General features: G+C 52.7%; 21 protein-coding genes and 8 pseudogenes across 21 annotated transcripts; 19 read left to right on the forward strand and 10 right to left on the reverse strand.

Annotated features, from left to right (window-relative positions):
• Positions 1–1678: 1678 nt before the first annotated feature.
• Positions 1679–3095, reverse strand: SAPIO_CDS8106 (Uncharacterized protein; the record flags this gene model as incomplete). Its single annotated transcript, XM_016789814.1, has 2 exons — positions 1679–2412; positions 2486–3095. 2 exons carry the CDS (start codon positions 3093–3095, stop codon positions 1679–1681), a joined length of 1344 nt encoding a protein of 447 aa, XP_016640077.1.
• A 691-nt stretch (positions 3096–3786) lies between these two features.
• Positions 3787–4747, forward strand: SAPIO_CDS8107 (uncharacterized protein; the record flags this gene model as incomplete). The annotated part of the gene is made up of 2 exons (XM_016789815.1): positions 3787–4200; positions 4292–4747. 2 exons carry the CDS (start codon positions 3787–3789, stop codon positions 4745–4747), a joined length of 870 nt encoding a protein of 289 aa, XP_016640078.1.
• Positions 4748–5851: 1104 nt separating this feature from the next.
• On the forward strand, positions 5852–8160 carry SAPIO_CDS8108 (Uncharacterized protein; the record flags this gene model as incomplete). Its single annotated transcript, XM_016789816.1, has 3 exons — positions 5852–6950; positions 7037–7919; positions 7995–8160. The coding sequence occupies 3 exons, from the start codon at positions 5852–5854 to the stop codon at positions 8158–8160; spliced, it is 2148 nt and encodes a 715-aa protein (XP_016640079.1).
• Positions 8161–11343: 3183 nt separating this feature from the next.
• On the forward strand, positions 11344–13640 carry SAPIO_CDS8109 (uncharacterized protein; the record flags this gene model as incomplete). The annotated part of the gene is made up of 3 exons (XM_016789817.1): positions 11344–11577; positions 11651–12281; positions 12358–13640. 3 exons carry the CDS (start codon positions 11344–11346, stop codon positions 13638–13640), a joined length of 2148 nt encoding a protein of 715 aa, XP_016640080.1.
• A 1504-nt stretch (positions 13641–15144) lies between these two features.
• SAPIO_CDS8110 (Polyadenylate-binding protein, cytoplasmic and nuclear) lies at positions 15145–17529 on the reverse strand (the record flags this gene model as incomplete). Its single annotated transcript, XM_016789818.1, has 2 exons — positions 15145–15286; positions 15356–17529. 2 exons carry the CDS (start codon positions 17527–17529, stop codon positions 15145–15147), a joined length of 2316 nt encoding a protein of 771 aa, XP_016640081.1.
• Positions 17530–19333: 1804 nt separating this feature from the next.
• Positions 19334–22913, reverse strand: SAPIO_CDS8111 (HECT-domain-containing protein; the record flags this gene model as incomplete). The annotated part of the gene is made up of 3 exons (XM_016789819.1): positions 19334–21602; positions 21665–22136; positions 22208–22913. The coding sequence occupies 3 exons, from the start codon at positions 22911–22913 to the stop codon at positions 19334–19336; spliced, it is 3447 nt and encodes a 1148-aa protein (XP_016640082.1).
• A 1296-nt stretch (positions 22914–24209) lies between these two features.
• On the reverse strand, positions 24210–26030 carry SAPIO_CDS8112 (Meiotically up-regulated gene 157 protein; the record flags this gene model as incomplete). The annotated part of the gene is made up of 4 exons (XM_016789820.1): positions 24210–24297; positions 24389–24714; positions 24790–25596; positions 25692–26030. 4 exons carry the CDS (start codon positions 26028–26030, stop codon positions 24210–24212), a joined length of 1560 nt encoding a protein of 519 aa, XP_016640083.1.
• A 2377-nt stretch (positions 26031–28407) lies between these two features.
• On the forward strand, positions 28408–31366 carry SAPIO_CDS8113 (Glycosyl hydrolase family 92; the record flags this gene model as incomplete). The annotated part of the gene is made up of 7 exons (XM_016789821.1): positions 28408–28615; positions 28698–28730; positions 28807–28911; positions 28975–28985; positions 29059–30075; positions 30153–30258; positions 30324–31366. 7 exons carry the CDS (start codon positions 28408–28410, stop codon positions 31364–31366), a joined length of 2523 nt encoding a protein of 840 aa, XP_016640084.1.
• Positions 31367–32468: 1102 nt separating this feature from the next.
• SAPIO_CDS8114 (putative electron transfer flavoprotein-ubiquinone oxidoreductase, mitochondrial) lies at positions 32469–34434 on the forward strand (the record flags this gene model as incomplete). Its single annotated transcript, XM_016789822.1, has 2 exons — positions 32469–34258; positions 34335–34434. The coding sequence occupies 2 exons, from the start codon at positions 32469–32471 to the stop codon at positions 34432–34434; spliced, it is 1890 nt and encodes a 629-aa protein (XP_016640085.1).
• A 4328-nt stretch (positions 34435–38762) lies between these two features.
• SAPIO_CDS8115 (uncharacterized protein) lies at positions 38763–39912 on the forward strand (the record flags this gene model as incomplete). Its single annotated transcript, XM_016789823.1, has 6 exons — positions 38763–39007; positions 39097–39132; positions 39198–39249; positions 39328–39633; positions 39715–39823; positions 39896–39912. The coding sequence occupies 6 exons, from the start codon at positions 38763–38765 to the stop codon at positions 39910–39912; spliced, it is 765 nt and encodes a 254-aa protein (XP_016640086.1).
• Positions 39913–41173: 1261 nt separating this feature from the next.
• Positions 41174–42622, forward strand: SAPIO_CDS8116 (annotated as a pseudogene; the record flags this gene model as incomplete).
• A 534-nt stretch (positions 42623–43156) lies between these two features.
• Positions 43157–45628, forward strand: SAPIO_CDS8117 (annotated as a pseudogene; the record flags this gene model as incomplete).
• Positions 45629–51285: 5657 nt separating this feature from the next.
• SAPIO_CDS8118 lies at positions 51286–52485 on the forward strand (annotated as a pseudogene; the record flags this gene model as incomplete).
• A 466-nt stretch (positions 52486–52951) lies between these two features.
• SAPIO_CDS8119 lies at positions 52952–53734 on the forward strand (annotated as a pseudogene; the record flags this gene model as incomplete).
• A 1346-nt stretch (positions 53735–55080) lies between these two features.
• SAPIO_CDS8120 lies at positions 55081–55971 on the forward strand (annotated as a pseudogene; the record flags this gene model as incomplete).
• Positions 55972–62212: 6241 nt separating this feature from the next.
• Positions 62213–64854, forward strand: SAPIO_CDS8121 (uncharacterized protein; the record flags this gene model as incomplete). The annotated part of the gene is made up of 3 exons (XM_016789824.1): positions 62213–63369; positions 63456–64346; positions 64548–64854. 3 exons carry the CDS (start codon positions 62213–62215, stop codon positions 64852–64854), a joined length of 2355 nt encoding a protein of 784 aa, XP_016640087.1.
• A 629-nt stretch (positions 64855–65483) lies between these two features.
• SAPIO_CDS8122 lies at positions 65484–66485 on the reverse strand (annotated as a pseudogene; the record flags this gene model as incomplete).
• Positions 66486–67110: 625 nt separating this feature from the next.
• On the forward strand, positions 67111–67809 carry SAPIO_CDS8123 (annotated as a pseudogene; the record flags this gene model as incomplete).
• Positions 67810–68525: 716 nt separating this feature from the next.
• On the reverse strand, positions 68526–70580 carry SAPIO_CDS8124 (uncharacterized protein; the record flags this gene model as incomplete). Its single annotated transcript, XM_016789825.1, has 2 exons — positions 68526–69362; positions 69423–70580. 2 exons carry the CDS (start codon positions 70578–70580, stop codon positions 68526–68528), a joined length of 1995 nt encoding a protein of 664 aa, XP_016640088.1.
• Positions 70581–74447: 3867 nt separating this feature from the next.
• Positions 74448–75693, forward strand: SAPIO_CDS8125 (uncharacterized protein; the record flags this gene model as incomplete). The annotated part of the gene is made up of 5 exons (XM_016789826.1): positions 74448–74494; positions 74551–74579; positions 74655–75091; positions 75161–75434; positions 75518–75693. The coding sequence occupies 5 exons, from the start codon at positions 74448–74450 to the stop codon at positions 75691–75693; spliced, it is 963 nt and encodes a 320-aa protein (XP_016640089.1).
• Positions 75694–78013: 2320 nt separating this feature from the next.
• Positions 78014–81876, forward strand: SAPIO_CDS8126 (uncharacterized protein; the record flags this gene model as incomplete). Its single annotated transcript, XM_016789827.1, has 2 exons — positions 78014–79747; positions 80440–81876. The coding sequence occupies 2 exons, from the start codon at positions 78014–78016 to the stop codon at positions 81874–81876; spliced, it is 3171 nt and encodes a 1056-aa protein (XP_016640090.1).
• Positions 81877–83713: 1837 nt separating this feature from the next.
• On the forward strand, positions 83714–86337 carry SAPIO_CDS8127 (uncharacterized protein; the record flags this gene model as incomplete). The annotated part of the gene is made up of 4 exons (XM_016789828.1): positions 83714–83955; positions 84072–84304; positions 84370–85039; positions 85161–86337. 4 exons carry the CDS (start codon positions 83714–83716, stop codon positions 86335–86337), a joined length of 2322 nt encoding a protein of 773 aa, XP_016640091.1.
• A 1128-nt stretch (positions 86338–87465) lies between these two features.
• Positions 87466–88996, reverse strand: SAPIO_CDS8128 (uncharacterized protein; the record flags this gene model as incomplete). The annotated part of the gene is made up of 4 exons (XM_016789829.1): positions 87466–87529; positions 87605–88557; positions 88731–88834; positions 88960–88996. The coding sequence occupies 4 exons, from the start codon at positions 88994–88996 to the stop codon at positions 87466–87468; spliced, it is 1158 nt and encodes a 385-aa protein (XP_016640092.1).
• Positions 88997–92149: 3153 nt separating this feature from the next.
• Positions 92150–92537, forward strand: SAPIO_CDS8129 (uncharacterized protein; the record flags this gene model as incomplete). Its single annotated transcript, XM_016789830.1, has 2 exons — positions 92150–92284; positions 92379–92537. The coding sequence occupies 2 exons, from the start codon at positions 92150–92152 to the stop codon at positions 92535–92537; spliced, it is 294 nt and encodes a 97-aa protein (XP_016640093.1).
• Positions 92538–93291: 754 nt separating this feature from the next.
• On the reverse strand, positions 93292–95086 carry SAPIO_CDS8130 (uncharacterized protein; the record flags this gene model as incomplete). The annotated part of the gene is made up of 2 exons (XM_016789831.1): positions 93292–94901; positions 94969–95086. The coding sequence occupies 2 exons, from the start codon at positions 95084–95086 to the stop codon at positions 93292–93294; spliced, it is 1728 nt and encodes a 575-aa protein (XP_016640094.1).
• Positions 95087–96148: 1062 nt separating this feature from the next.
• On the forward strand, positions 96149–96791 carry SAPIO_CDS8131 (Peptide-methionine (R)-S-oxide reductase; the record flags this gene model as incomplete). The annotated part of the gene is made up of 2 exons (XM_016789832.1): positions 96149–96254; positions 96400–96791. The coding sequence occupies 2 exons, from the start codon at positions 96149–96151 to the stop codon at positions 96789–96791; spliced, it is 498 nt and encodes a 165-aa protein (XP_016640095.1).
• Positions 96792–97256: 465 nt separating this feature from the next.
• On the reverse strand, positions 97257–98231 carry SAPIO_CDS8132 (annotated as a pseudogene; the record flags this gene model as incomplete).
• A 4237-nt stretch (positions 98232–102468) lies between these two features.
• SAPIO_CDS8133 (Uncharacterized protein) lies at positions 102469–105446 on the forward strand (the record flags this gene model as incomplete). Its single annotated transcript, XM_016789833.1, has 3 exons — positions 102469–103387; positions 103469–105306; positions 105405–105446. 3 exons carry the CDS (start codon positions 102469–102471, stop codon positions 105444–105446), a joined length of 2799 nt encoding a protein of 932 aa, XP_016640096.1.
• A 696-nt stretch (positions 105447–106142) lies between these two features.
• On the reverse strand, positions 106143–110144 carry SAPIO_CDS8134 (RNA binding effector protein; the record flags this gene model as incomplete). Its single annotated transcript, XM_016789834.1, has 4 exons — positions 106143–107101; positions 107174–108126; positions 108186–109486; positions 109569–110144. 4 exons carry the CDS (start codon positions 110142–110144, stop codon positions 106143–106145), a joined length of 3789 nt encoding a protein of 1262 aa, XP_016640097.1.
• Positions 110145–116762: the final 6618 nt, after the last annotated feature.

Genomic DNA, 116762 nt, shown 5'->3' on the forward strand with positions numbered 1-116762 from the left:
AGATGGTGGCTGGCGGCTCTCTTACTTGATGCGTCTTCTTGCCTCGGCGGGCTTTCCGAGGAGCCATTGAGACTGCGAGAGAAGGAGAGAGAGAGGACGCCATGTTTTAGAATTTCATTCATGCCGCTCGTTGGTTTTTCCCTGCCGTTTTCCTTTCTTTTCCACTCCTTTCTTTCCCTTTTTCCTTTTTCTGGTCTCTTATCCTCCTGCTCCCTCTTCGTCCGTACTAAATTAGAGCCTCCGGGAGTCCCCCTAGCTGGTTGAGGCTATCTGCATGGACGCAGGTGAGGCATAGAAACAGAATGAGGTGATCCTAACCTAATAAACACCTTGGATATGTTTCGGCTTGTTCAACAATTCTCTCAAAAAGGAAGGGGAAAAAAAAAGAGGGTGGAGCCGGTTACGCCCTCCCCGTTTGCTGCAACATTTCGAGGCTGCATGCAGGATTGATACATCACTGGAAGTGTTTCTATCAGTTCAGGCTGGACTCTGTCTTTTCTCACGCCCACCAAGTTAGAAGCCGGGTCCAACATCGGCGAGGTTTGGTTTGTTTGTATACATTTTGATACGAGATGAGGAACAGAAGTGATTGATCCCTCTGCACCGCCTTTTTGCTTTCCACCTTTACTTTTTCTCCATCGCCCTTCTTCACGCCACTCTCGCGCCATTCGCTTTTATCCTTCATCCCAGTCACCGCTTGCAAGCTTTCAACGCTAACGACTGGCAGAACCGGTGCATTTCTGCATTTTTTTTTCCTTCGAAAACGCCGAATCGCCAATTGGTACTACGTCTACTTACATCATGCATTCCCGTACAGGCTTTCCGCGCGTTATATCTACATATACCGCTGTTTTACAACCCCACCTCGTGTCTGTCCAGATCCGGTTTTTTTCTCCCCGTGAGAAGTAATGAGGTTGAACCAGCCAATGCAAGGAGAAACGGGGGTGTGGAGATAGCAGAGATGGGGAGCGGATGTGAGATTTTCGATTCTGAAGAATTTACGAGGTTGTCCGTTCGATTATAATGTAGTGTTCCCGTTTTGATATAAAGAATGGGAATGAATAAATAAATAAACTTTTGACGGCGTCTCGGTGACAACCCCGATCCCTGAGCCATTTTGCACAACAAGACATATAAGGCTGCGGCCGAAAAGCAAGGGGAGGGACATATTATCATAATGACTGAAGAGTTTGCATCTTGAGGCGAACGAGGCACTAAGCCAGGTCGGGAAACCAAGGCCTCGAAGGCTTGGGGCGGAAGAGGCTTCCGAGCGGCGGGCTTGACGCAGGGAGAGAAAGAGGCTTTTTGGGGCTTTCTGAATCGGTTTGGGAGAGGCTTTCCCTCGGGTAAGCGTCGTATCGGGGGTTCTCGGGGTGCCACTCAATTAGCTCACTAACATTTCATTTATTGTCGCCGGTGAGTTGAATAGATGTATTTATTGCATGCAGAAATCCAGAGCGATGAAGCAGCGATGACCCGTATATGTGAATAGTCCATTTCCTTGGAATGTGCATGGTGGATTTCACTGAGATATTATCATCTCTGACGAGTTCATACTGCTTGCCGACAGCCTCTACGATATTAAATGCAACGGACAGTCTGAGGAATTACGCACAAAATGCTTATCAAACTTAATTAGTGGCTCCCAGAACCCGAGAATTGAAAACTAGACCAGTTTTCACACGCGGAACCACTCATGCTCCAACACTTCCTTAACACTAGCTCGCTCCTTCGGATCATACTTGAATATCTTCAGTAATAGATCCTTCAACACCAACTGCTCCTTTCCCGGAACGCTGAAAGTCTTCGCCACTCTCCTCTTCCCATCGCTCTGTCTATCCCCAAGGATCTCAATTCGATGTGCCAGGACCTTATCAAACGTCTGGGCCTCATCAGATTTACGAAGCCGCTGTCCATTCGCGTCAAAGTAGTCACTCCGTCCCTCCCACTGCATCCATAAATTCTGCGGAGGCCTTCCAAAGTAGCAGGCCATCTCGTAAAGCAGATCGTCTTCGTCGTAAGTCATGTAGAACAGAGGGATCTGCTCCCGGATCTCGAAGACGGTACAACCCAAGGCCCACGCATCGGTATAGGGGCCGATATCTGGCTCATCGCGTAAGAAGACCTCCGGGGGTAGGTAGTTTTCGGGAGTTCCGAGATTGGTTGGAGGGTCCGAGGTGCGGAAGGATTCGCCGAAGTCGATGAGACAGATATCTTCGGTTAGATATTCCGGGCCCAGGGTCGTGAGATCTATTGGAAGGACAAGATACTGGGGAGTAGATCTCGGGTGGTCTATACCAATTTCAGTCAAAACTTCCGACTTTAGTGGCTGGCCTAATATAGACAGTATCTCCTTCTCGCTAAGATCGTCTAGGTTGGCAAGTTTAACGAGGATATTGGCAGGCCGAAAGTCTATGCGTAGTCCGTTAGAAAAATCTCAAGCCGCGATATGATCCTGTGAGGTGTATAGCCCCACCTCCATGACATATCCCGTTCTGATGGAGGAAGTTGAGGGCTTGGGTAGCCTGGAGACACATTTTTCGGAGGATTGCACCTGGGTCCATGTCCATTGAATGCCAAAAGCCCGGCGACACTCGAGGGCCAAACACCGGGAGCGCGATGCACTGATGTGTGCCGTGAGGTCCAGTGAGGGAGAAACGGTCAAGCGGAAGGGCAATGTAATCGGCGCCGGGAATTGCCTGATCTAATTCCAAGAGGCAAAGATCTAGAATTTGGTCCGAAGACAGGTCGGCCGTCATCACTTTCACAGCCACGTATCTGGAGGCTTGGGAATCGCGACAAAGCCAGACCGTGCCGAAACCTCCGTGGCCTAGCTTGTGAATAACGCGATATCGACCAGGTGGGCCTAGTTCGTCGCCGAGGTGGATGGGGTGGTATCCCCCGAGTTGGTAGAATTCGAGGTCTTCTAGATCCTCGTTGAGACCGCCGAGATATGTCCCGTGGGAAGTTGCTGGTGCATGCGGGAGACCGTGATCGAGCGACCGGGTTTTATGTGGAAGTTCAAGATCATCTTCGAAATGCCGAGCCTTCCTGTCTAGCCTGATTCGGCCCTCTTGAAGTCGTTCAGATGACATAAAACTAAGTGGTCCTTGAGACCTAAGCTTGGCTTTATTGAGTGCTTTTTAACAAAACTACGGTCGTCAAACTCAATAAGTCTCGAACGTATTACCTCGGAATTTCATGAGACCCGGATGCAGCTGCCGGCAGGTTCCTCATTTTCGTCTCAAGCTAGGCGTGAACATGACGACCCTCACAAAGGGAAGCATAGTCGCGAGATACTCAGGATAACGAGATATCTACCCAACAGCAAAAGAAAGATACTGGTCAAATGGGATGCAAGCAGAGTAATATGAAGGAGTGCGAGGAGGCAGAATCGGCGATGGTCCAATGTCTTGACGTTGGAAGATGACTAAGACTGATGCCTTTAAACTCATTGTTGCTTGGCCCAAATGGCAAATCTCGGCGCCACAGTGCTTCCAAGAGCGTGGCGCAAACGTGGCTAAACAGATGACCCACTTTTCGACAATTTTGCGAAAGGAAGCTCAGAGCATTTTCGTGCAAAGAGTCGAGCCAGCCAAACACCACCAAGCGACTCTGATCAAGTCGAATGGGGCCTCTCAGTTGAAGCCCAAAGTGAGCTATAGTCGACGATCAGAGAAACGACAACATTCCAATCCTTCCGATACAAGCCCCCGATATCACTAAATGTCACCACCAGCGCGGTTATGGGGCGCGTGTCGCACCCTGGCGATACGGGCTCGGCCCATGATCCCGAACCACGGAGCAGCTCTTGCGGTGGCTGCTCCTCGAAGATACCTCTCGACCGAAAATAATTCAACGGCCGGCGATGTCGAGGCTATGCTGAAGTCCGCCAACATGAAGGGAGTGGTCGAGGCCCACGGGCTGCAGGCTCTTCAGGGAGGATTGACTCCCGAGCAGGAACAGACTCTGTACGAAGAGGGTGTGATTCGGCCGGCGTCGACGGGGAACCGAGCGATTGACGACATGACGGAGATTGCCACGGGCTTGAAGGTTGTGGGCTCTGGCGAGGGACATAAGTTTCCCTTGCCTGAGCTTCCGTTGCCGTGGCATATGCAGATGAAGAATCGGTATCATCCTGTTCTTATGCAGATTTCGAGGTTGCTTATGAGGGAAGGAAAGTTGAGCAAGGCTCAGAGCGTATGTTCCTTTTCTCTTGTCTCCCTGTCCTCGCCGAGGACTTTCAGAAGTGTCTTCATTTTCACACATTTTATTGACACGCCACTTCTAGCATCTGGCTCGAGTTCTCACTATTCTACGAACGTCCCCGCCTCCGATCCTAAGCCCCAAGTATCCTCTCCTCCCCGGCGCTCCCCCCTCTCAACATCTCCCGCTCAACCCCATCGTCTACCTCACTCTCGCGATTGACTCGGTCGCACCTCTCATGCGAATTAGGCATCTTCGAGGCCTTGCCGGAGGTGGCGCTGCGCTCGAGATGCCCATGCCTCTTGAAGTCCGCCAAAGGAGGCGAATTGCCTTCCTATGGATCCTCGAGGCCGTTAACAAGAAGCCGTCAATGGGATCCGGTAGGAACCAGTTCGCCCACCGACTTGCGTCTGAGATCATTGCGGTTGTGGAGGGACGGTCTGGAGTTTGGGAGAAGAGGCAGCAGGTACACAAGATTGCTACGGCGGCACGAGCAAACTTGAGTAACAAGAGGAAGGCGAAGAGCAAGAAGAATGCCTAGGTGGGCTATGGGCAGTAATCCATCCTCGGTTATACGGGAGGGGCTACTGGGTAGGAGAGAAAGGTTCGACTTCTTGTGGCAGTTTAGTCGGCCTGTGTAGGACCTACTTGTACACTATGTGCATCTGGTGTTGTGAGAGTGGATATGGCCTCATTTACATATAGATGTATTCCAATCAAATGAATAGCACCCTTTTTTTTTCACTTTTTTTCACCATTGATTGCCACCGAAGAGATGAGATCCCGAAACTACGCGAAAACTATTGCTCACATGGTGATAAAAATCCTTTTCCGTCATGGGTCCCGGCATCGTCCCGGCATCAATCTTTCACGAACCGAAATCCAGTTCGGGCCATGACTAAGCGAGCTGAAGTCCAATGTCACTCCACCGTAATTTTGAATAGAGAGAGGCAAAGCCAAGACTGCGTGCGCAACCTTTCCCCTCAGCTCTTCTCGGCGGACGACGACTTTAAAGATCCAAGACTTTTCTCCTCTTCCACCGTTCTTTCGAACCCCCCAGTTTATATCCGCATAGGACGAAGAGACTTTCGCTAAATTCCACCCCAATTCTTCTTTTTTTTTCCTCAAAATCCCGCGACGCCGCCATTCGCAATGGCTTGAGCGTTTCAATCCCCTCGACGGCCTTCCCCAGAACACTCAAGAAGTTTGTGTGAACAATGCCACTTCTAGGCTCACGATTCAAGCGACCGATCCTTCACCGATTCAGACGCTGTGACCTTCTCCCCCGCTGAAATCAACCCGTTCCTCGCCCCGCCAAGCGCTCTTCGAATTTCGGTTTCCAGGGGCCTACTGAACATAACGAACATCCCTAATTACCATACCGAACTCTTCGCACATATCGAGTTTTTGCGCAGGGCTGACAATTCCCTCTGATTCACCCCCCCGCCACCACCCCCCACGTCATATATCGAGTGCGCCAAGCGCACTGAACCCTACATCCCACTTTGAACCCCTCATACCCTGCGCCCTGAACAGCACGCTTCCCTCTGGCGCTCTAAAGAACGAGCGTCCACCCACTCACACGAAAGAAACACCTCAAAAACAGAAACAAAAAGAAGGAAAAAAAAAAAAGAAAACCCGCAAGATGGCTTCGCAGCACACGATGAGCCTGGAGGCGGCTATGGACGAGGAGAGACTCGCTATCCTCGAGATTCTCGAGCGCCAGGCTGCTGCCAAGGCTGCGCCCCAGACCGTACGGCGATCGGCGTCGCCAATGACGAGCCCGCGCTCACCCATCCGAAGCATGTTGGATGTCGGTCCCGAATCGTCGCCTACACGGAAGGGTACTCCGCCACCCGTCAAGTATCGGAGCTTGCTCGATATTGGCCCCGCTCCGCCCAAAACGCAGCCTCCTGTGAGGAGCATGCTTGGCCCCGATACTGCCGCTCCACCTTCACCCGGGTATCCTCCTAGCGTGAGGAGTTCCATCTCGGAGGCGACGAACGCGACGGGTTCTTCTGGAGGAACTGCCTCGGGGACGAGCCCGCGGCCGACCTCGGAGACGCCGCGATACCCTGATTCTTCCTCCAGGAGGCACGTCTCGCCGCACCGGACCAACCTTGCCGATTATCAGTTTAGTGATATCATCACTTCCCAGATCGGACAGTCGTTGCCGATGCCGAAGAGGAACCAGCAGGGCGGAAGAACCCTGACCAGCCCACTTGCACAGGTCACGAGCCACCCGCAGCCTGTCCTTCCGCAAGGCCACGAGCCTTTGAGGCACTCTATCTCCGGCTCCATCCCGCGCCGAGGCAATCAGTCGAGATCGCCGCACAGCCAGCGTTCGGTCCGTGGCCCGTCTCCTCCGGCTGCACTACTACCGGAGAAACCCAAGTCGAAGGTGGCGATGCTTGATAGCGGGTATGAGGTGGACCTCAGCAAGGCCTACAAGAACCTATCCGACGCGAGTCTTCTCGCTTCCCATGGCCCGCTGGCGCATCTGGCTTTGCAGAAGGCCTCACAGCAAGAAGACGGAGAAGGCCCGCTTATCAAGGCATATGTGGGGCCTGATGGGGAGAGGCTTGACGACAGTAGTAGCGACGAGACGCATACCGATGCTGACGACGAAGAGGATCACCGTGGAAGGAACACGGCTCCGAGGATCGTTTACGGTAGTGAAGAGTTGATGCCGTCTGACCCGACTAGAGAACCAAAGAGCCTTTTGGCTGCCGCAGAAGAAGAGCGTAAGTTGTGGTCCTCACGTTCTGTATTCCTCTTTACTTTGTATCCGGACCAGTCCAACATTTACTAACCCCCCTTTTTTTTTCAGGCAAGCAACTATCTGCAGTCTACAAAGTCAGATCCCTCTTCGACGACGACGAAGATACCAAAAAATCAGGTTCCAACGGAAGCGAGCGGACAACTCGTCAAGGTCGCCTGAGCGCCAGCAAGGAGAGGGTGATCCCTTCGTCGACGGTCAACTCGGCCAACAACTCGGAGAACGAGATCGAGAGGGACGAAATCCGAAAGGCGCAGGAAATGTCGGTCAAGCTGACGGACGTGTTTTCGACGCCCGAGACGAACAGGTCGGTGCGGGTGATTTACCGTGGAGAGTTTACCAAGGTGGTCACGGCGGCGGTGGAGGAGCACAAGAAGCTACGCAAGTACCTCGTGGCTACGGATCTCAGCGACCATTCGCAGCATGCGTTGGAGTGGGCCGTGGGCACGGTGCTCCGCGACGGTGACACGCTGGTGGCCGTCTGCTGCCTCTCGGAGGAGGCAGCGGAAGGAGAGAACAAGCTCGGCGGCGATGACAACAATGACAGCGGTAAAAAGGACAACAATTCACTCGCAGCGCCTGTGCCTCTAACGCAACACCGATCCTCGTCCATCAGCCTGCTCACGTCCGCCCTCGGCGGGCGGGACAGCCCGTACGGAGGGAACGGTAGCAGCGCGGCGGGCGACTCGACGAGCAACGTCAGCACATCGTCGGCGACGAAGGAGCAGGATAGGCTCGAGGCGGAGAGGCAAGAGGTGGTGGAGCAGATCACGGCTAAAGTGTCGAGGCTACTGCGGAGGACGAAGTTGCAGGTGCGGGTGATTGTGGAGGTGCTGCATTGCAAGAATCCGAAGCACTTGGTGCTGGAGATGATTGATTTGATTAAGCCCACGTTGGTCATTCTTGGGAGCAGAGGACGGAGCTCGATTAAAGGGTGAGCATTTTTCTATCACTTCCCCCCCCCCCCCCCCCCAATCTTCCAGGCATATTTACTAACACAGTTTTACAGCGTCATCCTCGGATCCTTCAGCAACTACCTCGTCACCAAGAGCTCCGTGCCCGTCATGGTAGCCCGCAAACGCCTACCGAAGAAGAAGACGAGGGGACCGATCAAGCAGATCAATAACCTCAGCAACCCGGCGGGCAGGAGCCTGGCGAGCGCCAAGATTGACTAGGAGGGCAATCGGGGCAGTTACGCGAGGCGGTCCAAGTCCAAGACCAGGTCCAGGTCTAAGAATAAGAATAAGTACCGCGTGGGAAGGTGGAGCGTGAGTAGGCCGTGGTGAAACAAGGCTGTCTTTTTTAGGTGTTGTGGAGTGTGAGGTGCTATTGGGGATGAAGCGCTTCTTGTTTCTGGTGATTCTGGGCTTTCTCTTCTTTTCTCTCTCCTTTTTTTTCCCCCATACTCTCTTTAATCGCTACTTTTAGTGTTTTTCTTTTCCTAGGGAACGAAAGTCGTTGATTTGGCAGGTTAGGGCATATTGGTGTTTTCTTGTTTTTCTGATGCCTACTAGGTTCAAGGCGAACGAGGTGGATTAGGACATGATGAGGTGTTTTACACATTGGGGAATACTGCAGTTTGATGCTCGTAGTTACGATATGAGAAAATAAAATCAATCAAATGGAAAAAAGTAACATGACCAACCGTCCCTTCGTGTTCTTCTTCTCCTGTTTACTCAATCGTGAGGGAGGGGGGTAGAAGGAGGGATGTTATTACGAGACCAAGTTTGATGTTCTGTTCAGGAGGAGAGACACCGTCTTCCAGGTCGACGGGATCATCGGTTAGCTACCAGGAAGAGCCAAGTGAAGGACCAATATGAATTGCCCATGGGATGATGGGATGATAACTTCCGGCGGATGGACTTCTGTTGATCCCCGCTCTCCCTTTCCATGTCTGGGCTTTCTCCAATACACAAATGCTTCACATCTTGGCGCACTAGCCGTTGAATGTTGATGCGGGGTCAAGAGGAAATCCAACCTGTGACGGCAATGATGATGGAATTACACTGTATCAGGAGGTCAAGAGAAACTCCGCGTGGGGTTAAAGTGCGTGCATGACGCCGAAGAACCGAAGGACTGACGATGTTGTTTTTTCCTGGATGATACCAAGGATGAGACCTGTGAATGGTCAAAATGTATGTTTGTTTACAATTTTTGGCGTTGTTTTTTTATATGCTTTGCCCATTGGATGTAAGTCGGTGTCATGCAGCCAATTTATCCCTTTCGGGAAGAATTGAGAAAAAGGGGAGCAAAACAAACAAACCAGACTGAGGCAGTGTAACTTCGTTCTTGTCAATGAGACTGGCTCTTGTGATGCGGGAATGAGGGAAGGAGCGTACTTCGGACTTTGCGGTGCAGGGCGGGGTGATAAGATAAGAACAGTGCATAGTGCCTTGATATCAAACTGTACGAGGTACTCTTCTCCGTGGGTGGGGTCAAGGCCAACTGGCCATCGTCCCCATTGGCTCATCGGTCCAAATCGCTCTCAATGAGGCAAGAAGTCGTAAGTGTGATGGGGACAGTGAGACGGGACGGATTTTGTACGGCTCGCGACGAGCGTCTTTTGGCGTTTGCCAGTTGGCGTCATTCGCGTGCGATGGAGGGAGAATGAACATTGGCGCAAGGAAGGGAAAAACGAGGGGTCTCCGCGTTTGTTTGCCTGTCCCTCATTCGTTTGGAGAGCACGTTGTTTTGGTTCACGTCAAGGATGACAGGGAGGAAGTTATCTTCTTTTCGTCATTCTCTTTTTATTTCTTTCCAAAGAGGGAGAAGCGTTCCTCTCCAGGGTTTTCCTCGCGTCCTCTGGCAGCATCCGAATCCAAAACTGAGACGCGCTTCACAGGCAGCTACGCACGGACCAAGCCGTTCCCAGCCCCTCCGTCCAGTGAATCTTCACACTGTGGCGAGGTACCTTTCTCCGATCCTCCTCCAAGAACGTTGCCCCTCGTCAGCTGCATTGGCTTCGAACGTTTCCTTGTGTCCATGCAACCGTTCCCGCTGGTCCCCTTCCTGCCTAAGGTCTCTCTCTGTTCGCCCCGACAACAACATGCTCGGGACAATGATTGGCTCAACCAGGGGTTGAGACAGCAAGTGAGGTACGAAGTACGTATCCAGAGGACAGTGTCGAAAGCTGCAGGGAAGGCACGACTTGCGGGAAGGAACGCCTTCCCAACCTCTTCCTTTTTGGCGGATTTGTTTGGTGATTTTGAGCTCGAGCTTTTTTTCTCTCTCTCTTTCTCTCTCGCTTGGAGTGGCGCCGACGAGGGAGGGGTGTGGTGGAGCTGTTTCTGGGTTTTGGGGGAGATTGAGAACCGGTGTCCTCTGTATCTGGTATGATGCAGGAGGCGTCATAAGTGAAGGAGATGGATGGCTTCTGAGTCTCATCATCACCAATACAATTTGGAGCTCTTCTTCTCTTGGTTGAGGATCGTCTTTTCTGTTTCCGCGAGTCTCTGCTTCTTGTGATTTCTCGTGACTCGCTCGCTCGAATCGCATGTTCTTCTCGGGAGAGCCTGCTTTGGGCTGCAGTGGTTCTTGCCAGCGAGATTGTTAGCCAATCCTGAGTGTCGAGCTGGCTGTCAAGAGCCAGTCAGTCTTCTTCTCTGTTACTCTGCGAGCTTTCGCTCTTCCCTGCCTGGCTCACTTCGTTCCTCACAACTTTACTTCTCCAAGAGCACAAGAACGATACCAGGCCAACTTCTTATAGATCTTTCTACACAATCATCATACTGTCATAGTATCATATTATAACTACTTACAAACCTTGTCTTCAGATCCAAACTCGCATCAAGACTCGACCTATTCTGCGGACTTCTGCACATCATCCCAACTTTTCTCAGATTGCCCTTGGCCTGGCCGCGACCCAAGCCATTCATTTCACTCCATCCGCATTTTTCTTCACTCACGCATCCTGCATTACCCACACCTACACACACTTTCCACTGCGGTCCTGGTCCCGGTCGACCCATTATCCGACCCTGTTCCTACAGCTCTGCTCCCTCTCCTCGGCCAACAGCCGGTCAGATCTCTTCCCCCACCCTCCATTTCCCACCTCGACTGATTCCATCTTCCATCTTCCCGCCCTTTCCCCCATACTAATACTCATACCAAAAGCAAGCTCTGAGTATCTCCCTCACCCATAACCCCTACCCACACCCACCCTTGCGGACTCAAGCCGGCATTGGCAAAACTTTGAATCCCACCCTCCCCCCTTCCCCGTTACCATCCTCTACCTCCCTCTCATCTATATCCTTGTCCCTCCTCTTCCGTGCTCCATAAGTCACTTTACTTACTTTGTACCGCCATTACCCTCTTCTTCCCTCTTCTTACAAACCTTCCCCAAACACACAAACCCTCCCATGTGGTACAACTCCATGAACTCCCTCTTCACCGTCAACAACCACGTCTCCATCTCCCTCCTAAGCGTCACCGTAACACCCAGCACCTTTCTCGCCGCCTTCACAATCAGTCTCCTCGTCATATCCATCTACCTCTCCTTCTACCTCGCCCCCATCTCCGCCATCACCGCTCCCATCCGTCGCATCTTTGCCCTTGTGAAACCTAAACGCAAGGCCTCCCCCTCCACGGCCCTAGTACCAAGGACAACAGCGACCTCACCAGCGACCATCCCCCTGGGCCTGGACAGCGCCGACCTCCTGCTCCCAGCTACCCCTAGTCGCCGCAACAGGCCCTTACCTGCGCTACCTGCGCCGCCTGAGGGCAGCTCAGAAACCGCGCTCGTGCTCCGCTCCTCGCGCCGGACCAACCACTCCCACCAGCGCAGCAAAAAGGTCGAAAAAGATGGTCGCTCCAGCCGTTCTAGATCCTCTCGATCACCTCGACGCCTCCCTGCAAGACTTCGAGCCGACGACCCCTCTCCGGTTCGGGTATCCCTCCCATCACTCTGGGTTCCGGTCCGAAGGGACAGAGGCGGAGGAGAGCGACGACCCGGATTCAGCTTCCGCAGGTGGCTACAGTCCTCCGGCGTGGCGCCGCCTCGAGAACGGGGATAGGTCGAATGGGTTCTGGCGCAAGTCGGATAACATCTTGGGGCATTTTCCGAACCACCGGCTGCAGAATCAGCGGGTTAATGGTATGATGACGCCTGGGTATGAGAGCGCTGGGGAGGAGGATGAGGTTGAGGATGTTTTGGAGAGGGCTATTAGGACGCGGTTACCGACGGGGAGCTTGTCGCCTGAGAAGGGGCTGTCGCCGGAACCGGATAGGACGTTGAAGATTGATGAGATGGTTATGAAGAGTGTTTCTCCGGGCATGCAAATAGACACCCCCGACAATTGTAAGTTCTTTCTCTGTCTGGTTCGCCCGTTTACACTTTCTGGTTTGCAGACCAACCCGCTAAACCCACTCCAAAGACATCCGCTTCGCCCTCCGCGCCGAAGTCCAACACCGCACTGAACCAATCGACGCAGCAATAACCTTCGCCCGCACAACCCTCACCACCATAACCCGCACCTGGACCTCCCTCGCCACCTCCGTCCTCGTCGCCTTCCTCTCCCTCGCGACCATGCGCTCCCTCTTCCTCCAACCCGCTTCGCAATCGCCCGTACCGGACCTCGTCAAGGTCGCCGGCCTCGCGCGCTCCTTCGAACCCTTGATTTACTACTCTGAGAACGGGGTCGCGCAGGTCGGGGACTTACAGGCTACGAGTGTTGCTGTGTGGGATTTGGGCGAGAGTGTGAGGAGTAGTAATATGACGAGTGCGGCTATTATTGTCAAGGAGCTGGATGAGTTGAGTGATAGTTTGAAGACGCTCGCGATTGAACTTACCAAGTTTTTCGCCAATGTCGATGGAGACATCGATGGGTATGGTCTCCCTTTTGCCCCGTCCTCCCTACCCTTCCGTCTTTACCCCTACCCATTCCTCCCCCGACTAACAGAAAGAACAAAAAGAATCCTCATCGTAATGGACTGGGCCCGCCGTGAACTCTCCCAACTCCGCACCCTCCCCACAGCCCCCTTCTCCTCCGCCCTCGACAACCTCTACTCGGCCCTCTCCCCAACCCACATCCTCGAAACCCCCACCGGCGACCCAACGACCCTCTCGCGCGTCCTCACCTCCCTCTTCGGCCGCACATCCACCCAGCGAACGCGCCAGACCCTCCAGCGCACATTCACCGAATTCCTCTCCGTGCTCGAAGAATCCATCAACTCCGAGCTGCAGGCCTCGTTGGCGCTCTTCGCCCTCTTCGAGGCCATAGATCAACAATTCCTCAACCTGGCGCGCACCGTCGTCCGCGAATCGACGCACCAGGACGAAGCCCACGCAGATTTACTCTCGTCGCTATGGACGCGTATCTTGGGACCCAACGCAGCCGAGGTGGCCAAGTACGAACGGAACCGCCAGCTCCTGCGCAACGTGCGCGAGAAGACCGTGCGGAACAAGGGGATCTTGCTGGATCATAATAATCGGTTACTGACGCTCAAGGCGAACTTGGAGTCGTTGAGGAGGAAGCTGGTTTCGCCGCTCGTGAGGAGCGTGAATTCGAGTACGTTGACGGTCGAGGAGCAGATTAGGGGGTTAGAGGATGTTGGCGGGTATTTGGAGGATGTGAGGAGGAGGCAGAAGGGGAAGTTGATGGAGATGGTGTATGGGGGGTCCGCGATGAGGAGCAACCTTATCGATGAGAGGTCATGAGCTCTCTTCCTTGACACACATAACCCCTCTCACCCCAGCTATTCCTCCATCTCCAAAAGTATCTATGCTTTCTTTCCTTTATTCTTCGTGGTACTCACTCTCATCCAGGGGCGCAATTTAGAGGAACTGCATCCGTCGGCAGGTCAGGGGCATGTAGCATCATTCATCTCGGTGTCAACAAAAAAACGAAGAAATGAGAGAAGAAAAAAAAAAGGGGGGAATGGGGGGAGGGAGGGAGGACGGCGTTCGTCGCGTTTCATTATGGACTCTTTTCTCATTCTGCATGTTTCCTTGTTCTTAGTTCCTTTTCCCTTGGTCTGTTTAGTCTCTGTTCATCATGTTCACGTCTTTCTATCTTCAAGTCGTGTAAAACACCAAGTCATGGACTCTAAGTTCTCATTTCATCCTACAATTCGACTCTATCTCTATTAATACATCAATCCCATACCTTTGCCAATTTCAAAATGCAACTACAACATTAAGTCACACGGACATCATCTTAGTTTTCAGGTATTCTATTAATATCAACTACCATTGAAACCTGGGGACGGAAAGCCCGACAGAGACAGAATGCCTCCCCTTCCATCCGTCCATCTCCCTCTCCCAAAGTCCAGGCCAGAACCCCAAACAAGGACTCGGATCCTCTTCAGCCGCAAACCGCCCCTTCGCCCAGCTTCAGACAAGAAAGAACCGGGGTACAAGAACAAGAGAGTGCCGCCAAGGTCGAGTGTGGGTATAGGTCTGGGTCAGGCAAAAAATAAAAGAACAAAATCCCTTAAACGCCGTCTTCCGGGTGTCTTGCGAGTGTCGTACTGTAGACGTGAAAACAACATTGAAGTCGAAAACAAAGGAGAGAGCGGAGAGAATGGGCGTCGATCGGGCAGAAGCAGAAGGCGGGAAACCGCAAAAAAGTATCAAGGCAAAGTGACTGCTGCTCGAAGGCATCTGCACGCCGACCTTGAAACAAATCTGCAGCTCCCCAACTCCTCTTCCATCACCGCCGTACCCTTTCTCAAACCCTCGACAATATGAATGCCCAGAAGGGAGGATGAGAAGAAGAAAAGGCATCATAAATACATCCACCATATCTGTCCAATTCCCTAGAGCCCCCAACCTTCGGGGGACACAACCCTATTGATGAGCGTAAAGGATTCATGCTAAGAAAGTGAGGGCGGGATGAAAATGGAAGACGAGAGGCCGAATCGTAGGTGGAAGCGAGGATTGACGAAGAGCGGGATAAAGAGGGAAAAGAACAACAAATGCTTTTGTCAAGAGGACATCGCGCATCAGACACCCGAAAAAAATATCGACCCAACCTCGCATGACCTGTAAAACTTTTCCGTGAAAACCGAGTGTTTGTCAATACCACCATAGGCAAATGGTTACAAACAAAGTAGAAAAATAAAAATAAAAAATAAAAGTGCCACCGGGCAACAGCAAAAGCCGAATCGGGATCCATTATCGATATCGTGCTTCGCTGTGAGAGAGAAACAGACGGAGGTGTTTAAGACTCAGTCTTCTTCTCCTCCTCCTTCTTCTCGCCCTCACCCTCAGCACCGCCCGCCGTCTGTTGCTGTTTAACGTACTCATCGTAGACAGTGAGAGCCTCGTCGACCTTGAGCTTCAAGGCATCGGTATCATCAATGCTGGAGGAAAATGGAATGTTAGTATCTGCTGTTCATAACATAGAGGCACGAGGGAGTAAAAAAACTTACAGGTTGATGAGCTCCGCGTTGTCCATCTCGAGAAGCATACCGGTAATCTTACCAGCAAGCTCGGGTTGCATAACCTGAATCTTGGGGAAGATCAGTTCACCAAGCATCTGCTTCTGCTGGGCCGGGCCACCGGCGGCCGCAAGCTGCTGCTGGAGGAGGGACGCGCTGCCCGCACCCTCGGCACCGGCGACAGGAGTCTGGCCACGACCACCCTGGGCGAAGTTGCCGCCCTGGCCGTTGCGAGGAGCACCACCGCGGCCCAAGTTGCCCTGAGGGCGGGCGTTAGGAGGGTAGCCAGGCATGCCAGGACCGGCAGGAATGCCAGCCATGTTGGGAGGCATACCCTGAATGGGGCCACGGCCGGGAGGAACGGCGCCACGACCGCCCTGAATGCCGGCGGCGGCCTGCTGCTGAGCTTGCTGAATGGCGGCGAGGAACTGAGGGTTATTGGCCTGGGGGTAGGGCGCCGCACCAGGAGGGAACTGGCCAGGGATGCCGAACATATTGGGGGGAATCTGGCCGGGGATTCCACGGCCGCCCTGAGGAGGGTAGCCGCCGGGGAATTGACCGGGCCTACCGGGCTGCATGGCAGGCATACCCATGCCGGGCTGGGGGAAAGGCATTCCGCGACCGCCCTGGTGCATGAAACCGGGCTGGCCGTAGAAAACAGCGGGCTGAAGATACTGACCGGGCATACCGGCCTGAGCCGCCTGCTGTTGAAGACGGATCTGGTTGCGAGCTTGGATGGTGGCCTCGAGCTGGCTCTTTCGCACGTCCTTACGTTGAGCCAAAGCCACGTAGAGGGGCTTGCCGTTGATCATCCTCTGGTTCATCTCGGCAACAGCCTTGGTGGCATCTTCGGGGTTGCTGAAGCAGACGAAACCGAAGCCCTTGCTCTTTCCGAGCTTCTTCTCGGACTTCTTCTTCTCACCCTCGGCGGGGGCAGCAGCCTCCTCGCCTTCCTTGGTGGCGGCCTCCTTGTTGTTCTCCTTATCCTTGCCCTCAGCGTCCGCCTCGGGAGCCTCAGGAGCCTGGTCACGCATGACCTTGGCGGAGGTGATGGGACCGAAATCGGCAAACATCTGCCTAAGCTTGTCATCGTCAACGTCGTCATCGAGGTTCTTGATATAGAGGTTGACACCCTGGTACTTGTTGGCCTTCTCCAGGCGAGCAGCCTCGTAGGACTTGCGGAGCTCCTCCTCACGCTCGTGCTTCTTCTGGGCCCGGCCAACGAAGAGCTCCTGGCCGTGGAAGTCCTTGCCGTTGAGCTCCTCGACGGCCTTGGCGGCGCTCTCGTGGGTGGTGAAGTTGACGAAACCGAAGCCGCGGCTCTTGCCCTCCTGGTCGCGGGCGAGAGTGGACGAGGTAATGTCACCGTACTTGGCGAAGAGTTCGCGGAACTCCTCGTCGGTGGCATCGGTGTTGATGTTCTTGACGTAGACGTTGGTGAAGTTGGCCTTCATCTCCTCAAACTTGCTCTGGCGATCCTTCTTGGGAATGTGGTAGCCGACGTAAACCTTCTTCTCGTTGAGAAGCATACCGTTAACGTGCTTGATGGCCTGCGCGGCAGCCTCATCGGTTTCGTAGTGGACGAAACCGTAACCCTTGGAGACGCCGTTCTCGTCCTGAGCGACCTTGCAGCTCAAGATGTTGCCGAAAGCAGCAAAGGTGTCGTGGAGAGCCTTGTTGTCGATGGCGACATCGAGGTTCTTGATGAAAACGTTGCCCTGGCCCGTCTTTCGGAGAGCGGGGTCACGCTGGGACCACATGATGCGGCAAGGGCGATCCTTGATGGTGGTGTAGTTGAGCTCCTCGAGAGCCTTCTCACCATCGCTGGTGGAGTTGTAGTTGACATAGGCGTATCCGAGAGATCGTCGCGTGACGGCATCACGGCAAACGCGGATCGAGGCGACGGATCCAATCTGGGAGAAAAGCTCGAAGAGCATAGCCTCGGTGACTGAGGGGTCAAGCTCGCCGACGTAGAGAGAGGCGGACGCCTGAGGGTGGGGAGCGGCCGAGCTGGGAGTGGGGCCAGCAGTGTCAAGCTCATCACCAGCCTCGCCAGAGACGTTGGTGTTGATGGCAGGAGCGGCAGGGGCATCGCTACCGTTGAGCGAGGCGTTGCCAAGCTCGTGAGCGAGCTGATCGACAGCAGCGGCAGAAGGGGCAGCCATGTTGTCAGGTGGGTACTCGATGGAGTTAACTTCGAGGGTGGGAAAGAGTTCGATTTTGTGAGAAGGTTAACCTAAATTTCGATCTTTTCTGGAGAAAGGCGCAGGGCAAAGGTTAGCAGGATGGATAGACAGACTAGAGAGGTGGCAAAGAGATTGGAGATGTTTGATGGCGACGATGATGAGGGAATGTCTCGGGTTCGGAGGAGATGGCAAGAATGGAGAGATGAGAGAGGGCAAAGGAGACAAAGGAATATTCGGCGACTTACCTCTCAGAAAAGATCAGTGGGCCCGTTTAGGATAAGAACAGGACCAGCTGGATGAAAGGGCAAAGTCGCTCAACAAAAGACGAAGAACGACGAAGACTCGGAGGATGATCGCTTGGCGATGTGGCGGGATCAAAGGCTTCCAAACACTCGGGCGTCGGAAGGGTTTAATTGATCCAAAGGAGGAAGGATTCGATCGCGTTGTGATGCGGTCGAAGGGAGGCGAAGAAGGGCTTTTTGGAGGAGGTTTCTTGTGGGAAGGGAGAGATGAAGAAACGTCGAGGGAGGAGATATTGGAGAGGGATGAGTTTGATATGAGGAAGAGATTTTTTTTGGTTTTTTTTTTATGTTTTGGTTAAGAGTTGGCCGAGAACAGAAAACAAGTACGAAGAAGCCGTACCTACAATCTGATCCTCGATTTTTTGGTTTTTTTTGTTAAATGGAAAAGGGAACTTGGTTGTGATAAGTCGGTTGTGCGCTTGGAGAGGAGGAAAAGGGAAGGAGAAGGAGTAAAAGGAACGTGACGAAGATTTTAGCTACACTTTTGGAAAAAATGGCAAAGAAAAAAAATAAATAAAAAAAAACCTTGTTCCAATTTTTTCTCTCCTCTCACTGCTCCTGCCTTGGGTCTCTATCACACAGTAAGTGTGTGCTTTGCAGTGTACAATTGTGGTACAAAGTACACCACAGAGTTCTTTCCCAATACGGAGAATTTTTGAGGTAGTGGCGGTGGAGAAAGCAAGGGTCTGTGGAAGGTGCCCCTGCCACTGTCTGGTCCAGGGTGTGTGCCCTTGAGAAGTCACTAGTACATTTAAATTAGTTTATAATAGAGGCTTATAAAAGGTATCTACTACTCTTCTTTGTCAGCCCATCCGATTTCAATCTTCTTCATCCGCCACATCAAGGCTCTTCTTGGGATTTTGATTGACAGCTCTTTTCATTGTGTAATCTGTGACCGGGCTCTCACATAATGCGCCTCTCTGTCAGGATGTCGGCCTCGCCTTCCAGCAGGAATCTTCTGGTGTCTTCTGTCAGCCTTATACAAACATTTTCATGATTGGCTACAATTGTAGCTATTTTCCCCCAAAATTTCCAAAGAATTACTCCAAAAATTACTCAGTCAACAGAGGCAGGCACAATTCAACCTGCCACCATCCACCCATTTGCCACTGCCTGGAACATCAAACAATCATTGTATCAATCAATGCAGCTTTCATTGTTCATAGAGTGCTAGAAATGCTGGAGACTTTAGAGGGACAAACTTGTCATTCCATGCCTGACCTGTAACATATTCATCCCATCTAAAAAGAGCCTGCCGAATCCGCAGTATGCTTCACTCGCCCCCACCACCTTTTTCATCAAAAGAAAAACACAAAGGTCTAGTCATACATAAACCATCTATCGTCATGGGGCATGAAAGAAGAAAAAGAAATATCCGAATGCCAATGGCTACCAGCAGAAAGGCATGAGAAGCGTAGACGGCATGGGGACTAATGCCTATCCGCCATCACCCGCTTTGAGAAGCAAGAAAAAATTCCCCCCTAACTCAAATCGAACCCGGCCCCCGACTCAACAGCCAACAACAACTTCTCCCTTAGAGTCTCCTCACTTGAATAAAGCGGCAACTTCAACAAATTAATACACGTACTCGCGCTCGGCAACCTATCCTCCGCCGAGCCCCCATCCCGTATCGAAAACAGTGGACTCAACTGCGCAAAACCTAGGAGGGGGGCACGGGGCGTCGACGTAACGAACTTCAGTACCTCGCGCCGCTGCTCGTCCGAAAACTTCGTCATGACCCTCCAGAAGAGCCGCACGGTTTCGTGCTCCATGCCGTCGTCGCCGATGACGTAGAGCCCGCCGTAGACGGTGTTGCGTCGGAGGTCCTCGACGTCGATGGCGCGCGAGTCGCCGCCTACGAGGCGCTGCAGCTCGACGCGGTTGAACATGGAGAGCCAGGAGGGGTCGATGATGGAGCGCAGGCCGCGGAGGAAGGCGTTGGTTTGGAGGGCGGGTTGGATCACGAGGCGGTGCTTGGCGACGGAGGAGATGAAGAGGAGTCGGTTCTCGTTGGTGACTTTGGTTACGTCGCCGTCTTTGATGAGGTTCCGCGTCACGGTGAACTTGTCCCTGGAGGCGCCGAAGGAGGCTTCGTCGTCGATCGTGAAGTACATGTCCCAGCCGGACACGTCGCCCGGCTCGTTCTTCAGCGCCATGAGGCCCTTGTAGAGCTCCTCGTCGAGATCCCGGAGGTCGTTGACCGTGCCACGGTAGCGGTTCAGCTCCGCAGCGGCGCGCCACTTCATCAAGAAGAAGCCGGCAAAGGCGATGTCGATGAGGATCCCCTCGTAGATGCACTTGCCCACCAGGCGACCCAGGAACTCGTACTGCTGGATGACCCGTCTGCTCTCGTTCTCGAGCGCTTCGCGCTCCGATGCTCGAGTGGCTCTCGCGCGCTTCTCGCGGAACCAATCCATGGCAGACGGGTTGGGATAATAAAGGCCCTCTGCATTGCGCGTGAACCACGAGCTGTCCTCGGCAAAGGCATCCTGGATGGCAGACATCAGAAACTCCTTCGTGACACCACCGCCGTCGATACCAGCCTCGACCTCCCCGAATCTGTCGTAAAAAGTAATGTAAATGGGCTCCTTCAGGCCCTCGGCAAGGGGGTAGAACTGCTTGAACGCATCATCCAGCACATGTTCACGGCGGATATCAGCGCTATGCTTGCCGAGGCGATCAAGCCCGCGCTCGCTAGTTCGGAGGCTAAGTCGCCACTGGTCAGCGTCGACGAAGCCTCCCCGGCGCCTCATCTTATCCAGGTGGATGAACTGTTTGAATACCATCGCCCTCGTCTCAAACGGGATCGCGAACGGCATGTGCTTCAGGATCTCGAGCTTCGGGCCGATGGTGGCCATGTACCGCTCTCGCTGCTTCTTTTCGAGTTCTCGGAGCTGGTGGATCCGCATGTGCTGCCGGGCGTGGCTTGGCGAAGAAAATCTCGCCATAGGTTCATGGCTATATTCGTCGTCTTCATTATCAGAATGCTCTTCCTCTTCCTGCTGCCGTTGCAGCTCTGCTACAACGTCGGAAATGAAGCCTCCCATGTTGAATCTCGATGTCATCAGCCAATGACCAGCGGGAAGGAGCCTAAGTCTAGAGTCTCGTTCGTAGAGCAGCTGCATCGCCGATGTGATGAGATTTTTGACACCATCAAGATCAAGCGGATTCGATATCGTAGTAGTCGTAGCGGTGGCCCCCGAACGATCCACGGCATCAGTATTAGTTCGAGGTAGAGTCGACGACGGGGCGATGGAGCTGATATCGTGGTAGAGCGCGAAGGAAAAGCTTTTCAGGAATACGGTAAGTCCCTTGATATCCTCAAGGGTGAGGCAACACGTCTGGATGCGAGAGGTCTGGTGCGCATGGGGCGTGATGCCAGTGACGAAATCGTCGTCATCAGCGAGCCTCAAAACGAAAATGTAGAGATCCAAGAAGAGCAAAAGGGCTCGCCATTCCGCATCGCCATCGAGGGACGCTGGGCCTTGCCGCGACTGCTGGGATACGTAGTTCTTCAGGATCCGCACCGGGGCGTGGGGGTCGGTTCGCCCTTGCCGGTAGATGCCCGTGCTTGCTGCAGCGTCCCACAACCACTTGACGGCAGGCACGGTACCCTTTGAAGAGCGGAGATCGCTCAGATAGAGACGCATGCGGATGTTGTCGCTTTGGTCGGAGAAATATTGCAGTAGAGTTAGGAGGTAACCACTCAAGACGTTTACGGTCCTCGTAGTCTCGACAGCTTCGCGTTGTCTGTTATCGTTTGTATTAGTACGGAATACATATTTCGGCAGGTAGGGAAACGAGAAACTTACTCGGACAACTGGTTCAGCAGATTCTTGATGGAGTCCGTGCTGACCAGAGACTGCAGTTGCGTCTTGATATAATCCGGAAGCGGCCGGGCTTGTGTGGTATTCACCTCGGTCGCTGCTGCGTTCTCTAACGCATCCTCGGGAGAGCCCGCGCCCATGCGCTGGCTAATGTCCTTCCCCTGACTGGAGAGCAGCAGGTAAATAGGTGCGAGGACCACCTCGGTACGGTATCCGGTGGCGGTGGACGAGAGTTGTATGAAATGGGCAAGCAGCCAGAGTAGGCCGTCGCCAGATGACAGTCCCATGGGTGGTGTTCGGGATTGGGCAGCTATGGCAGACGCTAGGTATTCTATATCGAGAGAGGCTAGGAACTCGCGGCAATCGTTTTCGAACAAGGTCAGGTTCGGGGCGGATAGGAAGAAGAAGATGAATGATCGGTAGGCGTTCGTGCTAAGGTCGGCCTTGGTGGGTGAATCTGTGGGAAAGAGGTGTTAGCCAAAGCCTTAGGTGCCTGGAGAGCTCGTAAGGAAGATATTGAGAACTTACCTTGTAGGGACTTCAGCACCTGCAGAGGAGCCAACGAGGCTCTTGTAACCGCAGCTGCATCGGAAGGCGAGAGCTTAGACTCGGATGACAACCCCGCCATCAGGGTATAGAACCTCGTGGGTTGGTCGGCACTGAGTGTCGCGGCGGGGAATATTGATATCAAGGAGGCAAGGATGTTGAGCCTCGATGATATATCCGAGTGTGAATCGTCTCGTACCGTCTTCTCGAGCGCACTCAGTAGGTGTCCAAAGAATCGAGCGACATGAGACGAAGACAGGTTCGAAAGCGACGCCACTCCAACCGTCTCCAGGTCACCGCACAGTCGATCCAACCTCTTCACATCATCCTTGTTCGAAACTTCGAAAGACGTCACAAGATCCGGAAAGGCCCTCCGTACGCGTAGAGCTGCATCACCCGTGCCGGGGAGGGACTCGTATATCCGGTCAAACCGGGAGCGATGAAGCTCGCGCGCCTGAGCCCTCGCCACACTACCCCGGTACACCCGCTGTATGGTCCTCGCAGCCTGTAGCCTCTCCCTCTCACGCTGTCGCTGCTGGCGGTCGGCCTGGGCCTTGAAGACGGTCCTGCTGGGGTCGCCAGGTCGGTTCCATGACGTCGAGGCGAAGGGGTTTGGGTTGCTGGGCTGGCCGCTGAGGTTAACGTTGCGAGGACGGCGAGAAGAGCCGGTGAAGGTCTGGAAGTTCATTGCGCATGCTTTGTTCGGCGGACGCTATCTTGGGGGGTTGGAGAGATTGGTGAGCAGGCGAGTTTCGATAGGTGAGACCTGCAAAGAAACAATTCGTACCAGGCCGGTCGGGCTAGGCGGAGGCGGGTGGGGGAGGGGCAGTTTGTTCGAGGGATGATCGAGGTTGGGCGTTGTCGGTGTCAAGCTGCAGTCAGTCTGAGCTATCAAATGGTTGGTGTGGTTATGGTCTTGGGAGCTGCTGAAGGTGAAGTAGGGCCCCGCACAATCCTAGAGGCAACGACGTCGAATGAAGTGCAGATGCTCGCCAAAATTACTCCCAATCAGAAAATACAGAATTAGGTTCCAAGAGCTTTGAGAGGAACAAGGGTCAAGGCCAAATCCCTGGATTTTTTTGGAAAGAAAACAATTATTAATTCTTGTCTGGGGGGAAAAAGATGACGGGAAGGAAACGGCGGGTTCGGAGCAAGAAATGGGTGGAAAATGGTGGAAGTCGGACGCTGGCAGACAAATAATAGACGGTGGCAATGTCGATATTGTTAGCTTACAACATTGAGCACGCCAAAAAGACGAGCTCGCTAGACCGAAATGCGCAATGCGCACTCGCACTTCAAATGCTCACAAAAGCATCAGCAACCCAACCAGGTTTGGCCTCTCGTGGCGCGATGTGCTCGTAGATTGATGGATGATGATGATTGATGGACGACAGCAATTACTCAACTGTTCAGTAAATGGAAGTGATCCCGGATCGTTGATCGCTCTTCCACCCAGTTGAAGCTATGTACATAAATATTCGATCAATGATGGTTTCATGTGATTTACGGAGCTGGAGGACCGAAGGGAATCTTGGCTTTGATATTAGGTTCGAGGTTGTCCGTCCTCCTGCCAGTCTTCAATATCATCCAACCTTGATCAAAAATATATCAGATCAGCCAACTTGACCCGAGCCCAGTACTGGAGTATACTTGACACGATTGTACACTTGGACGTTCTTGGGAATTCATGTCATCCAAATCCATGGCAAGCCTCCTTCATTGAATGAGGAGGACCAAGTACTCTTGCCACGCTCTGCTGAGATGAGATACTTGGAGACGGTGGAATAGAACGTTATTCAACAAAGTTTAAATTACAATCCGTCTTGACCGAATCAAGCTTCGATGTTCTTTACTCGAACCAGAAGTACCCATCAGATGTGCCAGGATGTTCTTGGACACCCTCCGAGATGGAGGCTACTATTGCCATAATCAAGCCGTTGTTATATACTCCGGGAGCTCCTGCTCCGATCTAAGTAGCAATGTTCTACTGGTAGGTGAGCCTCAAAAGATGCGGCTTCCTTTCCCTCAAATCCAGAATCATCTGTCCGAATAGCCCGTTCACCCAAGCAAACCTATAAAAAAACAATGAACTTGTTAGCCCCGAAACGTACCAATACCGCCAAGCCAAGCCAGGCCATGACCGTCTCAATTCGAATCACTCACCAGGACCTGGTCCACCGATGCTGGTCATGAGCATGGATGGACTCATGCATCAGTCCAAGATTATCCGTCGACGACAGCAGCTGCCGGATTCCCATCTCAATCTCGAAATCATTATCCGAAGTCAGCAACTGCACGATCAGGGCCATAGGCCACGCCATCCCCGGTCCGATGTGGGGACCGCCGGTCGCATTGAGGACCGGCCCATACATAAAGTACGGGTTCTCGGTGCTGAGGACGAAGCGTCTGGTGTTCAGATACACGGGGTCTTTCATGTCGACGTAGCCGAGCATCGGGGCGCTTAGAAGACTCGGTATGTTGGCGTCGTCCTAATTTCTCAGCTTAGACTCAGTTTCCCCCTGCATGTTGGAGAGTCGGATAGAAGCCTTCTTCTCCTCACTTACCATGAGATAACGACTCCCGAATCCATCCACCTCGTACGCATACATCTTGCCAAACTCCGGATGCTTAAACTTCCCATACCTCTCCACGCCCGCCCTCACAACCCCCGCAAACCCATCCATCTTCTCGGCAACTTCCACATCAATCTCCCTCATAATCTCCGCGCACGCAGCAAGATACCTCGAGAACATCATATTCGCGGGAATAAAAAGCTGAAATGTGCACGCATCATCCGACGGCCGAAAAAAGCTCCGTATCAACCCCGTATTGCTCTTCACGGGCGCCCCCGCGCCTTCATTCGACATCGTCTCCGAAGCCCTATTCGTCTTCCGCTCGAATATATACGGCGACTTGTTAATCGTCCCATCCGAGGCGTAGGTCCCCGTAAGCAGTTCCGACGTAGTCTCCACGATGATGGAAATGGTATCCTTCCACCTCGTCTTCTTGAAAAAGCCGACATCTTTCGTTTGGCTGTAATAATCGTGCGACAACTGCAAGAACGCCGCCAGCGAATCGAGCTCGTATTTGCACTCGAACACGAAATCTGTAGAGAAACGCGGGACCACGAAGTCGGAGGTTACCCACCCATTGTATTCGGGCCCGAGGCTCGCCTCCAAGGGCGGTTGGAAGGCGTTGCAGTGGGGCGATTCGCGGATGTAGCGGCCTTGTAGGTTGATGGCGCCGCGGAAGAGGGAGGCGAGGGAGTCGGGGGACGAGTTGGGTTTGAGGAGAGACTTGTAGCTTTGGAGCTGGTTGGCGCTATCGCGGAGCCACATGGCGTTGATGTCGCCGGTTCTTACAAAAGTCAACTAATGAGATAGATCTGTGTTAGCTTGGACGAGGATCTCTCTTTAAACACGCCCAGTTCGGCGAATGTGCGCATTTCCTACCAGACTCAACTTACGTCTTCTTCGGGGTCATCTTTGGCGAATCCTTTCCACGATATAGTCGTGTCCAGCGTGTTTGGAAAGGTATTCTCAAAGAGCCGAAACAGATCGGGATCTACTATCTCCTTTCTCATCTGCTCGATTACGTTTTCGACTTCCGTCGAGTTAAAGGTCCGACATCTCGGCTCGGGGCGTTGGTAGGGTAGCGCATGCTTCCCTTCGGACAGAGGAGGGTTCGCGAAGCTGGAGATGGTGTCGTACTTTTGGCAGTCTTGTGGGATTGTAGCTGTTCCGAGGGCGACCCAGAGGAGCGAGACGAGTGGGAGGGGCAGCAGTCGGCGTGGAGAGGAAGACATGATGGCAAGTTGACAGTTAGGTTCTCTTTATTTTTCTTCTATCGTCGACGGTGACTTAGGAAAGCACAGAGAATGAACAGCTGGCCTATATGCCATGTCTCGGGGGACGCCTGTCTCACTTTCCAGAGGCTCGCGGCCAAAATCATCAACGAACTCAATTCTAGCCCTAGGTGCGGCCGCAGGCGAAATCCTCATGAGGACAGCTATTTCAGTGTCTGGTATAGAGTAGCTAACTAGTAACCGGTTCCTAGAGAACAGAGACATACGGATTCGGCAGACACTTATATTAAGCGCCACCCGGAATGATTCGCATTTATCCAAGATGGAACTTGTAAAGGAAATGCAACCCCGGCTTATCTCGCTGATCACGGCGTCGGATTAATCCTACACATGGTGATATAGCCCTTGTGCTCCTGTAAATTCACCAGTATGCCATCAAGAGAAATGGCTCTTCTCATTAGAAGGGCTGGATGCTTGCGGTCCAAGTCTTCCCAGAAGAGTATAAGCCACAAACACCAAAGAAGCAGTCTAGAAACCTTGCCTGCAGGTTCCTAGCGCATAGGGCGAATCACGGATAGTTGATCAATGGTTATCACCCCAGATTCCGGCCTTTCGAAATAATACACCAAGAGTGGAAGTGGGTAGACTCAAAACTGGCTGTGAAGCCTGCTGATGGTGATGAAACCATACCAAAATCCTCCAGGAAATCCTTCTAGGTGGATAAAAGTAAAATACTTCAAAATTGTATATGTATATATATATATATATTTATTTATTTTTAAAAAAAAAGGAAAAAAAGAAGGAAAAGAAAAAAGGAAAGGACGGAAACTAGTTATGATGATATTTAGCAAATGTTAATTGACGTGCCTGGGAACCAACACGAGGACGCAATTCTTGTCACCCCAAAGCTTCGGTTTCGATAGACAGACCAGACCGTCCATGACACCAGACCGCCAGCCGCCAACGTTGATACGGAAGCTCAAGTCTCGTGAGGACGTCGAACCAGCTAATCAAGACCGACGATGGCCAGAATGGTGAGGCGAGGGTGGGGTTCATTGTTAGGGATTGGCGACGGTGGCGCTGGATTGGGGTTCGCGTCTCTATGTAGACTGAGGATCGGTATGAACTCTCAGGCGGGAACAGATGTTCGGGGATCGAGTAGCAGGTTCCGGTCAGGACCAAGAGATAGACATCAACCTGACAGTTGGAATGTACCGAGTCTTAGAGATGAGCTTGGGCGTCCCAGGTTGCCACTTGAACAGACCTTTCCGACTTGGGACTTTGGAGTTCTTCATGCCTGTCCAGAATCCGCCTGGAAAGCGCAACGGGTTTCTCTAGTATCTCGGTATCGATGTCCTTGTATTTCATCTTAAGCCCGCCGCTGCAAGCACCAAATGGGAGTACTTCGTACATTAGGTCCGAAAACTGACAAGGCTTGTCCATCAGTGGATTATTGAACTGGACTGGCCAAATAGATGTAATGCATCAAACGACACGCCATCGATTCTCAATCCTCAATCCTTGAGCTGGGGAGCAATGAAACGGCAATATAGCCGGGATTATCCTCCAATCCCTCCACGCTTACATCTCCCTACACCCATTAAAGTGCGAAGTGTATAGAGAATATTCAAATTCAAAGTAGCACCGGCAGTCGGAAGCTCTCGAACGGGTTAATAGCTAAATAAATTGTCCGGCCGTAAAGTCGCATTGGTCTTGGCCTGCGCTGCACGGGCTTTTGGTGACAGCCGCTTCGCTCAATTACCACAAAGCGACGATAAATGGAAACCTGTTATTTCCGTTTCAGAAGAGACTTAACGAGCTCCAGCCTGACTTGGTCTCGTTCTTCTTGTCTTCTTGTCGGTCTGGCGTCGAGCGCTCAGGTTGGCGGTCTTACTTGCCTGGTTCTACATATTTTACCTTCCACCCTTGATTTATACTCACGGTGTCTTTAACTTGCGACTTCCTAGACGCACCCGTTTTGCTCGCAAGGTTCATGGACTGGGCTTGGCTCGCGTTGTGTGAAGAAGGATAAAGTTGAGCTAGTCCTCCAATACGAGCTTTGGTGCGGGCTTTGGTGCGGGCTTCTTCGTTCATGTTAACATAACCCGCCGCCTCTCACAATACTGCACCCATCTGTGTTTTCCGCGGATATTCCAAGCTTACGTCTTCATGTCGGACCTAGACCCCTGAAGCTGCAAGGACCCGTTGGGAAACTCGGCTCCTGTCCGCTCCCGCAACATCGCTGTCTCGTCCCGAGTCATCGGATCCTCATTGGCAGCTCAACCCCGAGCTCAAGCTTTTGGTGTGACACGAGTCCCCACAGCTCGGCGGGTGTCTTTGGCGAAAGGAAGGGAAGCAAAGGGGAAAAGCAAAAACAATGGCGCTGCTTTCGATCGGCATGGATTTCAAACGACCGCTGCGCCTGTTGGCGTTGGTGGTCGTCTTTGGCTTCCTCCTCTTCCGGTATAACCCTCTACAAGAATCGCGATACTCTTGGATGTTGCCGATGGATTGGTCTTTGAACGGCGGCTACCGCCCTGATATATTGCAATATGTCAACCCACTGATTGGAACCATCAATGGAGGTGAGCTTGTCTGGAGACGGGGAAGCAGCCGAGAGCAGCTTTGCTGCTTGGCTGGACGGGAGACTAACTCGGTTTACTCAAGGCCACGTCTTTCCCGGACCGACGCATCCATATGGTATGTTACACATCTTTGAGAAACTCCTTGTGAACCTAGGCTTATTTTCTCGTGGCGATTTCTTGTGGTGTTATAGGGATGGCGAAGCCCTGTCCAGACTCCATGATCCGTGGTGAGAATGCTGCTGGCTTCGTATCCGACGACTCACCTATCGGCGGCTTCTCTCATCTTCACGATTCGGGTATGTAATAATCCTGCCCTCCTTGCCCATAGTAGCTCACCTATTCTCTGACACGTATATTAGGAACTGGGGGTGTAAGTGCTATCCACCACTCCCACTAACACCTGCCACGCACGCATGCAGGAACCCATACTAACAAAAGAGCAGAGTCCCTCCATGGGCAACTTCCCCATCTTCGCCCATCCCGGCTGTCCTTCCGACGATTACACCCAATGCAACTACACAATCACTGACCGTATGCTCCCTCGCGTCCCCGGCACCGCCGAAGCCCACGTCGGCTACTTCGCACTCAACCTAACCAATAACGTCCGCGCCGAAATGACCGCCTCCACCCGCACCGCCCTCTATCGTTTCACCTTCCCCTCCACCCAAGACGACACCTCCATCTCGCGCGACACCCGACCTAACCCTCCCATCAGCCCCCTCCTCCTAATCGACCTCCAGGATCTCGGCCAGACATCCCTCTCCGCTTCCGCCGGGTGTCAAGTCTACGCCGAATCCGGCCGCATTATCGGCGAGGGTACCTTCATGCCTTCTTTTGGCCGCGGAACCTACCAGGCCTACTTTTGCGCTGATTTCCGCGGCGCTGCTGTTCGTCGTCTCGGCACGTTCATCGGCAAGGAAGCCCGTGCGGATACTACCTACCTCAATGCCGTCGACCGCGGCTTCCAGAACCCTAGTGGTTCCGGCGGCGCGTGGGTGCAGTTTGAGAGACCTGAGGAGAGTGACCAGATTGTCGCCCGCGTGGGCATGTCCTTCGTGTCGGTTGACCAAGCCTGTTCCAACGCCGAGGCGGAGATTCCAGATTTTGATTTCGACAGAACTGTGAGGGATGTGGAGATGATCTGGAGCGAGAAGCTGAGCGTCGTGGAGCTGGATACCAGGGGCGTGCATCCGGACATGCAGACGATTTTTTGGTCCGGTCTGTATAGATCTATGTTGTCGCCGCAGAATTACACGGGTGAGAACCCGCTGTGGGAGTCAAAGGAGCCGTATTTCGACTCATTTTATTGCATTTGGGATTCGTTTCGGGCTCAGCATCCGCTTTTGACGATTTTGGATCCGAATGCGCAGGCGGAGATGGTTAGGGCTCTGATTGACATTTATCGGCATGAGGGGAAGTTGCCGGATTGTAGGATGAGTTTTAGCAAGGGGTTCACTCAGGTTTGTGTCTGATTTTTTGAATTCGAGAGAGAGAAAGAAAAAAAAAATGAGACCTTGGGCTGACAGAGCGTGTGTAGGGTGGTTCGAATGCCGACGTCGTTATTGCAGATGCCTTTATCAAGGGTGTCACGGAGGGAATAGACTGGGATACTGCCTATGAAGCCGTCATCTCTGACGCTGAAGGTAACGCACATACTCGCACCTCCTTGAAGCAGATCATTTAACTCATAACGAAACCTCTTCTGCAGTCACTCCTAAAGATTGGAGCCTCGAAGGCCGAGGCAATATCGAAGCTTGGGAACAATACGGCTACATCCCCGTCGATGACCGGGACCTCCAAGGTAATGGACCTCACAGCCGCACCGTCTCCCGCACCGTCGAATATGCCTACGATGACTTTGCTATCGCTACCCTTGCCAAGGAACTCGGCCACGAGACCGATTTCGCAAAGTACATGAACCGCAGCGGCTTCTGGCGCAACATATGGAATCCCGAGCAAGAAGATCTCTATCACGACGCGGACGGCGACGTGCAGCGTACAAACTTCAAGGGGTTCCCGCAGCCGCGCTTCAAGGACGGCACATTCAAGTACCAGACCACGAGGATGTGCAGCCCCGTGTACGAGCCGCACAAGTGCTATTTCGACACGGCGCAGTCGACGTACGAAGGTTCGCCCTGGCTGTATAGCTTTTACGCGCCGCAGGATATGAAGGGCCTGGTGGAGGTGTTCGGGGGCAAGCAGAAGTTTTTCGACAGGTTGGATTACTACCACAGCTCGGGCATCGCGGACATGGGGAATGAGCAGTCCTACTTGACGGTGTTTCAATTCCATTACGCTGGGAGGCCCGGACGGAGCTCGTACTGGGTGAACCAGTATATTCCGGCGCAGTTCAACGCGTCGGTGAACGGCATCCCGGGCAACGACGACTGCGCCATGGGAGCCTTCGTGGCCATGTCCCTGATGGGGTTCTTCCCCGTGGCTGGCCAGTCTGTCTACTTGCTTACGGCGCCCTTCTTCCCCGAGGTCAAGATTAAGAGTGGGGGCCCGAGGCCGGCCGTCATAAGGAGGGTGTGGGCCGCGGGGCAGGAAGAAGGAGGGATATACATACAGAGCGCGACGCTGGATGGGAAGCCGTACACCAGGAATTGGATATCGCATGATTTCTTCTCGGGAGGGGGCGAGCTTGAGCTCGTGGTGGGGACTGAGGAAGGGAATTGGGGGACGGCGGATGAGGATCTACCGCCTAGTTTTCCTCACGAAAGGAGCTGGATGGATGGTTTAGGGACTTGAGAACCGTCGATATCCCTCAATGCCTCTAAGGAGAGGGGAGTAACTGAGATTTTGTTCCATTGTTTCCGTTCTTGTTCGGGGATACCACCTTTCGACCCCTCCTGCTCATCTGATGGTTCTTGTGTCTTTCTCCGTTTCCTAGGCGTTGGAGAAGAGAGAGACCGGAAAAAGCGACCCCGCGTCGATTAAAGCGCCTCCTCTCCCTCCAACGTACGTTGACGGAGTAAAATGGTCCGCATGCCCTCCACTAGCCCTATCTGATTGTTATTTTTCTCTCAATAGTCGAAGGTGTCCCCGCATAGTCCGTACGTCCGACCCCGGATCGCGTGAGCTACCCCAAACTGGGGAAAGATGAAAGAAATTGGGGATATCGTTGGGGGCTTGCCAAGGCGCGAAGGAGTCAACCAATCAACGCCGGCGGATATTCTCTTATGAGGAGGCGTGTCCTCCCGATTCGTTCCTGCCAGAACAACCAAGGTACAGTACGGGAATAGACAATCATCCACACAGTGTAACCCCATTTTTGGAGCACCCTTTTGGGAAGGATCTTACCGAGAAAAGTGCGAGATCCCACAGTGCCAAATCTCGCCGGCTTCTCTCGGCAAAAGGTAATGGGAAGGGACGAATTGTCGAATTGACGGGGGAGAAATTTTGATGACTTCATCGCATTTTGGGGTGCTTTGGGGAAGGCGCCGAGGGACAAGCAGGACCGGACCCCAGTTAGACTCACAACTCTAGTACCGTGGGCCGGGGAAAGTCCATAACACCCCTCCGCGGTCCCCAATTCTTCAACTTCTTTTTTTGCTTCCCCCTTCTCGTCCTCCGTCCTTTTTTTTTTTTTTTATACACTTGCTAGTAAAGGGCTAGGAGTGTGGGCTCTGGTCGAACTCTCTTCCAACTTTCTTTCAATTGAATTGGCCTTTTTGTTTATTTTCAATTGTTGAAAGGAAACATCTTGTTTTTAAGAGATACGAAAAAACATAAAACATTTTTACCGAGCTCTTTCGTCACCCCACGCCCACACCCACACCCCTCTCTCCTTTGCCCTAAAGAGAAAAAAAAAAATAAAGCAAAGGGCCCCCAATCGCACACCTCGGGTATTATGGCTTCGCGAGCTCCCTTGAGGTGTCTCGCTAGGCCTGCACGGCAAATAACGCAACGGACTCGGCCACGATTCCCGCTTCGAACCGGAGCCGCCATTTTCACAGCTTCATCTCCTTCTTCAATCCGGCTCTACCCGGCCCTCACAGCCGCGGCTTCTCGTACCTTTTCCACCACCCGACCTCGGAGGGATGACGACGACGACGAGCCCTTCGACCCCGCGACGATCGAGCGTGAATCCGATGAGGTGGACGTGTGTATAGTGGGTGGCGGACCGGCCGGTCTGTCGGCGGCCATCCGGCTCAAGCAAATGGCCAACGAGGCCGGCAACGAGGACTTTAGGGTGTTACTCCTGGAGAAGGCCGGCGAGATCGGCGCGCACATCCTGTCGGGCGCCGTGATACAGCCCACGGCCATGGAGGAGCTGTTCCCGGATTGGCTGGACGAGGCGAACCCCGACAGGTTTGAGTTCGCGACGCCCGCCGAGGAGGAGCACATGCGGTTCCTCACCAAGACGATGGCGATACCGCTGCCCATGCCGCCGCAGATGAATAACCACGGCAATTACATCGTCAGCTTGAACCAGGTGACGAAGTGGCTGGGCGAGCGCGCCGAGGAACTCGGGGTTGAGATATACCCCGGTTTCGCCGCCGCCGAGGTGCTCTACCACCCCGACGGCACGGTCAAGGGTGTGGCTACGAACGATGTCGGCATTGGCAGGAATGGAAAGCCTAAGGATTCGTTTGAGAGGGGTATGGAGTTCCACGCTAGGGTGACCCTCTTCGGTGAGGGTTGCCACGGTAGCTTGACGAAGCAGGTCATCAAGAAGTTTGACCTCCGACGGGACTGCCAGCACCAGACGTACGCTCTCGGCATAAAAGAGGTGTGGGAGGTGGAGCCCGAGAGGTTCAAGAAGGGCAGTGTCACCCACTCCATGGGATACCCCTTATCCAAGGACGTTTACGGCGGAGCCTTTATGTACCACTTCGGCGACAACCTTGTGACCCTCGGTCTCGTGGTGGCTCTAGATTACGCGAACCCATGGATTTCCCCTTACCAGGAGTTCCAGAAGTTGAAGCTGCACCCCACCTACAAGTCCGTCCTCGAGGGTGGCAAGTGCATCTCCTACGGCGCCAGGGCCCTCGTCGAGGGCGGTCTGCAGTCGATCCCCAAGGTGATCTTCCCCGGCGGCGCGCTCATCGGTGACTCTGCGGGCTTCATGAACGTCCCCAAGGTCAAGGGTACGCACAACGCCATGAAGTCCGGAATCCTTGCCGCCGAGGCCACATACGCGGCTCTCTCCGAGGGCGACGAGAGCGGCGTGTACCTCTTCCAGTACGAGGACACGCTCAAGAAGTCGAGCATCTACAAGGAGCTCAAGGAGGTGCGCAACATGCGACCCTCGTTCCATAACCCGCTCGGCCTCTACGGCGGCGTCGCGTACTCCGGCCTCGAGGCCTTCGTCTTCAAGGGACGCACGCCCTGGACGCTCAAGCATAAGAAGCCCGATTACGCGTCGACGAGGCCGGCGGACCAGTTCCCTAAGATCGAGTACGAGAAGCCCGATGGCAAGATTACCTTTGATATCCTCACAAGCGTGTCCCGCACGGGTACCAACCATGAGGAAGATCAGCCTGTTCACTTGCAAGTGAAGGATTGGGATGCGCATGCTAAGGCGGCGTATCCGCCTTTCAAGGGCATGGAGGCACGGTTCTGTCCCGCGGGTGTGTACGAGTATATCGAGGACGAGTCGAAGGAGCTAGGTGTTCGGTTCCAGATTAACTCGCAAAAGTAAGTTCTCTCTCGTGATTCTCACCCTGCCATCCTTCATTCCCCTAAGCTACTTAAACTAACAATGTTGTTTTAGCTGTATCCACTGCAAGACATGTGATATCAAGGCTCCTCAACAAGATATCAACTGGACCGTGCCTCAAGGAGGTGAGGGCCCCAAGTACTACTTGACATAAACAGGACAACAAGAACCCGATAAAAGAAGGAAAACACACACACGAAGAAAGAAAACCATCCACGGAGAGGACCGGGTATCTTATTTATACATATTTTCGGGGCGGCGGCAGGGCTTTGGATTGAGGAGTTGTTTTCCTTCTTATGTTTTCAACCTCTGATGTCAACCTCTCATCTCTCCTGGCTTTCTGTTTTCTTTTATTCTTCCCCCTCTGTCCCCGGTGTATGTCTATTCTGAATTGAAGGGAAGGGGGAGAGAAGCAGAAGAAAGTTGTTTTGATATCGTCACAGATTGGATAGATTCTTGCATCCAATACACACAAGAGCCCTTGCGGGCAAAAAGAGAATAAACCAAGATAAAAAAAAAGTGTATATAACAATATTATTATGGCATCCCTCCCAATCCGGGGTCCAGTGACAAACTTGGCTTTTTCTAAAGCTCAGACACATTTCCTGCAGCGAATTTGTCCACTTCTCGGACAAGGCTGCCAATTGCGCCAAGACAACGTCATCGCCATGGAGCTAGCTTTCAATCCCAAAAATTCAGAACGAGAGGCGCAAACTTCGTTTTTTTGGGGCCGGGGTACGTAGTTTACACCATCCTTCCATTTATGTGAGAAGGTTAAAAATTTTCCGGCGTCAATATTTCTGGGGGAAGATCAGAGCGCAATTCTCCTCCCCCTATTTCTTGGCGTGGACTCCCCTAACAATGAGCGTCAGAAAATGGAGGAGAGAGGAAAAAAAAAAAAAAAGCCCTGGACTAAAATTTGCGTCACACCGCAGTTTTTTGCTTCATTGTTCATAACTTTAGAAGCGTTAGTGTTGACAGAAACTACCAATCTCCATGTACATCAGAGATTGTGCGAAGTGCTTCTTGGGAGTCGACGGCAGGGTTCAATACCAGGAAAGGCCAGAAGACAACATCAGTGGTGTTAAAAGCAACGCTATACAAGATCCTCGGCTGCATGATTCAGTGGGCCTTCTTTGGATGATGCATTCAGGAAAGATAGCAAACTCATACTTGGCAGGTTCCTCGCGATTGGGAAAATATGTTAGTGCGGTACTTGGATGAGGTCTTGAGAAAAGCAACCAGCCTCCCCTTGTACAAGTACGGGGCTCCTGCTCCCCCCTTGTCTCCTCCAAGGCAGGGATAAAAAATTTCGACCATTCTCCATGGTCCGTGGTTTGCGCTGTAATACAAGGGGGACCCGAAATGAGGATTGTCAGCCTGCAACTCCAGATTGCAACAATATCGAATCCAGCATATATGAAGGGAGGACGGCAAGGTCCAAGAATCTTCTTTCACGATCTGTGTCGCGGTCTATGATGGTACGCTGCCCGAAGGCTCTGGGCACCCCGAGAGAGAGAAGATGAGAAAAAGAGATTTTCCACTGGGAATGCAGGCAGCAGCATAACAAAACGGCTGGTCAAACAATCCGCCCGGAGCCTGGTGGTACAAGTCGGACTAGTCGCGCACACGACGGAGCGATTGGACAAAAAGCTTTATCAAGTTTTGCTCCGAGGTTCTGCCATCAGAGTTTTCTCGGCCTCTGATTGGCTGAGTTCGGGTGACGTGACCCAAAAAGCCATGACTCACAATTAGTCTGGAACGGATTCGAGAGGCAACCTTGTCCGGTGTCTGCGCAGCCCTGAGCACGGGAAATTAGCAGCAAAAGAGTACCGCATGAAAAGAAATCAACCGAATCTCAGAGAAATACGAAGTACGAGCGCCGTTGGCTCGTTGGATGTATCTTGCGGGTCATCGCATTTTTTTTGCTAAGCGTTCGATGGCTAGGGGAAGAGCGGACGGGAGTCGTAGAAAATTATTTCAAGGAGGTGATGCAGGAAGGCATGCAGACGAGAAGGTCGATGATCAAGAAGGGGAAGCATCAAGATAGGGGCCGGTAAAGTGTTTCAGAGGGTGGAAAGGGGGGGGGAACAGAAGGAAAAAAAGGGGGGATGAGAGGGAGGGAGGTGTCGGCTGGGGAGGGACTATCTTTTTGGGTGGGGCGAGCGAAAGTCGCGACTGGTGGCGGCCAAATGCGACTGTGGCTGGGTGTGTCTGATTGCGTGTCCAGCGCGACGCGACGTGGGAGGAGAGAGAATCATAGGGTGAAGGCAAGCCGAGTCCAACTGAGGGTCCCACCATCGTCTCTTCCAGAAATTGCTGAAATGGATATTTGGAATAGCCAGAGCGGCTCATTTGCGTCCTCCTCCATATCCTTATATCTCTTGATGATTGATAACAACTCCTATTATCGAAGAGGAGAGGCGATGATGTGGTGAGGACGAGAGAGAAAAAGTGAAGATGGGGGAGAAGGAGAAACGAAGGAGAGTTAATAACAGAGTTGAGAGGATTTGGAGCGAGGAAATGATGATGAGGAAGCACAAAGAAGAAAGCACGAGACAAAAAGCAGTCTGAGAGTACAAGTATAAAGTACCTCGGTACCTCTGACAGAAATCTGGAATACGACCTGATCAAACGGACCAAACGCTGTCTCCGGGCTGCACCCAGACAAATACAGTGGCAAGCGAGAGCAACTTGGTCTGTACAAAACCTGTGGTATGGGGATACTTGTGGGTATGCAGGGGGTCCAGTGAGAAATGGACGGAATAGACGGATCTGATTGGCTGACCCACCGATAGCCCGGCGACTAAGGGCAAGGTTGGACACCAAAGCAAAAATTGCCACTAGCTCTGTCGCCCCAGTAGTGACTGCCCAAGGCAGCGGGGCCCATCGAAAATATATAAGTAGCGGGCACCCCCCCAACTCTTCTGTTTCGAAAGTCTTGCGCGGAAGTACCGACCTGAGGCCTACGTAGTGTCCAATACGTTTGGCCCGAAATTATCCATTCTTAATAATCATTTTCTTTTACCCTCTTTTTTCCATCTCCACCACCTACCTCAATAACCTCACCAAGGTTTAATTCTGGGGTTCGTCTGCCTGTCTTTCCTGGCCCGAACTCTGATCTTCCAATCTCCTCCAACTCCCCACAATTGCAGAGCGGTGCAGAGTTGATTCCTTCACTGGAATTTCTCATCTAAAGCGCACTGCGCCGGAGCGAGTTTTTATCCTGTGGAATTCAAACACTCCCAGCGATATCCGAATTTCTCCTCCCTCATCTCCCTTCCTCTTCCACACACACCTGAAGGTTCTCATCTCGGGATAAGTAGAAGATCGCTTCTCTTTCTCTCCTGAAAGGGCGATTTAGCGTTTTCGACGACGAAGCGGTGATACCACCATTGCAAGGCAACGCCTTCGAAAGGGACAGAAAAAAAAGAAGCTGGAACACGTTTCCTTTTTTTTCCTCTCCCGCCGAACACCGTCGTCATTCCTTTTCCTGTCAAGGAAGCGCCAATTAAGGACCGGTTGCGCAGCGGATTTTCTTTGCGGACGAACTTTTTTGAGTCCAGCGAGAGCGAGACGGTCGAGCTACCCACAAGAGACAGTCGCCCATCGTCCTCCCTCTACTCCCGCCCCGGTCTTTGCGCATTTGTAAAGATCAGTAGGAAGATAGATTGTCCGTTGAGCCAAAAGAAAAAGAAGAATTGAAGAAGACTCGCAAAGAACAGCGTTTCGAGTCTATATCTCTCCTGCCTCATCTCTCTTCCTCTCTGCCGAGTTCTGCGCCGTCTCTTGGGAGCTTCGCTAGCCATAGCCGACCTCCATCTCCCCCCATCTTCTGGCAACGATTGACCTCGAGGTTCTCTCACGATCGTTCCTATTCCTGAGATTCCCCTCTATCTCTTCCGAACCATTGCGAGGATCTCCTATCAAAGTCCTTTCTCGCATCCCAATTTCTTGAACGACCACTATCGGGGAGACATTTACTTGTTCATCTCCACATCCGGTAGGTGTTTTGTTTCTGTTGTGTTATGTTGTTCTTTCATAGCGTCCCCTACCCTTGATGATACTGGGCATCAAACCCGGCATCCTCAAGACTATCGCGGAAAGAGCGAGGGAGCTCAGAGGGTTGTGTGATTCACCACGAATCGATCAGCCATTCATTCTATTGAGCCTCCGCGCCTTCCTCCATCAATCGTTCCCTAATCCCACAAGTCGCCACAGGAAGGAAAAAAACTATTTATTGGCACTTTTCTCGCTCCCTCTTCTCTTCCTCCCCCTGCATCCCCCCAAACCTCGTTCTAGAGCCATCATCCATCACCCAAGCATTCTTCCCAGCGTACCACTCGATTAGCGTCTTGGTTTGCGCATCCGCATCTCTCATGAGTGCAAGGACTGAATGGCTGACTAGGACCAAAATAGGTCAGTTCGCCGATTCGAGCGAAATATAGCGATTATTCCATCGAATACCTAGAAGTTGTCATCATGGAGACCATCCAAACCCATCCCTCGAATGCCGCCCAAGCCAAGGGTTTTATGGAACCCGGCTCGTTTGCCTTTCCCAATAGCCAGCATGCTCTGAATGGGACCACACCAGACGTCAAGCCTAATGGCCAGGTGCCCGCTGTCAATGGAAGTCAACCTGCGAACGGAACCGGGGTGACTCCCGCTACTCCTGCTGCCACGCCCGCGACCAACCCTGGCGCCAGCGGCCTGACTCCCACTCTTCAGTATGTATAACTCGTAAATGTTTTTGTCGGGCACTTGCGCCCAATTCCAAGTGTTATATAGCTTGGTGCTTACAAGAATCAACCAAAAGAAACATCGTGGCGACTGTCAACCTCGATTGCAGACTGTAAGTTTTGTTGCCCTTGGCGACTCGAGGAGACTGACCCTCGTCTGACACATTTCTGTCTCCAGGGATCTTAAGACCATTGCCCTGCATGCTCGAAATGCAGAGTACAACCCAAAGGTACAGCACACCTGATTCTGCGAATCATGCATGCTGTCCATGGCTTGTGCAGTTTTGCTAACCTGAATTACTTTACAGCGTTTCGCTGCTGTCATCATGCGAATTCGTGAGCCCAAGACAACCGCTCTGATCTTCGCCTCTGGCAAGATGGTAGTCACTGGTGCCAAGTCTGAGGATGACTCGAAGCTTGCTAGCCGCAAGTACGCGCGTATCATCCAGAAGCTCGGCTTCAACTCGAAGTTCACGGACTTCAAGATCCAGAACATTGTCGGCTCGTGCGACATCAAGTTCCCCATTAGGCTCGAGGGTCTTGCGTCGCGCCACCACAATTTCAGCTCCTATGAGCCTGAGTTGTTCCCTGGTCTCATCTACCGAATGATTAAGGTTAGTTGCCTCCGAGATTGTGACGGGTTGCTCCGACGTCTTCAACAATGACAGCAAATCACTAACCTACTCTCTTTCTAGCCTAAAATTGTGCTTCTCATTTTCGTCAGCGGCAAGATCGTTCTTACTGGTGCCAAGGTCCGTGAGGAGATCTATCAAGCTTTCGAGATGATTTACCCTGTGCTTCAAGGTATGTTCGCGCCTCTCGCGTTTTTGTCATGTCCACTTGCCACAATGAACAGGCCTGCTAACCGCCATCCAGACTTCCGCAAGGTCTAAACTCTCAACGAGAACAAGATCGACGGAACGTCCACCGAGCCAACTTTCACTCGACTCGAGCGATTACACACACCCTCTCTCTCGAGACGAGGACAGAGCCTCGTATTCGACGATTACTCCGACTCCAGCATTTGTTTTTTGTACAATTAGATTCATCATTACGATACCACGACTGCGTTGTGAGCCTCATTTACCGTTCCGGGGCGACCCGAGTTAGGCGAATGAGTTGCGACATTTGTAACAACTTCGCGTTCCCTCCATCCCAAAAAAAACTCTTTTCATGCATTGCAACGGCGTTGGCAAAGGAGGTGGTTACCCCAATCAAGGTCGGAAACTTGTTTGAGGGTCGGTATTATTGCCAAAAGATTTTCTTTTTTTTCCTCATCTTTTTTGCGCTCTCGTTTCCTCGCGTTTAATTTTTTTTTCTCTGGTTCCGGCGGAAAAAATAAGAGATTTGTCTTTCCCACGGCAATGCATAGATTGCTCGTGTCTTGGTCGATTGCATTTTTTTCTCTCTCACAACGTCGACCTAGTCGCAAACCCTAATGAGTGTCATGAAGGGAGCAGACTTGAGGATACAGAAATGGACGTATGAGGAGGAGGAGGCGCGTTACTGCATTTGAGCGGTAGAGAAGAAGCAGAAGTCAATGGCGCAGGGCCCTGGAGTGGCGGGCATGCAGCCTACGGCAGCGCAGCGCTTAAACGCGCATGGTCTGTGGAACAAGGAGCAGGAAAGTCATCGTTTGAGCGGCACAGGCTGGTTATCTTTATCAGTTCTAATTAACGAACTCGTATCAGCCTAGCGTGGACTGGAATTGGCAGACCCGAGGCTCGTCCTTGAAGTGTCAGTAGGTAGCTGAATGACGATTATTACTGCTCTCAATTTCGATTCTCTGGAGTGTTTAGATGGTGAATCTCTTGATCGAGAATGAACGACGCGAACGCCAATTCGCGCCCTTTGGGAAGTCTCCGATGCGGAGCGGGATCTCTTTTGACCCCACGCAAGGTCCCCTAATGGAGTCTAGTGCGCTAGATTGCGCCAGATCACTTCGCTTTGCTTCGGGCCGGTCTCGCCTCCAGGGGAGGTTGAAGAGGGGTTCTCGCGTCTTCTTATGTCCTGTTGACGGCGATCCTATCATATATTACTGTCTGATTGCTTTCGATGTACTGACAACCTCCAAAATCTTCCTCTCTCAACTCTCTCTCTATCTAACTCCTCCATCCATCATCATTCCAACGAAAAAAAGAGCCAAGACGAAGGATGGCTAACGAAGGCACATCGGCCCCAACGCCGGGCTACACCCCACCATCCTCCATCATCATCATCGGAAGCGGCGTCTTCGGGCTCAGCACAGCCCAGGCTCTAACCCAACGCCCCGCCTTCGCCTCGACGACGATAACGCTCGTCGACCGCATCACTTCCAAGAAGGAAGGGGACCTACCGAGCGGAGATGCGGCGAGCATGGATTCCTCGCGAATCGTGCGAGCGGACTACGCTGATGGGCTGTACGCGCGGCTAGCAGCCGAGGCGCAAGAGGTCTGGAGGCAGCAAGGAGCCGGAGAACTCGGTGGTGAAGGGCGGTATTCCGAGAGTGGGTTGCTAGTCGTTGGGGAGGAAGGAAATGAGGAGGGGATGGGCTACGTGAAGGGCAGCTTTGCGAACGTGTTGGATATTGCGCGGGAGAAGGGTTATGAGGATAAGATTGTGGAGGTGGGGTCGGCGGAGAAGTTGAAGGAGTTGTTGGGGACGGGGGAGGGGGAGAAGGTTGGGGATTGGGGGTATTTGAATCGGACGTCGGGGTGGGCGGATGCGGCGAGAGGGGTGGAGTGGTTGCTTGGGAAGGTGAAGGCGACTGGAAGGGTACAGTTTGTTAACGGGACGGTGGAGAGGTTGGTGAGGGATGATGAGAAGGGAGTGGTTAAGGGGGTTAGGCTTAGCGATGGGAGGACGCTTGAGGCTGAGTTGGTTGTTGTCGCTGCTGGGGCTTGGACGGGGACGCTGGTTGATCTGAAGGGTCTCGCTACAGCTACGGGGCAGGTTCTCGCGTATTTGGATTTGAGCGAGGAGGAGCAGGAGAAGCTTGGGAATATGCCTGTTGTGTTGAACCTTTGCTCCGGGCTGTTCATCATTCCGCCTAGGAATCGGGTGCTAAAGGCGGCGAGGCACGCCTATGGGTATCTTAACCCCGTCGATATACCTGCGGAGAACCTACTGCCCAAGAATGTCCCCAACGGCTCTGGAAGCACGGATGCGACCAGCACGACAATACGAGTATCTGCACCGAAAACGCTCGTCGATTCCCCTTCGCTCGGCCTTCCGCTCGAAGCTGAGCTCGACCTCCGCCGCGCGCTGAAGCAGTTCATCCCCATAAAGGCTATCCACGACAGGCCGTTTACAGCCTCCAGGATCTGCTGGTACTCCGACACGCCTGATGGAGACTTCCTAGTCGACTATCATCCATCGTGGAAGGGCGTCTTCGTGGCGACGGGCGACAGCGGACATGGGTACAAGTTCCTCCCGGTGCTGGGCGAGAAGATTGTTGACTGTATTGCGGGCGAGGGATCTGAGGCCGTGAGGGAGAAGTGGAGGTGGAAGGAGGGTGGTAAGATTTCCGTTGTGGATGGCATTGATGCTGTTGTTACGGAGGATGGAAGTCGAGGCGGGAGTCCGGGGATGCTGTTGGATCGCGAGTTGGAGAGGAGGGCATAGTTGTTAAGCTCGATCTATGCTCGGGAAGAAGAAGAATGCATGATGCTTATATATTGGATAGAATATTTATGAATTACATCGCTGAGATACTGTCTTAAAAGGGCTTAAAGCCAGAGAAGGAAAAGAGTCAGAAATTGGTTTGCTCTTTCCAAGCGCTCGAATGGTCATGATGCCATTGGAGCCTTGGTGAGTGCTACTTGGTCAGAAATCTGTAGCTGGTTGCCGCGAATAAAGTTCAACGCTTCACTGTTCCATCAACTGCTCCATCAATGAAATAAACTACCAAGAATGATTTGTGAGAACTCCTGATTCTCCATGTTTGGCGAGGAGGTTAAGCCTTATATCCTGTGTATGTAGATACTGAGCTGTATTCCTTTAACCGTGATGCGAGCTTGCCCCCAGTGAGCACGGACCACATTTGCACCACATGCTGGCTTTCGACTCGGCGACATCCATTCCATCAATCCTCCCTCCATCTCTAATTTCAGCGTTCAAACTCTCCTGTCACCGAAGACAACAAAGGAGAAAATAGAAATGTCCTTCCGAAAGCGTCCTGAAGACGGCTTCCCGACCGACTCGAAGCTCCAAAAACCCTCCCGAAAATCGGCCTTCGAGAAACAAAAAGCCGAAGCCGAAGCCAAGCGCGCCCGCGAAGCCGCCGAGACCGCAGCCGTATTCGAGGACTTTGTCAAGAGCTTCGACCACAATTCCGGCGACGATGATGACTCCGTGGGTGGGAGGTTCCAACGGCATTCGAGAGGCGGCGCGTTCGGCGGCGGTGGCCGGCCGGGTGCTGGGAAGCCGCCGACGGTAGGAGGCGGAGCCGCGGGGAGAAGACATTTTGTGCAGTCCGGGTCTGGGCTAAAGAGTGGGCCAGGTTCTCTGGGACCGGCGCCTACGGGGTTTGGGAAGAAGAGGGCTTTTGAGGCATTTCAGAAGGATGCGCCTAGAGCCTGGGAGAAGGGCGATAGAGGGGTATTAGGGTACGAGGAAGAAGGCACGGCCCCTACGAAGTCTATCGCGCGGGCGTTTAACGCTAGCGATGAGGAGGAGGAGACGGAGGGAAGCTCAAGGAGGGAGGAGGAGTTGGTGGCGAAGCCGACTTTACAGCTTTCGCAGCTGCCTCCGGGGATCTCGCCCGCGGCCATCAAGGCTTTGATACCCGGGAGTCTTGCTGTGGAAGGCGTGAAGATATTGCCTGGTACGGCAAAAAATGCTACGGAAAGGAAGGCTACCGTCGCCATCGTTACGCTGTCGCAGGAGACGCCCGCGGCGGAAATCGATGCCGTGGTTAGCCAGCTCCAAAATCGGTACCTGGGCTTTGGCTACTATCTTTCGATCCACCGTCATCTGTCCTCAGCAGTGGCTGCTTCGACGGCGACTTCTTTAATGAATACGACTACGTCCTCGTCCCAACCGTTTGGTGCGAAACTCATCTCCCAAGGGAACAACTCATCTCACCACGGTGGATTCCATCATCGCGGGTTTGCGCCACCCACGTCTTACGGCCCGCCAAGCTCGATTAACCGAAGCAATCTCATGCACGTTCCCGTCCAGCCACCTCAGGATATAAAAACGGTACAAATGATCAACATGGTGATAGAGGGACTCCTTGAACACGGCCCGGAGTTTGAGGCGCTGCTAATGTCGCGCCCGGATGTACAGCGGGAGGAGAAGTGGGCTTGGCTCTGGAACGCTCGGGGAGAGGCCGGCGTGTGGTATAGGTGGAAGCTGTGGCAAGTCGTGACGGGTTCGGCATCAGTTCCGAGACGACAGAAATACTACCCTATTTTCGAGGACAGCCATGCGTGGAAAGAGCCAGCCAAGGGGCTGCCGTTCGAGTATACTATCGAGATTGACGAGCTCGCGTCTGATCCCGACTACCATTCTACAGACGATGAAGGCTGGGAAAATGATGGGAACCGGGATGGGCCGGGGAATGAGGTCGAGAAGACATTTCTCAACCCGTTAGAAAAGGCGAGGCTCGCGCACTTGCTATCACGGTTACCGACAACGCTATCAAGAATACGAAAAGGAGATGTTGCGAGAATCACGGCATTCGCAATCACACATGCGAGTCGGGGAGCAGATGAGGTGGTGGACATGATAGTCTCTAACATAGACAAGCCGTTCGCCACCACGAGGGCGAACCCTCAACGGAAAAATGGCGGCAGAGAGAGGGACTCCAGTCCCGAGGCCGAGGACAGCAAGGGTGGGAATGAAGGGAACGACGACAGCGGAGCTAAGCTCGTCGGCCTCTACGCAATCAGCGACATCTTGTCATCCTCGTCCACAAGCGGCGTGCGTCACGCGTGGAGATTCCGGCAACTTTTCGAGACGGCTCTCAGGGAACGCAACACATTCGAGAAGCTGGGCATGATGGCGCACAAGAACGGATGGGGTCGGCTGAGGGCGGACAAGTGGAAGCGCAGCGTCAGCTTGATTCTCAACCTTTGGGAGGGCTGGTGCGTATTCACGGCCGATAGCCAAGAGTTGTTCGTGCGCAACTTTGAGGACCCGCCTGAGCTAAGGAACCTACAGGAGGTCGAAACTACTGAGTCTAAGCAAGGCAAATGGAAACCGGTTGAAGCGTCTAACAAGTCTACGGAGACGACGGCGCCGTTGCCGCTCGGCAAAGAAGCGGACGAGGACGTCGAGGGTGAGCCGATGGAAGAGGATGATGATGTACAGGGTGAACCTATGGGCGACGATGACGACGTGGAAGGAGAGCCTATGGGTGACGATGATGTGGAAGGCGAACCAATGGCCGAAGACGATGTTGAGGGCGAACCTATGAGCGAAGAGGACGTAGAGGGTGTACCGATGGAAGAAGACGATGTGGCCGGCGAACCTACAGAAACTCAGGGCTCCAAGCCGATGGATGCGCAGGAAGAGGAGCGTGCAGCTGTTGGGTCACTCCAGCTATCGTCGAAACCAACGGCTCGGACGGCGAGAAATCGAATAAAAGCCGTGGACATGTTTGCAGATTCGGGCGAGTCGGATTAGTTGGAACGGACTTGGCGGAGCCCAAAAAAAGAAAAAGAAAAAAAAAAAAAATACCAGCTGTGCAGGAGGGTCTGAACACAGTCGTGCCGCGTCCGCGTCTGGTACCTCGTACTTGGTGAGGGGTTGACATGACATATAGTATTGTGATGGAGGGCACCCGCGGGTGGAAACGTGGGGAGACCCCCAGTTCGAGGCTCCCAGTTTACTCGGGCTAAACTAAGACGAGGCATGGTAGAGGCAGGCATGTCCTGGATCGGGGGTGTTTAGGTAGTCATAATTTGGGACTGTTAAGATGGTTCTGGACTTGGGCCTCTATTCTTCAATGTAAAGAGTGGTTTCCTCGATGCTGCCAAGATTCTTTTTTAGCTTGGGGATACCATACCCAACGCCTAGATATTCTCTCGATCCAGCCATTGTCGATCGATCTCTACTAATTATCATGGGGGGAGCTTCACATGAGCTTTCGGATGACAATCAACCCACAGGGCATGCGTCTTTCTGTGAAGCGCTGATCGCACGCAGGACCCCGGGACCATTCTACCGGATTCATGTCCGTTTCTGGCATTAATATCGAAGTGTGTTGCACCGCATGTCATCCACAAAGTCGCATCTCCGCGCCTTGTTAAGACAGGCCCTTCTTCCCACAGGTTATACTGGAGTGAATTACTTTATATCCCTCCTCCCATAAACAACATCTATGGAGAGGGTGGAAGTAAAAAACATTGATCCGGCCTTGTTTCTGTACATTTCACCAATATTAACCAAATTATGCGTGACCATACAGCCGTGACGTACCAAGAAAGTTCCACCTGTACAAACAAAAGTCAGACGTCGTGGTGGACTTGTAGATCTGACTAACACGGCTCATTGGAGGATTGAGCCAAGGCCCAAGGCACAGGGAAGGAACGCCCCGTTGGAAGTCCGACCAATGAAAACTTGCTCATCATGGGTGGGCTGGTTTTGGGGGTGTGGGAAAAGCTTTTCCGATCCCGCACAGAGCACATGCCTAAACAGTGCCGCTACGACATGTTTCGTTGTACCCATCACCCGGATGTCTCCACTACGAATTGCTGCTCTACTACCGTGTTGGGAATAGGAAGGAGAGGAGAGGGGGACAGAATCGAGCCATTGTGATGTTGACGGATGGCGTCGCATCTTGGATTTTTGAGGGGAGCGTGATTGTGCCTTCTTCGGGGTTAATGTCATTGGGGGGCCAGCTTGACATGATGCCTCTTCGCTGCAGCTCTTGACAGCTTGGCTTGACAGAAGACGAGAACTACACTACAGAGATGCAACCAACTGGAAACAGCGAATGGGAGATGCGCTAATGTCGAATACCGAGATATGCAGTCAGAGGAAGGAAGATTGGAACTTGGCATGCAACGGGAAGACCAACAATTGGAAGCGAGTTTCTCGTTCGTCGTATTAGTGAAGGAACATGGGAGGTTATCTGTGCTAAGTTCTCGCTCGTACCGCTATCTCTATCGTTCGGGGCTTCAGGTGCTCCAAGTCATCGGCCGGGCAAGTACGACCGCCGACCGGCAGTGATCAATTGACAAGTCTGAGCTCCCTCCGGTCCTTCCTTCTCTCAATGATAGTAGCTTCAAGTTACACCCCCACCCAAAAATCGTAGACCAGGCAGGAGAGGGGGACCAAGCAATCTCAGGTCTCGCGAGAACGTGATAAACTTGGTGGCACCTTTCAGGCGCAGACGCGGGCTTCTTTCCGTTGCCATCTAGTGCGGGTCGCCCAGACCGATCCAGACCACCTAGTATCAGGTCCAGCGAAGTAGTGGACGAAGTAGTTTCCTTGTTCGTACTTCGCCTGGCAGTCTCCAAGTCCCCAAGCCGCCCCCAAGGTCCCCTCTCTTTCCCCCCCAAAACATTACTAACACCCACCCCACTATGGTGAACAAATTTGAGCAAGAGTCCTCCAACGTCGGACAATAGCGGGCCCTGTCCGTCACTTCTCCTGTTAATATTAGAGTACCCGCGACCGCATTCGCTTTCCGTCCGGTTCATTACTTTGTTGATTGTATTTCGAGACTTGCCAGTTCCAGACTTGGAATCTCGACCTGTCTTTGGTGTCAAATAAATCGGCGACGTCAAAGTCTGGACACCGCATCCTTTGTCTGACCCAGCAATCGAGTTGCTTCATTAAGTGGTTCTTCCTGTGGGACCACCACAACCGCGTCTTTCGCCTCTTCTACGCACTCTTCCGCAAAGTTACCGTTTTCGGTTCGCTTTCCTTCGCATGTAGTGGTCATCGTGCAGGCGAAAACGTGGGTGAGCACATTATCCTACTTCGACACACCCGGTTGGATTTGCATTTGCGCAAGTTTTCTCCATCCGCCTCCAATTCCTCCACCACTCCACTGCTTCCATAGTTCGACTAGCTTTGCCTCGCGCGTTACCCTCCTCCTGCGACTATCATATTCTCTTCTCTCGCAACAGAGCATCCAACGTTCCTTTGCCTTGCCAGGATTGGACAGGCGGGGCTCCAGCTCTGATCTAGCCCTCCCTCCTAGCACGTCTTGCCTTGTTCCCCTCTCTTGATTGCTTGGCCTTGCGCCTTTCACAGGGTTTGGGATTGCAGAACAGAGAGACATCGAACGAAGGTACCTCCAGTCTTCCTTTTTCCTTTGGTCTCGGTACCTTCTTGACCGCTTGATGTCTTGCCCTTGTGAGGCGCCAGGTGAAGTCGGAAACTAGACGTGCCGATCCGATTTCCGGGCTCCGGGAGCTGCCTCCCGTGTACACGTATTCCGCCGGATACGCCGTTGCGGTTGCCTACGTGTCGCCGAAACCTTCTGGGACGTCATCCGTTCGCTTCGTTGTCCGACATCCGACACATGTAGCTGAAAGCTGCGGAGGACCGTCTTATCTACAAAATGCCCATCATTAATGGTCAAAAGATGGCCTGGTGAGTCGCTATCCACAAGTGCTCCTTTAGCCCGTTGCCCCCATCCATGGACTTCCTTCAATCTCTTTACCGCACCGCAGCTACCTCCCCCCTCTCGTCGGCCTTCTAGGCATAGTCGTGCTTCTCTACTCCACCCCTCACCACCAATTCTTCGTCTCTCGAGGCGCCTCTCGATAGCTCGTCCCGGCACTTGCAAGAAAGTCACCCAGCTCTCAGTGGCGATGCCAAGTGGCGTTACGCTTGAAAGGGTTTTCTCGAATCCGCCCTCCATATGCTAACCTCTATGCCCCCGAAGCGAGCCATGCATCCGCGGCCATCGTTCTACGAAATGTAATCATGCAAACGAACGTCTCATGGTGCCTGTCCGGAAACCTGGCAGGCCCCTGAGCTTATGTCCTCACCCTCCCTCTCGTCAGTGCGGTTGCGCCGGTGGCGTGACCGCAGCTATCCCTCGCAAACAGCAATGTCGATGCGGCGCGTCCAAACCACCTGCCTCGAAAGGAGGTAGCGCCTCTCCTAAAATCAAATCGTCACCCCCGGGCGAGACCCCTCCGAAGTCGCCGGCAAAGACCACCTCAGGCTCGGGATCCTTCCGCGTTCAGAAGCCTCCGAAGCCGCAGAGTCGAAAGGCATCGATAGACCCCTCGACTCTCAACCGAATAGACCTCAGCCAGGTCAACATTATGCCTTCCCTAGACACCAGAAGCCCATCACAAACTCCAAACAGGACCCCGGTGATGCAAACGATACCGAACTTGTCGAATGGCCATTACGGGCAAATACACCATCCCGGCCAGGGCGCCATGAATCACATAATGTACCCGATCTTCCCCCACCAGATGCCGCCTCCAGGATCAAACCACAACATGGCGCCAATACATGCGGAGGTCCACTCGGGTACTATATCAAGCGAGTCGTTCCTCGCAGGCCAAACTCCCCATACACCGATTTCTGAGGGCAGGAATAACCATCTAGCAACGTTACACAGGAGGGCGGGCTCGGGTACGAACAACGATGTGATGCCGAAGAAGGGGTCCTGCTGTGGATCTGCTTCCTCAACTCCCCAGCCAGCGTCGATGCAACCTGTCGAGGCCACTCATGTGCCACAACCAAGTCCCGGAATGGTGATGCCGGGAGTCGGTCCCCAGGGCCAACCGTTCGCGCACTTTTACCCTCATCCAACAGTATTTACGTACCCACCCCACTACGGATCATATCTCCAGCCCTTGCTGCCTGAACTATGGAAGCAGGCAATGGATTCTATGATGGCGCAAGGACTAGGCAGTCCGAACCCAATGGGACCGCCAAATATCGGCTACATGACTAGCCCTGCTCCTAGCACGCCTACTATTGGAACCTCCCACGTTTGTACCTGCGGAGATGGTTGCCAGTGTATTGGATGTGCTGCCCATCCATACAATGACGCAACTCAAAACTACGTCCGATCGGCTTGGAATCTGATGATGGAAGATTCTTGGGCTAATGGCATGAGCTCACCCATAGCTACGCAGGCTCCCCAAGCCCCGCAACCTCTACCCCAGGTCGGAGAACTTCCCCATACAAATGGCAGACACCCTAGCCCTCTTGGTAACACTAAGACGGAGAGTAGCTGTTGCGGCAACGGTCATGCGAATGGTTCTTCATCTGCAAGTCCGGTTCTCGCTGCCCATCATGTTGAAGGGCTCAACGGGAATGGAAACACGTCGGTGGCCGGGCCGACGTCGTCAACTTCAACTGCGGCCACAGGACCAGGCACCGTCACCTCTCCCAAGGCCTCGCCAACGCCCCAAACCCCATCAGATACGGCATCTGGGACAAGCGACGAAATCCTCTCCGCGAACGACTTCTTCTTTGTTACATATCCTCTCACTGACACTTGTGTTGGAGATACTGCATCGTGTCCCTGTGGCGACGATTGCCAGTGTCTAGGGTGCGTAGTGCATGGTAATAATCCCATGCCAGACTCGTCGGCGCCATCGGGTACATGAACAGAGAATTTTCCTTCATATTTTCCTCTCTTTCTTTCTTCTTTGGATGGATAGGTGGGTGGGTGGAATGGAGTTTTCTCTGCCTTGGGATATTTGGCAACACCTTCTGTAAGAGTAAAACTGGTCGTAATAACGAATGTCCCCCAAACATTTCGTGTACGGAAAGCGGCCGTTGTATGCTTCATTTTTACTCACTATGACTTGGATGACGTTCTTGCTTCATGAAAAAAGAGATACCCACTATTAGGAGATTCCTTGGGAGCTTGTCAGGAAATCATTGGGAGAAATGGGAGGGATCAATAGCATAGTTTGCGTTTTATGGGTACTCGGCAAGGGCTATTGGGGCAGGCATGAGCATATAGAGGTTCTACGAGCCCAGAAACGATATTTCTTTAGGAAAATCTGTACTCAAATTACATACAAGTATATATTCTCCATACGGCCTTGCTCTAGGCGAGGCCGAAGCTGCTGATAATCATTCTAGGAGTGGTGTTGAATTCGAGGGATATATTGCTATACGCGATCTAACCTAGGTATTCATTTATCAAGGCATATCTCTATAATAGATGTATATCCCCAAGCACCATCTCATAACTTGTGTCACTCCCTCACCTTCCAATCTCTGGACAAATTCCAGACTGAAAAGAAAAAGAAAAAAAAAGAGAGAGAAAAATAAAACACACAAAATTGATTCCTATTCGCCCAAACAGTATATCTCCAGAAATACATTCATTTCTACCAATATTGATGGAATCGTCTCGCCGCCAAGGTCGGTCATCGACCGACAGCTTCAGTCCAAGGCATGGCAGCACGCGACCAGGGTCCAGATCCAGATCACCGAGACCCCACCGCCACCGAGAGCAAAGAACGCGGCGGTCGCCGGAGCGAAGCGCTCGGCAGAGTTCTTACCGCGATGAGAGGCGACGAAGCGAGGAACGTCACAAGCGGAAGAGGTCCCCCCGGGGAGGCGACGAGGATCGTCGCCGTCATCGGAAGAGGCTAGACGAAGAGCAGTCGGGGGATGTGAAGTTACCGTTCGGGGCGCGGAGATTAGTCAAGGGAGATTTCGATGGGTTCAGGCCGCTGCTGGGGTATTATCTCCGGATACAGAAGCAGAGGGATGCGAGGGAGATGGGGGAGAGGGAGTTGAGGGGGCGGTGGAAGAGTTTTTTGGGGAAGTGGAATAAGGGGGAGTTGGCGGAGGGGTGGTATGATCCGGGGATTTTTGAGGTTGCGAAGGAGGCGGAGGCAGGGTATGGAGATGAGGGGGAGGAGGAGGAGCGAGTTACTGAGTCTAGGAGAGAGGGTCGTCATCGTAGGAGGGACGAGGACGACCGACGGAGGGCAGAGGATGACAGTGTCGAGAGACGCGTGGAGGAGGAAGACGGAGACTCGAATTCAGATTCGGATATCGGGCCCGCTTTACCGCCTTCATACTACCGTTCCGGTGCGAGACATACAGCGGCGACGCCGCACCTCGAAGACCTTAAGATCCGAGACGAGCTAGCAGCCGAAGAATCAGCCCAAGAGCGCGCTGACCGCATATCCTCCATCCGCCACGCGCGCAAACTCGACCGGCGCGAACAAAAAGAGCGCCTCGAAGAACTCGTCCCGCGCGCCGACCCGGGGAGCCGCGAACGGCAGCTCGAGAAGAAGCGCGAGACGAACGAGAAGATGAAGCAGTTCAGGGAGAGGTCGCCCGGAGTTGGGGAGGTGGACGAGGGGACATTGATGGGGGCTGGCGGGGAGGATTCGTTGGAGGCGGCGAAGAAGGAGAAGGAGGTTCGGGAGAGGAAGAAGTCGGAGAGGGAGGCGAGGCGGGAGGAGATTTGGAGGGCGAGGATGGCGGAGCGGGAGGAGAGGGTTAGGGAGTATAGGGAGAGGGAGGAGGGGACTATTGAGATGTTGAAGGAGTTGGCGAGGAGTTCAGGGAGGTCCGCTCTTTGAGGGTGAGGGTAGATAGTGGGCTAACGTTGGTAGAGGTGACGCCTACGCCTTTTGGAGGGTCTATGGAAGAGGGAGGAAATCCGAGGAGCATCAAGGATAGTAGCATCGATCACACTGCTCTATGTAACGGAGACACCAATCCATTATAGCTATTACTCGTTCTATTTTATGTGGGCGCTTAACAAGCATGGTACTAGGCGCATCGCAATGGTTCGGGATCAAATCAGTGTTCTATCAATGACTTCAGACTGGCTTGATGCTAAAACCGCTCTTCAATTTTTGTACCCCACTTAAAAAAAAAAATACTCAAATCCACATCATAAATTTCACATCTTCATACACTCCTTCAATCTCATCAAGGAGAAAGTGATCTCGTTTCGAATAAGAGTAAATCGAATTTTGTCCAATTACCACTTACGCGCCACTGTTCATCACATTCCACTCATCTCAAAACCCCTCCCTCAAAATGGAGACGGACCTCGACCTCTCAACGGGCGACCTCTTCGCCGAACCAGAAAACTATTACCCACCCACCCCACCTCCCAAAGTCGAATCCTACACCCTCGAGACAGGCCAAGAGCTCACTCTGCACCTCGTGGGCCACTCGCCTTTAGAAGCGCACCACCTATGGAATGGTGCGCGCATAGTATCCAAGTACTTCGAGGCCACCCCGTCCCTCGTGCGCGGGCGGACGGTGCTCGAGCTCGGTGCGGGCGCGGGGTTACCATCGCTTGTATGCGGAGTGCTAGGATGTTCGCGGGCGGTGGTGACAGATTATCCCGATGTGGACCTGGTGAAGACGATGCAGAAGAACGTGGATGAGATGGAGGAGGTGGTGGAGAGTGCGAAGGGGAGGGTGAGGGTGAAGGGGTATATCTGGGGGAGGGACGTCGAACCGTTACTGGAAGAGTTGGAGGAGAAGGATAGGAAGGGGTTTGATGTGTTGATTTTGGCGGATTTGCTGTTTAGGCACTCGGAGCATGGGAATATGGTTAAGAGTATTCAGAAGGCGTTGAAGAGGGCGAGGGGGAGCGTGGCGTATGTGGTGTTTACGTCGTACAGGCCTTGGTTGAAGGAGAAGGATTTGGCGTTTTTCGATACCGCGAGGGAGGCGGGGTTTGTTGTCGAGAAGGTCTTGGAGAGGAAGTTGGATAAGCCGTTGTTTGAGGGGGATCCGGGCGATTTGGATGTGCAGAAGACGGTGACGGGGTGGTCGGTGAAGTGGCCCGAAGAGGCGTGGGAGGTATAGAGCTTGGGGGGTATGGCGTTATGTGGTGAAGGGGAATCTGAGGAAACGAGCTACTGGATGCATTGCCATGGATGGTTACGAGATATGGATAACGTGGGGAAATTAAAAGTTTGGCCTCGGTTTCTTGGATGTCGCTGCGGTGATGATGGAGCCGCGAGCGAGGATGCGCATGTATCTGGTGGTTGTAACAATGCTCCTCAAGCAGCAGGGTATTTTACACCCTTCTAGCTTTGACACCTGCTGTGTCCGTCTCTTTCTTTTACGTCTCTATCTTCCTCGTATATCGGAAAAAAGAGGTACTTGAATCCAGGGCTAGAGGAGGCTGTCTGTATACGGCAGCGCGGAGGCAGGTTGGAGAAGCCTAGCATGCAAATGAAGAACACGGCTTCAATTGACCATTAGAAGGTGGTATAATGCAGAGCCAGCTGTCGGATTAAAGTAGATTGATCCGCAAGGAATCTTGAGATACTCTCTGATCAGTTATCTGTCGACCTTGACTCTATGGCACTGATGAACCTTGGACAGACGGACAGTCCCAGTCTCTCCGACTATCACAATTGACGATTGGCGATTGACGCAACACTGGACCTATTCAACTCAACCCAAAATTTTCCTGAGATTTCGTTGTCTTTTCACACGAAATGCCGTAGGACTGCTCAAGGCTCATTTCAAGCTAGGTGAGAGCTACCTAATTCTCACATACTTTCCTGAATACATTATACTCGACAAAGAGAGGCAACTGAACCGTAACACGCACCTTCCACAGTCGAGATCTTCGTCAAAGCCAAACAAGGAAACTCCGAAGGAGCCAACCCGTCCCCGCCCCCGTGGAAGGAAAAATTGAATCAAAGGCAAAGAAGCATTGCTGATCTTCAAAATTTCGGCCGGATCAGGAACCCGAAGCAAACCGTCGTCCGCTCTCCCACTCCCACCCGCTTCCTACAACCAAAATCGGATGACACCACCGTTAATCCCACCCATCAGGGCCTACCAAAATCCGGCGTGTGGAGAAACAAAAAAGGTCAGCTCGTACAACCAAGAGCGCTTTCAGCTCGGGGAAGCCTCCTCACTTACCACGTTCTAGCTGTTCTAGCCTCCGATTAGCTGCACTACAACGTTGCATACCGGGTCCCACTGATTCCAGAGAACCATCACGACCTGATTTTATCTTCTTGGGCTTCTCCGCAAGAGAATAAGGATTTCCGCGAGAAAGCTTCCGAGAACCAAGGGGAATAATAAAAAAAGAAGAAAAGGAAAGGAAAAGGAAATAATCTACAACTCACGAGCTTTTACGAAGTTACGAACCCACCTCCAAATAAACCAAAACCCCCGCCTGCATCCCCACAATGGCGGTAACCACCGACACCCCCCTCCGCGCCCAACTCGAGCGCGATGGCTTCGTCGTCATCAAATCCATCCTCGACCCTTCAACCCTCGCCGCCCTGCAAGCCGCAAGCGCCCGCTCAACGGATCTCGCCCGCGCCGGCAACTGGCCGCACGTCCGCATCGTTGGCAAGCAATTCCCGCCCTGGGACCCCACACAGGCCACGGGCGGCATCTGGGGCGTGCAGCACCTGATGAACCCGGCCCTACCGGACAGTAAGATCTTCACGGAACTCTACTTCTCGGACGCCATCCTGGGCATCATCAAGGATCTTCTGGAGTGCTCGGGCGAGGAGGACCTCGTCATGGAGCTGTTCAACATGCTCGTTCGCCCCGAGAAGGACTTTGAGCTAAGGTGGCATAGGGATGATATCCCGCCCGAGGCGACGGACGAGGAGGAGCTGAAGAGGTTGGAGGAGCCGGCGTGGCATGCGCAGTATAATCTGGCCTTGTATGATGATGAGAGCTTGATTGTCGTGCCGGGGTCGCATAGAAGAGCGAGGACGGAGACGGAGAGGAATGCGGGGCCGTATGAAAAGGGGTTGCCCGATGAGCTGAGGGTGAAGTTGGGACCTGGAGATATCGTGTTTTACGATAATAACATCTTGCACAGGGGTTCTTATGATTCGTCGAAGGAGAGGATGACCTTGCATGGGAGTGTGGGCCACGTCAAGGGTAAGGCGTTGAGGGCGAGGAATGTGTTGCAGCATGGGGTGGGGAGCTGGGTGAATAATTGCAAGTTTGGAGAGTTGGATGAGGGTCTGCGGGCGAGGGCGGAGGGTATGAGGGCCAGGCTGGTCAAGATGGGGTTGGATGAGGGGAGCAAGGATCTGGGGTACTCCCAGGAGGGCTAACTTTACTTCTGAACGGGACCTCAGGGACGGAGAGCTGCTCCATGCGGGGATGCTACATTATCATCTCTCTCTCATAAGGCTCTCGTCTCATCGATATAGAAGAGCCCCCCAATGATGTTATGCCGCTGCAATGAAGACATTTCCTAATCAGGTTTACGGAGGGAGGGAGGGAGGGAGGTAGGAGGAAGGGCTGGGACTAGGGATGTAAGCCCTTCAGTATGCTTTAGCCTAGCCATTACAAAAAAGACTATTTGCACTCTAGAAAGGGCGGTGAAGTCAGTCGTATCAGAAACGGAGTTACTACATCTCACCCTCGCATGAATAACATCTCATTGCAACTAACCCGCGATACGGCACATCGAGTTCATAATACTGACCAGGGTGGGCAAATACAAGGATGTGTGGCTCATGGCCCAATGTACCATGATATACTACCACTCGAGGGAGCGTGAGAATGGCAATCACGAAATGATACCGTCCGTCGTAAGGTGAGCGCATATCTTCATGCCTCGCGTGCCCCCGGCTCCATCAGGCACAATGCAATCAAACAAACCCATGAGAGTTTGCAACGGGCTCCCCGCATAGAGCGCGCTTCAGAGATCGTGAATAACATTCGCCACTCGACTCGTGACCTCCCTAAGGTGGTCCTCAGGAGGGCGGTTCACAATCTACAGGCCTATGGCGCCGAAGCTCAGAGAGGGGTGAAGGAGATGAACCTGTATATGAGCTTCGGCACTTGGGGATGGCGTCTCAACCCTGCCAGAACTCATGAGGAAGCTGTTGTCAAGTTCCAGCTCCAACAGGTTAAAAGGAGGAGGAAGGAGGGGGAAGTCTGACCCCAAATGAAGGAGCCTTGCGCTCCGGGGCACTTATACATCTTCAGATTCCGTGACGAGGGCCCCCTCCCTCGGGATGAGGTTGGGCTCTCCCTATCATCAGGCTATTTGCGAGAACGGGCAGCGAGCGGGGCCATGGGTGCTGTTGAGGAAGAAGGTAATTAATAGGGCGGGAAAAATGAGAGATCTCAAGTCAATGCCCTCACTACGTTCAATGGGGAGGAACGCGGTGGTGCTTTAGCGGGATTTGGGGATAGGGGATATACTCTAGGACGGAGCAGAACATCCAATGGAGTGGAATGGATATCAAAGGTTTCAACGTGCTCGGAGACTAAACAATCATCCGCTGGATATTCGTTTGCCATCGATCCACCCGCCACTCGGCAGCCGTCCTCCGCACCATTTATAACCTCATCATTAGATTGGCCAAATCGCAGGCTTCTTCTTGTCGCCCTTCGTTTCCGAGCGGGGAAGGGAAGAACGATGGTATCGTCTTCAAGGGGGGACGGCGAAGATTGATCTAGAAAGGCTTCCAGAATGCGTACTTTTCGCGCGGAGTGGTGGGATGAAAGTGAATTAATAAACGATGCACGGAAGAAAACGAAACGGAACTTTCTCGATCGACATCTTTTGTCCCCCAGGATGGGCAATGAAGCGGGCAGAATACCAATCAGGCCTCGGTACCAGAGCGCCATGTTTTCCCTCTCCTTCCCGAGATAATCTGAGATAAAGCTCCTGAACCTCTTCTCGAAAAACTCCCGGTGGAAGATAGATATGATGGAGGGGGTCCGTTGAGAGACCCATCGTCTCGAAAGTCTTGCTTCCCATTGATGCATTTCTGGACTTCTCGCCGAGTGCCTCGGGTACGTACCGGAAGATTGGGAACAGTGATCAAGTGATCATGGGTGAGGTCGAGCGCAAAAAGAGATCAGTGGTTCTCCCGTTTCCAGGTTTGGACGGCGGCCCTTAGTTCTGTCAGCGCACACATAACGCATAAATGGAAAGGGAAAGCCGAGAGAAAATAAGAGACAGGATCCCCAACAATATTTGATCGCGGAAAGTGGAGAAGACTTGGAGGAGAATCGCGAGGTGAAGCCTGGTGCTGTCATTGTCGTCCAGAACAGTCCAGTGAGCATGTGCTTCCCCAATTAGCCCCCAGACCAGCCCTTGGTGTTCCTCCGTCTTAAAACAGCGACTTCCTCAGCATTTCGGAGCCGAGTGCAATCCTCAATCGCTGTCCTTCATATCTAGAAGAGCTCGCCGACCTCAATGCAAAACAGCAGCAAACAGTACCAAGTTATTCGTACACTCCGACATTACAATATACTAGTGTACACTACTTCGTACTCGGTCGAATGCATGCACGAAGTACTTGTACTCAACGCGATGCCCCACAGGGGTTTCTCGCCCTTAAACTTTCTGGGAAGGTGTGGGGTTTTAGGGACGGCTTGGGGCTAGAAATGGGTCGTCGGTTACCCCACGAGCCTGGAACAATTGGAAAGTATAATTCCAATTGTACTTCCTACTTCGTACCTCATACGAAGTACACTACTTCCTTCATCTTGGATCCCAGGAAGGTACGAGAAAGACTTCGTACTCTATCGTCCGACGCCTGATCCTTCCTTGCTTCTTAACTCCGCCTGCTTCATCCTGGACCCCATCTATCCGAGAATGTCTGCGGTCTAGGCTTGTGATGCTGCACGTGAAAACTTCTGCACGACGCGTTGGTTTATCTCGCAAGATCGATCAGACGAGTTGCACCCTGACTCGGTCGAGGGAAGGTGCCCCCGCGTTCTCAACTGGTTTCGGTTTTCGGAGGAAAGAGCAATTCATCATCGGCTTGAGGTTCCGAGCCGTGTCGACTTGGTTTGGAAAGCTTAGAGAGCGACAGCCGGACATCCTGTAATAACTATAACCATCCTCTGAGATCTATTGATCTAAGCTTATTCTGGATCTCTTGTTACGACATACACATCTGGACAATATTGACTGGGGAAGCCCGCCCTTGCGTCCGCCAGCTTTTGATCTTTTTTTCCTCTTTTTTTCGTGATCGTCCCTCGGCTAGACGCACACACGGAATCCTCCAACAAGGCTCTCCCTGTCTGTGTGCCTTAAACCCAATCCCAAACCAGCTCTTCCCCCTCACCACGCTAAAATATGTCAAAGGTCGTCGGCCCACGAAGGGTCAAGCTGTATTTAGTGGATCTGGGGCTGTTGGTAATCACTGCTGCAGGCTGCAGGTCGCAGATTGACGGGTCTTGTGGTCGGCAACAGCTCTCCATCCAGCCGAGTGGTTATGAGCATCAGCCCAGTGGTGGGATTTAAGCTAACTCCAGCTCGGCGGCGGCTCTCTCATCGTTGATCCATTATTACCTTTGTATACTCAGCGTGCTTGGGTCGGCTGTTTCCCCATTTTACACGTGTCGACCTCGGTGTCATGCAACTCCATTGGGGACGAACGGAATTTCCAGCTCGGCTCCTTGGACGCAATGGCACCTCAAGCGACTAGGGTACCCTCTTTGTCCAGGCCCCAGGGTACCTACGCCAGGAATCACTGGCAGCCTTCGTAATCTGCCAGGCAATACACGAGTACCAGATCCCGCGGCGCATTCAACGTTCGACTGCCGCTGAAGATTGGCCACGTTTGCAAGGGAAAAGCTGCACTGACTGCCTCGCTCGAAGCTGTCAGAGTCAGTCCACCACCCACAAACTCTAATGCGTTGGTAATAGAGTCCGCCACATGAGGAGTTATTATGCAAGTACGTATGTACTGTACAAACCTGTGCTACGGTGTGGGTGTGGCTACTGGTCAAGAGAGCCCCCGATCGTACCGATCTTTCCGTTCTTGCCGCGAAAGAGCATTTAGATTCCTCGTCGCCCTCCAGGGCTCCGACAATTGGGAAAGCAAGGGTGGTAAAAGTACACGGCGCAGGGGGGGAGGGTTCAGATGCTTTCAAAGGAGTGAAAAAAGGACAACAAAAGCGAGGAAGGGGGGGAGAGGGAAAGGGAAAAAAGTAGAGTTCCTGCCTGGTTGGGTGTAGTTGACTTGCTCGCTCTCTCGCTCTCTCGCTCGCTCCTCCATCCTCTCATTCCATCAAACGGCACCTCGGAACTATACCTGATTGGCCTCATCCCCGCCCGCGCCCCTCCCTTCCCCCACATGCAACCCCGTTTTATTTTATGAAAATCTGATTTCTCCGCACTCGCATTGGAGATGAACCCCATGGGGCTCCACGGTCATTTTACGCCTGAATGAGCCGTGTATCGGATACCTCTCTCCACACATCCACACACGCTACAACTTGACTAGCAACCTCCACTGCTGACCTCGAGACTACTTTAGCTGTGCGACACTGCCTGCTGATTCTGCATCTCCTCTGCACCATAGATCTCTCCTTACCCCTAAAATCCCCCGAGGCGAGACGTTCATCGGACTTCCTCGTTCTAAACCCCTTCCTGCTCTTCGTACATGTACTTCCTGCACCATTCTTCGCTTCGATCTCATCTTCTCCTCTCCCCCGGATTTCCCGTTTCTGTTCTCCACATGTAACCTGGAGCTGTCCTCCAAGCTGGTGGCATCCCACAAGAGCCTTACGTCAAGCCCTATACAGGTATACGTGTGAGAGAGTGTGTGAGAGTGGGAGAGAGCGCGGCAGACCCTCCGGATTTATACCTCAAACTTGTGGAGGTGGTGGTGACCCTTGCTTAGGTACCCTTTTGGTGGCTCGGGCGGCGAGGCTGGGCTCGAGAGGCAACTTTTACTCTAACTCGCGGCTACTCCCACTGAGTTGGAGCTTGCCCTGTCACTCTCACTTTCTCCGCTCCCACTGTCCTCGCTTTGGTGACTTTCTCTTCCCCTTCCCCATCTCTCTCCGTCTACTGATTCCCCGCCTTTCACTTTCTCACCCCCCCTACTGATGCTCCTTTTTTTTTTTCTTCTTCTGTTTTTCCCCCCTCTACTATCACCATTTATCCAAGTTGGTTTTCGTTATTGTACTCATACCCTTGCATGCCGTAACTCTTCTCACATGGGTGATTGAGCCTGTCCCCCTCTTCACGCCTCACAAATTTGAGGTGGAAAAATTTTCGGGCGATTGATTCGAGGAACACCGTTTCCCGTCACTTGACACCAGCGACACCTAACATCCACGAGCTCAAACGACGGGTTTTGACCTCGAGGTTCCAAGCGATTTTGTCTTGACGAGAGAGGTTCATCTCCGAAACCGATTCCATATCCCGACCTCTGAGAACTTCATCGACGCCCGCCTCACGTCTTTCAACCCGCGCTTGCCCAAGCTCCTGTCGTTGGTTATTGTCGGGCTTAGCTAGCCGATAGAGCACGTCCAGTCTACCGCTCGCCAGACCGCCCTTCTCCCGCCAACAAGGAGAGGAGGGGGGGATTGAGGGGTATCAGGAGGGAATCAAGCATATTCCCTTTCCCCCCCGGATTCTCTATCGTGCAGACGGCATTCATCCTTCATAACCCATATTCACCCCACAAACTCCTCATTCTACTACGACCACCACCCACGCCCTATTTCCCCTCTTACACGCCGTCAGCCACAGTCTCTTTGACCTTCCCCCCACCCCTGTGTGTCGTCACTGTGTGACTGTGACTTTTTTGCTTCAGCACTAATTCTACCTAATGATGCCACTCCAGTCCATAGAAGGCTCAACTCCACTTATGGCGCCCATCCTCCCAGTTTCCGCCCCGATGCATCATCCGGTAACCTCCAATGGCTCTATCACAGCTACTCCCGTCTCAGCCGGCACAGACGAGAATGGTGAAAGCCGACATCTTAAGCCAAAAACCCTGCCCTGCAAATATTGCAACAAGCGCTTCAGGTGAGGACAACTGTGAATTCCCGTCAGCACATTCGCTCAGGCTCGTTCGACACTTTACTGACCCATCAACTTCATCGACTTAGGCGTGTAGAGCACGTTCAGAGGCATGAGAGGACTCATACTAAGGAGAAGCCTTTCGCATGCGCTTGGGACGGTTGTGGAAAAACCTTTGGTAGACGGTGAGTGCTACTCATATTTCTTTCATGCTGTGGCCCTTTTGGGATAACCTTTGATTTATCATGTGCCGACCCGGAACCCGGACACTCACACACGCATCTGTCGCCCACTCATTAAGTCCGCCCTACACCTCTCACTACCACTACTTCTTACACATTTCCCCGTGCGCTCAATTTCCGCCCTTTCCTTGCTAGTTCACTTCCTTTTCCCCCTCGTCCCATCCACCATCCATCACTTTTGTAGCCCAATATAAATTCATCCTCGTGTGTTTGTTTATTTCTTGTCAAGTTCGCACAAAGAGTTTCAGCCCGACACCCTAGTTCGCTCCTTTCGGCCATCACCTTTTAAAAAAAAATCACCAATCTCAATGAAAGTATGCTTATATGGACATTAGCGATCTCCTTGTGCGGCACGAGAAGCTCGTTCACCTCAACGATGGCAATAAAGACGCGAGCCGGCCGAGGAAGCCCTCCTCATCAACGGTAGTTTCACCAGTGTCCGGACACACTCCTGATAGACGCTCCGATAGGGAGGTGCTCAGCATGCACCCGTCCGGCGCTCCTCAGCCGTACCTTGCGGAGCCGATTGCGTCCGCATCGGCGCCGAACATACCTCAGGATGTCCGCGTCCAGCAGCCGCGGAATGCGCCATGTAACTTGGATCTGTTGTCTGATGCAGCGCTCGCGAGCGAGGTTAACCCTATGCAAGGCATGATGACCTCCGACCTGTCACATGGGCCACAACCGACCGGCGCCCCTAGGTTAACACACCGAGGATACGAAGAGCATCCGGTAGCTGAGGCATCTTATTCTACGAGGCCACGGGAGGAACCGGCGATTCTTTCGGCTGGCTTCGTGTCGCAAACAGCGTCCATGTTCGACGAGTACAGCTTTTTCGACGAGCTTACGGTATCGTCTCACTTTCTGCCACCGCCTTTTGACTCAGAACAACAGCATGGGGCTTGGTCAAGCAAAGATGGCACTCCCAAAGCCGGATCTCAGTTTGCATCCGTCTTGTCCACCTCTCAACAGGACAGTGAAGGCTCGTCGTCCCGATTCGCTGACGACTCTTCGAGAACGCCGCGGCTCCGAATATCTCCAGGGGACCATACCGTTCTGAAGGGGCGAATTGACGAGTTCTCCTCCATATTACCGAACGACTTTGTCTTTCCCTCACGGCATACCCTGATACGATTTGTGGAAGGATACATCTCCGGATTCCACGAACGTCTTCCTTTCCTACATCTACCGACGCTATCCCTTTCGGAAGTAGCACCTGAGCTGCTACTCGCGATCATGGCCGTTGGGGCGATCTACCGTTTCGAGAATAATCGAGCTTACGGGCTGTGGTATGCGTCTAGATCGATTGCACTAGAGCAAATCCGGAGAAGGAATTCGAATGAAGTGTATGCGTTACTGCCGACAGCCGCTGCATATAGCCCGAACTCGAGACGGCCTTCACCGAACGCCGGATACAGGCACCACTTCTCGTCGACCTCCCAGGACCGACCCACGGCGCGAGATGCCCATAGAGAGCCATTGTAAGTCCCATCACTTCGTACCCTTCCTGGTAGCTAACCATGTGCGGAATCTGTGTGCTGATTGCGTGGTGGCCCCGCGACTGTAGCTCCCCTGGCACTCCCCAGTCGCGACTAGAAACCCTTCAAGCGGTGTTGCTTCTCTTCATCGTTGGTCTCTGGGGTCCGAAGGCGGTCTTACGCGAATCCTTATCGCTTCAAAGCCGCGTCGCAATGCTTCTACGCGAAGAGACAAGATCGTTGGGCAACATGAGTCAGTCTGCTGCTCCGGACTGGGAGAGTTGGATACGCATTGAGGGTCTTGTCAGAACGAAATCAGTGGCGTACTGTTACTTCAATCTATGCAGCATCGCCTACAACGGACCGCCTTCGATTTTAACGGCGGAGCTTAATTTCTACCTCTCGCAGCCCTCACGGCTATGGAGGGCTGAGACAGCGTGGCAATGGCAGGAAGCCCGACAAGCCATAGTCATTGTGGATATGACAGTGCACGAAGCGCTCTCGAGACTGTTTGCCAGGCCACAACAGGGGCTGCCCCCACATATATCGTCACTTGGGAGTCATGTTCTTATCCATGCGTTGATGCAACAGATTTTTCTCCTGAAGCAGACATCTCTATCACTTCCACATGCGCCAAGTGGACACCCCACGATACGCCCAGATGATGTCGAAGAGGTGACGCACGCGCTTCGTATGTGGCAAATGGCTTTTGAGCAAGGGAATCAAATGCGCGCGGCCGCTCGGGCCCAAAGCGGATTCGTGTTAGGCGACAGCTTTCCCGGAGGGCCGATAGCGAACAATTCTACCGGCGTCTTGCGGATGGCGTACATTCGACTTTGCTCTGATATGTTTCCGAGCCGAGGTCTTGAGGCGAGAGACCACACTGCTATGGCTGTGGCCTTAGCCGATGAGAGGACGACTCCTCCGCGAGACATCAAGCTTCATCGCGCCTTGATCCAGGCCTTACATGCCTTGTCACGGTTAGTGAAAACAGGCGTAAATTATGTAGCGAGAGCCAGTTCGTGGGAAAGAAGTATCCAGCACTCGTGTATGTTGCACTCCAATCCCCTTCTTCCCCCTTAGCTGTTGCGCTTTGATGCTGACTTCACTTGGTCAATAGTATCCAACTTTGAGTGCGCGATATTAATATCCAAGTGGCTTCTAATGCTCTCCTCATTAAGCCATAATGACCCACCCCCGACTGTAGAGGAAAGGACGATATTGGATACGGTTTGGCGAATGGTGGACGAGACGGAATTCGCCGTGCCTGTTGATGCAAGCGGTCCAGGAGGACCGGCCAATGACAGCATGAGGTTACGGCTGCTTGCCGCTGCAGTGGTGAGGATGTGGGCGGAGACGTTCCGAGGCGCCCACCTTTTCGAAGTAGTAAAGGTGATGGGGAATAGTTTGGAAGCGTTCGGAGACCTCGCAGAGAAGCCAAAGGAGCAGACGCCGCTAGGCAGGCCGGGCCATGAAGTGTCCATGTGAGAGTGTGTGGAGGATTGATCTAGTACGGAGGTTTTATATTTGGCATTTTCTCACATTTATCACTTGAGGTATCTGGGATTCGGCACGGAACGGGAGCAAACAAACCCGAAAGGAGTTTCTTTGGGGGGGGGGGGGGGGGGGGGGGGGGGGGGCATGAATAAAGAGGCTTACTTGCACATTTACTGTGGCTAATGGTTCTGGGATGGGATGTGTATATACTTACCATTCAGTCTCCTCGAGGAGGAGAGCGTGTATATTTTTTATCTTGTGGTAAATAGAGGAACCGACATAAGAAATGAAGTCACGGTGATTGTGTTGTTTCGAAATCTGAAGAACTCTTGGGTGACCGAGTGGAGATCATCAAGTTGATAGGGCTTATGACCGCTCTAGATTTCCAATCACCATCCGCCTCCACATTTCCGTCTCCTTTCTTCACTGGCAACGTTTTCCCGACTATTGAACACCTTGGCGGTCCTATATTCTGCCCTAAAGACTGGCTGCTCTCAGCTTGATATCTCCAACAAAGCTGAAGGAAGGATCCCCAATACTTCATTTCTGGGTATCGTTCGTCTCAAGGTACCTGCCCCCGCGAAGACTGTAGGTGGATCACCCCCCATGGCGCGACCAGCTCAAAAATCTTCCTCTATTTCCGAGCCGTAGCAGCCATAGCGAGTTTTCTCCTTCTTGACCTTTTCAAGATCCAAACCTTCACGTAGCAACATACATCCATGCACACGCGGCGGGAACGTAAAGCCACTGCCCCCGAATTCACCACTCTGCACAGAAGCCCTCAGCCATTCAGAAGCGAAAACCTCATCGATTTCGGCTTCGATATTAGGCCAAGTGCACTGCTGGGAGGCACACCTGCACGACGGGAACGCGCGTTCCGGATCCATGGGCTCAAGACGTATGGGGAGTCCAGCACAGCCAGGAGGCTCCTCGGAGTGCAGGTCGACTTCGGCCGCGGAACCCGCGGACGGGCGACGCAGGCCGGGCACACAACAGTAGATGTCCGTGAGGTTCGGGCAGGATGAGTACAAAATGTAGATTCTGGCTTTCCAAAAGAACCTGTGCACTTCTACGGGGCATCCAGGCGGGGGGCTACCGGAGGGGAAGAAGGACCATTCGAGGGCGAGGTGGCGGATGGGTGTGAGGTGCTCGGGGTTTTCGAGGGGTGGTTTCTTTCGTGGGCCGTACTTGGCGAATTTTTCAAAGTTGGGTATGAAGACGATGGTGTTTTCGAGGCCGGAAGAGAGACGCACGGGGTGAGGTTTCTCGTGACGTCTATCGAGCCAGAGATGAGAAACGGAACCATACTGGAGACCGACGTGGCGAGCCTCGCGAGATACAGAGAGGACGGCGGGAGGCGGGATTTGGCCTGAGGCTGCGTAGGGGAAGACGAGCAGACGACGAACTATTACACAGTTCGCGAGGGGGCCTGGGTAAGGACTACGTAGGTTGCCGTCCGCGTCCCTGTCAAGTAGAAAGGCTATACAGTCGGCGTGGCCGTCGTGGTCTTGTTCGACGACGTAGGCCTCGAGGACTTGCTTCACGTCTGAGATGGCGGCTTCCCATATTGTAGTGCGGAGTTCGAATGGGAGGCGAGGAAAGAGAGGGAATGATTTGGTCATAATGGGTAGAGAATGCCGTCATACGCCCGGGTTTCTTGGGGCGGCGATGGAGGGAAGTGAAATGAACAGACATGCGTGAAGACTTATGAGATCGAGATGAGAAGACACAGGTCAAAGAGGTCGCACATTTTTCTCGACAATTTGAATGCGCCTCGGAACATACGAGGTGAAGTACATGAAGTACATGGAGTACAACGCTGTCGAGGAGGAGGAAGGTCGCATCGATGTTGGTGTTGGACTGAGCGGACTAAGCGAAAGATCAATTGACGTCAAGCGACGATTTACAAAGTACTCGGTACAATCGACTGTACCTGAAAAGCGGGCCACGCCCACCCTTGTTTGCCCCTGTTTGCCCTTGTTTTTGTAGCCTTGTAGTTTACGAAGTAGACTGCGATAAGGAAACAAACCTCGCCGAGCTTTCTCCTCCCCTCCAAGCTCAAGTCCAATCTCATCTCAAAGCTCAGTCAATAATCCAGAATTAATTATATCACAAACCCTCCGCTCCATATTCTCTGCGACGAAGAAAAAGAATCCGGCAAACCAGCACCACCATCCAACACAGCAACCGAAAATAAAAATAAAAACCTCATCTCAAAAGGCCAAAAGGGAACTCTACCCGCCAACAATGGCCCAACCACAAACACCCCCTCTCCTCCTAACCAAACGCCTCACAACCTTCCTCACAACCCGCCTCTCCCCCTCATCACACACCCTCCTCCTCACCACCCCCACAGGCAACCTCCTAGCCCACGCCTCCCGACCCCTCAAACCCGCCTCCGAGCTGCGCGCCCAAGCGACCGTGGCCTCATCCCTCGTCGCCATGCACACGGGATGCGCGAGCCTAGTACCCCACGCTCTCAGCGCATCGCCCACCGATCGTGACCAGGACGGCGACGACGACGAAGAAGAGGGGGAGGAGGAAGGTGATGGATCGGATGGGGAGAGGGAGGAGGAGTCGGAGGCTGTGGCTGTTACGGTGCAGTTGGCGGGCGGGGTGGTTGTTATTCGGAGGTTGAGATGTGGGCTTTTGTTGGTTTGTGTTGGGCCGCCGGGGGATGAGATTGTGAGCTTGGGGGGTAGGGAGGAGCACCATCACCACCACCAGCTTGCGGGGGGAGGAGGAGGAGGGGGGAGCGTGGTGGGGAGTCCGGATGACGGGGATAGTGTTATTAGCGGAGGCGCGGCGAGTAGTGTGGGCAGCGTGGGGAGCGTGAGGGCGCAAGGGGTTTTGGTTGTTAGGAAGGCGGCGGAGGAGGTTGCGAGGGTTTTGGATGAGAGGTTGGGCGGCTTGAGGGTTCCTTTGGATGCGGTTGGGGCGGATTGAAGGTGAAAGGGGGGGTGGATTTACTTTATCGTGGGGATGGATGGGTGAGGGTTGGGCTCGTTCTCATACATGTCTGTGTATGCGCTTGCGAGAGAGTGGAAACGAATGGAGGTGATGCCGGGGGATTCTTGGGGCGACGTTGAAAATTTAGATGCTATCCACAAGGGGGGAAGAAACGTCGACCATGGTGGCCGGCTGCTTTTCAGGGCCAGACTTGTCTCCATGGCCAACAGACTCGAAAATGATCGTTGAGAGAGTATCAAAGACCTTTAGACAGCCGCGGCTCTTCTACCCATCTTGATCAAGACATAGCACGAGTACACACAACATTCTCATTGTAAAAAAAATTAGATGTCGAAATTACGTTACGATCTGAGTATATCCGAGAGTTCTAAGAATCCTTCCTGAACTGATTTGTTTTTAAAAAAGGAAGAAGTTTTCCGATCTGACCAGATTTTGACAAAAGAGCAAAAAGAAAAATAAGAAGAGAAAGGAAGAAACGAAACGAACGCCAATATAATGCAGCCGTCTAAAGTACTCCTAGATAGATCCAAATCCCCCATATTGCTTCGCCTCCCAGATAAAATCAAAATGCGAATGTTAGAATAGTAGCAGTAAAAGGAGAGAAGGAGCGGGGGAGGATAGACAAATGAAAAAGATTCAACACAGGAATGGACAACAGTAGAGAAAGAAATGAGGAGCGACAGTCCCCCTCCCTACTCAATACTCATCCTCATCATCCCATCACTCGTATCCACCATCCCCTGAAACCCAACCCTCCCCTTCCCCCCACCACCAATCCTCCCCGTCGCCCCAACAGACACACTCCCCGGCGTTCCGCCTATGCTCCCCGAATCGCTCGCCGCGCTGCTTCCGCCCCTATCACCGCAATTACTCCCGGGTCTGGACCCCCACGGCGCCGCGTCGCGCTGCATGGGGCTCTGCATGACGGGCGAGTTGTGCACGCTGACGCTGGGGCTCACGGCGCGGCGCTTGAGGGCTACGGGGTCGAGGTCGTCGTCGCGGCGGCGCTTGTTGTTGATGCGGCGGGTGATTTCGGCGGCCGAGGGCGGTTGCGGTTGGGTGGAGGAGGAGAAGGGACCGCTTTGGGAATCCATGGACATGTCTTCGCTGATGGTGGAGGAGCCGCGGGGTCGGAAGGGCGGGAGTGGTGGCGTGGTGTAGGCGCTTGAGGTGTTGCTTGTGGGCTCGGCAGCGGCAGCGTCCCAGGGGAGGCGGGCGCTGGGGAGAAGGCCCTTGAGAGGGGGTGGTTGTTGTTGTTGTTGCTGTTGTTGCAGGCGAGACGTGGAGGATATACCGAGGCCCGAGTCAGTGATCATATCGTCCATGTCGTCTTGGGGCTTGAGGGACGGAGAGGAGTTGGTGGTGGTAGGGGCAGAGAGCGGGGGGATGGCGGTCGGTCCGCGCTCGTAGGGTACATCGCTCTCGAGGACCTGGCGGACGACTTCTGCCTCTCTGCAGATTTCGGCCTCGACTGGGGCGCTTTCTTCCGCTAGAGCGGCTCGAATACGGGCGAATCCTTTCGTTTTCGGCTGTTGAAATGTTAGTAAATAGAGATCCGGAACAGCATCTACTCCCCTGTGCAGCCTTACAAAGAGATTCCCCCTCCTGGTAACAACGCGACGGATAACACTACGATCACGGCTCGGAGTTCCCAGGGGATTTTCCGCCTTCGACGAGACATCCTCGCCCTCGCTCCCCGACAGATGCAGCTGATTAGCTTGCCAGCTAATACTCTCGCGCCGCGAATGAGACACGTCCATGGCCATGCCGTTCGGCGGTGACTTGGACACACCACTTGGAAAAATACCCCCAAGGCCGAGACCCGCACGGAGACGGCGCTTCGGGTGCTTCTTCGGCCGTTGTCGTTGCTGGAAGTTCATCAAGCTGCTGACGGCGGGCGAGCCCCCCAGGGACCATGGAGCAGGCTGTGGGCCGCCAAGGGATATCGTAGCCTTAGCCTGCGGAGTAGTCAGATAGCTCTCATCCATATCCTCGTCCATGACGTCGTCGTCGGAGCTGGAAGATGAATCCGACGGCACAATCCCCGGAACGCTCCCCAAAGAACCCGACAGGTTCATCCTCTCCTGGCTACCCATTACAGACCAGAGCGAGTTGGACGATTGCTCCGTGCTACTAAAGTCACCACTCCTTCGATTCGGTATATTCATCGCCCTCCCACCCATGGTCGGACTCGAGTCGGGACTCGACTGATCAGCGAGCATCGAATGGTGTAGACTAGTCGCAGCCCTTGAAAAGTCCAGACCCCTCGATCGACGCGGCAAAATATTAGTCGGCGAAGCAAACACCTGCGAAGGGTCGAGCTTCGGACTCAGCGGGGCGACTCGGCCGGCGAAGTACGGACTGTTGCTTCCGGGCTGGTGCGATGACGTAGGGCCGCCCGGGGACGTGAAGTCTCGATTCGGTGGTGCCTGGAGGTTGAGACCTCGGCGGGGGAACTCATCGCGGCACGGCGTAGAGGGTGTGGAGGCGGACAGCGAGGCGGGGGTGGAGATCGTGGTGTCTTTGAGCGCTATGTCGTCTTTTGTTCGGCGGGAGGAAGCGGCTGCGATGATGTTCGGGGAGGGTGAGAGTTTGGGACCGGACGGGCCGCCGTCGGAGAAGGATCTGGATCGGGGAAGTGGCGATTGGGACACGAGGTGGCCTGAGGACGTCGTATTGGTTCCCTTGGCGGAGTCGTCGTCGACGATAGCGGATTCGTAGAAGGGGTTTTGTCCTCGAGGATCCATGGTGTGGGCGGGAATGTTCATTCAAAGTGAATGAAGAATCCAATAGATGTTGGGAATGGATATTGGGTGGAATGTATTATTCTCGAAAAGCTAATGGTTCCGATTTGCTGGTCGTTCTTTGCACTTGGAGCTCGGCTTGGCGGAGTCGAGTGCTCAAGTTTCCCTGCAGTCGTTACGGACGCGATCGAATCATGACGACAGGGGATTCAACAGGCATAGTCTGGATCATGGGAAGGTAGGTTCGGCATCGACTTCTCTGGAGATTGTCTGCTGGCTTCTCAAAAGCACGATATCACGGAGGAATGTCCAGGCGGAGGCTGATTCGAAGGGAGAGGGGGCAAACATGCACAGAAGGCTGCGCGCTTATAAGAGGGCGATGAACTTTTGGCGAATCGAGAATCGAGAATAGCAACCGTGAAGCGTGATGGGTAGTAGGTACATTGATGCAGTACCTTCCCAGTTGAGACTCCTTCAGAGTTGACATCAGTGGATCCCTGTTCATCAAACTGGATTATGTAACCACTGCGGGGCATCCCACTTCCGAGGAATGATGTACTTTGTACCCCTTTTCAACGTCCAACGTCTTCCTTGCTTCCTTGGGTATCTCCAAGCTTGGTTTTTTCAAGATAACAGCTTGGTTCTGAATCCTAACTGGACTTTATATGAGTTGCTGTGCATTTCCTCGAGGTGCATAAGGAGCTTGCGACATGCTCAACATCCTCGGGTAAGGAAAGGCTTATTTTCGCCAGATCATAGCAACCGACAATGGTCCATTCAACAAGTCGATTCAGTAACAGATGTTCTACTGAGCTGTCCTCGAGAGAACCTAGATTTGGAACGCTCCACGAACCTGTATTGCACGCAAGGTATTCGTTGTGTTGATATCCTCGGAGGCAGTTCATACCTTTGGTCCTAAGTAGCCCAACACCAGTCGAACGGCCTTTTTGTAGTCTACAAGACCTCCGCGCGCAAACTCTTGGGAAAACCAGAGATCTCCAGTTATGCCATTATAGTCGCAGGAAGACTTATGTTGGCTTTTCGATTTTTTGGCCAGGTTTTGTTTTGGCTTCAATTGGAGTCCTGAGTGAGGGCGGGTTCTCGAAACGATTCTCTGTTGCGGGTAGCTGTTCAAAATCAATACCGGGCACTAATAGTTTTTCGTATCCCCTAGTTTGCATTCGACTATCATAAGTGGCCTAGTATGACCTTCTGAATTGAATGAAGAAGGGGGAGTGAAGCCAATTAAGATCAATTGATGCCAACTTTCGAGTAAAGACATGCGAAGTGTAGATGGCGCCCTTCCGCGGCATGTTAATATTACCCAAGCACGATTGAGAGTCGGGACCAATGTCGTGGAGGAACAGGCGTAAAAAAAAAAAAAAAAATAAATAAAAAAATAAAAAAATAAATAAAAAAATAAAAAATAAATAAATAAAAAAGGTGCCAGAGGCAAAGCCGGATTCGAACCAAGGCCATCTGGGAAGCCGTTTTCTGAAAGCCTGGCAACAGCAACTACCATCACGGCATCCTCGTAGGGGTCCCCTGCCTAGGAAGTACCTTCGTTACGCCTGTCGGTCGAGCGAGAGGAAGGTCCGTTGGGAGCAAAAGAGAGTGACTTTGCAAATTTCCTCGGAGCCTCTTCCCTGATGAGAATTTTCCACCGCACCAGCAAAAATGTGTGGCAAAAAGGAAAAGAGATGAACCAGCGTGAGGCTCCCGGAGGAATACTAGGTACAAACATGCAAGCGCACACTATCCCAGCCCCGTGAGAGGCCTCAAACCGCGTACTTCAGAAACATGAGTACCTCACGCTGGCGATAGCCTACGAACTTATCCAAATATATAACACATACTCCCCCTCCCTTTTCAGCAAGCCACCCAAGGAAAGTACGCCCGACTGCGAGACTGGGACAAATAGTTCATGAGCAGAAAGGAGAATATCTCCCGATGTATTCATAGCCATCCTTTTCGTCTTGCGACTTGGATTGACAGGAACTGGTTCTACTACAAGGCTTTAAACCCGGCATATGTTGACCGAATAAGCACCACTTTCCATCATTATTTAAAATGAAGCAATACTTTTGCACTGCATCCCTACGACCCTCCAGAGGCTACACCTGTCTATCTTCGGCAGTAGATTTGCCGCCTAATAGTCGGAATGGCGTAGACATGGCGAATCGTGACAAATGCCCAAGACTCGACGTCGCCATATCTACCAACCAAGAAACGACAGTGCCTGTGTCCTCGTTTAGGAGATGTGGATGCTTCCAGGAGGGAAACGTACTTATTGACGGAAGCCGGAAGGTGAGTTTTTGAAGCTCAAGTAGAAGGTACGGTATATACGGCACACAGAAGAAGCAACCATGTCTAAGTCATGGACAAGAAAAGTTCCCTCCCGTCTAATCCTTTGCCATCAGAAGAGGCAGCATCAGCCCAAGAAATGTGGAACTAGTATGAAGCCGCACTCCGCACACATAGACTCTTGGAATTATCCTGTAATCGTCTGTTTGGTTTGGGACATGATGCAGACGCGAATGTAAATGCGGATCTCAGATGACGGCGGCATCGCATCCACTTGTGTTATCTTTCGAGCCGGCATCGATGTGTGTCCGTAAGAAGGGAGCGAGCAAGACCCAGCATCAGTAGTCTTGTGAATAGCATCGAATCGAAATACTTGGTGCCAAGTACCTTTCGGGGGAATTTCCAGGGGAGGCAGAGGGACCCGCAACTTTCCCAATTCGTGTCTTCCTTCGTACTTCTTGTTTCCTCCTTCCATACAAAGCCAAAGAGCTCCTTCCTCGACGTTGAAGTTGACCAAGTGAATCAGGAAGCCCCACACCTTGAAAATCTATCCAATCAAAATTCGGCCTTCAAAAAATAATTCTGCCGCCCCGGACCCACCTACTGATCCAGAGCTCCGCCTCACCGCCTTCGAAAAACCATAAATACCGCCCGACCGTCCCACAGTCTTTGGCTTTTTCTTCTTCTTTTCTTTCTTCATACTTACCTTGTCCCGTGCTCGCCGAGATCAAGAAGTCGGTAGTTCAGTGAGGATGACCTGCATTGCACATCGCGGAGTCGGCCTTGCTCGATTGTCCTTCGGGGCCGTCGGGGGCGCAATTTTTGATGTCTTTCCTTTTTCTGGAGTTCACTCCGGAGAATTTTCTTTTCATTGTGTGTGGCGCTTGATGCGTTGCCATGAAGAAGAGAGTACATGAAGGTGTCCGCCTAGATATAGAATAATGAAGTCACCGGAATCTTAAAATTGCCATCCACGGCTACTCGAATAGTTGCTATTAACCTTGAAGCCTACCAAGTAAGAGTGACACTTAGGATATCGGGATGTTGATTCCATGCCGACCGACTCCACACTGGTCGTGGTGAAGGTCTCCAAGCATTGCTTGATGGTGGATGGCTATTTGGTTCGCAGGCGGGCGGCAGGGCATTGTTTATCATCCACCACCCTACCTGAATATCCCCTCCATCACAGTTGCAGCCAAGTTGATCCATTAGATAGTGAGTTCGATAATTCAAAGCTGCCCACTGAAGGGCGAAGTGCCGATGAACGATTGATGCTCAAGCCACGGCATCAGCTACGTCCGTCGTAGCTCAGGTCCACGCAGCCAATAATGAAGCTTAGCGCGGTGGCGGGGTAAGGGTAGTTGGTAATGACGAAATAAGTTGTTCAAATACTGGCTGGCGGGGTATTTTGAAGTGAGGCAGACTTCCTTACTTTCTTCGACCAGGAAACACATTGACAGGCCATTGAAGCCATTCATGAATTCAGTGCGATTCTTGACGAGTGTTAGATCATCTGTATTCGTTCTTCCATCTACTTTCAGACCCGTATATCGAACATTCGCAACAATGGCGACCACTACGGATACCAACACGTACAAGTTCAACCACTCGATGTAGGTTGGCGCTATCCCCTCTTCACCGAGCCACAATCTGACGGTTCTGCTGCCAGGATTCGAGTCAAAGACCCCAAGAGGTCCGGTACGAATATCCCCTCCCCTCCTCTCGCTGTCGACACTTCTACCCGACACAAAAAACTAACCTAGGTAACCGTAGTCGAATTCTACGAGTTCCTCGGCATGAGCCTCATCAATAAGCTCTCCTTCCCCGACTTCAAGTTCGACCTCTACTTCCTCGGCTACGACTCCCCCAAGGCCCTCTCCCACGGAAATAAGACGTTCGACCGCGAGGGACTCATCGAGCTCACGCACAACTACGGCACCGAAAACGATGACACCTACAAGATCAACAACGGCAATGTCGAGCCCCACCGAGGCTTTGGGCACACGTGTATCAGCGTCGACAACATCCAGGCCGCGTGCAAGAGGATCGAAGATGCGGGGTACAAGTTCCAGAAGAAACTTACGGATGGCAGGATGAAGCATATCGCCTTTGCTTTGGATCCGGATGGGTACTGGGTTGAGGTTATTGGACAGAAGCCTCTCGAGGAGACGGAAAACGTTACGACGACGGATGTGTCTACCTATCGAATGGTATGTGGTATCCGTGAGACTGCGTGGAGTTCTGATGTGTGAAGAGAAACGCTAAACTAGAGGTTATAGAACCACACCATGCTTCGAGTCAAGGATGCCGAAAGGTCGCTCAAGTTCTACCAGGAGGTTATTGGCATGACCTTGATTCGCACTCACGAGTCGCCCAACGGAGGCTTCAACCTCTACTTCTTGGGCTATCCCGGCAAGGAGGGTATCCCCGCCGATAAGAACACCAGCAACAGGGAGGGTCTCCTCGAGTTGACGTGGAACTATGGCACGGAGAAGGACGAGGCCTTTAGCTATCACGACGGCAACAAGGAGCCCCAAGGCTTTGGCCATATCTGTGAGTTCCACCGCAGGGTCTTCTGTGTCCCTCTCTCTTTATCTTGTGAATCCCATGGTAAGAACTAACGGTACCGGATACAGGCATTGCGGTGGACAACCTCGATGCGGCATGCCAGCGATTCGAGGACCTCAAGTGTAACTGGAAGAAGAGGTTGACGGACGGCAAGATGAACAATGTTGCGTTCCTCCTCGACCCCGATGGTTATTGGATTGAGGTTGTGCAGAACGAGGGTATTTCTGGCAAGGATAACTTTTGAAGGCGCGAGGCGGACCGGTTGGACTCGGCTCGCCTGTGACATGATGGAGTAGAATAAAAGAAAATATAGGGGAAAAAAGAAATGAAAGACGAAGAGGGAAAGCATATTGTAAAGGGCTTGGCCTATTTCCATTCTTACACCCCCAGACTGTTCAACACCGAACTCGGCACAGTGGTGAGTAATGCAGTCTCGTCAAAGTTGACCTTTGTGCCAATGATCAGTGTACGATCCGATGCACAGTGAGATATGCCTGCATCCGATCCGGCAACACTGGCTATGACCGACGTAATCTATGCGTCCCTCGTAAGCATGAGGCATGCAGCCCATCTTGTCCTGGTTGGCTCTTGTTCAGTTTCCAGGCAGCAACGTATCTACATATCCATCAAGGGATTCGATGGACTGGATATGATTTATGGAAAGGGTACTCGTTCCCGAACCTAGCGCCGGTAAATCCCCACGCGCCCCCAGCCACCCAAGCCGGCTCCTCAAACCGGCTCCGTCAACACAGAGGTACAATATATTCCTTTTGCTTACTTGATCCAAATAGCTAAAGGAATATCGCCCCGAGGAGACCGGGCTTGGAAAGAATCAATCTCAATGGCCGGTTGAGAATAGAGGATTGCGGGTACGGATTGGGAGGAGAGGGTGTACAAGTTCACAGGGGGATTGGTGGGCTGGAGGCTGCTAAATCTGTAGTGTGCCAGGTGCGCTCAGGCTGCGCTCGGGGAACGTGGGGGGGTTAGCGTCTGGCCTGGCGCGGGAGGTTTAGTGATTGAGGGGTAAATGTTAGTGTTCTGAGCGCTGAGCCGGCCATTAAGATAGTGCACACACACACTGCACAACTGCAGCCAATGAAACATCAATGCTGCGAAGAAGTTGCATTGCAGCACCAAGAGCCGAGGGGTAAATAAAGGCTCAACTGAAGCTGGCTGAAGCGCGCTCGAATCCTCCAACGTAAATTGCCTCGGGGAGGGATACAGTCCCTCAATTGATCTCTGGTAATAACTTTCCAGGGACCACAGGGTTCAACTGCTTAACTGCCCGAGGGGCGGCATTTTCGGCATTTCCACCGCATTTGGACAACGAGTGACTCTCCTCCTTCAGTCAGACTGTCAGGCCCTCTCCCATTGAAGATCATCAGCTTGCGCAAGTCGACGAGTACAGCCTGCAGCAAGCATTCTTGGCACGACGATCAACTTGAACCCTTGAAACGGACATGTTTGGCCGACGTCGTCTCCACCTCCACAAATGGCTAATGAGTTTGCTCCCCCCTCCGATTGCCACTCTCTGTTACGTTGTTCTCGGATGCTCATCCCACGTATGACAGCTCGCCCCTCCAATCCGAAGAAGGCTTAGTATGAGCCTGCGAGGCGAGCATTCCACTACGTACTATGTGCCATTGGCATCCGCATTAGCATTGGCATAGGCATTGGCATTGGCATATCGGAGGGAAAGAGGAAACAGAGCGACGCCTCGCAATTTGAATTTGGAGGGGCAACATGATTTTAATAACATGACTTTTTTTTTTCCCTCTCATCAGATGCCGACATCGCTCCCTCGGTCTGTTCCGATCTCCAACCCTACCCTCTTTTCTTGTTTTCTGTTGCAAATCCCAGCCATTGAGAAGACGCGGGATGTCATCCCTACTACCATTCTGACTGGGTAGTTCCATGCGGTTTTGGTTGCCCTTCTTTATGACACCCCCCTCTCTTCCCCCCCTTCTCATTGATGACTTCCCGCTTCGCGTGGTGTAAGTTGAGCGAAGGAGATGGGTGTGCGGTCTGGAAACGGTCTGGGTCCAGAACTTGATCAGGTCCATGAGCCTCTGACCCTCTCGAGCTATGTTGCCCCCTTGGGATGGGGCATCCGACGTGACTCGCCGAAGTCGTAAGGGGAGGGCGTGCTTTGCGGGAATGACTGACTGACTGACTCCGAACCCGTCCCACACAATGTCCAAACTCTTTTTGTCTATTTTGTACTTTTTCTATTTTTATTTTTAAATTTCATTCTTTGTCTTGTGTTTCCCTCCTACACTCTTCCCTTCCCTTCTGTCCTTTCTCCTGTACTCACCAAGTTGTGTGAATCAATTAAGTCAGGATCCGTTTGCCCTTGGATACCGGATTGCTAGTAGCCGTCGGTTATTCTCACTTCCAATTCTTATCCTCGTTCTCTGTCCTCTCCGACTTCTCTGACGTCACGAACCTTCATTCTTTAAATAAAGAAATCAAACTTTAGCTCTGTCCCTATCTAAACTTCTCCCCGTTTGCCCCTCCCCCGCAATCCCCTAAATCAGAAGTTCCATAAAAAGAACCAAAAAACTATGGCACCCATCGCTGAAGACCCTGTCCCCGCCGCCCCGGCGGTCCCGGCTAAGCCGCGTGTGCTTGTGCCGGAAAAAGTCTCCCCCGATGGCCTCGCCATGCTCCAAGGCAAGTTCCAAGTCGACATCCGACTGGGTCTCAGCGCCGAGGAGCTTCTCACCATCATCCCTGGCTACGAAGCTCTCATCGTGCGCTCTGAGACAAAGGTTACCGCCCCGGTGCTCCAAGCTGCCGTGAACCTCAAGGTGGTAGCCCGCGCCGGTGTTGGTGTGGATAACATCGACGTTGCTGCCGCGACGGCTCGTGGCGTCATTGTCGTCAACTCGCCGTCTGGTAACATTTTGGCAGCCGCCGAGCATACCATTGCCTTGTTGTTGGCGACGGCAAGACATATTGGTCGGGCTGATGGTACTCTCAAGGACGGAAAGTGGGAGAGGAGCAAGCTCGTGGGTGTCGAAGTTGGTGGCAAGACTCTCGGCATCATCGGTTTGGGCAAGGTCGGTATGAACGTTGCTAGGATGGCTAAGGGTTTGGGGATGAAGATTAAGGCCGTCGATCCGTATGCCAGCGCCGAGGTCGCTGAGCGCGCCAGCGTTGAGCTTGTGGCGGATCTCAAGACCATGCTACCCCAGGTGGATTTCTTGACCATCCATACGCCCCTCATTGCTAGCACACTCGATCTCCTGGGCGAGGCGGAGCTCCAACAGATGAAGAAGACGGCGCGCGTTCTCAATGTCGCCCGCGGAGGCGTCTACAATGAAGCCGCCCTCGTCAAAGCCCTCGACGAGGGCTGGATCGCCGCCGCCGGCATCGACGTCTTCACGTCGGAGCCCCCGGCGCCCGACTCGACCGCGTCTAAGCTCGCTAAGCACCCCAAGGTTGTCGCGACGCCCCACCTCGGCGCCTCGACCGTCGAGGCCCAAGAAAACGTCTCCCTCGACGTTTGCGCGCAGGTCCTCAAGGTCCTCGAGGGCGACCTGCCCACGACGGCTGTCAACGCACCGCTCATCCTCCCCGACGAGTATCGCCGACTGCAGCCGTTCGTGTCTCTCGTCGAGAAGCTCGGCAGCTTGTACACGCAGTATTTCGTCGGCCGCAAGGGCGGCATGATTGGCGGACGAACCTTTGAGCTCGTGTACCATGGCGAGCTGGCGGGCGTGACGAATACGCGCCCCCTGCTGGCGGCGCTGGTCAAGGGGCTCGTGTCTACGATTAGCGATTCGCAGGGTCGAGACGTGAATATTGTCAACGCCACGCTCATCGCCAAGGAGAAGGGCATGGTAATTAATGAGATCAAGGCGCACGACACCCCCGATCTCGTCTACGCCAGCCTCGTCACGCTGAGGGCCTTCACGGAGGGCGGCAGCGGCGTCGACGAGGAGCCGCAGATCATCGAGGGTTACATCTCGGAGGACGCGGCGTACATTTCGCGCCTGGGCAGGTTCCACGGAAGCTTCGAGCCCGAGGGCACGGTTCTCGTGCTACACAACTACGATACCCCCGGCAAGATTGGCGGCGTGGGTATGGTGCTGGGCAGACAGGGCGTTAACATCAACTTTATGCAGGTGGCTAGCCATGAGCCCAAGCCTAGGAAGAAGCCTGGCAGCGCGAATGGCCATGGGAATGGGAACGGGAATGGGGTCGTGCATGAGGCGTTGATGATTTTGGGTATTGGTGGGCATGTTACTAAGGAGGTTTTGGATGAGCTTGCCGCGACGGAGGGCATTCTTGATGTAAGTCTTGTGAACTTGTAAAAGGAAGTGAGTGTGTGATAGTGGAGGGAGTGGACTGAGGATTCAACTTCGATCAACATTTTTTGGGAGTAGGAAGGTCATTAGGGAGGGCAAGGAAACATGGCCAGAATGTTATTATTGGCATCTCGCATTACGGGTTGTACATAGGGGGTTTGGCATATGGGGGGTCATGTCGTAGCAGATCAACTCTGCGCGACCTACTTTAGCTGCTCTTTTTTATAGTTCATGGTCATGATAGCAATTGCTTTTAAATTGGCGTTATTTGTTTCCGTTTCTGTTCCCCCTTTTTATAGGCGTGTTATCGAGACGAAAGGTGTGGGAGGGCCTGCGAAGACCGCAAAATGTGAGGACGCCCTTCTAACCGAATGACTGCGACCTTCGCCTGACCCGCAGCGCTAGAATGCCGAAGCAGCTCTTCGCCTCGAACACTGTAACTATTTAATCACGAGAAAGAGAGGACGAGTCCGTCGGCCGAGACTTTGGGTTGGGTTTTCAAGGAATCCCGCAATTGCAGGTTCTGCCATTAACGTTATGTAAGCACTGGGACATGGGATATTTGGACGTCCTGGTCGCGACGCGACGAAGTTAGAAACTTGGCAAGAGCGGCGATTGAGATCCAGCTCCTGAATAAGGCGAAAGAAAAGCTTCATGGCTGGAATAATAGTTCTCAGCTTACACTCCCTGGATACATGGACCCAGAAATGGTTGAGCGGTGGATAGAGGAATGCCAGAATTCTGACACTTCCGAATGCCCAACGTCCCCCAAACGTCGTCGGGCACCGGCTCCTGATGCTTCCAACAAAGCTAAGCGACCGCGTCTTCTGCCTCTCGCCAACGTCGATCCCAACTTCGACCGTTCGATGTCGACATCCAGGGATTCAAACCGCGGCCCGGAAAAAGAAAGCTCACAGATGGCTGCTCGCGATGACCCAGACAGAGAACCTACGCCACGGCCAAGGAAGCGGGCATCCCCCTTCCCGGCGCCTGCCTTGGCCAGACGTGGCTTGAACGACAGCCAGTCGGCTGTTTCGGACTCGCAAGACCGAGGATCTGGCGTCAGCAGCCGCACGCGTTCCTCGAGTCCGATCAAGAACCCTGACGACCTTCTCAAGCTGAAAAAGCCGGTGTCGTGGACAACCCCGGAACCGCGTGCCCTGCGGGATGCCGTACAGGCAATTGGAAGCGGGCAGGCACTACGGCTTTTCGACGATGTGTGGAAAATAGTGCAGAAAGAGGGGTATTTGCCGCAAGAATTGAAGGGGATATTGAAAGACGAGCTCATGGTCGGCGATTCACACTTCGCAACGAACAGCAGGGATATTTTCATAAGCGAGAAGAACAAGCATGATGCTTCACGCCTCTCTCTCGGAAATGAAGTGGCGTCAATTGCCGTTTACAGTGAGCTCTGCACTATCCGCGACATCGCTACAACTACTGTCCTTTTCGTAAACAGCACGCGCTCCGAAGCAACCTGGAACGACCATATCCACGGCCCGATCCTTCGCCTTGCTGTCTCTAGCACGCCGGATGTCGCTGCTGAGAATATCACGCAAGCCAGCATATGTCGTGCGTTCGTCCCAGCCTCGCGTGGAGAGATTGAGATACTGAACGGCAAAATGATCGATTACGCCCTTTTACTACGCCCAGAGAAGTCGTTATCAGTACGCATTGCCGAATTCGTCGATGGCTTCGACGGTCCGCGGACCTTCAACCAGTCGACGAATGGGCCTCTGCGTTATGAACCGACAGGCGTGTTCGTTGAGACCAAGGTGGAAAGCCGGCGGCGTGCGGAGGGGAAGGCCCAGCTGGGGGTATGGCTGGCGGCGTGGTACGGCCGCGTAGCTAAATTTGCACCAGTACCCCCCACTGCTGCTGGGACGGTAGTGAACCTACCGTTTGTACCGGTTTTGCTGGTTGTTTGCGAGAGGTGGGAGCTCTACTTTGCGTTTGACAAAGACGATGAGTATGAAGTGTGTGGACCGTTGGAGATCGGGAGCACGGCCACCGTGGACGGTTCGTACCGCGTGCTCGGCGTACTACGGCTGCTAGCGAGATGGGTCGCTGGTGAGTTCCGTAACTGGGTGGAGCGTTGCGTTGCCCTCCGCTGAACTACTTCGTACAATACTGCACCTCATTTGCATATTCGCATGGCGTTCTACCTCGTACGCTGTTCCCATCAGCATCTTACTTCGCCTAGCCAGTCGAGGACAAACATTGAGATACGTTCGGCTACAGTCTCTCCCAGAATTGGCAAAAGGGAGTGGAATTAGAAGATTAGACCTCTTTTGCGCGAGACAGGAAAAGTTCAGTCTCCATGGATTGCGTCATGCAAACATAGTACCTGGCAATATTTAGGGGATCCTATATTTCAAATCTATGCCGTAGAAGCAGATGCGCTGAAAGCTCGAGTAAAATGGGTGGCAGTTGAGGGGAGCACTTACGTCGGACACCTGAGTGTGTAAGGATCAACATTAACCCAGCTGACAGCAGGCTTGCCGGGCCGCCAATATATCATTGAAGTATACCCCTACGTCGTACTCATTAATAGGTAGAATTTGAAGACCACGATGCCTTGACTTCAGTCATATCGATCCGTTACCTCCCCTGTCATCTTTTTTCTACTCCTCTACTCTTTAAAGTAGAGAATTACATTTAATGATTATAGAGTTACTGTATTTTCCTCCTTAGAAACGTGAATAAAAGCGACGAAAGCTGACGAGGCTTCTTCCAAGTTTCTCCGTTGCACTGTACCCTGGACTTTTGTTGTACATGTGAAACCACAGCTGAGGTAACAAATAGCTTGAAGCTGATTTGTACATTAAATGCATTGCTGGACCAAGACCGGATAAGACGGGTCTCGATTCACTCGGCGCTTTAAGGTTTCTTTTTTCTTCCTCTGCTCAGTACGAAGTAATTACTTGTCGCCTTTGCGGTTTATTCCCCATCAAGTGTCCGGCGTCGAACTACCGCCATTCATCGACTGAGATATAAACGACTCCATCCATACGTAGAATTGCGCATCCCGCAGATGGTCACATCCCGCGTTGGCAACGCTGCCCATCTCGCCCCTCACCCGTATCCCACGACGCCGCGTCCGGTGTATGGATAGCACTGATAAAATAATTGACTTCCTGTCTCCGTTACCTCCTGACTAACGCCGAGCGGTTCCGGCATGCGGGGACATTGAATCACTTAGCGCCGGAAAGCAGAAAGGTGCCAAGGTGCCAAGGCGCCAAGGTACACCGTCCTCCTGTACTCTCGTACCCGTGTCACTGTGTGGCATTTTCGTTACATTTCAAAGTCAATATTGATTTGTACTTGCAAAATCTCCACTTGTCTTGTCGTTGACCCCGAGAAAGTCTCCTTCTTCTTCTCCTCCGTACTGTAGTGTACTCAGTATTATGAAGTACAATTGTACTGCAACTTCAAATCGGGGATTAATTTCGTCCAAATATTTTTTTTCCCCTTCTTCTTTTTTCTCTTCTCCTACGATTTTCCCTTCATCTTGATAAGGCACCGGGCCTGCCTCCTCTGTCCTCTACACTCTGTCCTCTACACTAACGCTCCGAGAAGGCGAATAGCGAACACTCCGAATCCGGTAGACTCTTCTGAATTATTCTTTCTTGTTCCCTTTCTCATCTTCTGCCTCTGAATTTATACTTTGTACATTATCCTTATCCTCGCCTCGCAGGGCCACGCACGTGAGTTCGTCCATGACACAGACCGTCCCAGGATCGCCCCTGCTAGCTCCGCCGCTGCATGCAAACTGCCTGTGATCGCAAACCTCGACTAATAATACGTGCCCATATTATTATTTTTCCTTGTCCGTCTTTTACTGTTTTCTCTCTCCGTCCTCTCTCCTCTCCCCCACTCCAATCCTTACACTTTCACCATTCCGGGTTAGAAAGAAGAGCGCCGCAGAAAAGAAAAATAATAAAAAAAGCCATGTCCACGACGCGTGCTCGCCCACCCGTCCTCAATGCATTCCTGAGCGCCCGATCCGCCGTCATTGGCCTCTGCCGCGTGGCCTTTCTCGGTCTTCGACATGTTACGGCTGCCCCGCTCACCGCGCTGGGGCACGGCGGTGTCCACGAACCGGAGGCTGACGGCCCTGGGCTCGTTTTCTTGTATATCCTCTCGGCGATACTTGTCGTTGCGGGAGGTGCTTTTGCCGGGTTGACAATTGCGTATGTTTTCCTTGTTTCGTGTCAATTGATGTTTTATTCTTTTGTGATGGTCGAGAAATTTCGTATCCCGGCGCTTCATGAGCTGATGGTTTTTTTTTCTAACCTGTTTGGCGCAGCTTTATGGGACAGGACGGAATCTACCTTAAAGTATTAAAAGACGATATCCACGAGTCCTCTTCGAAGCGACGAGCTGCGGAAAAGGTCCTCAACCTTCTTACGAGGGGGAAGCACTGGGTTCTTGTGACGCTGTTGCTGGCCAATGTTGTTGTCAATGAGTCTTTGCCTGTCGTCCTCGATCGGTGTCTTGGCGGTGGTATCGCCGCCATTATCGGGAGTACGGTCCTAATTGGTGAGTACGAATGTCTTTTTTCTCTTGCTTCGCCAGCCAGTTGCTAATATTCTGCTCCTTTACAGTCATCTTTGGCGAAGTCGTTCCCCAGTCGATATGCGTCCGATACGGTCTCCCCATCGGCGGCTTCATGGCCCCCGCCGTCCTTCTACTCATGTGGATCACGGCGCCCGTTTCATGGCCCATGGCCAAACTGCTCGATTACATTCTCGGTACTCACGAAGGCACCGTCTACAAGAAGAGCGGTCTCAAGACCCTCGTGACGCTACACCAGACCATAGGAGAGGTTAACGAGCGCCTCAACACAGACGAAGTCACCATCATTCGAGCCGTCCTCGACCTCAAGGATAAGCCCGTCGGCAATATTATGACTCCCATGGTCGACGTATTTACCCTTTCGGCCGACGCCGTGCTCGACGAGAAGCTGATGGGCCGCATCCTGTCGGCGGGATACTCGAGGATCCCCGTGCACCAGCCCGGTAATCCGACCAACTTCGTTGGGATGCTGCTCGTCAAGATCCTCATCACCTACGATCCGGAAGACTGCATGCAGGTCAAGGATTTCCCGCTGGCAGCCCTGCCGGAGACGCGACCCGAGACTAGTTGTTTGGACATCCTTAACTACTTCCAGGACGGCAAGTCGCACATGGCTTTGGTGTCGTCCGCACCAGGACAGGACCATGGTGCGGCGGGTGTTGTTACCCTCGAAGACGTTATTGAAGAATTGATCGGAGAGTAAGTTCGCATCTGAGCAAAGAACCCCCCCCCCCCCCCCCCCCCCCCCCCCTCTTTGTCTCTTCGTCTCTCATCCTCTCCTTCTCCTCTCTCTTCCTTTCGGCGCTAACCATGTGACCAGGGAAATTATTGACGAGTCCGACGTCTACATCGATGTTCACAAGGCTATCCGCCGTCTCACACCCGCCCCGACGACGATGCTTTTCCGCCGAGACAGCGTCCACGCTGATAAAACGGCTCGCGAACAGAATCTTCCCGGAGAAGGCCGGCGCTCCACCGACTCGAGAAAACCCGACATCGCCGTTACCGGCCCGGACGGCGAGGGCCCTCCAGCAAGCCCCAAAACCGTAACTTTTATGATGAAGCGAACCTCGGGGGGTGTCGACGGAGTCGAATCCTCTACCATTCCTGTGAAGAACATGGACCAACTAAGGCAGCACCTCCGGCACCTGGGCCCTTCGAATCCCGCATCGAACCCAAAGAACACGACCTCTCCGTCGGTGACGATTAAGCCCGGGTCAAGCGCCATGCCCAGCCCGGCGTCGGGTCCGGCCAAGGATATCCGTCGCGCGAAGAGCGCATTGGCTATCGTTCATCAACCGGAAGCCGAAGAAGGCGATGAAAGCGATGAGGAGACGCCGTTGCTCGTCTCGAAAATGACGCCCAAAGGTAAAGAGAGTCATTTGACGTCCGGTAAACTCGGATACGGCACCGCCGATTCGAACGGCAGCGGGACCCCCAAGGCGGAAACGCAAGCCATTACCACGCAGTCAGTCAGGAGCGACGGTTCCGTGACAATAACCCCCGGTGATGATCTCGCGACGAGTTTGTCAAAGGGCCAGTCGAGCGAACCGCAATCGCCGCAGATGTCGGGGAGCAACACGTCGTCGACTAATAATAATAATAATAATAAAAACGACAATAGCGGGAACGGAGGCGGAATCAACTTCGAGAGCCCGTCCAGACCGACTATGTGCCGGACCGGAGCCATCACGGAGAGCTACGTCGAGACGGGCGGCGTGCGGAAGGTGGTGATTTCAGCGAGCTCGGGAGACGAGGAGGATGAGGCGGCTGCTAGCGCCGGAGGCAGTCCCGTGGCACAACCTACTCCTCCCATCGCCATCACCACCACCACGACGAAACAGCCGGGAGCGGAGGATAACGGCGAAGCTCACGATTTGCTAGACGTGGTGTCTCCTAGCACGGAAGCGAGTACGAGTACGGTCGGACAAGGGCAGGGCGGAGGTGTTAGCGGAAGGAAAAATAAGAAAAAGCGCAAGGGTGGGAAGAAGAAATAAGAGATGAAGGGAAACAAAAGTATATTCGATATTGGTTCTAGCATCTGTTAGCTAATTTTTGGGAGAAGCTTTGTGTTCTTAACAGCCTAAGCCCGCGGGTCCCCCTTTACAGAGCGGTGAGGCTTACCGGACGGGTAGGGCATGATTGGGCTATTGCCTTGCTCGGGGGGATCTTGAACGGACTTGGCATTGATTGGAGGAGAGTCGCGGTGAGCGTGATGGGATTTTCATTTTCTTCTTGTTTCCTGGGTATTTGCTCATTGGGAGCTGGTCGGCGCGGATTGTCATTATTGTGCTAATAGGGAATGAGGGACTGGGTTCCGGATTAAAGCTTTTACTCTGTAGATTATACAGTAGAGATCGGATGGGGCATTATCAGTATTGAATGCTTCCAAAGTGCAACCCGCGAGAGGGCTGCCGTTTAATGCCGTGATGTTTCTTGCTAGAGTGGAAGAGCCAGGTCAACTTCGCAAAGCCGGAATGTGATACTACTTCGGACCCCAGAGACGAAGATCCAGCTTCGAGTTTAGATCCGAACATGTGAGACTTGACGTTTTATGCTTTGTTTATAACTCTGAATTGATAGCTCCTAAGAAGAAGAAAGACGGAAGAGGAGAGAAAAAAAAGGAAGAATGGGTATCCGAATGAAATCGGGCATCTCAGGAACGCATCTCAGGAACCAAATAACAGAAGCAGAAAAGGTTCAACTCTCTTTCTTCACCAAGCACGGAAGGAAAATCGCTTCTTTTCTTCAAACTCCCACCCCAACGACGAAAAAGACAAAAGGTTCGAATCATACTAGCACAATAAAAGCAATGTAGGCGTACGATAAAACGAAGTGGGAAAGTCCGAATTTTCTGTTGCCTGGGTGTCAAACGTCGCTCGTTATGAATCTGAAAAAAGAAAAAAGAAAAAAACTGTTTCCGAGGTTCCAAGGATAGCAGAGAGAGTAACAATGTAAAATCATAAGGGGAGATAGAACAACAAGAGAAAAAGAAGAAAAGTAGCGAAAAGAAGGTAGCAAAAAAAAAAAAGAGCAAAAAGAAAACGCCGGTGATGTTGTACCAGTCTCTTCCTCTCATCCCCGTTCCGCAAAGCAAAACCGAAAAGCAGCAAAACCCAAACAGATCACTCCTTCATCTTTACGTAGTTGCTAGGGAATATCCCATGTCGGTTCCCAATCATACCAGTCCTAGAAAACAGCCTTGGGGTTAACTCAACGTCGAAGCTAGGATTCTAGGATTTCCCAGAAACAGAGAAGACTCACCACCAGTCATTGTCACTATCCGTCTTCTTCAACACCGTAATAATCTCCCCCTTCTTAAAACTCAAATCCCCCGGCTGATCCGCCTCAAACGTATACAGCGCCACCGCCTCATTCTTCTTCAACAGCGCCTGCTTACTCGCGAAATTCGGCTTCGGCGCCGCCGGCCGCCTCGGCGCTCCCGCGGAAGTAGGCGACGAGAGCGACCCGCTGGGCGCGTAGGTACTAGCCCTCTGCGGCGCGCCAAAGTCCCTATCGTAATCGTTATCCCGCCAGGAAGCGCCAGAGCCGGCATTCCGTCCGAAGTCGCCCGAGTTGCGCCGGGGCATGTCTTCGCCGTAGGCGCTGCCCCTGCGCCCGTTCCAGACGACGTCGTCGGTGCGGTTATCGTACACGGGTATGTCGTTGTACATAGAATCGGCCGCCGAGGTCCCCGAGCGCATACCGCTAAAGACGCGAGATTCAAGAACATTCATAAGAGGCGCCGCCTGCGGAGGCGGACGAACCGTCCCGCTAAGGAGCTGCTGAGCCGTATACCTCGTCCCGTAGAGCTTCTCATTCGCATCGCGACGTTCGATGATAGCGGAGCCTTCGAGAGACACGCCGGCGAAGAGACCCTTGGTCTTAGAATAGCTGAATATACCCGCGACGCTCTTGAGCGAGGCGGCGCCGGCAGCTTCGGCATTACGGCCCACAGGTCCCGCGGCGATGGACACGTTACCGCCGAGGGTGAGGGAGCCGGCTTGGGCGAAGGTCTTGACTGCGCTGGCGTCGTTGAGGATGAAGACGAAGTCGGTGAGCTCGAGGCCGATTTGGCCGCCGAAGCCGGCGCCGGCTGTGGCGATCGCGGAGGGGGCGGACCAGGTACCGTCATGGAGGCGGGCGACAACGAGGCCGCTGCCGAAGCGGGCGGAGCCGAGGAAGCCGGCTTTGATTACTGTGAGGACTGCGAGGCCCTAGAGAGAGGGGGGGCAACCAAAGCGGTTGTTTTTGGTTAGTAACTGGGCTTCTGTTTTTTTTTTTTCTTCTATGGGTATAGCGGGAGAAAGCTTGTGTGGAGGGAGGATCACGAATAGGACTGGGGGACATTTTTCTGTTGGAGCGCAAGTCCGGGGAGTGAGGAGCGTACCTTGGCATTGGCGAGGACCGAAGGAGGAATAATCTTATCGGGGCCAAAGGCTTGTCTAGGATCAATGAACGACGTTAAGATCTTCCCACACTTCTTGCATTCCGCTATGACACTCTCTCCGTCAGCATATGTTCTCTTGTTCGTGATACAAAATCGAGCCTCATGGTTTGTTGGACGAGGCAAGTCTTGGCAAGGCGGAAGGACCGGCAAAAGGGAGGGGCGAGCTTACATGCCATCGACGACGGCAGAGGGTTGTGAAGACCCATGGTTGCGAGCGGCGCTGGGCGATAGTTGTGTTCGGGTGTTCGCTGTTTAGAGAGAAGGTCGACGAGGAGGAGGTCGGAGGTCGGAGGTTGTTGTCTTTTGGTGCGGGAGGTGAGGTGAGGTTGGTTTGTTTGTAACGCAAATGGGGAAAAAGCTGTGGTGGGTTTGTTCGCCCGGGTTCACAAGCAAATGTGCTGGATAAGTTCAAATTGGAGACCTCGAAGAGGGACAAAGTGGGGGATTTTGTCGGGAATCCACCGGAGCTTGGCCTTTTAGCGGGGTAACCGATGCTGAGGGAAGAGTACCTGTGTACTGCGGTAGGTACAGTGATGAGGTACGGTGGTGAGGTACAGTGATGAGGTACAGTGGTGAGGTACTAAGGTCAAGTACAGTGATGAGGCGAGGGAACCAGAATGAGGACTGAGGCAGACAGCTGAATGTAGGTATCAAATTGATCAAATGTAGTCAATCTCTAGAGTCTGGACTAGAGCTTCGCGCTTGCGCTGGCTATGCAGGGGTATTAATTGCTCAGTCAACAACTGCTCTGCAACAGACTTGAGAAGTACTATGTAGACACTCTTTCGACGTTTGGGGAAATATAGTCCAGGATGCGCGAGGAAAACAACGTGGCAAAGGGAATGTTATATTTTATTGTTGTCGAGTATTTATACTTAGGACTATGTATGTAGGGTGAACGGAACGACCGAGGGATGCGGTCTTCATAAGGCTGGCCTCCGCTGTGGATGGGTGGGATGGATGGCTCGGCATGGCACAAGTCAGTAATACTTCATATGTCCAGCAGAATCTAATTCTCCGGATTGGCTCTTCGCCCACGAGATTGCGTACCACTGGTTCGTACTTGCAGTTCCCATGCGATCCGGACGGTCCAACCACGCCTCAATGTGTCGTCACCCCGATACCCAGTTAGGATAGTGGGTTGACATCCTCTTGTCCACCTAGTCCCCAACTTGGCAAGGAACACTGAAGGGTTACCTGTTGTGAACTAAGCCGTTTCGCCCATCCTCCCGGCTTCCAGTTCCACTACGAGAGGCAAGAAATTTCAAATCTGAGTACATAAGTTACTACTCGAAGTGCCCTGGATGAACTCATGTGCCCTCAAGTACAGGTAGGATCGGCCGAGGAAAAAAAAAAAAAAAAAAAAAAAAAAAGACGTCCATGGTTTAAACAAGCAGAAGAATTCTTTTCTATGAATGCTAACGTCGAGCGCGAAACCTTACCAATCAATCATAGCAGGGGAAAAGCGGATATCCAGCAAAGTCGATTCAAGCCTCCAGCCTCGTGTTACAGGACGAAAACTCAAGCGGCACCACTTGATGCCACTGGCAGACGCTGCCGCCTCGTGCAGTTTTCCTCCTCCACAACTCCAGAACCGTCGCGGACCTGAGCATATCAAGTAGGGATGGCTCTTTTAAAGAGCAGCCTGTCGCTCGAGCTCTGCTTTTACGGCTAGTCTACACTCCTGATGTTCTCTTCCCCATTCATCTTCTGGCAAATGCCGCCGTTGACACAGCGTACATCTTGCTCGCATCGTCAAGGGGACTGTCGCACCGCATGTACACCAGAACTACATCTCAAACTAGTTAACCGAGGGCAAACCATCTCCGTGTGGTAGAATAATTTTGGGAAAGCAGGAAGAAAAGAGAAGGAAGGGGAAAAAAATTCTAATGGAGACATACCGAGCGATTAAATTGATGATCCTGAATCATTTTGGTCTCATCTTCCTCGTTTTCGGGGTAATGCTCCCACACCGTATGCTTCTTAAAGTAATCCGACGTAAACCACCGCTCCTTGTCCACGCAGTCCACACATATCCACCTCTCGTAGAGGTTACAATCACATTCATCTCTGCTAAACCCTTCCAAAATCTTACTATGTGCCTTCTCGTCGCATGGGGGACAGAGATACATGACATTCTCCGCTTGCCAAGGGGCGTTTTGATGCGGTCGCGGGTACGGAAAGTAGGTTTGGTCAGGAAATAATTCCTCCCTTGGACAAGACCGACATTCCTCGCAAACGCGGGTTCCGCACTTGAAGCATGGCAGAGAGTCCCACTCCCGGCACTTGACCCTTTTCATGCGAGCCGTGACTCTTGCGACGTAGGCTTGGAATTTTGGCTCTTGCTGGCGCCGGCTTGGCCGGGAATAGTCCGTTCGGTGGTACAACTTCCGGCGGCGCTTTAGACCGCGTCCATCGCAGAGGCACCTGGCTTGAAGTTTCTTGAACAGTTCCTTGGAGCTGAGAATGCATGAGAAGTGCTCGCGGTTCGTCAGCGCGAGGTGGTAGAGGTCCTTGGCAGTGAGCCACGAGGCGAGGGACTGGAGAATCGGGTACGAAGTGACGAGTGCCGCTAGTGGACACGGCGTTTCTGAGACACTATTGGACATATTGGAGGCATCTGAGATAATTAGAAACGAGGCATGGAAGCTTTCCTTACGCGATGCAAGTCAAGCTGATGAGGATAGATGCACATGCGCCGGTCTGGCAACAAATGGTTTCTGCAAGGCACGTTGCTGCCTGGACATCCTGATCCTTCTGAAGCCTCGATCCTTCGGTCAGCCACAGTCTCTGCTCGCCCGTGTAGCTCAATAACCCCGACTTCAAAACAATGCTCTTATCTCATGGCAGAGCTTCGTCGATGGTCGTTCCGCCAGGCTTTAGCGTGACCTCAGCTTGGAAGTGGACTGGACTAATACGAATTCACCAGACTTCAATATTGCCACTTGCCACCGACCCGCCATGCTGTATGCGCAACTCCACCAAGGTACTTGTGGCGGTGCATTTCCTCAAAGTCGTCCTCATTCCGCCACATGGATTACCACCTGTTGCCGCCTGTCACGCCTGAAACCACAGACCATCCGAACATCGACCCCAGACCGCATCCAAAACCATCGTCATGACCTCGTTTCGCCGCCCCCCTTTCAACCTCCAATATTTCGACCCCAGTCCTCCCCTGCCTTTCCCACGATAACCCTCAACACCTCACCGAACAGACGTTGACGCAGATCCTTCCACGTCGGCCCTTCTACTCACAAGAAAAGCCCGAGAAAAAAAATAAATCCGATTCAACCGATCTCCCCTCCAAGCGCCGTCCCGACCTCAGTCCCAACAAAAAAAGAAGAAAAAGCCCGGCAACCATGTCCGAAGCCTACGAACGCGAACGCCAAAACAACGCCCGCCTAGACGAGCTCTCCTCCAAGGTGTCCGCCCTCCGCGGCATAACCGTCGACATATACGACAACGCCCGCGCCCAAGATGTCATCGACAACACTGTAAGCGCCCTTGCACCCTCTCTTTTCGGCCACTTTCTTCTTCTAGGGGCGAATAATAAAAAGAGAAAACTAACAAAGGAGGTGTATAATTTAGTCCGAGACCTTCTCTTCCATGACTACGTCCCTAAAGGGCTCTGCTACCCGACTAGGAAGGATGGCTGCTTCGGGGAATAAAGTCGCTGTGTTGAAGTTGTCAGCTATACTTATTGGCATTTTCATATTTCTTTACTACGTCTCGAAGTTATTCTTTTAAGACTTCACTCGGTCTTTACTCGGCGGGCAGGAAAAATTACGTTTTACGAAGGGGAAAAAAATAATGATAGCAAGTGGTCCGGAAGGGCCGGGCGATGGAGTTGGCTATGGGTGTTTCGGCATCTTGGATCCTCATCTCGAAGACTATCGGTTGCTGGGGAAGGCGTTTAGGCTGAGAGCCTCGACACAGAGCATGGGGCCATGCATAACCTAATTCCTAGGGACTGGTGCGGTAGGCCTGCTATATGTCTCTGGAAAGTGGAGGCATGGGGAAGTTTGAAGAGCATGTACAAATGCTTGTTGGTGTCTGTGACAATACCCTTGGTTAGCATTCTGGAATGGCGTTCCTCTTGTGTTGTCTTTTGTTTGGCAGCCTTGCTTTTTTGTTCTTTTAGTTTTTGGTGGGCAATATAATGGATATATCACTGGTTCAAACCACTCTAATCTTTGAGATCTTTGAGATCTTTGAGTTTGAGTGACCCTGTTATACAACACAGGATTTAGATCATGATGCCATTCAAATGAAGGAATGCACAAATGCTTAAAAGTAGCTGCGCAGTGTATTTTTTCTACCAGGGCTCCTATAGAAATAAACACTACCAAAAAGGAAGAAATGAGAATCCCACCACCCCATCCATGGCATGCAGTGTCCCAACTTCATGTGCACAAAGTGATGCTAACGTCATGCTATCATTCCTTCCTTTTCCTTTTCCACCTCTTCCTCCCCTTTCTCCTTCAATCTCACCCCAGACTACTCACTGCCAGACATTAGAGAATAGGTCATCACTACCACCAAATCCTCCAGCCGGCTTCGTCGTCGAGGACGTAGTCGTCGTGGCACCCCCGCTACTCCAGCCGCCAAACTCTTCGTCGGCCGAAACCTGGGGCGCCGTATTGAAGCCGCTAGCACCAGGCACGATACTCTGGCTGGCAAAAGAACCGGAGGCGATGCCGGGGCTGCCCCAGCCAAAGTCGTTTGTGGTGGTAGTGGGGGCGGCGACGGCGGGCTTAGCGGCTTGGGTGGCAGCAGGACCGGCAGGCTCGGGAGCGCTCCAGGCATTTCCCCAAACGTCGCTGTTGGACCAGTTGCCGGAGCTGAAGGCGTTCGTAGAGTTGGAGGAGGTAAGAGCGGGGGCGGCGGGCGCTGCCGAGGGAGCCTTTGCGGAAGGGGCGGAGAGATTGAAAATGGAGCTAGAGGTTTGCGTGGGGGCAGGGTTGGCGACGAGGGTAGGCTGAGGAGCGGGAGCGGGAGAACTCAGGTCGAAGAGGTCTCCGAAAGCGGAAGAGGCCGGCTGGGCGGGCTTAGATTGGGGGATGTGGTTGGTCGGGGAAGTAAGGCTTGAAAGACCAGCAAGGCCAGGTGAGGTGATGCTGGGTGATGGTTTGTGTACGGACGGGGCGGCAGGCTGCGCGGGTTTGGTATCGAAGAAGCTTCCTCCGCTAAGGGCACCGAAAGCGCTCGGGGGAGAGACTGCACGCTTCGTAGCGGTGCTCGGTGAGGCGAGAGCCGCGAAGGGGTCTACTGGGGGAGGCGGCGAGTAAGTTGTAGTAGTGGTACCAGTAGTGCTTCCAAAGTTGAGGCCGCCAAATGCGTCAACTAGACCTCCTGAAGCCTGTTGAGGCGCAACGGCAGGCATACCACCGAACGGTTGCGCGGCTGGCTGTTGGGGGGCTGGTTGGGCCTGGGGTCGAGGAGCCGTGGCATATAGAGAGAGAATAGACTGCTTCAAGTCGGGGCGCGAAGAACCACCCTTGTTTTGAGTGCCCGAGGTGCTAGCGGGGCGTGCGGGCGCTGCGGGCTGGTCACCAAAGAAGTCCAACCCCAGCAGAGAATCCTTCGTACTCGTCTTGGGCGGCGCCGGAGTACCCTTAGCGGCAACCTTGGGAGCCGGGGGGCTTGTCGTGCTCGCACGCTGAGGGATGGGATCGCCTCCGATAAGATCGGCTACGGGGGCTGCGACATGGCCCGGCTTCGATGATTGGCCAATCGAGGCCTTACGTATGGACTCCTTTCGCTCAATCGTCTGCTTCTCCTTTACCAGACTTAAAGGAATATCATCACCGTCGTCCAGTGTGCTGGGATCGGGCATGGGACCGTCCATCACCCAGCGCTTTAGTTCGTACTTTGTGCGGATAAAGCTCTCCACCTTGCTGTCGGAGGGAACATGACCGTGCGCCAGCTTGGCTTCCCAATACTTGTTCGCCCTCCTGTTACCCCAGTTGAGCATGCTCTGCAATTGTTCGTCGGTCCACGTATCGAGATCGACGGATTTGACTCGGCTAATGTGGGTGCCCATGCTACGGTGGACGCCAGAGCAACGAATGCAGATGAAGATGCCGAGATTCCAGCTCGCCCACCTGGGATCTGGAAGAGAGAGAGACACGGTAAGCATAAGAGGGCGCGACGGGGAGGAGGGAATCGAAGGGCATACGTTTGTTAACCTTGCAATCCGCACATATCTTGTTAGGCTCCAGCTTTAGGAGATTCTTGAGCGTCTGCTGGTTCTTTTGAGCCCGCTCCTGGGCGGGGTTCGGGGCTCGGCGAGACATTTTAACGAGGGGGATCCTAAAGGGATCGAGTGATCGGATGTGTTGTCGCCTTCGGAAATGCCAGAGTTACGGCCCTGGAGTGGGAGATGGAGGTCGTAGTATGGGGTGAAGGGGAGAGGATAGGCGGTTTACGGTATGGCCGAAAAGGTCAAGATGAGAATGGGTTGTCGATTTGGCTGGTGGTACAAAGTACACTGCGCGAGTGCAGTGGATCGCACCTCCTGGCTCCTGCCAAATGCATAGTGGGGATGTCCTCGCTCCACTGCTTGGTACTGTGCTGTTCATGCCTGAGGCAATAACGTCGCATTCACAAGTAATTGGGGTGGATCCTCGTGCGCTTCCACTGAAGCCCCTGAAAAGCTCCTTCTCGTCGGTTCCCTCCTGGCGAGTCTTATGAGGTCCGTGCCTTGAATTAGAACTCTATTGAAACGCACCCGAATCTGGGGTATGAATTCACTGATTGGATCTTGGTTCAGAGAGCGATTCGAGTCCATCATATCTTGCAGATTTGCTGTCAATTATCCAATTTACCACATCGGCTTGCCCTCGAATTTACTTGTACAGATCCCACAATCATCTCCCCAACAATCTTAGAGGAATCAATAAGCCAAGGAAAAGGCAACGGGATTTCAAATTACTGCACATCATAAGCCACCTGCCCAGCCACCACAAGTACTGCGTTCAATTTTACAAATTGCTTTTTTGGAATCAAACAAGATCTGCTCTCCAAAAGAAGTAAATGGTGATTCCATCTCTGAAGCGTGCTTATGTAATTATCAGTGGCTGATGAGAGTGACGACAGTTTAGCTCTTCCTTGCTTGACGAATACTCCCTTCCTCTTTCGGGATCGCCAAGCGCCGGAGCCGAGCCTCATCAACCTCATCGCCCCCTCCATTCCATCACTCTCGATATCCTCATTTCATATATAAATCCAATTCCTTTCCGTAGATGAATTCCCGTCGCCCATTCCCAATCTCCTCCATCATTGTCCGCAACTCGCCTCATTTCCGGCCTCAAGCCTTTCATATCCCTGCCAGAAACCATCTCTTGACTCCAAAGTTAATGCCCTTCCGCTTCATCTCCTCCTTCTTCAACTCATCCCCCGCGGAAAAAATGTCGTATCCCGACCAGCGATCTGAAGAGGAGTGGCGTATGGTTCTGAACAAAGGTAAGAACTTATATAAACGAATCTCACAAAAACCTGCCTTTCTCAACCCAATCCTGCCTCGTAATATCCCCTTGCCACCCCTCACCAACGACCCCGCCAGACTCACTTATAACCCCACCACACAAAAACTAACCAAGCCCCCCAGAACAATTCCGCATCCTCCGCCAAAAAGGCACCGAACCCGCCGGCTCTGGCGAATACGACAAGCACTACCCGGACTCGGGCGTCTACTCCTGCGCCGGCTGCTCGGCCCCACTGTACCGCGCCTCCCACAAATTCAGCTCGGGCTGCGGCTGGCCGGCCTACTTTGACAGCATCCCCGGCGCCGTGGAGCGCCACGAGGACCGCACGTTCGGCATGACGAGGACGGAGATTGTGTGCGCTAATTGTGGCGGGCATTTGGGTCATGTTTTCAAGGGGGAGGGGTTCCCTACGCCGACGGATGAGAGGCATTGTGTTAATAGTGTGAGTATCAAATTCTCGCCGCAGGATAAGGTTGTTGGGAAGGGCGAGGAGGGGAAGGAGAGTAAGGCGTAGGGGAGTAAGGTGTAGGGGTTGGGTGAATGAGATTTCAATGTTAGGCGCTTTGGGGTAGTACCGGAGTCATGATTTGATGAGGACGTTTTCTATTTAACTCACTGCTGTTGGACATTATTCATAAAAGAACAAGTGTCAGTAGACACCTTGATACCAATACGTGCTTACAACCAAGCACTGGTGAAACTATGATGGCTTTAATTTTGCACTCTGTCCAATTTATTACTTCCTCTTGGTGGGTACGTAGTCTCATAAACCAAAAGTTCCCTGTTATTTCCAAAGTCCATCTAATATACAGTCAGGATCACCTCTTTCAAGAATTCTTTCAACAGTTATAACTCCCAAACCCCTAAAACTCCCCTAAAAGAAGAGAAATAGGAAAAAAAAAAAAAAAAAAAAAAAAACACCAAGCCCTGTCCCGCTGTAATAGGTTCACATCTTCGACTTTCCAGGCTCACTAAAACTTCAGTTCCTGCGCACCTTAATCTTAAGCTCGACATCAGAGCCATTGTGTTTAGGACGCGCATGTTCTTTCCACCCGGCGTTCAGTTCGTTGGGATCATGCTTGCTCCTGAGAAACAAGCTATAAGCGGCGGCAGTACCAGGGCCGCGCGTGGCCTCTACCCGCACCTGCGGGCTGTCGCTATCGATTGAGCTAGGCATGTCGGGAGTCCGTGGCTCTTCCTTGGTGTAAGCCGCAAGGGCTTCCGCAGTCACCCTTGTTGGTGGGGTTCTTGGCTCAGGCGTCTCTAGTGTCGGGGTGCTAGCTTTGCTCTTGAGAGCGATGCGCGGGCGGGTGATGTCGTTGTTTTGCGATGTGGAGCCACTCGTGTTGACAAGAAGGCTAAGCTCGGATTTGTCGCTGGTGGACGAGCCCTTGGGGCTAGTAGACCCTTGATATGGCGTAGCCTGGCTTGTGATAGGATTTCTATTCTTAGGCTTGAGGATGATCCGGGGCCGTTTTGGGTTTTGAGCAGCGCCGTCGCCGTTACCTCGTTTCGTGATCCGGATTATTGTCTTGCCATCTCTTATAACAATCTCGAGGTTGTGCTCGCCATCGGTCTTTCTCCGCTTGTGGCTGTTCTCGGCTCCGATGGGTGTTTCCGTTTCAGAAACATCGAGGTCGTCGTCTGCCGCCCTCTTTCGCGGGAACAGGTTGGCGCGCGGCCACTTGTGGCTCTCCTTCAACTGCTCGATCCTTGCAAGACGGCTTGAAAAGCCGGGAGATGGCTTATTCTTCATAGAAGACGGGATCGAAGGGTAAGAAGGGTTGTGGCTGAAGTTCTGGGGCGACCTAGTCGGGCTGTATTCGGTGGGGTTTGCGACAATGGTATCCAAAACGGCATTCTCGGGGTTGATCGAATCTTCCAAACTCCGGTTGTTGTCAAGATTGTTGAAATCCTTTGGGCTGAGGTTCAGCCTCGTAATTGGACCCTCCATTTTGGGGATCTCGTGGAAAACCGGAGTAGATATATATATGAATATATATATAAGAGTGGATCGTCCTTCCTGACTTGGAATGATAGTGATCTACGATAATCGTTTAGACTCGCACTTGTGAAATTGTGTCAGAGTGGTTCTCTCCTATCGCTTGTGAATTGAAGTCTGTTGTCGTATGCGATCGATATACGATATCTCGTTCAGTTCAGTTGTAGTGAGAGATTGTGTAAGTCTCTAACGTGGAGCAAGGGCTGTGAGAGTCGGAGTGTGCAAGAAGCGTGGTCGTTCAAGGATCTTCAAAGCAGAGGAGAGCAGTAGTTTGGCTTCGAGAACTCTTGGTGTTATATAGAAGAAATTGATGTGAATCAGATCTGTCAAAGGATTGAATCTCTCATTTATATAGACAATGTACTTGTCCATTGTCCCCGAATCACTTGCCATAAAGTCATGTGTAAAAACCGAATAGAATTACCCAAACTAGAAACCCCTTAGCCTCACAGGTTCCCCCATGGGTCGTGGATTTCAAGACGCTTTAGAAGCATGTGTTTTTAAGTCCCCTGACTTCCCCCTGACTATGTCTTTCCGTTGGCGCCTTTCTCTTCGAGACTGCCATGGCCAGATGGCAAAGGGTATAGTTCGCCTGTTTTTCACGGCCTTCGTAAGTCTATACTATCCGGTATTCAGATCATTGATGACCCCTCCAGCTGGGCATATGAAATGGAAATAGAACAAATTCAGGGCAACAATAACCCAGTTGATTCATTGTTTCCAAGGCTCCTCTGTAAGCATTGCCGTGTCAGATGTAGTGTTCCTAGAAACACATGCTTTGACCGTTGCGGATGTGCTCCTAAACCGACATGTGTAAGTGTCTTCGCTGGGAACGCCCGTCACAGGAAAGATCAATGTTCTTAGCAGACAAAGACACAAGGCAACAATCCCTTTGTTCAGGCATAAACTAATTTGGCTTGCTTGGCTATATCTTGCGCTGTTTCTCGCATTTTGAGCTTCATTGTCTATGTAAACATACCCATTTTCTCCCATATGCTCGGACGAGGGACCTCACCCATAAGCACCTTCATATTTCGTCATACTTATACCTCTTAGCAACTTTCCCATTTTGGAAACGGAAGCTTAAGTCTCCTCGTTGCCATGTCTTGAACATGAGCCCAAGTCAAATCTTTCGTAAACAGTAGGCGGCTACACCCTCTTCGCGTGCCCAGAGTTCGTACCATTGATGAATAAAAATGCAACAATCCTGCCTCAATCCAAGCCCGGACCTTGGGGTTCGGCATCTCGTTGAGGAAGCGCCGAATAAACTCGCCATCTGACTTTTCCGTCTTCGTTTCGTAGACTCGACAGGAATTTAGGTAGTAGTATCTCCACTGCTTGTACTCCCTTGTGTGCCTCTTCCTTGGCTCCAGGTTCGCCCCAAGCGTGCTTGTACTAAGTTGGGAAGCCGGCAGTCGGTTCGGGAATCCCATCTCAGTCTGGCTTGAGTCAGATCTGGGAATATTGAGCGTTCTCCTATCCAGGTCTAACGATGCACACTGTGGTGGCTTCTCTGGTGAGATTTGAGAAGATTGAACAGACTCCTTCAACTTCTCAAGTTCCTGACGGATTTTCAACTGTTCTTCTTGAATTGTACCTATGGAATCCCACAGTTTTTTCTGCGTATCCTCTGGAATTTCGTGCAGTTTCTGATTGAAAGTCTGAGGAAGGGGGTTGTCATCAGTTTGGCAGGCCGAGTCCTGTGTCTCGAGGTGGGTCGCCGGAACCTTCATTCCGGCTCTCAATGCGGGCACGTCTGCCGATGCACTCCGATTTTTGGCTGGCTTCCTCCTCGCCTGAGTAGTTCGTATAGTACTTTTCGACTTTGAGACGGGACTCGAAACTTTCGCCTTTGCTTTCCCCTTTTCCTTTCCTTGGACCGCACGTCGAGGTTGTTTGGGCCTTGCCCTCTCCTTCGGTGCTCTAGGTACGCCACTAGACGGTTTCTCTGCCTCCTTATTAGACTTAAAAGGAAGTGTTCGCTTAGGAGGAAGAATTGAATTGATGTCTAAACTAGGCACCGTGGGCCCGTGAGGATTCCCATGGTTAAAGTTATCCACACCTTCTCGCTCATCGGGTGGGAAGCTAACTTGTTGAAGAGGGGATGGGTCGTTGATATGTCGGAGAGTTCTGCTCGAACACGTTGAGATGTCATCAGCAGCCTTGAAACCTTGGCTGGGATCAAGAAAAGAATTGTATGAATATCGATGTGCGCTTCGGAGCCCCCCCTCGTTGCCTTGGCTTCGTTCTCCGAGCGGCTGGTGAAGCTGACTGGAAGAAGACCAATCGTAGGCAGAAGCGGGTGAGCCGCCATGCTGGCTACAGAGATATTAGCCTCTAAAAAGCCCGAAATCATGGCGTAAATGATTATTACTGGGCAGGAGTCGAAGGAGACTTACTCTTGGAGCTGGCTGTTTGGATGCACTCGGGCGAAACTGAGGAGCCTTCGGCGTTCTAGGGGCTCAGAAAACCTGTCACGGCCTCCAACCGAGTCCCCGTGTACCGAAGGTCGTGCGATCCCTCCAGGATATTGGTCATGGATCCTGCCAGGCATCGAGGTAACGTGCCGTGGTTGGGACGCCCAAGAATCTGGGGTACCAGCGATGGCTCCCCAGTTTGAAGAGTTTCTGGATATTGATGTGCTGCATTGGCGCGATCCAGGGATTGAGATTGGGAACGAAGAGTTGACTACAGGCTCACCTTCACACGGTTTGACGGCCACGCTAAGCCTTTGACTGAGGAGGATTTGTAGTGCCCTCTCATACTCGTCACGTTTCCGGAAGGTAATCGAAGCACTCCTGATCTGGTGGGAGATTCGTTAGTTTCGTTGTCAGTGACTGGGGATGTCTTCTTAGTTGGAAGGGAGGGACTAACATTTCCGTCATCATGTCGGTATTGAAGAGAGATGTTGCCAGATTCACACTGAATCTTGTAAACTGGCGTCTGACTTTCTGATGCTAGACTCCGCCATTTCTTGAGGTCGATTCTTTCCTGCAAGTTTCCTAGTTGTTAGAGAGACGTAAAACGGCGTCAGCTCCTATGCGGGAGGACGTTAGTCTTACAATAGCATGGATTCCTGAATGGAGAATGAGCAAGTACCCTATCTCCGCGCTTCTCGTCCGACCACCTAATGCACCCTTGTATTGGCGTAACGTGAGGACGAGATTTGCATGGTACTTTGTTTGACTTAAGATAGCGGAGGTAGCTGGGTTGGATACGGTCAACAACAGAAAATCGAGATCAAAATTATATGTGTATAAGCCATCAGATGGCTTTCTGGGAAGCATGGCTGGGGGAGCGAGGTGTGTTCCTCCTCAGAGATAAGAGCAGACGGTTATATGCGAATGACAAGGCACGGAGGATCAATCATTGAATCTAGAAAACTTGACAGCGGATGGAGAAAGTCAAGAGCCAAAAACTCTCGAGTCTCAATTGGCTTTTCAGTTCTATCGGTGAGGAAATGGAGATGAGTTCTTGAGGACGTAACAGCGACGAAGACAGAAATCAAATGGCAGGTCCAGTTCATGTTCCGTTGAGACGAGAGCGGAAGATTGAATACTATAAATCGAGAGTGCACAAGCTGGCGAGGAAGGTACACATCGGTCCTCGACGCAAGCTCACATGCGACTTCCGGCCTCAGTCTCGTCACTGGCTCGTTCCTTCCTAGGCTCGTTTAATCTGAAAAGCCAAGTACAACTAAGAAGTTGCTTCGAGTACAAGACCCAAGATGTTCCACAGGCGGTCCTTCCAATGGAGAAGCAAGATCAAAGAAATCCAAGGAGTCAGCATCTGAGCGGACCTGATTGATGATAATCGATGAGTGAGTTGATATTCAAGTAAACAACACTGTCAGATAAATTACTAGCAGCAAATCTCCACGGGAACAGCATAATTATATCGACGAGGCTTCAACCTTTGTCAATGTCGTGAAGCTTCCTTTGCTGTTCATGACCGCGTTCTGGCTTTGGTGCGTCTTTCTAGCACGTAATCACGTGATATATCACCTGCTGATAACCACTTCAGGATCCGATAAGCTCCTGCAATTGTCACAAACCCAACGTCGCGTCTTTCTCTAGCATTTGATGAAGCTCTCACATCGTCGCACTGCTAAATTCATCCTGCGCCCCAATCATCTCCCCGTCGCATTTGAAGCTGCCAACCCACCCGGCAGCCTCGAGTCCGAGTCAAGATGCCGCCCAAGGATTTGGTGCCGCACATCATTGAGCGCACACCCGAATACAATGAATTTATCGAAGAATTGAGAGCCTTCCACGCAGATCGCGGCACCAATTTCGATCCCGAGCCAAGAGTCGGCACGACCCATCTCGACCTCCTCCGAGTTTTCAAACATATTATCGCAAACGGCGGGTACGACAAGGTTTCCGATGAAAAACTCGCCTGGCGCCGCATGGCACAGGAGCTTGGTCTCTACACCAACAATGAAGCCGCGACAGCCTTTGCGCTTAAGGAGAAGTTTTACAAGAACCTCGCCGCGTACGAAATTAAGAAGATCCACGGGAAGGAGCCTCCTCCAAAGGATATTCTCGAAGATGTCACAGCGAAAGGCTCGGGCTTGCTGAAGCGAACCCGAGAAAACTTTTTGAGGCCGACGAGGAATGTTAGCGACTCTGGTATTTCGGGTGATGATGCGACTCCGACTCGCGAGCGCTCAACGGTAGATACGCCAGGATCCTCTGCGCGCGCCTCTCGGGGCCTACGAGAGGCTCCCCCTCAGCGAGTCATATTCCAGCCTGATACCGGCCCCACGCGACAGCCCCGACACGCTTCTGGCCACCATCAACAGTCTGCCAGCCCCGCCCACGGCACCCCTGGCTCGCAGCACCTCCAGCACCAGGCTCACCTAAGTACGCCATCAGGTCACCACCAGGCCCGAGGCACGCCAGCTAACGTCAGCGTCGGGCCGTACAATCCCAACCACGGTGCGGTTCCGTCTGTTATCGCCGGTTACAACCCCCGCGCCTTGACGACAATCCCGATCCGGCCTGTCGACACCCCTGGAAACAATCCCATTGCGTTTTCTCGGGCCAAACTTATTCATAAGATTCGGCAGATCCAGGCCGGTCGTTTGCCTCGAGTTCCACCTGGCAGTAAGCCCTTCCTCTCTCTCTCCCTCTCTCTGTCTACCCTTCATTTTCACGTCCATCGCTAACCATTAACTTTCTTGCTAGCCTATGAGGGTGCAAACATTTACATTCGGTGTCTTAACGCGCTAAGGTCCGACAACCCCGCGGAGAGAACATATGCGCTTCATCACTGGGTACGAATCTCGTTTGAGCGTGGGGAGAAATTTAGGTTCGAAGTCTTCCCCGGCCTGGACGAAGGTCTCGTCGAGTCGGCACTTCGTGTTGCTAGCCTTTTCTACGATGTCGAGTGGAAGGTATCATGGGATCCCTCTGCGCCGTTGGAACGAGATGAGCTAGATGGTGTCAATGGCACCTCTGATATCCTCGAGCGCATCCAGCGCCTCACCCCCAAAACTGTCCTTGACAGCATCCAAACCGAGGAATTCAGCGATGAGATGCTCAGTGTGACTGAGGCAGTTCTGACCATCCGAAACATGGTCACTCTCCCTGAAAACGCCGCATACATTGCGAACTTCCCTCCTATCAAGGACATGATTTGCATTATCATGAGCCTCCCTAATCGAGACATTGTAGTTGAGGCCAAGCACTACTCGCTCGATATTGCTGAACACATCACCCCCTACATGACGTTAGAATCCGACGATCCTCTTTACCGCACTCTACTCAACCAGATGGACTCGGACGATCGTGGTGTTATTCTCACCAGTCTCCGCGCGCTTGGTCGAATTTCCATGAACCTGGATGCTGCGAACCGTCTTGGTTACGTACCTCCCTCCGTTTTGCAGAACATCACAAACTGGATTCTCCTTAACGACGATGAATTCACCGATGCCTGCCTGGATTTCCTTTATCAGTATACCGCTGTCGTCAAGAACGTCGACTCATTATTAGGGGCGATATCCGGAGAAAACTTGGTCTACCACCTCGCCAGGCTTCTCTCCCACGGCGCGAGAAAGGTCCACAAGGAAATCATCCTCTCCCCAGAAAAGAAACTACCCCCAAGCGACCAGATTGCACCCATGCCACTCCAGCTCAGAGACGAACTCCTCAAGCTTAAGGAGCCGGAGAGAGTGAATCGGTGGGTTAAGTGCTTCTTCGACCACGACCCCGACTCCTTCGTCACCCAGATCGCCGCCTGGCAAGCCTATAACGGAGCGTTTGCCGAGAGCCTTAGGCAGGCTGGTCTGCCAGCGACTGCACCTGCGGACTTTATTAGGAGCTGCTCGCAGATCTATCAGAATTCGACCCCTCAAGTCCTAGCCCGAGGCGACGCACAGCAAAAGTTCATCATCGGGTCCATGCGCGCTCGGAAGAACCCCTTCAGCATCGACGGGCGAGAATACGTCCGATGCACCTGGGGCGCCAAGGACCCGCCCAAGGACGGCTGCGGCGCCTACTTCCTCGACCGCAAAGAGATGTTCAAGCACATCGCCGAGACGCACCTGGGCACCAAGCCCGACGATCAGGGCCGCTACGCCAACGAGGAGAAGGCCTTCCGATGCCTTTGGCCCGCGTGCTCGCGCTTCAATAAGCCCACGACGCTGCGCTTCATCGACTTCGCGCGCCATCTCAACGTGCACATCGGTCTCGTGTGGCCGACGCCGCCCAGCGAACCCCGCGTCGCTGCGAAGAAACCCCGCAGAGATTGGATCGTCCCCGCTAAGACTATGACGGTCACGTACGAGGAGACGCAGACGATGCGCGACGAGAAGAACCCTAACGGACCGCCGCAGGCTACCGGCATTCCCCTTAGTGCAGTCCTTGTGTTGAGGAACATTGCTAGGAATATTAGCAAGACGGACGCCGAGGACGAGCTGCTCAAGGAGAATGAGGCTACGGGTGAGCCGGGCGGTTGGAAGGAGAGGTTGTTTAGGCCGTTGATGCCGAGGCTTTTCGAGGTGATGGCGGAGAATAGAGCTTTGGTAGGTTTTTTCCCCTGTTATGTCTTCTTCCCCCTTCGTTTGTTAAATCATCTCCCTCTCTCCATCGAATGCAAAGCTGAGACTAACCAAATACCCAGGCTCCCTACATGGCCTCCCTTCTAGACCTCATCCACGAGTAAAAACGCTGGATGGGCTTGTAGATGTACAAATGCCTTTCTCCGTTTACCAATTCCCCGCTTTGTCCTCTCACAAAGACGGGCTTCTTTCCCTCCCTAATTTTCACATTCACTACTTTCTTCGCAAACCCCCCCCCCAAAAAAAAAGATGGCGTTTGTTCAAAAGGACATTAAGGACGTTTCGGAAATCAGGTGGTCAGCAGGATTAACGGAGCCAGAACACAAAGGGTGTTGTATTGTTGCGGTTTCTTTTTTCCCGTTTCGTTTTTATGGCCTGGAAATGTTCAACTCTCGGCGGTTCTTGTTTTAGTTTAGTTTACATATCCCCTTCTGTATGACGTATCGTGTAGAATAGGCTGTCGGTTTTTAAAGTATGCTTTTTATTCAATGAGAGCTCTTATTTAGAACGTTTATACTGATTCGATTGTTTTCACTTCGATTGTGGGCAGAGAAAGTCACAGAACCGGGGAGACAAGCCCGGGACATCACCAAAATGGACACTTAGATGTTTCGTCAACTGCTTTTATAGACTTGCTACCGACGGTCAAAAGCATGATCTAGTCGTAGTATCCATCCATTTGCCTTTTTTATTATTCCGCTTTCTCAAAAAGCGTCCCCTTTCTCATTACGTAGCATCATTATAAGACTCAAAAGAAAGAAAAAAGGCGGAGAACTTTTCTACAATCACACACGCATTATTTAGTCCCTGGAGCGGTTGGTGCCTTCTTTGACAGCAGCCAGAATCAGTTCCTTCGCTTTCTCGACACCCTCCTTGCTGCCGACAATCTCGATGGGCTCGCCCTTGGCCTGATCGCGGGGGACAGTGATCCTGCAGCCGCTCTGGCCACGGATGTTCTTGACCTTGCTGCCACCGGGGCCAATGACGTGGCGGTAGGTTCTCGGGTCAGGGAGGATGAGCAGACCGGTGGTGTCCTGCTTGGAAGATTGCTCGAGGGCAGCTTGGATGGCGTTCTTCGCCTTTTCGACATTGTCCGCGGAACCGCGGAGAATCCAGGGGATGAGGCCCTCTTCGGCCGAGACGTTCTGGACAATAGTCCACGAGTGCGAGTCAGCGACCGCATCCTCGTCATCGGTAATAAGGGGGAGAGAGCCGCCGTTGGCGCGAGTGGTCTCAGGCTTGGCGGGCACATTGTGACCGGCGTGGTCAACGGTGACACCCCAATCGTTGCGGAACTTGCGGAAAATTTGGCCGTTGTTGGAGACGGCGTGGTGCTTGGCGCGGGGGACCATTACAGTCTCACCCTCCTGCTCCTTGAGAAAAGTCGCAATGTGCGCCTTGGCGGATTTGATATTTTCGGCCTTGCCGCGGATCTTAATGTCCGTCTTGCCCTCGCCTTGGCGGGGAATGTCGATGGCGACATTGAAGCGGGCCTCGATGCCGCGCTTCACGTCACCACCGCGGCCAATGAGAGTACGATGTTGTTCAGTGGGGACGTCGATGGTCTCGGTGATCTGGGTCTCCCACTCGGCAACCTTCTGTTGGATGTCGGCAATGATCTTATCGACGACCTCAGTTCGACCCTCAATCTTAATGGTGTTTCCATCGGCATCCTGTTTGGGGAACTGAATGGTCCTTGCGAGATCCCTGCGGTCAACCGAGCCACCGGCTAGAAGAACGAGGTTGCGGAGGTTGGCACCTGTAGTAGATAAGCGTTAGTAATTAGAGTCTTTCAGCTTGATGAAGGGAAGGGGAAACACGGATTCTTTACCTCCAGGGCCGATGAGCGACTTGTGGTGCTTGCGGTCAACATCAATGGTCTTAACCACTGTATCCTCAAAGACGGCCTTCTTCTCTTCGAGAACCTTCTTGGCGGCCGCAACCTGCGCCTTGGTGCCCTTAAGCTGAACCTCGACGGTCTCAACGTCACGGTCCGCAGGAATATCGATCTTGGCACCAGTCGCTAAACGAAGCTCCTCGAGAGCGGACCCGCCCTGGCCGATCAAAGAGGGTACCTGCTTCTGCTGGATGGTGACGGTGGCGGTGTACGAATTGTCCTTCAGGTACTGATGAAGGGAGAAGAGCTCGTCACGGGCCTCATCGGCACCCTTCTTGGGTCCACGGATGATGACCTCGTCAGGGTTCTGCTGTCGGCGAGCAGGCTTGCCGGTTTCGCTGGCGGAATCGGCAGCCGAGTCCTCCGCGGCAGGCTTAGCAGAGCGGGGGAAGAAGATGAGAACCTTGTATCGGTTCTGGAGACGGTTGATCTGAGTACCCTCTTTGCCAATAAGCTCCCTGTGGAACTTGGGGTCAATCTTAAGCACGTGGGTAGTTTCGTCCGCCAAAGTGCGACCAAGGTTCAGGATATGCGACTTGGCAGCCTCGGCCTTAGCCTTGGGACCCCTGAGCTCAACCTTGCCATCCTGGACTTGGATCTCAACGTCGAACTTGTCACGAAGCTCCCTGATGTTGCTGCCACCCTTACCTATAAGGTGGTTGGCAAACTTCTGGGGGAACTCGAAAGACATGGTGAAGCCACGTTCCTTCTCGTCCTCTTTCTCCTGCTCAATAAACTTTTCAACCTTGCCCGCCAGTGTGTTGACGGCGCCAGCCGGGCCGCGGAGGGTAACCTTGGTGCCGATCGACGAGACCCTAATAGGGATCTGGTCATCATCACGACGCTCCTGCTCCTTCTTGATGAATCGTCGTAGACGCTCATGGAACCTGGAAAGAAAGGTGTTAGAAGAAAAATACGTGGTAGATGCTCATACGAGAACACTTACTTCTGAGGAACATCAATGGAGACGGAGATGATCTCCTCCTGCTTGTTGATGAGGTCAAGAATGTGCTTCCGAGCATCCTCTAGGCCCCGCTGGAAGATGCGAGCATCCTCAGCAGAGGGGGGGGTCTTTGGAACCTGGTAGGGAGCATCGGCAGAGGAAGGACCCTCGTATACAAGGAGAATCGGAGCGCCAGTCTCAGACGGCTCGGGAACAACGATGTGAACTCCAAAGTCCTCATGAACTCGGGGAGTAACATTCTTGGAGATGTGAGAATGGAAGAAAGGATCCACGGAGACGGACTCAATACGCGAAGGAGGATGCCCGCTCATAATCGATGTGATCTCAGACTGGGCGCGAATGGAGTTCTTGCCGTCACGAGAGTAGATCTCCCAAGGGAGGGAGCCATGCTCCGAGAAGGGGGTGTTGATACGAGTATTGTAGAGCGATTCGAGACGCTCGATTTCACGGCGCTGACGGAGGTAGCGGGTCACGTTCTGGGCATGGACAGCCGCGCCATTAGGAGCACCACGGTGGAATCGAGAAATATCAAAGTTGGAACACTGCATTCCCAAGGCGAGATCCATGGCCTTCTCGGCGGCATCCGAGACATTGGCAGCAGGACCAATGATCGTCACAGTATCCTCCTCACCTTCAGCGGGAAGGAGAATGTGACAGCCAGTGTCAGCGAAGAAGTCCTCGGCAGGAATGCCGAGGTTCCCGACGATGAATTGATGGCGACCACGCTGCACCGAGAACTGCTCAATATGGAGCTGCTTCTCGAGCTCGGAGGCAAGGCGTTCGATTTCGGCGCGGGCCTTCTGAACCGAAGCACGATCACCAGCCAGCGAGATATGGTCCTCGACACCCTCGGCCGAGAAGACGGGCCTCTGACCAGGAGCCGGAGCGGCAGGGATGGGGAGTGTAGTCCATGAAGCATGACGGGGAACCTGGATGCGGACACCATTGGCCTCTTCCAAGGCCTGGGCACGAGAGTTCTGGGGGCCGGCAATGAAAGGATAGAACTCAGCAGGAATACCTCGGAGCTTAGTCTGCACATTTGCAGCACGCTCCCTGGCAATCTTGAGAATCTCATCACGAGCTGAGGCAGCAGAAATAGTGTTGCCCTCAATAGTGACATGAATCTCAGCATCCTCGTCTTCATCAACAGCAGCCTGTGTCTCCTCAAGCTTGGGGAAATTAATGCGAGCACCAGTCCTCTCTTGAAGGGCCTTGATGGTCGATCCCTGCTTGCCAATGATATGGGCACGGGCAGATTGGGGAATGGCAACGGAAATGGTAGTCTAGAAATGAAAGCTGTGAGTAAACCCACTTGTCTACATATATAATACCAAAGAACAAAGAAAGCTACTGTGACAGGCTTACCTTGTTGCCAATCTGGGAAACCAAGTCCTTCAAAGCCTGCTGTGCGACATCCTGTGGGCCAGCAGCTTCGAACTTGTAGCGTCCATTGGCAGCGGAAGACATGGTGATCTTAGCGCGAGACCTCTTATTGATATCCTTGATGATATCGGGAATGGGTCGTCGGAGCTTTTGTCGAGGAAGAATGTGTTGCGGGTCAATGGTAATCGTCTCAACATTGCGACCAGGTAGAGTCATAGCAGGCGTCGCGACAGAGGCAATGGCTGGGCCAGGAGCTCCAGCAGAAGCGCCATTGCTGGCGCCCTTGCCGTTGGCCCTGGCGCCCCAGGTCGGAACGGCGCTGGCAGCACTCTTGCCCTTGGACGATCCAAGCTCAGGGAAGAGCTCATGGGACTCGGTATCGAGAGCCTTTGGGTTCGCCTGCTTTCCCGCGACCTTGTCAGCAGCGGTAGGGCCTCGGGAAGAAGACGGTTCGGCGGCAGGAGCAGGGGAATCGGCGTCCTCAGGCTCGATGTAGGCCTGGTGGGTGACGGCATGCTCGCGAGCCATTCGCTCGGCAGCAGACATTTCAGAGGCCATGGCGATTAGTGGTTTTCGGTAACACAAGATTGAGGAGAGCGGGGTGATTCGTGGGCTTTGAGAAGGATCTGTCTCGGCTTGCAGGTTAACGACAGGTCGGGTGATTTGGTAAGAAGCGTCCGCGGGAGGGTGGACCACGGCGCAATATGGATGGCCTCTTACCTCGTAAAGGATGGCGGGGAAGGAGTAACCAGGAATTACTGCTATGAGAGCAGCGCAGGGTTTACAATTGGACCTTTTGGGAATAACCGGAGGAGCAGATTCAGAAGAGACGGTTGAGAGCTTAGGGTAGTTCAACTGACTCTAGAACATCGTAGTGTTCGTTCAGACCGGGCGAGTACAGGAATCCAGGGACTAAAGACCAATGCGAGGAAGGGACTGCGATATCCGTTCCTCGATGACTAGCGATGCCGAAAGGGCGAGAGCGGTAATCAATGAGATGGGATGCGTTGAGATCGGAGGATCGTAGGGAGAAGAGGGTGAGGTGGAAGGTTTAGAGGAACCCACTCGATCAAGGTGGTCACAAAATAAGCGGCGATTCTGCTGCACCAAGCAGGCGGTGGCACTACACTACAACAGACAAGGATTCAATGTTCCCTCATGTTGCCCCTTAGAAGGTGCATCGCTGGCGCAACGTATTAGTTTACTTCGTAACTTAGCGTAAACTACGAAGTACATTACACCAGAGGAACCCCACATTACTAGATCGAGCTAAGGCTATTGTTTTCACCTCACAAGCGCACAGCTGATGCCAGTGACAGCACCAATTGCATCACCTGTCAACAAGCTTAAAAGACTTAGTGATTGGCCAGTCCAGGGCCTCGCTCAATGATTCTGGGGAGACCTCAAGGTAGACATAATTGTCACGTGATGGTCTGTTGGACTGCTCTGAGATGCAGTTCAACAATTCATTCACTGGAGCAGGAGCTGAGATGAGGCGAACTCGTTCTTTTTGGTGGGCCAATGTTCTGCCCAATCGAACCACGCCCTCTGTCCTATACTTGGTCATTCGATCTGAACCAAGACGCTGTCCATTGCCTTTTCAGAATCAGCTGCCAACCGCTTACGAGTCCAATCCTCATACTCCGCTGAGAAAAGCACAATATGATTCATCCGGGATCCACGTTCGCTTGCCCACGCACAATGGCCAGGAGTCGGTAGCGGAAGTCTCGGATTAGTTAAGAAGCAAGACGCCCAAAGCTTTGTCCTTCAACAACAATATCGAATGTCCGTCGTCCCACCGTGGAGCCTTCGGGAATGTTCTGCAAGAGACCTCAACCTCGCCTCGTAGAGGATACCTTGGGTTTCCTAGGCACTGTGCTTGGATACCACACCTAATTCCATCTCAGCGACTATTGCGCTGTAGAACGAAAAGAAAATCGATGGCGAAATCGCCCATCATACTAATCTAGAAGGGCTCTCACCCGTAAATCGCCACCAACCGCTGTGTACAGGAGTACGGAGTAGGCACTCCTGGGCTAAGGCTCCCCGCGCTATGAAATAAAGGATATTGAAGGAACGTTGCTCCTAAGTCGATATCTGCAGACAACCGGGGGGTTGGAGACGTGGACGCGGCGCCCCCTCCCCCTAACGCAAGGCACCGTCGTTGTACAACGGTGCTGCATTCCCCTTATTCCCCTTTCCCTTGAAGTAGAAGGTTCATCCGGTTGAGAGACGACCCCCAAAGCTCTTCGAGTGGGATATGCTTCGTGCCTGGACGAAAATGCCATCCGGTTGGGCATTGGGCCACAGAAGAGGCACTAATTCGTACAACGCATCGATGGGATGTATTGGGTGCGCTTTCGCCCATGGGAGTCGCGTTTGGGTATGGTTCACTCGCGGCAAGTGGAAGATGCGGGCAAAATCTGCATTGATATCGCTTGGTACCCAATCCTACAGCTTGAATTAGACTGACCTGAGGAAGCAAGAAGAAGCATTGATCGTCTGGCGAGAATTATCCGTAGGTCTGGCCGGGTCTATTATGCATTAGTAGATGGCAATTGCCAATTCACTAGACGGACATTGATATCTCTCTGAAACGGTTGCCTGTAAGTGAACGCATGGCATTGAATCTCGCCATTACTCAACCTGGAATCTGGCGAGATGTCATTCGGCAAACATAAAACGCGGGCGAGCATGAGCAGGTAGAACGGATCGACGGGCGATGGAGGGTGGAGGCTGAGGCTGATTATAAGCTCCAGATGATCGCTGCATAATGGCAGAAACGACCGAGAGGTAAGAGCAACAGAGAAAGCCGAGACCTTGTGGAATTGTCTGGGTTATATGGCCTGGGATAGTATTAGGCCATATTTTGACCCAGTGTCACCCTTCGTCTCCTGTTTGGTGTGATAGTTCCTGCTTCCTTCACAAGATGCTGGGAGATGCGGTCGGCAGTCTAGTCCCATTTATGCCCGTGAAGGATGGACGAATCAGACCGCAGCTAAGACATAGATCATGTAGAAGCCAAGAATGGTGTCGGGTTCGAGACACAAGTAGTACAGCGGCTTGATATCCGACTTGAGCCTCGGGTCGATGACAAGCGGGTGCTGCACCTGACGTCTACTATAAATGGACACTCAACGGCAGGGAATCCTTCCAAAGCGTTTTCACGCCGATGCCTGGAACCAAACATTGAGCTACACTTCTTCTTGAGAGTAACCAAAGAAAGTCACGATCTATATCACCAAGTATCCAGTACTTATATTCTTGGTACACCAAGAAATCAATCTCCACAGGCAATAGGCAATGTGGGTGGAATGGTCGAGGTCAGCAACGGGCGAATAAAGGGTTGAAGAAGAAGGGAACACGGAGATTTGGCTATTCTAGAAAACAGGCGGAGTCATAGCATAATTGGCCATATAGCTCGTAATAATCGTACATTTGATATAATCCTTCCCGAATCTCCGTCTCGACGGATTGGTTGCGTGAGGTACCACACAGCATGATGGCATCTCGCATTGAAATTGATATACGAAGTATGTCAGCGTGGATGCAGTTCCAAGATCGAGTTCCCAGTTTTTGGACCCTCGCCGGCAATGACGAAGGATCGACCCCAGTTAGCGAGTCAGGGACGCAACCACAGTGTGTTCATAAATCCTTCGAGGAACCAGCAAGATCGATGGATCGCATCTGGTTAGGGGGAATACAACTAAACAGCATCCATGGCCCGGCTGCTACACGTTCTGTCCAAGATAGAAGCGTGGAGAGTTGGTAGTAGGCGGGTGGCTTCCGGGCAATTAATATTCGGTTCCCAGAGAATGCACCACGCCGCAATCCACAAACTTGGTCAGGATGGGTCGGCATAATACTTCATAGCTCTGTATTGCTTTATGAACGGTCCTTGAAGATTCCCTTCTCGTTGGCCGTATGAATGAGCTTGTCTTCATCTATCATGGGCCTGCAGCCTGCTGGATCTTCCTTCTCCATCTCAGCACTTTCGATTAGAGCTCAATTGGCGTCTTCTTGAGAGCGAGATACCCTACTTCATGCTGTATGTGTACACAATGATGCCATGCCGTCTCTGATTTGGTAAAGTCAAGATTCAAAATCTCATGCCTTTAACGAGCATGAGCGGTAAATGCCACAAAAAGGCTTAATTTGCGCCCACCCATGAAACCAGGGGAATGCGCAAATGATACAACCCTGGGCCCATCGAAGACGCCAGGACGCATGCAATCTTCAAATCGATATCCACGATCCCCGTTCTAGTTGGCTGTAAGGAGTCGAAGCTCATTTCGATTGATGGAAGACCAATTCTACGACCATGCATACTCAGTACTTCGTACAAGCCCATACATTGTCCAGTAACATCGTACCGAGGCATCAAGGGCTCTGCTTCTTAGATGGGGTACCACTTAAATGCGGTTGCGGAGAGAAGGCTATCTCTGAAGCATTGGGTTCTTGACCAAGCTTCGTAATGCTGGCATAATGCAGTCTGGTCCTCAGGGTCGGCGCCACTTGCCGCACCTACAGCGCACATGGACGAACCATTTCAGTCCTAGAGGAGGCAAGCCAAACTTTGCGCAGACCCGTAGCACTCTCGTGATAGACCTGGTCAGTGCATCGAACGAGATACTCCTTTTGTTCATGCCACAATACTTTCCTTGATCTACGAAGTATTTCTCCGTCATGATTCAACTTGGAGGAGGCTTCCATTGAAGAATGAAGAGCTCGAAGCCCTTGAAGAGGTAGTCTGTGACCTACGTGTACGAAGTAGTGTACACTACATAATTTATAACTAAGGTGCTTGTTTTCGTACTAGTCTAGATTTCGGATGGCGTCGCGCCACCCCAGTCATCAGCAGACAACCCAAAACACTGATGCCACAACCGTTGGATATGTGAAATTGAAGGTACATCGATGGGCCTGCAGCAGTGCCCTACGGACGGGGTACCTCCAAGAGCTTGTTCTCACGTTTTGCATTCATGGTAATATACTGCGCTGTCTCGAAAGGAAATCAACAGCCTCTACTGGAGTTCTTCGACTGGACACGCCACAAGCCCTTAGTTCTTCGATTGAGTTCAGCCATTCCAAGATCCCCTCTTCGCTTGACGTGTCGAGACAGTCTCCGTGAGACGGGTCTCTGGATCACCAAGACACACAAAATAACAAGACCTGGATATCTTCATTTCCCCGACTCACTCGTTCCCAGACAAGATCTCTGGTGGAGTGCTTGCTCGGCCGGCGATGGAGCTAGTCTAAGCTCTAGCTGAAACATGCCGCCGCACTAGACTAGCAGTCTCCATCCAAGCTAGAACACCAAGTGAGAACTGGAAGCTCCCTGTTAATGACGTCCGAAAGCCTAATAACATCGAGCTACTTGTATTTTGTAGCCAAAATGATGTTTCCCGCCCGCTTAATAGCGCTGTAACTGTCGTCAAAGCATTGCTCGGCCGACAGACGTGACGCGCCTGGCACATGTGGCGGGTGTATGGAACCACGAAGCAAAGCCAATTCGTCCCCTCGTTGGGAAGTCAATTGAAGGATGCCGATGAACGGACTGCGCATGAAGTACGAAGTACGCATGGTAGAGGCCGGATTTGCGACCTTCACATCGACGAACGCATGGCTGACCACGAGGTTGAGCTGGTACTTGTTGGAAGAGCGACGCCGAATGAAGGAGGTAAGCTGCTTATATCCCAAGTCCTTGAGGGTCCAGTTCCCCTGAACGCATCCCTCGCGCCTGAATGCCTGAGGTGGCTCGTTGCTCTTTCGTTCGCCCCCATCTCGCCATCAAGCAGGCGCGACCCGACAAGGATGGAAGGGGGAAGCGGTCCTCGTATTGATTATCACAAGAAAGTTGAAACGATCATTGCTCTTGCTTCAACTGAAGGAGCAACACAATCCTTCCTTCCATCACTCCCATCGCTCCACCCACTTTCGTACAAGCAAAGCGAAGTCCTTCCTTCCTTCCTTCTCTTCAATTGTTCCCGCAGCCCAGGTTAGTCCCTCGTAGTCAGTACCTGCCTCAATTATTGGCCTGCTCCGCTTCCAGAGTCCCCAGTATCAAATTAGACCATGAGTGAATCGACGTAGAATCTGTACATAACGCGCGAGGTGAGTTACATTGACACGCAAACGGACAACATTGGACTTGGGAGATAGACTGTATCAATACAACCTCAAGACCCAGGCCGCTCCCCAAGTAATAAATCAATTTTCGGTAATCCAGTACCATAAAAATATCACTCACCCTGTCTCTAGATATTAGTCCATTTTACTCTTCATTTGATCTCTCTGGCCCTGTCCATCCTGATGTACTGTACACTGCTGTACCCGCCACGAGTACCCATTGATCCTCCAATGTCGTGTACAACGGTCCCACCAAGCTCACGCCGAGATTGATTGTATTTACGAACGACGACTCCCCATTTGAGAGCTCAGCATCCAATCCACAAGACGAGATTGAACATTCGACTTCATCCAGAAAGGGATTCTTCCATTCTTTTTTAACCCTTCTTGCTTTTAGTCTTGCCTTCCTCGACATCAGATTCCATCACCCGCAGCACTCTTTTTGCCGAAGAGGGAAACACAACCCCGAGAGCTCTCTCGATCTCTTCCCTCGATCAATACACTCAATCGAAGGCTAATCCCGCCTCGGCGCCTTGCAGCATTCGATCAACCAAAGAACACTTTTCCAGCCTCTGTCTCTCGACCTCCGCATCTGGCAGCCACCGTCGCCGTCGCCACCTTTTTTTCCCCTTCCCCTTCCCCTCCCCCTCCTTTCCACTATTCCCCATCACAATCAAGTGGCCCCCAGCCTGGACCGGTCGAAGGACCCGCCTGCCCTTCCCTTCTTCGAATTGTACTAGTACACGCCGTACCGTGTACATCACCACTGTGGTACAATAATTTCTGTACCCAAGAAAACCCCTCCGCCTATTATTGTCCGTCCAAGCATCACTTTGCGACAAACAAGTCTCCATTGCACCTTTCCTCTGACCCAGGAGTCAGGACTTGTCCTCAGACCCTGGAAAACTGCAGAGCAGGGACCGCTCATAACCACTGTCCCAGTTCCCGCAAGAAACAAGGTACCTAGTCCCACCGGTCTCGCCATCTTCAACCCAGTCTGTGGCCTGCCAGCACAGACGAGGTGGGCAATAATAACCCAACCCAACA

The sequence above is a fragment of the Scedosporium apiospermum genome (genome assembly GCF_000732125.1).
Source record: "Scedosporium apiospermum strain IHEM 14462 chromosome Unknown SEQ_SAPIO_0121, whole genome shotgun sequence".
NCBI classification, from domain to species: Eukaryota; Fungi; Ascomycota; class Sordariomycetes; order Microascales; family Microascaceae; genus Scedosporium; species Scedosporium apiospermum.